Raw genomic sequence first — 134,753 nt, 5'->3', positions numbered from 1 at the left:
AAAATAAGATATCAGGATGACCTATGTATAAACAAAATGCAGCTGTTGCTCATTATTGTCTGTAACAAAGGTATAAATGCTTGCTGTAATTGTTTACCTGTTGAGAGACCTGTTCAGCTCTCTCCTGCCACGCAATTGCTAGAGATAATAAAGTATCTGATTTGCTGCACCCAACCAAAAGAGTGAGAACTCTGTTTTTCTCCGACAGGATCTTGCACCCATCTTATAGTAACCCCATCTGGGTTGCATTTCCCTAGTTTGTTTATGAAAAAGTCACACAAGACCGTATCAAAAGCTTTACTAAAGTCAAGATATACCACGTCTACCTAATTTGACTGTGAGTGGAAATTGAAATATTTTACATCTTAAGGAATTATTTATTAAGGAACTTATACTGCATGCTTTTAAAACTGTTAAGCTAGGCTTAAACACTAATGGCCAAATTCAGGTTCACTTTGCAAAATCCTAGTGAATTTGCCTTGCAAAAAGGATATTTCTGAGACTTGGGGGAGTACTAGTGCATTCCACTGTGGAGAAATGAAGCTTCTACTGTTCCAGAACCCAGTGTTGAAGCTGTTAGTCACAATTTCAGCTTCATTTGAAACATTTTTTTTGCGGGGGGAGAGGGGAATGTTTTGTTTTTAAGAGGGGGTAACCTCTTTCACAACTTGAGGTCATGATCCTAGCCACAGTTGATTGGCACCACTTCCCCCTTAATCCCTTTGAGTTTGAGGAGATGTTTTTCATTATTTAAAGGAACCCTGGACATGGGGCTTTCCTAGCTACATAAAGATGTAAGTGACATCAAAATTGTAGAAGTGCTTGGCATTTTTAAGTCTACAAATCACTGTTTGACTTGTGAACATTTAAAAAAAAAAACATTCCCATGGCGACCAGTCTATTCATGAAAAAAGAACAGGAGTACTTGTGGCACTTTAGAGACTAACAAATTTATTAGAGCATAAGCTTTCGTGGACTACAGCCCACTTCTTCGGATGCTCTAATAAATTTGTTAGTCTCTAGAGTGCCACAAGTACTCCTGTTCTTTTTGCGGATACAGACTAACACGGCTGCTGCTCTGAAACCAGTCTATTCATGGTCACTTGTATTAATCACTAGGGACAAAAGACACTACCAGCACATTACTATATCATAATATGAATTGATACAATTTCCCAAGGAAGTTGCAAATTACTAATGAAAGGCATCAATTCCAGATCTAGACTACCTTTCTGGACAAAAAACCTCTCTCAAAAACCTCTTGAACATCTGACACGCCTCTATTACATAGTGGGTAATTGACCATGGATGTATTTAGGGTGCTTGGGTAATTTGTTTTTGGGTAATTGTCCACCCAAATTCCAGCCCAAAATCCACACAATTGGATTATTTTGGCCAGAAGTGCCAGTTGGGGCCGTGCCCTTGCCCATCCCAACACCCCACCTGAAGGTATAAATGGAATGGGCCCCACCATTGCTCAGTTCCTTTACCAATGCAAAATCCAGGTATTACAAGATTGCAGGAGCGGGGAAGGAGGTTAGATTGTGAAATACACGTGGCCAACACGTCTCGAAGAATGTTGGGTAACTAACTAGTTCCTGTCCACATATATTCCACTTCTGGTGACTAGCAAACAGTGACCTCATAATCAGGAGGTTGGGCCTGTTCAGTGATTGCTCTGCCAAAGCAGCTGTTAGATATGGAGGCTTTGTAGAGGGAATAGTGTTGGGTGAAACTGGACTGATCTCTATATAGCTGTTCCGCAGATTTCTGCAATGGGTACGCCTCTTGCTACAGAGGCTGCCTGAGCCCTGGTGGAGTCGGCTCTAACCAGCTTGCGTGAATGCAATCTAGCATGATTTAATGCAACTAGAAACCCATTTAGATAGTCTTTGGGTAAATACTGCCTGGCCTTTTACTGTATCTGCAAATGCTACTAACAACATAGGGCAGTTTCCGAAGGACAATATGCTGTTCAGAGAACAGGAGTACTTGTGGCACCTTAGAGACTAACAAATTTATTAGAGCATAAGCTGTTAAAGTAACACAAAAGAGCTGTAACTACCTCAAGGATGTGCAGTTTCTCTCCTCTGCCCCCCTCCCCCGCCCCCAGGTTGGAATGGGGCTAGGGAAAGAAAACATGCAGGTGAATCATCTATTTAAATGAAAATTCAAAACAATCTTAGGTAAAAACTTAGGGTGAGACCTATGAGATCAACTTGTCCTTATAGAACACGATGTAAGGTGGATCAGCCAGTAGTGCCTGTATTTCTTGTATCTTTTAGGTTGAAGTTCTAGCTACTAAAAAGGCTGTCTTCATTGGCAGATGTAGCAATGAGCACATTGGAAGGGGCTCAAGAAGAGGGCCCATTAACCTGGCTAAAAACTATATTAATATTCCAAGGAAGAGGGGACTCGAACTGGGGGAAACACATGAATGAGGCTCTTGAGAAAACTAGAAACTGTAGGGACAGATCAGATGGTGTAATCCTGATGATGTACTGGTACTGCTGATAAAGTTACCCTTATGGAGCTGACTGATCACCCTGAATTCTTGAGGGATAGTAGATAGTCCAAAATAACAGGAATTTGGAGTCTCTAAGGGAGACAAGTGATGATGTTTTGTCCAAACAGAGGACTTCTTCCATTTAGTTATATAGGACAGCCTAGTGGAGTCCTACCTGTTGTGCACTAATATATAGTGGACTTCAGCTGAACAGCTCCTATCAATAGTAGATAACTAGCCACTATCCATGTTTGCAGTGTTGTGGTAGCCATGTTGCTATCCATGTTGTCAAATGCAACAATGCTGAGTCCAGATGAAGCATCTGATCTTCATTCTGGGAGAGCACATTGGCTAAGGCAGGCAATGTGATATTGGGGGCTAAGTTGACAGGTAAATCAGGTCTGAGTACAAGAACTGCAGGACAAGCTGGTGCTAGCATGATCGTTATTGATGAGTCCTGAGTCTCCTCAAGACATTCAGTATAAACAGGGTTGGTAGACAAGCATGAATTATCCCTGGAATCTACAAGATGAGGAAAACATCTGACAGAGAATTTTGGCTCAGACACCGCCCCTCTTCCCCCATTGAATGGAACATTTGGTGCTTCTTGTTCCCATCTATAGTGAATTGGTTTACTGTGGGAAACCCATGTGCAGAATTGTAGCCTTGATAGTCCGTTCATGGTTACTTGTGAATTGCCTGCTGAGCTGGTCCATGTGGATTTGTGTGATTTGGTGGATGACTGCACCAGTTCCAGAGACTAACAGCTTCTTGGCAAAAGGGGGGTGAACTGTCTGACATGACCTGGACTGTTAGTCTGTGTAATATGGAAAGAATTGCTGTGCAGGAGAGGGTTCTTCCACCAATTTAATGATGAGAGGACTTCTCTGGGATTTGCACCCTCATGTTTATGTGATGACTGTTAGGTACTTGTACAGATTTCAACCTCCCATGGCTGGTGCATAAGTGAAGTCTGTCAATCAGTGTGATGTAAGTGCATATGACGAGAGCATTTTAGTGCCCAGAGCAAGAAAGCAAATTTGTGCCCCTCAGAGGCAATGCATGGGGGGCATGTGGGGGCATGTACCCCACCAGATTTCTGCTTTCCATTTAGCACAGTTTTCAAACTGGGGGTGTGTGCCTCCATGGGGGGGGACTGACACCCCACAGTTTGAAAACCATCACCTCCTGCCAGGTGCCAGGGTGTAATATCAAAAACCACTACTGACAGAGTTTGCTACCAGGAGCAGCTACTGCCACCTATGGATGATCTTTCTGCCCTGTCACAATTTGCTACCTCTCACCTTTCCCAGTCTGTGGTCGAGCTAGCAAAATGTGACACAATTTGCTATCTCATAGACTCATAGACTCATAGACTTTAAGGTCAGAAGGGACCATTATGATCATCTGGTCTGACCCCCTGCATGCTGCAGGCCATAAAACCGTCCCTACCCCTTCCCTGGACTCTGCTGTTGAAGTCCCCAATCCTGTTTTTAGTGACTGCAATCGGCAGAGACCCTCCTGCTAGAGATCCTCCTGCTAGAGATCCCTGCCCCATGCTGCGGAGGAAGGCGAAAAACCTCCAGAGGCTCAGCCAATCTGCCCTGGAGGAAAATTCCTTCCCGACCCCAAATGTGGCGATCAGTAAGACCCCGAGCATATAGGCAAGAGTCTCCAGCCCGACCCCGTTAGCCATTATACTATTTACCCACCATTGCTTGGCTTTCCTTGACTACTATGTTTTACCATTAAACCATTCCCTCCAAGTCCTCCTGTTCTTCTTTTTGCGGATACAGACTAACACGGCTGCTACTCTGAAACTTATCTAACTTTATCTTAAAACCAGACAGGTCCGTCGCCCCCACCGTTTCCCTCGGTAGGCCGTTCCAATATTTCACCCCTCTGACGGTCAGAAACCTTCGTCTAATTTCAAGTCTGAACTTCCCCATGGCCAGTTTGTATCCATTCGTTCTCGTGTCCACATTAGTACTAAGCTGGAATAATTCTTCTCCCTCCCTTGTATTAATCCCTCTAATATATTTAAAGATAGCAATCATATCCCCTCTCAGCCTTCGCTTTGTCAGACTAAACAACCCAAGCTCCTCTAGTCTCCTTTCGTACGACAGCTTTTCCATTCCTCTGATCATCCTAGTGGCCCTTCTCTGCACCCGTTCCAGTTTGAGTTCATCTTTTTTAAACATGGGAGACCAGAACTGCACACAGTACTCCAAATGAGGTCTCACCAGCGCCTTGTACAACGGAAGCAGGACCTCCTTATCCCTACTAGATATACCTCGCCTAATGCATCCCAAGACCGCATTGGCTTTTTTCACCGCCACGTCACATTGTCGACTCATAGTCATCCTGCGGTCTACAAGAACCCCTAGGTCCTTCTCCTCTTCCGTTACTTCTAACCAATGCGTCCCCATCTTGTAACTAAAATTGTTATTAGTCATCCCCAAATGCATCACCTTACACTTTTCACTATTAAATTTCATCTTATTTCTGATACTCCAATTCACAAGCTCATTCAAGTCTCCCTGCAGGATATCCCTGTCCTCCTCCGAATTTACAACGCCTCCCACCTTCGTATCATCTGCAAATTTTATCAGCCCACTCCTGCAATCGGTTCCGAGGTCAGTTATAAATAGATTAAATAAAATGGGTCCCAAAACCGAACCTTGAGGCACTCCACTAGTAACCTCCCTCCAACCCGACAGTTCACCCTTTAATACAACCCGCTGCTTTCTCCCCAGTAACCAATTCCTTATCCACTTCTGGATTTTCATATCGATCCCCATGTTTTTCAGTTTAACCAATAATTCCTCATGGGGTACAGTATCAAACGCTTTACTGAAATCCAGGTATATTAGGTCCACCGCATTTCCCTTATCTAATAAATCCGTTACTTTCTCAAAGAAGGAGATCAGATTCGTTTGGCACGATCTGCCCTTCGTAAAACCATGTTGTAATTTATCGCAATTGCCACTACCCTCCAGGTCCTCAACTAGTTTCTCTTTCAGAATTTTCTCTAACACCTTGCACACTACAGATGTTAGACTAACAGGCCTGTAGTTACCCGGATCACTTTTTTTCCCTTTCTTGAAAATAGGAACCACATTAGCTATTCTCCAGTCTAACGGGACCACCCCCGAGTTTACAGATTCATTAAATATTATCGCTAACGGGCCTGCTATTTCCCGCGCCAATTCCTTCAATATTCTCGGATGTAGATCGTCCGGTCCTCCCGACTTAGCCCCATTAAGGCGTTCAAGTTTTGTTTCCACCTCGGATACGGTAATCCCCCATCCCGAATGCCCCTCTATAGTGGTGCTAGTATCCCTAATACCTTCATTGGCCTCATTAAACACCGATGCAAAATATTCATTAAGATATTGCGCCATGCCTAGATTGTCTTTAATCTCCTCTCCGGCAATAGACTTCAGAGGTCCCACTTCCTCTTTCTTTGCTCTCTTCCTATTTATGTGGCTGTAAAACCTCTTACTGTTGCTTTTAATTCCCCTCGCTAGTTCCAACTCTACACGGCCTTTGGCCTTTCTCACTCTATCTCTACATTCTCTGACTTCACTTAGGTACATTTCCTTACTGATCCCTCCCCTCTTCCACTCTTTATACGCTTTCTGTTTTTTCCTAATCGCCCCTTTGAGTCGGTCGCTCATCCAGCTCGGTCTAAATCTCTTGCTTAGTAATCTTTTTCCCTTTTTTGGAATACAGGCCTCCGACAGCTCATGCATCTTTAACTTAAAGTAATCCCAGGCTTCTTCTGCTTTTAAATCCATTAATACGTTTGCCCAGTCCACTTCCCTTACCAGTCCCCTTAGTTTGTTAAAATTGGCCTTTTTAAAATTATAAACCCTAGTCTTTGATTTAATTCTGTTACTCCTTCCATGTATTTTAAACCGAATTAGCTCATGATCACTGGAGCCCAAATTGTCCCCTACTACCACTTCCTCAACAAGGTCCTCACTACTTGCCAGAATCAAATCTAAAATGGCCTCCCCCCTCGTCGGTTCAGTTATCGCTTACAATTTATGCACTGTGACAGGTTCAGGCCAGATGGCTACTGGCAGGGCCGGCTTTAGGCTGATTTCCCCCGATTCTCCCTAATCGGGCCCTGCGCCTAAGAGGGCCCCACGCCCTAAAGAAGAGAGCCTAACTTTCTAATTTTTACTCACCCGGTGGCGGTCCGGGTCTTCAGCAGCACTTCGGCGGCGGGTCCTTCACTCGCTCCGGGTCTTCGGCAGCATGTCCTTCAGTACCACGGAAGATCCGGAGCGAGTGAAGGACCCGCCGGGTATTTCAATCGGGCCCCGAACTTCTTAAAGCCAGCCCTGGCTACAGGAGAGTGATAGAAAGTAGATATATTAGCTCCAGATTAAGCAGGTCCCTTTTCCCTGAGTAAGATATTGGGCTGAACAATCAGGAAGTTGCTGGAACCAATTAAGCAGGCTAATTAGGACACCTGGAGCCAATTAAGAAGCTACTAGAATCAATTAGGAGAGGCAGACTAATCAGGGCACCTGGTTTTAAAAAGGACCTCACTTCAGTTTGTGAGATGCGTGCAAGGAGCAAGAGGCGTGCAAGAAGGTGAGAAAGCATACTGTTGGAGGACTGAGGAGTACAAGCATTATTAGATATCAGAAGGAAGGTCTGGTGGTGAGGACAAAGAAGGTGTTGGGAGGAGGCCATGGGGAAGTAGCCCAGGGAGTTGTAGCTGTCATGCAGCTGTTACAGGAGACACTGTAGACAGCTGCAATCCACAGGGCCCTGGGCTGGAACCTGGAGTAGAGGGCGGGCCCAGGTTCCCCCAACCCCCTATTTGATATAAGAGGTGTTGACCTGGAGTCCCACCAGAAGGGAAGGTCTCTGGCCTGTCCCCTGACCCATTAGGTGGGCCAGCAGAGACTGCGGGGATTATTCTCCTTCTTTTCCCCATGCTGGCTGTGATGAAGTTAGCTGAGTGAATGGCAGGTTTGTGCCACTAACAAAAGGAGCCAAACTGAGGACTGCCATGAACCTCTGAGGTGAGCAAATCTGCCAGAAAGTGCAGAACTCACCGAGGCAGAGGAGGAACTTTGTCACAGCACTATATGGTTCTATAACCACAGCTAAACTCAAGGAAAATTTAAAAATTGTGGCTTTGTTTGAAAAAAGAGAACTAGTTCCCTGCTTGCAATTAGTAGGTGAAAAGCCAGCAGAAGAATTTCAGTGATACATGCCTCTTTGAAAAGGGATCTTACATGTGTACTTGGTAGGCTGAAAGAGAACCAAGAAGTCTCCAGAGCAAATGAATGAATAGTGGTTGTAGCTGAAAAATGATCATAATATCTCTAGGGAATGAATCATTCCAAAATACAATTTCAGAGTAGGATGACCAATAGGCTAAAGCAACCAGGACTACAGCTTTTTAAAACTTGGGCTGACTGACCTTTTAATTTAAACCACAAAAAAGGAGAAGAGGAAGAGTGCCCTTCAACTCCAGAAAACAACATAAACTAACTATAGTGAATACAATTCAGTAGGTTATTCTAAGTCCTTTGAAGTTAATACATTATTTTGCTTATAAATGATGTATCTAAATGCTAGTATTACAGCCAAAGCTAATCCATCCATGATATGTTCGTTTAATTATCAGATCTTCTGATGACTTGATTTACTGGTGAAAACCTTCAGCTTCCAGCCCCTTGGAGTCTCAATGCTGATTGGCTGAGCTTGGGGCTAAAGCTGGCCCCTTTCTACTCCATTTTATCAGCTTAGAGAGGTTAATGGACTGTAGCTCTCCTTCTCCTGCAGTAACAGAGAGCTCCTGTCCCCAAGAGCATCTCCTTGCAACTGAGTCCTGATGGCCTTTGATCAGAGTCAGGTGCTTAATAGACAATCAACTGTCTACATGGGCTCTTTCCTTTTAAATTAGCTTCCCACATGTAGCCTAGGCCCTGGCTCCTCTTAAAGGAACCAGCAACCCTCTGCACTTCCATTCATTAGTCTACATGGAACACGGGAGCTATTTATCTAGGTTTTCAGTTGGTCCCCATCACCATAGTATCTAAGTGTCATTTTTCCTGTGGGGCGCCAATCTCTCTTCTTAACAAGAGCCTGACTTTTTTTGTTTTAATTCAACATAAAGGTGCATGAGCGTTGCTGAGGCGGGACTTGTTTCCAATAGAAAGCTGTACTGCTTGAATTCTACTAGTATAGTTAAAGTAGAATCAATATCAGTGTAAAAGTGCTTTATACCAGTATAGCTATTTCAGTGCAGCTAGAATAAGCTATATCGGCGTAAGGAACTTTTATGAAGGCATTACTGTGTCCACACTAGAAGTTGTACTGGGACAACTATTTAGGTAAAAATAAATGAATGCATCCCTACCCAAAATAGTTATACAAGTACGAAAATCTGTGTGTAGACCAGGCCTCTAAACATTAGGAAACACCAGAATTAAGGCGGCTTGTACAACCTTAGTGCAGTTCCATTGTGCATATTATTATGATACAGACTCACAAGTGTGGCCATGGGGTCAATTCCCTTCCCCTCACTGTATCAATTTCCTCCAACCTATGAAAGGAAGTAATGGCTTCGCCATCTCCTGATGTCTTCCAATGAAGACTAGATGCCTTTCTGGAGTGTGCTTTGGTCAAAAACTAGCTCCTGTGCTATACAGGAGGCCTGAGATATGCAGAGAGTCAGATTAGATCAGTTTACGGTCTCCTTTGGCCTTAAAGTCTACAAATCTCTGAAAAACTGTGTGTCACATTGAGCAGCCTCTGATGTTTTCATGTGTAGCCTGCTTGATCCCCAGAAGTAACAATGAATGAGTGGAGTGATACAGGGGGAGCAGCTCAAACATACAAAGGGGCTGGACAGGGGCAGGACATTAGCCCTCCAGGGTGGGGTGGGTGTAGCAGTGACATCACAAGGGCCTTTTGTAGGATCTCAGCTTATTGGTCAAAGGAGGTTGAGAGGTGGTGACCTCACAGAGAGAGCCTGACAACGGCTAGGCAGGACAAGCTACAGTGTAGGGGCAATCTCAGAGACCCTCATGGCTTTGCTGCAGTACATCTCCTTCTCAAGGTCTCTCTTTGAGGACTGAGAGAATTCAGGTTCACGTACATGGGCGCAAGGAAGAGCATCTTTGGAGTTTTCTCCTTTCACAGTGCATATTTTGCTAGAAAACAGATGTCTCTGAGAAGGTAAGAGCCTCAGGGAAGTTTGGTATCTATTCAGCCTGATCCATCTGGTGCCCCCCAAATTCTAGACCTAGAAAACACTAAGTTAAAGTGGGAGAATTTTTTTCCCACCTAGACTTTTGCCCCTTAGAATCAGTTGGGACACTGGAGTTTGTCTTTTTTTTGGTTTCCCTTTTCTCTGCTTCCCCCCCTCCACTGGCGAGGAGGGGGTTGTTCTCCAGTCCTCATTGTGGGAGGCCCTCACAAAGAGCCGGGACTGGAAGAGTGCTCTGACTGTGATCCCCACTGGTGACTTTAGCCATCCTTTGGGCCAGCTGGTGAGAACCCTCTGCTTCCTGCCCCTCAGAGTCTCAATGCTGATTGGCTGAGCTGGGGGCTAAAGCTGTGCCCTTTCTATGCATCATTTTACCTGACAGCTTAGAGAGTTTAACAGGCTGTAGGTCTCCTTCTCCTGCAGCTACAGAGAACTCATGTCCCCAAGAGCACCTCCTTGCAACTGAGTCCTGATGGCCTCTGGTCAGGGCCTGGTGCTTGATAGACAATCAACTGCCTACATAGGCTCTTTTTCCTTTTAAATTAGCTTCCCACACGTAGCCTGGGCCTTGACTCCCCTTAAAGAGACCAGCAACCCCATGACATCTCTGCACTGACATTCATTATTCTACATGGAGCAATTTATCTAGAAAAAAGAACAGGAGTACTTGTGGCACCTTAGAGACTAACAAATTTATTAGAGCATAAGCTTTCGTGGACTACAGCCCACTTCTTCGGATGCATCCGAAGAAGTGGGCTGTAGTCCACGAAAGCTTATGCTCTAATAAATTTGTTAGTCTCTAAGGTGCCACAAGTACTCCTGTTCTTTTTGCGGATACAGACTAACACGGCTGCTACTCTGAAACCAACAATTTATCTAGGTTTTTCAGTTGGTCCCCATCACCATAGTGTCTGAAGGCGAAGTATCTGAGTGTCATTTTTTCCTGGGGGAGGCAATGTCTCCTCTCTCAAGAGCTTGACCTTTATTTGTTTTAATTCAACATAAAAGTGCATGAGTGTTGGTGAGCAGGGCTTGTTCCCATTAAAAGTTGTGCTGCTTGAGCTCTACTAGTATAGTTAAAGCGGTACAATCCCCCTAGTATGGACACAGTCATGTCAGCGTAAAGGTGCTTTATACCAGTATAGCTATTTTAGTACAGGGAGGGGAATAAGCTATATATTGGTGTATGGCATTTTTTATAAAGATATATCTGTGTCCACACTAGAGGTTGTGCTGGGACAACTATTTAGGTTAAAAATAAATTAATGCATCCCTACCCAAAATAGCTATATATGTACAAAGAACAATGTGTAGACCAGGCCTTTAAATATTAGGAAACACCAGTATTAAGATTGCTTGTACAACCTTAGTGCAGTTCTATTGTGCATATATGTATTAAGACTCACAAGTGTGGCCTTGAGGTCAATTCTCTTCCCCTCAATGCATCAGTTTCTTAAAAATGACCAAGGGAAATGGTGGTTTTACATCTCTTGATGTCTTCCAGAGAAGACTAAATGCCTTTCTAGAGTGTGCTTTGGTCAAAAACTAGCTCCTGTGCTATAACGGAGGCCTGTGATATGCAGGGGGTCAGATTAGATGATCTGACAGTCTCTTCTGGTCTTAAAGTGAACAAATATCTGAAAAACTGAGTGGTATATTGAGCAGCTTCTGATGTTTTCTTGTATAGCCTGCTTGATCCCCAGAACTAACAGCAAGTGAGTGGGTTGATGCAGGGGGAGCAGTCAAACATCCAAAGGGGCTGGCTAGGGGCAAGATGTGAGCCCTCCAGGGTGGGTGTGGGCAGTGACATCACAAGTGCTTTTTGTAGGAGCTCAGCTTATTGGTCAAAATAGTACAGGAGGTCGTTACCTCACAGAGAGACCCTGACAATGGTCAGGCAGGACAGGCTGCAGGGAAGGGGCAATCTCAGAGAGTCCTGTGGCTTTGCTGCAGCATGTCTCCTTCTCAAGGTCTCTCCTTGAGGACTGAGAGAGAATTCAGGTGCACGTACGTGAGCACGAGGAGAAGCCCCTTCGGAGTTTTCCCTTTTCCCACTACTAATTTTGCTAGAAAACAGACGTCCCTGTTGAGAAGGTAAGAGCCTCAGAGAAGTCTGGTAGCTATTCAGCCTGATCCATCTGGTGCTGGCTAGCATGGAAAACACGAGGTGAAGGTGGGAGAATTCCCTTCCCCCCTCCCCCACATATGCCATTGTCCTTTAGAAGCACTGGGAACACTGGGGTTTGTCTTTTTTGGTTTCCCTTTTCCTTTCTTCCTTCCCGCCACTGGCAAGAAGGGGGTTGCTCTCCCTCCCTCATTATGGGAGGCCCTCAAAAAGAGCCAGGGATGGAAGAGTGCTCTGACAGTGATCCCCACTGGTGGCCGTGGCCATCCTTTGGGCCAGCTGGTGAGAACCCTCAGCCTCCTGCCCCTCAGAATCTCAAAAGTGATTCGCTGAACTAGGGGTCTAGTGACAGGAGGAGATGCAGGACTTTGTTGTTGTTCTTTTAAGATCAAGCAAATAAGTCATAATCAATCAGATGCTTGATGAATTTTGCTGCTTCTCTCCATTAATTGTCTCTGAGCAGTTCATGATTCTCTTTAATATTCTAGTTCCTCTAAAATACTTGCTGAATAATAACTGTGAACAGTTGTTGATCTGAATCTCATTTGAGATCACTTTATTCTGGTCATTCAGTATATGAAATTCAAGATTGATGGTTAGTTTCAAAGTCAGGACTATTCCCAACTCTGCCATTGGCAGTGTGACATAAGATAAGTCCCTTCACTTTTCTCCGCCTTAGTTTCTCCCTCTGTCAATTAGGGATAACAATCCTCTTATACCTACCTCATGGTGAGTGGAGGTTGGGAAGCTGTGAAGATCCATTTGAGGGTCACTAGTAGCAGTAATATGATGATGATAATAATATGAGATGTCTTATCATATTGAGTCATGGCAGATTATGACGTAATGCAGTAGAACCCCGTTTATCCAACCCGCCATTATCTGGCTTTCCATATTAACTGAATAACCAGAGCACTCAGGTCCAGGCGATTTCTCCTGTGGCCACAAGATGGCGCTGAAGTCTCACACCTTCCTATTCTCCAGATTAGCTGAATTTTTGATTATCTGATCTGGCTCCAGTTCCAATTAGATTCAATAAACGGGGTTCTGCTGTATAATAGCTGAAATATTCTATTTTATTTGTATTATTATTTTTAAATCATTAAGAGGAGCAACTACTTAGCCCAGACTGAATCATCTCATCTAGTTTTTTTAGATCCAAGTGTCTGTTCTTTTTGTGCGATGAGACAATGTAACAGTATGTGACAAATAGGAGATGCTTTTGTTTTGCAAAAAAATATATTTGTAAAGAATTTTCATCCAAATCGATTTGATTTAAAAAAACATATTTATTTAATCTTAATGGGATTTTCCAACAGAAAACTGTTTCAATGAAAAATTTCCCACCATCTCAATTCCTCAGCTCTATCCCTGCCTTTGCAGGGTTTGTTGTCTGTTGGTTAGAGCAAGAGTGAGAACTGTTGGCTTTTCTCTCTGGCTCTGCCATCACCTTGCTGTGTGACGTGGGGTAGGTCATCTCCCTTCTCTGTACCTCGGGGTCCCGATCTGTCCGATGGGAAGAGGGACACTTCTCTAACTCCTGGCCGTAGTGAGTCTGGGTGAGATAATGGGCATAAAGCACTTTGTGGAGGAGAAAGGATTGTTTCACAGTGTTGAGCACCAAGGCATTCTAAAATTTGCTAAAATGTCTTGTCTAGAGAAACAAGAAATGGTTGGGGACAAATTTTAACCATTGGTTCCTGGCTTAGCATTTGTTGCTTTAACAAACCAGGTGCTATACAGCAGTTCTCTTCTGAGATCCTAGAAGAAGAATATCTTCACATCCATTAACAAGATTGTATCTATATTTATATTTAAAAAGGGGAACAAAGAGGACCCGGGGACATACAGACTAGTCAGCTTCACTTTGATACCTGGAAAGATACTGGAACAAATTATTAAACAATCAGTTTGTAAGCACCTAGGGTTATAAGGACTAGTAAGCATGGATTTGTCAAGATGAAATCATTCCAAACCAACCCCATTTCCTTCTTTGTCAGGGTAACTGGCCTAGTGGATTCGGGGAAGCAATAGACATGATATATCTTGGTGTTAATAAGGCTTTTGACACTGTCCTATGTGACAGTCTCATAAGCAAACTGGGGAAATGTGGCCTAGATGAAATGACTATAATATGGGTGCTTTTGAAAGACCATACTCCAAGAGTAGTTACTGATGTTTGGCCGTCAAAATGAAAGAGCGTATCTAGTGGGATTCTGCAGGGGTCAATCTGGGTCCAGCATTATTTGATATTTTCATAAATGAAGTGGAGAGTATGCTTATAAAATTTGTAGATGACCCCAAACACTTTGGAGCACAGATCTAGAAATATGCTAATTTCTGAAAGCTGATTCGCTGATCCTGAGAGAGCAACCAGTATATAAGGCCAACAGCCAGCAGGCTGAACTTGTAGGGTTTTGGGGTTTTGTAGAGAACAGAAGCCGCAAGATACCTGCAAGAAGAAGCAGCTACCTGGAAAAGCAGCAGCAGCAGCGGCAGAATTATAAGGTTGCCGTAGCAATGAGCAACTGTCTGCCAGCAAGCTACCTTAGCAGCAGCAATGAACAAGCAGCTAACCACCTCAGATCTGGCAGATAACGGCTGCAGAAGCCACAACCCCCTGAGACAACATTGACACAAGCTTTCCTGTGACAGAGCAGAAGTATCCCTTTCTATAGAGCAATCAGAGGGATTGTGAAGACAGTGTAAGTCTAATTTTCCATCTCTTATTACGAAATACTTGGGTGTGTCTGTCAATAAAGCTGGATGCCTGTGTCTTGAGTGAAATCTCTCCTACCCATCCTGCGACTGGCCGATCATTCACAGGATGCTAAATGTTAAATATTAGTGTTAAGTAAATGTTTTATTGGGTGAACACGCTGATGATTTCTTAAGTGTCTATGGAGGCCACATATTGTACATTGGCCCAAACCGGACAGTCTCTACGTAAAAGAATAAATGGACGCAAATGAGACATCAGGAATGATAACATATAAAAGCCATTAGGAGAACACTTCACTCTCCCTGGATATTCCATAACATTTAAAAGTAGCCATCTTTCAACAAAAAAAACTTCAAAAACAGACTTCAAAGAGAAATTGCAGAACTAAAATTCATTTGTAAATCTAACACCATTAATTTCGGCTTGAATAGGGACTGGATGTGGCTGGCTTGATATTCCATAACAGATTTAAAAGTTTTATATTTGTTGGAGTGAAATAAACTCTGATCTCATTTACACACCCGTCTCTGAGGAACTCTCCACAGGAACCAATCTGACACGGTCGTGCTCCTGTACCAGACAGGGGAGGGTCACAGAGCTTCTTTCTAAGCAAAATACTCACCAGGGCTGAGTTCAGCTGAAATAAGGTTTGTTGCACACACCACCACCTAGTGGTTCAACAGTATAATATAGTTTAGCATTCTATTACACAACCCACTCTACTCACAATGGGACACACACATACACACTAGCTGTCCATCTAGGGACTTCCCCACAGAGATCCCATGCACTTTACAGAGATCCATCAGACAGCCAGGTCATCTTTAAAGAAACCTCCAACCATCTTCTTCCTCACAGACACACCTCATATGTCTCTTTAGAGCAGGGGGGGTAAACTTTTTGGCCTGAGGGCTACATTGTGTTTCGTAAACTGTATGGAGGGCTGGTTAGGGGAGGGGGTCATGGGCCGGCCCCCACCTCCTATCTGCCCCTCTGGGACTCCTGCCCCATCCAACCCCCTGTTCCCCCCGACCATCCACCCCTCACCACCACCCCGAACTCCCCTGCCCTCTATCCAACTCCCCCTGCTCCATGCCCCCTTACTGCGCTGCCTGGAGCACCGGTGACTGGCAGCACTACAGCCGTGCTGCCTGGCTGGAGCCAGGCCACGCTGCTGCCTCCACCAGGCAGCACAGAGACCAGATCAGGACAGGCTCTGCAGCTGTGCTGCCCCAGGAGCTCACAGCCCCTCTGCCAAGAGCATTGCGCTGATGATGAAGAGAGTGAACTGAGGCTGCAAGGGATGGGGGACAGCGGGGGAGGGGCCGGGGTTGAGCCTCCTGGGCCAGGAGCTGGGCAGGACGGTCCCGTGGGCCGGATGTGGCCCACGGGCTGTAGTTTGCCCACCCCTGCTTTAGAGAGACCCACATCCATCCCCAGCTACCTCCCTACCCCACTCAAAGACACCGTGTTACACACCCAACACACTGCCCTCCTTCCCCCCACTGCGGGCCAGTTGCAAAACGGGAGGGTTTCTATACGTGTCGTTACACCTGACCTCTAAGACCTACACCTTTCACAGACACCCTGACACTGCCCTACTTCTCCCACAGACCCAATATCTAGACATCCTGACACTGCCCTCTGTTCCCACTCACAGAGACCCCTGATACTTACACCCCTCAGACACACTGACACTGCCCTTCTCCCTACTTAGTCCCCTAACACCTTGACCCCCCCACAGACACCCTGAAACTGTGTGTTCCTCCCCCACTAGACTGAGATCTAGACTCCCCAGACACCCTGACACTGCCCTCCTCCCCTCACTCAGAAATTTCCCCTTGAGATCTAGAAACCTCCCTTCCCCGGACACCCAGACACTGCTTTCCTCCCCCACTCACAGACCCCCCCCCCGGGGATCTCGACTCCCCAGACACCCTGACACTGCCCTCCTCCCCTCACTCAGAAATTCCCCCCTGAGATCTAGAAACCCCCCCACCCCCGGACACCCAGACACTGCTTTCCTCCCCCACTCACAGACCCCCCCCCCCCCGGGGATCTAGACTCCCCGGACACCCTGACACTGCCCTCCTCCCCTCACTCACAGACCCCCCCCCCCGAGATCTAGACACCCCCCCGGACACCCTGACACTGCCCTCCTCCCCCACTCACAAACCCCTTGTACCTACACCCCTCACAGACACCCTGACACTGCCCTACTCTCTCCCTCACAGACTCCAAATACCCCCCCAGAAGACAGTCTTCCTCCCCCACTGACAGACACCCAGCCCCCGTGGTCCCGAGGGGAGGAAGTGATCAGCACAGGAAGTGTACACTGTTTCTATAGCAACCCTTCTGCTGCAGCCACCAAGGCAGGCACAGAGAGGAGGAGAAGGAGGGGGTTGAGTGAGGAAAGGCTCCCTCCTGGCTGAGTAACCAACATGCCTACCAACGCTGCTGCTGCTTCTGCCACTCCAGCTGGTGAGCCTGGCTCAGCTCCTGCCCCTTCCCAGCACATAGGATGCAGCTTCATCAAGGGCTGGAGCCAAAGGGTTAATGACTTTGGGGGAGGCATAGGGGGTGGAGGGGGAGGTTATTTTGAATGATCCTTCCTCCCCACCCTGATCTGTGTAGACTGGAAGCCGTACTCCAGCATCGGGTAATGTCCTGTCATAGCACAGGGATGTCACTGCATCGGGTTTATTCTGCCAGGCAAACTGTTAAAAATATGGTTCTGGGCTGGCCCCGGGGTGTCAGGACACCTGGGTTCTAGTCCTGGCTGTGCCATTTTTGACTCACTGATAAATGGGGCTCACTGAGGTTCCTGATTAAAGTCTGCAAGGGGCTCAGACAAAGAGGTTATGATTGCTGTTATCATAAGCTCTTTCCTTCTGTGCACTCTGAAACACCCCCTTGGAGGGTCAGTGTGTGGCTGATTTTTTTGTTTAGCTAATTAACAAAACAATTGAAGTATCAGCATTGTTTCTCCTTCACAGGGTTCAGAATGAAACTATTGTTCAGTTTTTGATTTTTTTTTCTGATTTTTTTTTTACCTCAAGAATGGTATTGAAATTTTCATCAAATTAGTTATTGATTTTTTTTGTTTCCTGAAAACTTGATTATCTGTTAATGAATAATTTCTATAACCACTTTGATAATGGTTTCAATAAAAAATTCAATGAAATGTGACAAATTGGGAGGGTAGCTGGGAAGTAGTACAGAGTTATTGGTCATCTGGAATACCTTTACCCTTTCAGGTTGCAGATCTCAGTATATCTGCAGTTTTAGAGGGTCACTGTCCATTCCATAGAAAATGGGGAGTGCAAACCTCTCCCTCTTCACCAGTTAGGTATTTCCAAGAAACGCCACAAGTCAAAATTCACTATGTTTGCCAGCCCTTCTGTGTGTTTGTGTTATGGAAAAGATTATTTAACCCAAACTCATTGCATTGACATTGTCAAAGTGCCTACATGTTCTTCTCATTGAATACAGTAGGTCAGATTCTCAGCTGATGTAAATCAGTATAGTTCCATTGAGGTCTGTTGGGTTACTGTCCTAATGATACTGCTGACATTGTTTCTGAAAATAAACAAACAAAAATAAATACCCCCTCTCCAAAACAAAACAAAAAATCCCCTAAACCCACCAGCAAAAAATAACCCCCCAAGATCTTTGAGGCCTGGACCATCTTTTTGTTCTGTGCTCGTACAGCACCTAACACAGTGGAGCTCTGGGTCCACAATTGAGACTTTTCAGTGCCACTGCAATACAAATAACTAAATAGCAATAATATGGGGAGCTCGCGAGAGGAGAACACTTGTTAGGGACATTCATGCACTTTTTACATAAATTGCTTGGTGCTTTTCCTAATAATACTTAGCTTGTATACTCTTTAGCATCTCAAATTGCTTTTCAGTGTTGAGTAAGCATTATTATTCCTACTTTGCACAGGGAGAAATTGAGGTACAAATAGGTTAAGGCCCATCTTCTGAAACTTGAGTGATCTGTAGTATTGGACGCTGTATCTGTGAGGATCCTCATCACCTTGGCAAACCTAATGAAATAACACAATACTGCACTCCGATACCAGTGCTGTGGAAGATGGTTCTTTGTTGACAACTTATTAGCCATTTTGGGTTAATTTTAAACTTAGCTGTCTGAAGTTAACTATCTAAAACCATACATGGTCTCAGACCAGGCCATTATTTAGGTTTGCAAATTTTGCCCCTAAGTGACTTGCCCAAGATCACACAACTAGTTTGTGGAAAAGCCCAGAAGAGAACTGATGTCACCTGATTCCCACTCCAGTGCCAGATTCTCTGGATGATGCTGTCTGTAAATTTACAGCCTGATCCTACATCACCAAAGTCATTGAGACTGTTTGCCAGAAGCTGGGAATGGGTGACAGAGGATGGATCACTTGATGATTACCTGTTCGGTTAATTTCCTCTGAAGCACCTGGCATTGGCCACTGTCAGAAGACAGGATACTGAGCTAGTGGGACCTTTGATCTGATCCAGTATGGCCGTTCTTATGTTCTTAGAGTGTTGTCACAGACGTCAATGGGAGCAGGATGTCAGGTCATAATAACAAGCTGATGGCTACCTAAGAAATGCCATAGGTATTAGTAATAGCGAGCCACACAGGATGATTAATAGAGTAAGTGTAGCCTAATGGATTCTGCACTGGACTGGGTTCTATTCCTGGCTCCCCTGCTGGGTGACCTTGGGCTTGTCTCTGTGTCTCAGCTTCTCCATCTGTAAAATGGGGATAATGATGCTTACCTCCTTTGCAAAGTGCTTGGAGAGCTGCTAATGACAAACACTATGTAAGAGCTAAGCATTATTACTGGACAAAGAATCACTCTCTACAGTAGTTGTCATTCTGGTATCAAAATGTAGTAAAGAATAACTTGATGTTTCAGTAGGTTTGACGGTGTGATAAAGATTCTCACAGACATAGCGTCCAGTCCTACAGCCCTTATTCTGAAAAAGTTCATATTGGCTACTAGGGATGGGGAGTTTCGTCAGAGTAAAGATCAGGTTCATCATATTACTGTTAAGCATCTTCAAAACGAATATACCTTTCCATATCAGCATCTTCTGATTCATTCTGTGTTTCATGTCCCCACAATGTATCCGAGTGGTTAATGACCCTTTGTTATTCTTCAACAGCTGTCAAGAAGAAGCCAAATTATGCTAACGTACATGAGGCAGTGAAAGCCGGTGATGTAGAACAACTTGCATCAATGGTAAAAAGCGGAGCCAGTATTAATGAGGTGGATTTAGTCCATAAATTTACACCTTTGCACTGTGCAGCACACTCTGGAAGCCTGGAGGTAAAACTTTTTTTAGATCTCGGACACAACAAGGTTCCTATGAATCAATGCTTTCCTTCTCAGGGGACTGAACACAAGCTTGCAAACTCATGCTGATCTGACTGAATCAATAATCTCTTTGTCTATTTATTGCTTAGTAAATCCATTCAGCACTAGTAAAGCAGGAACTTATGATGAATATACAATTTAAATATGATGCAGAAATTAATATCTTATTTTTCAGTTTTCTAGACTTATTGTGCCTTTTCCATGCCTTAGGCATGTTACGTGTATTCAGCGTTGCAGGATTTCATAGTACATTACAGAACAACCCAGAGGAGACTTTCCCAGTCCTAACATAGGCTCCATTTATAGTCTTCCTTACAGACTCATGCCTTCCTCCATCCCTCAAGCAACCCTATTCAGTCTGCCTCCCTGTCACTTCAGGGAAAGCCCAGGGAAATATGTAACATTTACAGCAGGTCCTAAAGGTAATCAAATCTGAGCGCTGGCCAACTAGATGAAAAGTGAATTTAAGAGCCATTGATTCCATCTGCGAACTGTGCCACCAGCCCAGTTCCCTTTGATACCAATGGAATCTTAGTCTGAGTACATCAGGTGACTGAAGAAGGACTTGACAGGACTGTAACCATTTAGGGGTTTACAGGTCAAAATCAACACCTTAACTAGTATCAGAGGGGTAGCCGTGTTAGTCTGAATCTGTAAAAAGCAACAGAGGGTCCTGTGGCACCTTTGAGACTAACAGAAGTACTGGGAGCATAAGCTTTCGTGGGTAAGAACCTCACTTCTTCAGATGCAAGTAATGGAAATCTCCAGAGGCAGGTATATATCAGTGTGGAGATAACGAGGTTAGTTCAATCAGGGAGGGTGAGGTGCTCTGCTAGCAGTTGAGGTGTGAACACCAAGGGAGGAGAAACTGTTTCTGTAGTTGGATAGCCATTCACAGTCTTTGTTTAATCCTGATCTGATGGTGTCAAATTTGCAAATGAACTGGAGCTCAGCAGTTTCTCTTTGGAGTCTGGTCCTGAAGTTTTTTTGCTGTAAGATGGCTAGCTTTACATCTGCTATTGTGTGGCCAGGGAGGTTGAAGTGTTCTCCTACAGGTTTTTGTATATTGCCATTCCTGATATCTGACTTGTGTCCATTTATCCTCTTGCGTAGTGACTGTCCAGTTTGGCCAATGTACATAGCAGAGGGGCATTGCTGGCATATGATGGCATATATAACATTGGTGGACGTGCAGGTGAATGAGCCGGTGATGTTGTAGCTGATCTGGTTAGGTCCAGTGATGGTGTTGCTGGTGTAGATATGTGGGCAGAGTTGGCATCGAGGTTTAACTATTAACTATTTACCCATAAATTAGTTGACAACCCCTGCACCAGTGTTATGAGCTTCCAGAGATTAAAAACTGGGCTGCCACATTCTGAACAAGCTGCTGTATCATCTTGTAACCTCATATGGAATGCACTGTAGCAATCTAACCTTGAAGTGACAAACGCATGGGTAACTATGGTAAGAGCCATATGCCAAAGGAAACTTCTTGCTAAATGCAAGTAATAAGAAATATATCACTGCTTTCCACGTGTCCAGAAACTAGCAGGGAGCTAACAAGACCCCGAGGTTTTGGTCTTTAGAAACAAACTGTACTCATATCTCATCAGTCTGGGCTGTTCCTATAACTTCTGCCATTTTTCCAATGATCCCCCCACCCTGTAAGTCAGGTTGTGGTCTTGTTTGGGTTGAGTCTCATCTAGCCAACCTTCACCAATGCCCCAGTTATAGAGACAACAGAGGAACCAGTGATGGAGCCTGGCTTAAACTGCTGCTGGAGAAAATATTGTACATCTAACAAAGAAAGTTTTATCTGATGCTCTGGAGAGCATCTAGAGCTGCTGGAAGTGACCACTAGAGCACAAAATACCTCTGAAAGTGAGGATGGGAGGAGAGAAAGGGTACCACAAGTCCAGGGAGTCTAAACAGAAAAATGTAGGAAGACAAAGAGTTGATTTTTTTCTTTGTTTGCAATAAACATAATTAGAATTGTACAGAAGAATGTTTGTGCCCATTTCTCCAATTTTTAAATTTATCCTTCCACTTTCATAGTGGAAAGATACATTACACAAATAGCCCTATAGGTTACATCTTAAATCTTTTAAAATTGAAATGTAAAATTACATAAGCCATACTGTAAGATCAGTAAGGTATGCTTGGGTCCACTTTAGTAGGCTAATGGTACATTTCTTGGATGGATGAAGGAATGAAGCTGTAGCTTTCTAATGCAGCTACAACTTACTAATGCATTCCCTGTTGTGGCTTATTGTAATAATGAAGAATTCCGATAATGCTTTGAAACGTAATATCAACTGATATTTGCAGTGAATTCCCTATTAGAACTGTATACTGGATCCATGATAATTACCTATATTTAAAACAAATGTGAATGTCTGTCTTTGATTTGATTGGTAGTGTCTTCACTGGCTGCTTTGGCATGGGGCTGATATAACAGCTTTAGCTATAAGAGACTGGACAGCAGCTCACCTTGCTGCTATCAGAGGTCATGATGCCTGTATGCAGGTAAGTGTAAATATTTACATCAAAAGTAAATAGGGCAGATCCTCACCCATTGTGGAACTGTGACAGTTCACACCAGCTGAGGATTTACTCCAGTGTCCTGAAAAGAAGAGGTAACAAAGATTCATACTGTACACTATGGTGGGGTTTTCAAAGCTGTGTAGGATATTTAGATGCCAACTGGACATCTGTATCCCTTAGATCAGTGGTTCTCAACCAGGGGTCCGGGGCCTGGGGGACCGCGAGCAGGTTTCAGGGGTTCTGCCAAGCAGGGCCAGCATTAGACTCGCCGGGGCTCAGCTCAGACAGCCGAAGCCCCGCCGCATGGGGCTGAAGCCTGAGGCCTTGAGCCCCACCACCCAGGGCTGAAGCCAAAGCATGAGCAGCTTAGCTTCAGGGGGGCCACTGTGGCATGGGGGCCCCAGGCAATTGCCCGGCTTGCTGCCCCCTAATGCCGGCCCTGGCTTTTATATGCAGAAAACCAGTTGTGCCACAGTTGGGCCCTGGAGTTTTTATCACATGTTGGGGGGGCGGCTCAGAAAGAAAAAGGTTAAGAACTCCTGCCTTAGATGTCTTTGGAAACCTCAGCTAGATATTTTCAGAATTAGAAACATGTCTGATTGTAAATAACACACAAAATAGATCTGCTATACATTATTATTATGTTCTTTATTGTTTGTATAGTGACAGTGCCTAGAATCCCAGTCAGGGACCAAGACCCCATTATACTAGCTGCTGTACAAACCTAGAATGCAAAGATGGTCTCTACCTCAAAGAGTTTATGATCTAAATGTAAGGCAAGACACAACAGGCAGATAGAAGACAGAGAGATGGGGCACACAATATACTGCACTCATCACTATGAGAGAAAACAACATCCATGAACTCCTTCCTACTTCACTCAGAAGTTACCCTGGTGACAGTATAAAGTAATCCTCCCAGGCGACATTTGCTCTTTAATTTTGTAAACTGAATTTCTGCTTTGTATTTATTTAGGCCCTTGTAATGAATGGAGTAAACTTAACAGCTCAAGATGACCGAGGATGCAATCCGTCACATCTAGCTGCAGCCCATGGACAATCATACACTTTACAAACCATACTCCGGAGTGGAATGGTGAGGAAATTTTATCTTCTGAGGGGATTTTTCTTTTTTTGGGGGACACGGCACACTTGCATTATATCATTACAACTCCGACAGTAGGGCCAAATCATGGTATACTTTTGCAAACAAAAACTTCCATTGATTTGATGGGACTTAGGACTGTAGGATTTGACATGTAGTTTAGTTATTATCTGTGCGCTATTCGTGAGAGCATATTTAGTTTAAATTAATGTTATTTATTATGAGGCACATAAGGAAAATGATCCAAGAATTTAGAAAGAATGAATATTTTGGAAAAGTAGAACATTTCATTAGCTGATAGTGACAGTTAAATAGAGATCAGAAGCTTTTATTATCATGATCTTTTTCAATCTTGATATTTTTTAGCTTAAAAAAATACAAATTTATATTTAACATATTGTGAGCAGCAACATGGCCAGAGTATGTCAAAAATGTTTATATATATATATATGTGTGTGTGTGTTTTAATTTTTTAAATAAAACAAAAAAACATAGGGGAAGTATTATCTATATGCCTATAAATGGGAATCATTTGTTCATAGCATCTTTCTTTAAAGTAACTTAAAAGTTTATATAGGTTTTCATAACTGTTTTGGTCACCTACTATAAATACCTGATTTCTATTTACAAATGTGATCTCTGATGTACATGTTGTTTCGACTGAAACATAAAGGAACTAAATAAATGAACCTGCTTCTTTCATTCTAGGATGCAAATGTTTCAGATAGGAATGACTGGAAGCCAGTTCATTATGCTGCTTTTCATGGCCGCTTGGGTTGTTTGCAGCTTCTTATTAGATGGGGAGCTACTATAAATGACGTGGATAACAATGGAAATCTTCCAGGTACCTTGGGGTGGGTGGGTGGGGGGGGGGAGTCTACAGCTCTAACTTTTGGCTTTTAGTTGCTCTGTTATGTGAATATTTAGCATATGAGAAATCATCTACACTAGCAATATTTGCTAACAGATTTCACACAGTTGCCACAGTTATCTTCTAAGAATTGGGGGAATTTATGTTATCTGTAACACTGATGCCTGGTAATTGTTAGCTAATGCTGACTTCTTGTAATGGCAACCAGTGATGAGTTTCATCAAACATATTCTATGGCACTTTCCCATTCCTATAGCCAAAGTTGCAACTATTGGGCCATATTCTGAACTCGGTGACACTGGAATAAGTTTGGAGTACCCCAGTGACTTCAAAGGAGTTATTTCCGATTTACATTTGACTGAGATCAGATTCTGGCCCATCTACTTTTGTCCCAATTCTGTCTCTTCATCCAAGTCCCATTCTCATCAAGTACGAAGTTTCAGTCTCCATTTCTCAGGTGTCTCATCCTAGTCCCAGTTTCCTTGCCCAGCAGGTCCTAGGACTTGTCCAGATGAACATTTAATGCACAGTATGCTGGGGTGTAAATTTGCGTCGCACTAGCATGTTGCATACTCACTGCCCATATGGACTCTGCTGCTGCGCACTAAAAATTCCCTAGTGCACTATGATCTGCTCTGCTTTGAAACAGAAGTAGATCAAAGCGCATTAGGAACTTTTTAGAGCATGGTGGCAGGGCTTACACAGACAGTTAGGGCATGGCAGGCAAGTGCGAGGTAGATTTACGCTGCATCTTGTCACTCACTGTTTGTCTAAAAAAGCTCCAAGTCTCACCCCTTCATTGTAAAGAAATGATTTTTCTTCACAATAATGGACTTTACAGTGAAATATTCCATTTTTCTGTCAGTAGCGTACCTGTCCCAGTTTCCCCACAATGTCCAGTCCCCTTGTCCAGCTAGTCCCAGTCTTCCATCACCTGCTTTTCCTCTGATCTGTCTCTCTCCCCACCCAAACCTCCACTCACCCACCCCACACACATTCCCACTGGCTCCCTGCTCTTAGCCCCAGTCTCCCTCCTCAGGCGCCTCATCAAATATCAGTGTCATCCCCTGCCAGCTCCTTTTCCCAGTCTCTTGGCCCAGCCAATCTTCGTCTCCCCTCCCAGGCTCCTTGTCCCAGTCTACTCCTCCTGCCCTTCTCCAGATCTCGTTCTTGTCCCCTCTGCATTTGAATCAGGCAGCTTCCTCTTGTACATTGCCTTGGCCCAATGATGGGGAGTCACTGAGAGCACAGGCAAAACAGTCTCCCAGTTCTCAGTTCAGGTATCTGGAGCCAGAATCCGCATGGCCTGCAGCAGCCCAGAGCTGCAATTGCAGGGAAAGTTCTGCTCAGTCCTGGATGGGAGCATGCCCAGTATGAATCTTCAGGGAACTTAGCTGCTAAAATCTAAGAAGTCTCTACTGAGCATGTGCAAACTGCAATTTTTCAGAGGCTTATAACTTGGCCAAATTCGGGGGGAGGAGGGAAGCGGAGTGGTTAGAACAAGGCAGGGATGGCAAAAGGCATATCCTGACACAAAGGCCACCCACCTGCCTAATTTCAAATCCCTGCTCCAAAGTGTGGGAGTGCTAGGCCTTTTCAAAGAAATCCTTAACAGAATTTTTTCAATGGGCAAAACAACATAATTTGCCTGAAATTAAATGGTTAAAGTTCGGCAAAGTTATAAGCAACTGAAAACAGGATCTTATAATAAGAAGTGTCAGGCCACCTTGATGACAGGGAATAGGCAGTGCTACCAGCCCCACCTACAGTATCATAATCTGTACCTAACAGTAAGCAAATATATGTTAAACTCACCTCTCCCTGGGAAACTCTGCAACTGCTTGGGTGAAATCCTGACTCCGCTGAAGCCAATGGCAAAACTCTCATTGACTTCAATGGAGCCATGATGTCACCCCTTGAATTCTGGCCTTATGCAGCAGGCATTTTGCTGCAGAACCTCATAGAATTTGCATGGAGTGGAAGGCTGTGCTTAGTTTGTTAGATTGTTCCTGTAGTTTACACATGGCAAGAATTTACTTATGTGAAATACATTAGTGGTGCTTGAACTGGTATAATGTTTTAGCTATTATGGGGTAATAGGATTCTTAATTGAAGAGAAATGATTTTTCTTTACAATAATGGACTTTACAGTGAAATATTCCATCTTTCTGTCAGTAGCATATCAGCCATATTATACAGAATATTTTCATGCACTGACATTAGGTAACTAATAAGTGTTTATTTGACATTCAGTTCCTCCTTCCCCTTTCCCACTGATGGGAATGGAAAATACTACAGTTTATAATGCAATGAGCATAGGTTTTGCACTTCCATAGCTCATTTCATTATGCCTGTCAACACTCTTTACAAATATTATATAATTAAGCCTTACAGTACCTTGTAATATCAGTAAGGTGACATGCAACCCACCAATACAAAGGAGCCACCTTTGGAGTAGAACACAGCAGCTGCTGTACACAGTAATACTATACAACAATTCAGGACAGAAAAGGAATAGGAATTCTGTATAGAGATGAAATTATAGGGGAAATTTATAGAAACAAAGTGTAATTACTTGCTACTTTATAGGACCTTTCATCAACAGACCTCAAAGTACTTTACAAAGGAACATAAGTATTATTATTCCCAGCTTATATATGGGGAAACTGAGGAACGGGGCAGTGAAGTGACTTGCTCAAGGTGTCCCATCTGTTGGAAGCTTGCTGCCTCTACCTGAACTAGAATTTGGCTAGGACAGGGGTGGCCCATACAAGGAGCTGCATATTAACTTCTGAAGAGCCGCATGTGGCTTTGGAGCCACAGGTTGGCCACCCCTGAGCTAGGACAAGATTAAACTTCTACTCTTACAAAAAGTGCTAGGGGATCTTGAACAGCCATAGGTGATCGGGATTCAGGCTGGTGTTCATCCAAAAGATGACATCCCCGATAACACATTGACCCAGTGGCTGAAGTAACCTGTCTGATCGCTCACATGCCCCAGCCCTGTGGGGAGGGAAGGATGGCTGGATCATCTCAGCAGTGGATCTTCCATTTCTCTCTGTCCCTAGCCAGCCCCCTTCTGCCTCCTTTGCATTGCGGTGCTGAGCTCTGCACTGGGCAAGGTGTGCGCATCTCTAGTCCAGCCTCTTGGAGTCCTGCCCCCACTTTTCATGCAGTGGTACATGCCTGGAGAGCCTCCCCAGCTGTGTGTGTGGTGGGAAGGGGGCTGGATTTGGGTCTCGGTGATATTAGCAAATATATCTGAACCAGAATAATTATGAACTGTGTTCCTAGGATGCTGTGTATCTCATGCTAAGCTTTATTGTGGACATCTACTACTAGTAAAAACCTATGTTCCTTTACATGTGGGAACTGTCAGAAACAAGATGCATGTTCTGTTAAGGAATGTTACATGTAAATTGCTGCTAGGTACATTAGGACAAACTGTTTGTGGCACTATGGTCTGACACTATTTGTACTCTTTGATTGAATAATAGTGTTATTTTTTATGGTTGGTCTTCGATGTTTATAGAAAAATAGATATGAAATTAGATTAATCTTCTGCTTGTTGTAAATAACTACACTATGTATGTAAAATATAAATAAGGTGAATTAAGCTCACACTTTGGAGCAGGTTTGAAGCTGCTCTCTGGACTGGTGAGATATTAATCCTCACATTTATGTACTGTGCTGTTTTGTCTTTGACTAATAAAACCTGAATAATCCTCAGTTAGCTGACATCAAATCAAATCCGACTCTAACAGTAGGCTTTGAACAGTAACCACAGCTTAGCCAAGTAGCTCTTCGTTTGGCAGGTGGCTGTGCTTCGGTTTAATATTGCCATGTTCTTCCTTTGTGCAATAGCTCATCTGGCAGCAATGGAGGGCCACCTGCATTGTTTTAAGTTCTTGGTTAGTAAAATGACCAGTGTGTCTCACACCTTGAAAGCCAGGAATGACCATGGGGAGACCCCAAAGGACTTGGCACAGAGGTTCTATAAGGATAATATTGTGCAGTACGTCGACAGCGTGGAACATGAGAGAGATCATCCAGAAGAACAGGAAAGTGAGTAGAAGCCTGAAAAGCTTCCGAGATGCTAGCTTGTAAAACAGAAAATGCCACAACGCAACAATAACTCTGTAGAAATGATTGATACAAATGACCTGAGCAGCAAGTGATTCTAACGAACAGCAGGTGATTCTAACTTTCAAGTGGAACTGTATGTATAATCAGTGTGAGAAACAGCTGAAGCTTCCAATAGTTGTTACCTTTATTGATATTTAAAGGCCTAGATTTCCGATTGTGATGCTGCATATGTGTCATGTCTCCGATTTTCTCATAATGAAAACAAACAGCAAAACCATGCTATGCAGTCCTTTTGCTTTAGTTATACAAAGCTGTTCATGTTTCTCTTAGAATCTGACACATATTCCAATGTCCACAAATTTCCAGGCAGTTACATATTTAGGACCAGATTTTGATTCACTTATTCATGTTGAGTTATACCTTACTCTGGCAATAATCCCACTGAAATCAATAGGACTACTTGATAAGTAAGGTATTATTCAAGAGAGAGGATAGCAGAAACTGGTCCATTATGATTATTCTGAAGGGAAGACTTGCTTGATTTTTCAAGCCCTCATTCCATATCTATTAATCTTTTCTTAGTATTAATCATATCAACTAACAAGAAAAATCAAAGTGCCTCAATGGATAATTTTTCCACCAAGAAAAATTAAAACATTGTATATCCTACCTAGGACCGTTGACTTGAAAATAAGGAGACAGCTTCAGTTTCCAGCATTATTAGTCCATTAAATTTCAACCAAAGGTCTATTTATTACTACAGAAATGTGAAGTGAATCTCCTCTCTGTAGAACTATAAGATGCCTGTGGTCAGTAGCCAAGACATGCTTAGCGAAGCCTGTGATGATAATGCTATGTTCTGCAACCGTGTTTCAACCAATTAAGGGTGCATTAACCTCACTAACAAGTATGATATTTCCATGTTTAAATTATTATTTGGAGAGAGAAACTATGAAAAGTGAGGTGAAAAAATAGCTTGTTTGCCTGCTTATTGGAATTATCGGCATTTGCTTGGAATCATGTCTGTTCTATTTTTCAGATTTAGCATTTCCAGCCCATGTGGCTGCCTTCAAAGGGGACTTGGTGACGCTTAGAAGATTAGTGGAAAGTGGAATCATCAATATTAATGAACGGGATGAAAAGGGATCCACTCCCATGCACAAAGGTCAGTAATTAGGAACTGTGTTGCAGCTCATTACTGTTTGTTATTGACTTGTTCACTTACTTATTTAAGTGGCTGCTCATCAGGTAAGCTTCATGAACTACAGCATCTCATTTTCCCAAGGGCTCCAAAGGGCAGCCAGCAGAGATTATGCAGCCAAAAAATGAATATTTAGTGGTCAACTTTTGTATACATCACAAGTGAATGTCTAGGTTGTTACTGCTGCATCACCAAGGATAGCAAGATGGTGCAGTGCACCCTCCAATCTCCTAATCATGCATTTCCCCACCATATTTGATCGTCTTCAGCATTGCCCTGCAGTCAGTTGTGAAGATTGAAGTAAGCCAAATTTCTGCATTGTGGCAGCCACTCTGGCCATTCCATCAGCAGCCTATTACGTCTAGTCCAGGATCTGCATTCCAGGTTGCAAACAGCTGGATGTAAGTGTGATATATCTGGGTACAATCTAGATTATATGAGCAACTGTGCCACCCTTGCCCTGCAACCTGGGGTGCCTTAAAATGCCTTGATGAAGGAGTTCCCACATCGGCTGCTCACAAAGCCTTCCAGAATGCAAGCCACACCTGAGTGTTTGCGTGTAACTGCAGCCTGCCAGCCACATTTGGCTCTCACCAGCCTGGGTTATACTGCAGGGCGACCCCAACACACTCCCAGTCTTAGATTTTCACCCAGGAAATTTCAGCCCTCTCCTGGGCAATACAAGTTTATATAAAGTTTGTTATTTTTTTAATAGAAATAATATGTATACAACTTACCACCCAAAACAGAGTTTCCTAAACATACTGGATTAGATGAAACAACAGAACAAATTTATTAACTACAAAGAGAGAAATTTTAAGTGAGTACAAGTAATGAGGCATAAAAGTCAGAAATGGTTACAAGAAACAAAGATAAAATGCCGAGGTCTAACTTAACCAACTATGTTAAATTCAAAGCACAGTTTTCTCACCACATGCTTTCAGCAGTCCAAACTTCTTAGGTCAGGACCTCTTCTCCCTGTATCCAATGAATGTTTCCTTTGTCGCTTCAGGTGCCGTCAATGAGACATGCAGGGAGGGAGAGAGGGGGGTCCTTGAGATATTTGTTCCTCCTTTTTATAGTTTCTGTCCCCCTCTTGAAAAACCTTTCCAGCTGGGTACCAGAGACAAAAAGCCTATGGGAAAGGATGTTCCCAGCTGCTTTTTCCTCACCTGTTTGAGCTTCCTTTGTTTCCCTTCCTGCTTTGGGACTCTGTTTACTGCTTAAATGCAAATTAAACAGAGCACACATTCCTTTGTTTGAGACAGACCTATGTGCCAACCTCAGTATGGAACATGGGTTAACACCATATAGTGGAATCTTATAACTTCACATACAATGTGGCCATACACATTTTATCAGGACAATAATGACCAGCAAATTTTGAGTTTCAAATGATACCTCATAAGGCATACTTTGTACAAAGATTATTACAATAGTGTGTAGGGTGTGAATACAGGGGTACATTCTCCCACAGTAAGTTACATCCATTTTGGTGGTCCATGCAGGCACAGGTGGGAATTGCTTAAAAATGAGAATAATCAAATTGAAGTCCAAAAAAAATAAAAATAAAAATAAAAATAAAAAACCCAACAACTCTAATCCGTTTAGATGCAACCTGTAGAAATATTGTGTATATAGCTATGGAACTGTACAGTATTGTGAACTGTTGTTACTCTCTAAGCCAGCGGTAAGCAACCTATGGCACGTGCGCCGAAGGCGGCAGGCGAGCTGATTTTCAGTGGCACTCACACTGCCCAGGTCCTGGCCACCGGTCCGGGGGGCTCTGCATTTTAATTTAATTTTAAATTAAGCTTCTTAAACATTTAAAAAACCTTATTTACTTTACATACAACAATAGTTTAGTTATATATTATAGACTTCTAGAAAGAGACCTTCTAAAAATGTTAAAATGTATTACCGGCACGTGAAACCTTAAATTAGAGTGAATAAATGAAGACTCGGCACACCACTTCTGAAAGGTTGCCGACCCCTGCTCTAAGCACTTGGACACTATGGTGATGTGCATTATACAAAACCACATGATAGACATACGGTAGGACACTGTAGAGGACTATGATGCTGTATATTCAGGACTATCTAACACATTGCTTTGCAGCAGAGTGATGCAGGAGGTGTGAGCTATTTTTTGCAGTTTGCAGTTTCTAATTTTGAAATTTGAAGACAAGGAGGGATTTTTTTTGTAAGACTTCCATAATTTCCCTCCCTTTTTTGACCTTTATAAAGCTGGTAGAAAAGTAATTAAAGTTTTGAAAAAATTGGGGAAAAATATAAAACAAGTTGTCAACATTCCCCCTCCAGTTTTTGAATACTGGCAGACTCACCAAGCATTACATCTGATACTGAAGTTACGGGAAATATTTTGGCCCACCATGTTGCATTTGTCATAAGAACATAAGAATGGCCCTACTGGGTCAGACCAAAGGTCCATCTAGCCCAGTATCCTGTCTACCGACAGTGGCCAGTGCCAGGTGCCCCAGTGGGAATGAACAGAACAGGTAATCATCAAGTGATCCATCCCCTGTCGCTCATTCACAGCTTCTGGCAAACAGAGGCTAGTGACACCATTCCTGCCCATCCTGGCTAATAGCCATCGATGGACTTATCCTCCATGAATTTATCTAGTTCTTTTTTGAACCCTGTTATGGCCAGTGTACCCCATAAGGCTTTATGGGGAGGGGGTGCTTATAAATGTATGTATGACATAACTGGAATATGTTTTGTGCTGCCTGTGCCATGTAACATACCTCCGTAAAGGTTATGATCTACTATATCTATTCATCCTATTTGTACATATATCATTTTCTACTCGAGGTTAAGAATATGGGCTGTATGCTTGCCTGATTTCTAAGTAAGCTTTGTGAGGCATTTGGTCAGCTTCTTTAGGAAGGAATTCACCAGGTTAAGTACCTGATCAGGAGACACTTAGGGAACAATGCATCTTGGAATGCTCCAATCCACATGAGAAGTCTTCCTGGAGACATGCAAGATGCCATGTGGACAATGGCGTCAGCCTGCAAAGACTGAGTCATGCAGGGGCATGTGACTTGCCCAGGTGTCTCCAAAACTCCATCTTAGAGATGGACTTTGCAGAGGAGGGGGGTCTCCACTCACAAGAGAGAGTCTATTTAAACCCAGGGGAGACCCCTCCATTTTGTCTTCAGCTGGCTAAAGAAGGAGCCTCTCCACCCCCCCCAGGATACTTGAAGGAGACTGAAACAAAGGACAGTAACTGCAGGGGGTGTGAGTGATTGCTGGACCCTGGCTAAAAGGAGCTTAGCCTGTAAAAGGGAGCACTCTGGAACTGGTGAGGAAATTATCTGTATTCAGTTTGATTAGGCATAGATCTGCGCATTTTATTTTATTTTGCTTGGTGACTTACTTTGTTCTGTCTGTTACTACTTTGAACCACTTAAATCTTACTGTCTGTATTTAATAAAATCACTTTTTATTTAGTAATTTACTCAGAGTATGTATTAATACTTGAGGGAGCAAACAACTGTGCATATCTCTCTATCAGTGTTATAGAGGGCGAACAATTTATGAGTTTGCCCTGCATAAGCTTTATGCAGGGTAAAACGGATTTATCTGGGTTTAGACCCCACTGGGAGTTGGGCATCTGAGTGCTAAAGACAAGCACTCTACTGTGAGCTGTTTTCAGGTAAACTTGCAGCTTTGGGACAAGTGATTCAGACCCTGGATCTGTGTCTGGAGCCAAACAGGAGTGTCTGGCTCAGCAAGACAGGGTGCTGGAGTCCTGAGCTGGCAGGGAAAACAGAAGCAGGGGTAGTCTTTGCACATCGGGTGGCAGCTCCCAAGGGGGTTTCTGTGATCCAACCCGTCACAGACTTATCCTCCATGAATTTATCTAGTTCTTTTTTGAACCCTGTTATGGCCTTGGCCTTCACAACATCCTCTGGCAAGGAGTTCCACAGGTTGACTGTGTGTTGTGTGAAGAAATACTTCCTTTTATTTGTTTTAAACCTGCTGCCTATTAATTTCATTTGGTGATCCCTAGTTCTTGTGTTATAGCTAACACACTTAGGGATGCGACAAATCCACACCCGAGTGCTCCAACTGCACAGACATAATCTCCAATGTCGATGCAGCTAGGTTGACAGAAGTATTCTCTCGACCCTAGCTACCTTTGCGTAGGGAGGTGGAGTTCCTACAGCAATGGATAATCCCCTTCTGTCGCTGTAGTCTGCTTCTACACCCTGGGCGCTAGAGCAGCATAACTACAGCACTGCAGCTATGCTTCTGCAGCACCCACAGTGTAGACATGGCCTTTGTTTGCATCGGCGCAGACTGCATTCACCTCTTCCTCAACTGCCAAACTGAACGCAGAAAATAGGCACTCAAGATGGAGATGTGTCCTGCTCTCCCTTGCTACATTCCCACCCTTCCCCAATCAATTGTTCAGTTGAGGGGGAGGGAGGAGTGGTGCGTGTGTGGGGTGGGGGGAATTTATGGTCACACAGATATACGGGCTAGCTGACCAAAAGGACCAAAGGGGGTGACTGCAAATGAGGGTGAAGAGGGAGACAGGAATGACTCTGCCCGCAGCGGTGCTTATGAGCTGGCAGAGACGCAAGCGAAGGTGTTAAGCCCTCTGATGTCACTGAAGATGCATAAGGCACATCAGTTGTTGTCAGCAGGCAAGCAGATATACCATAGAACCAGGTGTAGCTAATGATACCAGGTTTATTCAGTGTTAGGGACACCCAGCTTAGGTAGGGTGACCATATTTCCCAAAGGGAAAATGGGACACCACATGGGGCTCGCCTGAGCACCCTCTCTCTCCCATGTGGGGTTGGCCCAAGCTGTTTGCCGGAGCCCTGCCCTCCACGCCCATGCGGGGCTGGCTTCGCTGCTCACCTGAGCCCTACCTGCCCCCCACTCGAGCCCTGCCTCCCCCACTGTGTGGGGCTGGCATCACCACTGTTCCCCCCCCCCCCCCCCCCCCGAGATGTTCCTCCACACACCACTTTTTTGACAAAAGTGGGCATTTATCCCATTTGCTGCAAGTTGGCAGGAGCAAACGGGACCAATTTCCACTTTTGCCAAAAAAGTCAGGGTGGCTGGGACAGGGCTTAAGAAAGGGACTGTCCCGGCCAAAACGGGACGTATGGTCATCCTAAGCTTAGGTCACAGCTGTCCAGGAGGAGCTGCCTATATACTCATGGAGCTAGAGGGAGGCACAGAGTGGGTTCAGGCTCTAAAACAGACAGACACCCCAGCCAGTATAGTGTACGCAAGCAAACTTCCATTACACATTTTCCCTTGCAGATCCTGATTCAACAAAGCACTTGGTCTGTTGACTTCCAATGAGACTATTCATGTGTTTAAGGATAAACAAGTGTTTAAGTGGTTTGCTGAATTAGGGCCCTACTCCGCTTGTGTTTTCCTTTCTGTGTCGTCTAGGATTGGAACAATAGTAGATTATATTATTATAAATTGTTCTGTATCAATCCTAAAATCTGTCACTTTCTTTTAAAAATACATTTAATGTTTTCCAGGAATTATTCTCCAGTCGTACAATGTTTAAGTTAGCATCAATCTGAGGAGTTACAATCACTAAAGCAAATGCTTTTCTTCTGTTATACACTAAAAAATTACCACGTGCTTGATTCAGATCCATCCTCTTTGCAGCACTGTTAATTATGAGTCAGATGCCCTACTTCTGACATCATATGCTATGTGGGAAGCCAAAAGAGATGGATTTTTCCCTTTGATAACTGTCAATGCTGTAATTCTCAAAGGGAACCAACAAACCTCTCCTCCCCCAATCCTGATGCCAACATGTTACTTCATAAACAGGAGCAAGAGAAAGTTGTAAATGGTGTTAACATTTCAGGTCAAGTGTTTGTACCAGCTCTAGATGGGTGAAGGAAAGCCAATATAAGGAGCAAACAGATGGTATCCCATGACATTGATGGCTAGAAAACCTGTGAAAAGAGAGAAATGTTGTAGGGATACAAAGCTATGGTTGGGGAGGACCAAAAAGAACAGAACTGCTTGGCACTTCACACTCTCTCTCCAAAAGCCTGCTACCCAGATAAAATAAACATGCACGGGGCAGCTGTTGTTTGGTGCTTTCTCAGGGGTTGTATTGGCATTTGTGAAAAGCATTTGCCCAGATCCCGAAAACAATTTAGGTGCCTAACTTATTGAAATTAATGGGAGTTAGGCACCTCCAATGCCTTTGAGGATCTGAGCCTAATCATAACCAGGAGGCAGAGCAGATAAATAAGGTACCCGTAAGTAACATAAAATACCACGCCATAGTTTTAGAACATATGGTAGATCTGCAGCTTCATGTTATGCTGCATTGCAAGAGCCATGAGCAATCAAAGCTCTTGTCCATTCAGCACTCATCCTTAGGATACTGTATGGCACCTTTAATGGATGCCCAGTGTTACAGAAGCCATAATACTTCACGCAGCTGAGAACATACCTGGGGACTCCAGATAATAAGGACCAAACAGACCAGCCTGTAGTGGATGAGCTTAGGTAGTGTACCTTCAGGAGGCACCACGAGATCAGACTCCAGGCTGATAGCTACAGGGCCAGAACTTTCTCCTGACTTCAGTACAGCTGCACCACTTACAGAACTGAGGCTCGGCCCATAACATTTATTTTACATAAAAGGGGAAATGAAAATAAAAACAGGCTTACACTCTGGGGTAGAATTTGGCCTATTATAAACTGGTATTTCCATCATAGGTTCCTAGTGACACATATAAACTATTCATACTTTAAGGAGTGTCATGTCATGTTAGGGAAAAGGCATTTTTAAATAAAAGTGTGTATAATTGACTTTAGTACATATTCTTTTTCCTTAGCTGCTGGACAAGGACACATAAGCTGCTTGCAATGGTTGATTGAAATGGGAGCTGATTGTGACATTACAAATGAAGCTGGAGAGACTCCAAAGGATGTAGCCAAGAGGTAGCAGTTCAGATCTCTGAGCTGTAATTTATTTGTATAGGGACTGATTCTGCACTCACTGCTTTTATACCACTGTAACTCTGTTGACTTCAGGTAGTGTTATTCCTGATTTACATTGGTGTAGATGAGAGCAAAAACCTTTTTAGAACGTGTGGCGGCTGCTGCTCTTTGACATATATTCAAGTGTGTGTGTTCTAATCAGCAGTGGAACTCGGGCTGCTTTTTCAGACCGGCGTGTGTATTTCACTGGGTCTGAACTTACTGACTGTGTTGTGCAGATTCGCCCGGCTGGCAGCTGTAGAGCTTTTGAGACGGGCAATGGGAGACGATTCTGACGAAGAATTAGATGACAACGATGTAAGGTTTTTCGACAGACACGGCGTGGAAGGGAGCACAGACACCACGGAAGATTTAATTCTGGATGAAGCAAAAAAAAGAGACGCCCGCAGTAAGTTCTGTCTCTCTTTACTGTTTCTTCTCTTGAACCGGTCGGAAGGAATGAGAATCCTAGGACAAAATATTTGTAGTTGCAGAGTTTCTCCCTACTGCTGCAGAATCTTTTGTCAGTACCAATGAGCTTTACAATATATTGTGGCAATGAAGACAAATATTTTAATCATGGAAGTTAGAACAGAGGATAATTTAGGCAAATCTAGTCCATCTCTGGAAAGCCAGCACAGGATGGTTCCTTACAGTATTTTTTTGACTGATGTGTCAGATGTAGTTTTAAACGTATTCAGTAATGGCGATTCTGCTACCTTCTGTGAGAGGCTGTTCCACAGGCTAATAGATCCCACTGCCAAAAAACATCTCCCAACATTCAGAAAACCCAGCATCTTCACGCACATCCTCATGTTAGTTACCCAGAGAACTGTCTGTCTTGCAGTAAGAGCCTACCAAAAGATTGAAGAACTTCGACAACTTCTAGAAATTGCCTACAGCAACTACAAACAGCTGGGAGGAATAACTGTAGAGGAGAGGAAGAAGAAGAAAGAAGAAAGGGAGGCTGAAAAGTAAGATTCAATTAACTCTGTAACGTTTGTAAAATCTGTAGAGATCCATGGATGGAAGGAGCTAGAAGAGTGCAACGTATTAGTGTTACTTATTATTGTATTTATTTATTATGTTTCAAATGCAGAACCTATGGTTAAGAACTTATCAGATGGCTACTAGGTCTAAAAAACCTCAGCAAAGGCATACGTGGGCTTATAGCCACTTCCATAATGTTTACCTAATTCCCAGTGTCTCATTACTGTACAGAAATGTTCTTTTAAATGTCCTGAGTTTAAAGGAAGTGCAATACTGCCTTGCTATGATTTTGGAATATTAAATGGTGGTGTCACTTTTTGTAGGTTACTTCAACTTCCTCCTGGACACCTGGTTACTTACCTAGAGTTTTAAAGGTAGTTACGCATTGCTCCACTCAGTGTCACTGTCAAAAGTGACTTAGGATCCTAAGAGCCTATGTCCCAGGTGCGATGCAGTGCCTAATTATCTTTAAAATCCGGGCCTGAGTCCCTGCGGAGCCACTGTCTCTCTCTCTCTTTCTGTTACAGTCTGTTGGCATCCCCGATGTCTCTTGTTAGTCACTGATAAAAGGTGCGTGTTTGGGAAAGAACTAACTTACAGCAGGATTGCAGATGGACAGCAGGGCTGGCAGAGACTCTGTTGCTTTGAGGGGAGCAAAAGATGTCACCAGTGGGATTAGAAGTATTAACTTAAAACTTTAAAGGATATGACTCGAGACTGCTAACAGGGTCCCTTTCAGCTCTAAATCAGTGTTCAAATCCATCCACCCAAGGTTGGTAGTGACCGAAAAGTCATGACTATCTTGTTTGGCTTGTGAAAAATGGATTTGTAGTTTCAGTCCAGTTGCATCCACATCACAAAAGCCCCCATTACAACTGGCACTGATTTGGCTCCTTTGCTGACAATATCTGCAGAGTAACCAAGGACTGAGTGGGCATACGGAGACTCTACTGTCTCCATACAAAGGATTCCTCCATGGATGTTTCAAGACACACTGGCCAAGCAGCGTGGGGAAAGCTTGCCCTTGCCTCCATGGCCAGTGACCTTTATTCTCCAGGGCTGTTGATCCCTGGCTTTTCATGAGCATTAAATTCACTCCAATGGCTTTTCAGTGCCCACTCGCACATTTTAAAATGTTTTGTTTTATAAATCGTTGGGGTGAAATAGGCAAGCAAAGGAGCCACTCAGGCCTTAGTTCATCCTAAAGCTCATAGTTTTCCCTTGTCAGCATATAGACTTGGCAACAATCTGGCTCTTTCTGTTCAACACTTGTCAACAAGGCATTTGGCATCAGGATACCAGCCCCAAATATCACAGTGGCAGAGCCTGATTTTCAGACGTGCTGAGTATCTGCACTTCACTTGATTTCAGTGAGAGCTCTGGATGCTCCTCATACCTAACAGGCAGGCAAACTCTCAGTACTTCCTTCTGTAAAATGGGGATAATACTTACTGTATTTCTTCCGTTTAAATTTGCAGAGCCTGTGTGTTTCTAACTTACCCCAGTGTGATGGTGTTGATTCATGGTGGCGTGAGGGAGAACAGACTCAGACTCGGTTTCAGTTTGACATTAGACAGCTGGTCACAATAAGAACGACCGGATATGAAATGTGAATGTCTAAACTGAAAAAGGGATTGCTTAGTAGCTCTTGCTGCAGCTTCACCAATAGTAAACCACATACACATTGTGGTTCATCTTCGAATCTCTTCCTTATTTGGGGTTTAGCTTTAGGCTTGGAAACAGTTTAAGGGAACCATCTACTGCTATGCAAGATCTGCCACCTGAGCGCCCATTGTTTAAGGAACCAGTTTGGAAGAACCTTCACCATTTTGTACTAACCCTTAGGTTCTGCAGTTATTTTTCTTGTCCTGTTAGTTGTGGGCGGGAGCTGAGCGTGCAGCCTGGCACGTACTTGTAAGGCTCCTAAACTTTTTACTAAGACAACCCATCAATGGCATTTTGTCTTTTTTGGGGATCCATCATTACCCCTGTTTCCTACTCCAGCCTAGCCTCCAAGGCCTCTGCTCGGCTTCCCCCAGCCCCACCTGTTCCTCTGGTCCCCCTCCCCCTGCAGCTGGGTCATGATTGCTACCAGGCTGCTGACTAGCCACTCGCTGGCTCCGGCTGCTTCCTGCTGTTGCTGCCCAGGGGAAGTGAGAGCATCGGGATGCGGGCAGCAGCTGCACAGAGGAAGGGGCCAGAGCCAGTGATAGGACAGTCAGCAGCCTATCTCTGCCCTGTGCATGCCTTGGAGGCACTTCCTCCGCACTCCTGCTGCCCAGTCCCACTCCCAACGCGAAGTAAGAGCACACAGGGAAAGCAACACCTAGACCAGGGTGGCCAAACTGTGGCTTGTGAGCCACAGGCGGCTCCTTTACTGTTAAAGTGTGGCTCGCAGAGTGCCCCCCCCCACTTCTCCACCTACCAGATGGGAGGGGACTCTGCCTTGCAGTGGGGTGGTGGGGTAGGGGCTTCTCCTGAGCCGAGATGGGGGGCTCAGGGCTTCTGCCCCATGAGGTGCATGTGCCGGGGCTTGGTACTTCAGCAGGTGTGGGGTTGAAGCCCCAAATCCCGGCAGGCTCTTGAACTTCTGAAGATTGTTGTATGCAGCTCAGAGGGTCAGTAAGTTTGGCCACTCCTGACCTAGACCCTTCCTGCAATCTACTGTTTGGGTAACACTGCTCTACAGGCTGTCGGGTCTGCTCCAGAGTATGGGATGATGTTGCCCTCTAGTGGTTGGTCTATGTTGAGTATAAACTTCAGTACTAGTCTGCTGTCAGCTAAGGGTTATTGTCCTTCAGCTCGGGCCTGTGATGACAGCCATAGGTTCTGAGTGACTTATCACCCATGAACGTGATTTAGTCTTTACCTATGTAACCCTTCTGCCAGGTGGCGTTGGTAGCAACAAGGGCCAGGTTCAATGTCTAGGCGTTTCTCCTAACCACAGAAAATAGAACCGGCTTGAGCCCCCACTCAGCAATCTGGAAAACCAACCACAACCCCCAACTGCCTTTAAGCGTCACTACTTCCCCTCTCATAGGCACTGAGGCTGTGTATAGCAAAGAAAACTTTTAATAAAAAGGGAAAAGGAACCCAGCAATAATTTGAGAAAACCCCACAATCACAATTCAAAACCCCATGACCATGGGCAAACACCCACCCCAGACTACATTGGGCTGTGTCCTTTGCCTCAGTCTCTCACCTTGTGGTGTGAAAGTCTGACATCCAAATGTTCCTCTAACATGCCACTCCTGTCTCCCTGCACCCCACCCACAGTTGCTGTCCTTGGTCAGCAAAGACCCAGAGTTCAGCAGTGTGTTCATGTGAGTTCACCTCCCATCCTGGGGTGGGGTGAGGGGAAGGTTGGAGCAATGCCTGACACCGCCACGGTTCACTCTGCTGTCACTGCCTGCTGCTGTTAGCAAGTCTCTGTCGCGACTGTCAGTCTCTGCCTCTGCTGGCCGACCTCCTGCTGCCACCACTCTCCGCTGCCTTGTCATGTTCTGAGGTTCCACCACTTAACACAGTTCTCCATGATGTCAGCAGGTAGTGGGGAATCTCACTGCTAGAGCAGGCTGTCCAGTCTTTCACCCCACCCATTGTCCCACAGCCGGTCTAAGGCTATGTTTATACTATCACTTATGTTGGCAAAACTTATGTCGCTCAAGGGTGTGGGGAAAAACATCCCTGAGCAACATAAGTTTCGCCGGCATAAGTGGTACTATGCACAGCGCTGTGTTGGTAGGAGAGCTTCTCCTGCCAACGTAGCTACAGCCACTCGTTGGGGGTGGTTTTATTATATCGACAGGAGAGCTCTTTCCCGTCGACATAGAGCGGCTACACGAGAGATCTGACAGTAGTGCACCTGCATCGGTACAGCTGTGACACTGTAAGGTCTCTAGTTTAGACATAGCCTAAGTGATTTCAGCTCCAGTGATCACAGAACAAAACAAAGATTCTCAACTGAGTCTAATCAGTTCTGTCTTTAAACAGTGCAGGGATCAGAGGAGGGTCAACTGGTGTCTAAAACTCCTGAGGGAGAGCCAACGTTACCAGGTAGAAACCCCTGTCCCAACTCTCTCTCCGCTTCACTGGGTTTATCATCCCTACCCCCTGCTTAGCGAGTGAGGTTCAATTTAGGGTAACCCCCTCAATCAAGGGCAGCTTAAGTACATTTCTGCTGCCCTTTACTCATACAATAAGAATAACAACATTTCATTACTGCTGCTTTCAATACTTCAGTGCTTTCACTATAAATATATGCTTTCTATATAAATCCATGGTCCGCTCACATCTTGAATACTGTGTGCAGATCTGGTCACCCCATCTCAAAAAAGATAAATTGGAATTGGAACAGGTTCAGGAAAGGGCAACAAAATTGATTAGGTGAACAGCCTTCCGAAGGAAACGGTGGGGGCGAAGGACCTGTCTGGTTTTAAGATTAAACTGGATAAGTTTATGGAGGGAACGGTTTAATGGGATAACATGATTTTAGTCAAATGAACAGCGTGCCATCGCTGGTAAATAGTATCAATGGCCAATGAGGGTCTGGCTGGAGAGTCTTGCCTACATGCTCAGGGTTCTACTGATCGCCATATTTGGGGTCGGGAAGGAATTTTCCTCCAGGGTAGATTGGCAGAGGCCCTGGAGGTTTTTCGCCTTCCTCCACAGCATGGGGCAGGGGTCACTAGCTGGAGGATTCTCTGCTACTTGAAGTCTCTAAACCACAGGATTTGGGGACTTCAACAGCAGAGTCAAGGGAAAGGGTTGGGACGGCTTTGTGGCCTGCATCATGCGGGAGGTCAGACTAGATGATCATAATGGTCCCTTCTGACCTTAAAGTCTATGAGTCTATGAACGGCTGCTATATGAGGAGAGATTAATAAGACTGACACTTCTTAGCTCGCAAAAGAGACGACTAAGGGGGGATATGATAGAGGTCTATAAAATCATGACTGGTGTGGAGAAAGTAAATAAGGAAGTGTATTTACCTCTTCACATAACACAAGACCCAGGGGTCATCAAATGAAATGAAGAGGCAGCAGGTTTAAAACAAACAAAAGGAAGTATTTTTTCACACAATGCACATTCAATCTGTGGAACTCTTTGTCAGAGGATGTTGTGAAGGCCAAGACTATAACACGGTTTAAAAAACAACAACAACCCCAACCTAGATAAGTTCCTGGAGGATACGTCCATCAATGGCTATTAGCCAGGATGGACAGAGATGCAAAACCATGATCTGAAGTGTCCCTAGCCTCTGTTTGCCAGAAGCTGGGAATGGGCAACGGGGATGGATCATTTGATGATTACCTGTTCTGTTCATTCCCTCTGGGGCAGCTGGCATTGGCCATTGTCAGAAGACAGGATGCTGGGCTAGATGGACCTTTGGTCTGACCCAGTATGGCTGTCCTTATGTAAAGTGATTTGTAACTCCCCACTAGTTAAAACTGATCACTTTGCAAAGCAGCTCCATCGGCTGCATACCTAGCTGGAGTAGGTGTGTCTATGCAAATACGGTCTGTTCCTGAAGTCTTCGCCCCCCCCGGCTCATCACTAGATGTCAGGGGAGAGTTCATTCAGACCCAGCTTACATCTATGTAGACCTGGCTTCTTACAGCAGCAAAGAGCTTCTCTCTCTTCTCCCCACCTAGTGCGGTAGCTGAGTAGGATTCCAATTTAGAGTTCCCCATGGTGCGAGGTCAGGCACTGGCTAATGTATGTAGTGTTTCTCCAGAGTCCCAAAGAGATTTCACACTCATCAGAGCAGGGAGCATATCTCCCTTGAACTCTTTTACAACACAGAGCACGCTACTGGTGCTTAAATAATCATCTTAGCTGATAAAAGGCCACCAAGGTTTGGAATGTGGCCTTCCTGTATTTATGCTGGTGCTGGCAGCAGGTGCTGGGGACCCAGTACTCTTTCCTGGAGCAGCAGGAAGGGCAGTTCCAGGTGTATCACCCCCAGGCCCCCATAAGCTATCTTGCCCTGTAGCAGCAGGATAGTGCCTGCACCCTCCTTTTGGGCCACCACAGAGTAACAGAGGCAGGAGCTGACATAGTTAACAGCATTTCATGAGACTTGGCTTGCCTGATTTTTGCGTTTGGCAGGATAATTAGAGAGCTGGAGGCCCAGCTGGAATACGAGCGAGTCCGTCGAGAGACGCTGGAGCGTCAGCTGGATGAATACCGAGCAGAGACAAGCCACCTCAAAGAGTGTCTGGAGAAACTGCAGCTCACACCCACCATCTCTGGGGTGAGTGTCTGCCCTCAGGTGACTGCTTTGGGGAATGTGTGAAAAACAATATGAAAAGAAACAAGGTTCATTAGCAACATCTAGCTCAGTTGCCGCAAAGACACCAGCAGCATCTGTTGTGTCCACCTGGGTCAGCAAAGAGGATGCTCAGACAGAAAGGATTGCTCTTCTTTACAGCCACCATTTGTAGCCGGACAGGTGCACAGCTATCTTCCTTGATGTTAGTATTGGCCATAGGCCTGGACCCAACCCCCTAGATATGAACAACATGGAACTCTGCTACATGATAATTGCCCCAAAGCCTGCTTCAGAAAGTGTGGGAAAAAAGCCAACTCCCCTCCTCCCCAACAACAACAGACAATTATGTGGGAGCCCTGGCATATACCACAGAATCCACCCCTTGCTACAGAACTCTGGTCCACAATCCCTGCTTTCTTCCCCATAGTTTCTAGCCCTGCAGGTAAAGAAAACCTTTCCCACAAAAACAGAGTATAAGTCAGGGGTGGGCAAACTTTTTGGCCTGAGGGCCACATCGGGGTTTTGAACTGTATGGAGGGCTGGGTAGGGAAGGCTGTGCCTCCCTAAACAGCATGGCCCCCACCCCCCATCCACCCCCCTCTCACTTCCCACCCCCTGACTGCCCCCCTCAGAACCCCCGACCTATCCAACCCCCATGTTCCTTGTCCCCTGACCGCCCCGTCCTGGGACCCCCTGCCCTTAATCGCTCAATGGTTTGAGCATTGGCCTGCTAAACCCAGGGTTGTGAGTTCAATCCTTGAGGGGGCCATTTAGGGATCGGGGGGGAGGGGGGAAGAAAAAAAACAAACCTGTCAGGGACAGTACTTGGTCCTGCTAGTGAAGGCAGGGGACTGGACTTGATGACCTTTCAAGGTCCCTTCCAGCACTGAGATAGATAGGCCCCCCCAGCACCCCACCCCCTATCCAACCCCCCCTGTCCACTGACCCCTATCCACACCCCTACCCCGACAGGCCCCCCGGGACTCCCACACCTATCCAACTTCCCCATTCCCCATCCCCTGACTGCCCCCTGGAACCTCCTGCCCCTTATCCAACCGCCCCGCTCCCCGCTCCCCACCAGAGTGCTGGCAGCACAGTGAGCTGAGGCTGCAGGGGAGGGGCTGGGAGCTCAGGGGCCGGGCAGGGTGGTCCTGCGGGCTGTAGTTTGCCCACCTCTGGTATAAATCAATGCAGTGTTGTATTCTGGAGCATGTAGACAGCCTGCTACACTAGCTAAGTTGGGTGTGAACTGCTCCCATGTCTTAACTCTGAAGCCAATGATGGCAATTCAAATTTCACATTAACTATTTCACTAGTGGTTAGTGTAGCAGAAAAACCAAGATAATGTGTTTACTGCACAATCCCAAATGTGCCTTCTCAGGTAGCCAAAGCCCCACCACTCCCCATTCAGGCAGCTTAAATCTCCAGCTGCCTCCCACCAACTATAGAGGAGTTATGCATTTTCAATGCAACACTCGGCAAAGCAATGAGAACGGAAGGGTCAGGAATGGGGTAAACTAAATAGACCACAGGCACATTCCCAGCTCCCACCTCTCCTGTTTGGCTAAGGCGGAATAAAGGACTCTCATCCCCAGGGACTGAAGGGCTAAGTACTACCCATTTCTAGCTTCACTATTGTTTTGTGTGCACATAGCCTTGCCTGAAACTTGCCAGCAGAGTTCCACATATCACAATGAACCCCTGGTTTAATTCTTCCACTGCCATCTTCTGGCCAGAGACTAATATTACATCACAATTGCAGTTAGAAATGTTCAGTTATCGTCTGTGTCACATTTAATTCATTATGGCTTCTATAATATTATTTGTATATTGTAGCACCTAGGCTTGTGAGGCATGGATCAGGACCCAGTGGTGCTAGGCACTGCACAGACACAGAACAAAGCCAGTCCCTGCCCGAAAGAGCTTATAATCGATCTATAAGAGAGAGACAACAAGTGGATCCAGACAGATGGGGAATCACAAGGAAACAATGAGAAGTTTTTGTCCCCATGGTAGCTAGTGGTCTCAACTCACCAGCACCCTAATCTTATGCATCAATATGCAATTTCATGCTGGTGCCTGATTAACAGCATCAGAGACCAAGTTCTTCATTTACCCGCACGGCAGATATTGCACAGACTGCAGCAGCAGAAGCTTTCCCACACTGCTCTGTCCCGGGCCTCAGCCCTAACTTGGAGCTGCCCACTGTTTCTCATGGCGAGACGTTAGCTGAGTCTCCGTGGGCCTCTGTTGAGACTGGCAGCAAGACTAGGCAATTAAGGAGGAGTGGGGTTTATGTGGATACCCTCTCACCTGGAAATCCCACTCATGTCATAGCCACCGCTGGCTATAAAATTGCTCCATGTCTGTGCCCAACCCTAATCTGTGTCCCCTTCCATCTCACTATGCCACAGGCCCCATTGATAACTGCATTCACCCCATTGCATAACCTGCATTCGTAACTGTCCCATTTTTCACTAATCCCCCTGCTTTCTAGCTCATAGCGAATCCCATGTCTCTTCAACTAGCTTCTCTCAACCCTACTCCTTTCCTCTTATGCCTCCTCCCCCTGCCTTCTCCTTCATGGCTGCTTCCCCACTTCTCTCCCTCACCCACGGCTGCCCCCACACACTGCACCAACCTTTGCATCCTATCTAAACTCTTCTTGCCTGCTTCCCCCCCCCCCCAGTGCTGCTGAAAAGCCACCACTTTCTGCTTCCATGACATAACCCCAGAGCATGGGCTAGGACACCAGCTCACCAGGGAGCTACCCTAGCAGCTCTATTCGTCCATTTAACTCAACGCAGCTACACGAGGGGTGCATTTTACTCCCTTATATCAGTTCTCTGAAAGGGCACAATTGAGCTCCAGTTTAACAGGGGTAGCCACTTCAATAGCTTCTCAGACAGGGGAGCGGGAACTTCTTCCACTGAGGCAGATTCATTTTCAAATCCACCTCTGTACCAGACCGAGGGGTCCTTTCTGGTTTCACACTGCTATGCTCCACTAGAGGACTCTGCCGCCTCTAACCCACGTCAGAGGTGAGCGATTGAACTTTCATCTTTGGAATTTCCCATCTTCTCCTGCTTGGCTCCAGAATTAAACCAATGTAGATAGCAACCAAGACAATCCCAAGTACAGCAGTAAACCAGGGCAGCATTGCTAGCATCTTGTCTGACCCTGTAAATGTTGGCATGCTGTACCTTGACTAAAGTACCACATTTGTATTCTTTGTCTTATCCATAGCCTCATGAATCAAAATGTCAAAACGCTACCCGTGAAATTGATATTCTTGCTCCTATTTCATTTTGATATAGACCTGACTCAACTTTCAGGGGTATTTCAGGCTCCACTAACATTGAGGGGCTGGCTGAATGCGCTGGTTTAATGAAGACTGCTTAAGGCCCCAGTTCTATTTCAGTCTCTGGGATACGGGGAGATAATGCAATCTCTGAGTGCCACACAAACATCCCTGTTTCCCCCACTCAGCAATGGACCTTCTCGCTTAAAGATGAAAAAACAAAAACAAAAAAACAGGTAATTTTTGAGAAAGTTCCCAAATGCCTATAGTATTTTAAGTGCCTCTAATGAAAAGAACAGGCTTGGGTTTGAAACTGAGACTTGGGGTATGTCTACACTACGAAATTAGTTCGAATTTATAGAAGCCGGTTTTATAGAAATCGGTTGTATATAGCCGATTGTGTGTGTCCCCACATAAAATGCTCTAAGTGCTCTAGTCGGCAGACCGCATCCACAGTACCGAGGCTAGCGTCGACTTCCGGAGCATTGCACTATGGGTAGCTATCCCACAGCTATCCCACAGTTCCCGCAGTCTCCGCCGCCCATTGGAATTCTGGGTTGAGATCCCAATGCCCGGATGATGCAAAACAGTGTCGCGGGAGGTTCTGGGTACATGTCGTCAGGCCCCTCCCCCTCCGTCACAGCAACGGCAGACAATAGATTCGCGCCTTTTTACCTGGGTTACCTGTGCAGACAACATACCACGGCAAGCATGGAGCCCGCTCAGCTCACCGTCACCATATGTCATCTGGGTGCCAGCAGACATGGGACTGCATTGCTACACAGCAGCAGCAGCTAACTGCCTTTTGGCGGTAGACGGTGCAGTAGACTGGTAGCTTTCATCGGCAATCTGGGTGCTGGCAGCCGTGGGGCTGCATTGCACCAGCCCCTTGCCTTTTGGCAGTAGATGGTGTATTACGACTGGTAACCGTCCTATTACAAGTTGGGTCATTGCACATTAGCAGAATCTTCCCTGAGCAGCAGATTGTGCAATAGGCCTGAAGGCCATCGTAATACACTAACTGCCAAGCGCCCAGTATTTGCTGCTAAGCACCCAGAAAGATGCCGAGGGCTATCAGTCACGCTGCACTGTCGTCTTAAGATGTAAAAAATAGATTTGCTTTGTATTCATTTGCTTCCCCCTCCCTCCGTCAAATCAACGGCCTGCTAAACCCAGGGTTTTCAGTTTAATCTTTCGGGGGACCATTCTGTGTGTCAGTTGTTTGTGTTTCTCCCTGATGCACAGCCACCGTTCTTGATTTTAATTCCCTGTACCTGTAAGCCATGTCGTCACTCGGCCCGCCCTCCCTCCTTCCCCTGATACTAGTTTCGCGCCTTTTTTCAGACCAGGCGCCATAGCTAGCACTGGGATCATGGAGCCCGCTCAGATCACCGCGGCAATTATGAGCACTATGAACACCACGCACATTGTCCTGGAGTATATGCAGAGCCAGGACATGCCAAGGCAAAACTCAGACCAGCCGAGGAGGCGATTGCAGCGCGGCGAAGAGAGTGATGAGGAAATTGACATGGACATAGACAAGGCACAGGCCCCAGCAATGTGGAAATCATGGTGTCACTGGGGCAGGTTCATGGCGTGGAATGCCGATTCTGGGCCCGGGAAACAAGCACAGACTGGTGGGACCGCATCGTGCTGCAGATGTGGGACGATTCCCAGTGGCTGCGAAACTTTCGTATGCGTAAGGCCACTTTCATGGAACTTTGTTACTTGCTTTCCCCTGCCCTGAAACGCCAGGATACCAGGATGTGAGCAGCCCTCACAGTTGAGAAGCGAGTGGCGATAGCCCTGTGGAAGCTTGCAACGCCAGACAGCTACCGGTCAGTCGGGAATCAATTTTGAGTGGGCAAATCTACGGTGGGGGCTGCTGTGATCCAAGTTGCCAGGGCAATGAAAGACCTGGTGATATCAAGGGTAGTGACTCTGGGCAACGTGCAGGCAATAGTGGATGGTTTTGCTGAAATGGGATTCCCAAACTGTGGCGGGGCCATAGACGGAACCCATATCCCTATCTTGGCACCGGAGCACCAAGCCACCGACTACATAAACCGCAAGGGGTACTTTTCAATGCTGCTGCAAGCCCTGGTGGATCACAAGGGACGTTTCACCAACATCAACGTGGGATGGCCGGGAAAGGTACATGATGCTCGCGTCTTCAGGCACTCTGGTCTGTTTCGAAAGCTGGAGGAAGGGACTTTCTTCCCGGACCAGAAAGTAACCGTTGGGGATGTTGAAATGCCTATCGTGATCCTTGGGGACCCAGCCTACCCCTTAATGCCATGGCTCATGAAGCCGTACACAGGCAGCCTGGACAGTAGTCAGGACCTGTTCAACTACAGGCTGAGCAAGTGCCGAATGGTGGTGGAATGTGCATTTGGACGTTTAAAAGCGCGCTGGCGCAGCTTACTGACTCGCTTAGATCTCAGCGAAAAGAATATCCCCATTGTTATTGCTGCTTGCTGTGCGCTCCACAATATCTGTGAGAGTAAGGGGGAGACATTTATGGCGGGGTGGGAGGTTGAGGCAACTCGCCTGGCCGCTGATTACGCGCAGCCAGACACCAGGGCGGTTAGAGGAGCACAGCAGGGCGCGGTGCGTATCAGAGAAGCTTTGAAAACGAGTTTTGTGACTGGCCAGGCTACTGTGTGAAACTTCTGTTTGTTTCTCCTTGATGAACCCTCCAAACCCCCCCCCCCCCGGTTCACTCTACTTCCCTGTAAACCAACCACCCCACCCTACTCCCCAATTCGAGCACCGCTTCCAGAGGCAATAAAGTCATTGTTTTTTCACATTCATGCATTCTTTATTAATTCCTCACAGAAGTAGGGGGATAATTGCCAAGGTAGCCTGGGATGGGTGGGGGAGGACACACTGCATTTTAAAACTTTAACTCTTATTGAAGGCCAGCCTTCTGATGCTTGGGCGATCATCTGGGGTGGAGTGACTGGGTGGCCGGAGGCCCCCCCACCGTGTTCTTGGGCATCTGGGTGAGGAGGCCTGTTGGTTAAACAGGGGCTGTAGCTCCTGCTGCCTTTCCTGCAGCTCAACCATACGCTCAAGCATATCAGTTTGATGCTCCAGCAGACGGAGCATTGACTCTTGCCGTCTGTCTGCAAGCTGACGCCACCTATCATCTTCAGCCCGCCACTTGCTCTTTTCATCCCGCCATTCAGCCCGCCACCTCTCCTCTCGTTCATATTGTGCTTTTCTCATGTCCGACATTGACTGCCTCCACGCATTCTGCTGTGCTCTATCAGCGTGGGAGGACATCTGCAGCTCCGTGAACATATCGTCCCGCGTCCTCCGTTTTCTCTTTCTAATGTTCACTAGCCTCTGCGAAGGAGAAACATTTGCAGCTGGTGGAGGAGAAGGGAGAGGTGGTTAAAAAAAGACACATTTTAGAGAACAATGGGTACCCTCTTTCATTACAAGGTCGCATTTTTCCTCTGCCTGCCGGTTTGGTATGAGAGATCACTCACGCAGTGCCCCAGGCAACATATTTCGGCTTGCAGGCAGCCATGGTAGGCCACAGTCTTTTGGCTTTTTTAACCTTCTTAACATGCGGAAAAGGTTTCAAACAGCAGCGCATTTCCCATATCAAGGATGAATTGGGTTGGCCATTGAAAATGGGTTTTCAATGTAAAAGGAGGGGCTGTGGTTTCCCGGTTAACATGCGGCACAAACTCAAGTAAACCACCCCCCTCCACACACACACGATTCTCTGGGATGATCACTTCACCCCTCCCCCACCGCGTGGTTAACAGCGGGGAACATTTCTGTTCAGAAGAGCAGGAACGGGCACCTCTGAATGTCCCCTTAATAAAATCACCCCATTTCAACCAGGTGACCGTGAATGATATCACTCTCCTGAGGATAACAAAGAGAGATAAGGAATGGATATTGTCTGCATGCCAGCAAACACCGGGACCATGCGCTGCCATGCTTTGTTATGCAATGATTCCAGACTACGTGCTACTGGCCTGGAGTACATGAAGGAGAGCTTTCTGGAGATGTCCCTGGAGGATTTCCGCTCCATCCCCATACACGTTAACAGACTTTTCCAGTAGATGTACTGGCCGCGATTGCCAGGGCAAATTAATCATTAAACACGCTTGCTTTTAAACCATGTGTAATATTTACAAATATTTACAAAGGTACACTCACCAGAGGTCTCCTGTGTGCCCTGAGGGTCTTGGGTGAGTTCGGGGGTTACTGGTTCTAGGTCCAGGGTCACAAACATATCCTGGCTGTTGGGGAAACCGGTTTCTCCGCTTCCTTGCTGCTGTGAGCTACCTACAGTACCTCCATCCTCATCTTCCTCGTTCCCCGAACCGTCTTCCCTGTGTGTTTCTCCATTGACGGAGTCATAGCACACGGTTGGGGTAGTGGTGGCTGCACCCCCTAGAATTGCATGCAGCTCCGCGTAGAAGCGGCAAGTTTGCGGCTCTGCCCCGGACCTTCCGTTTGCTTCTCTGGCTTTGTGGTAGGCTTGCCGTAGCTCCTTAATTTTCACGCGGCACTGCTGTGTGTCCCTGTTATGGCCTCGGTCCTTCATGGCCTTGGAGACCTTTTCTAATACTTTGCCATTTCTTTTACTGCTACGGAGTTCAGCTGGCACTGATTCATCTCCCCATATGGCGAGCAGATCCCGTACCTCCCGTTCGGTCCATGCTGGAGCTCTTTTGCGATCCTGGGACTCCATCACGGTTACCTGTGCTGATGAGCTCTGCGTGGTCACCTGTGCTCTCCACGCTGAGCAAACAGGAAATGAAATTCAAACGTTCGCGGGTCTTTTCCTGTCTACCTGGTCAGTGCATCTGAGTTGAGAGTGCTGTCCAGAGCGGTCACAATGAAGCACTGTGGGATAGCTCCCGGAGGCCAATAACGTCGAATTCCGTCCACACTACCCCAATTCCGACCTGCAAAGGCCGATTTTATCGCTAATCCCCTCGTCGAAGGTGGTGTAAAGAAACCGGTTTAAAGGACCCTTTAAGTCGAAAGAAAGGGCTTCGTCGTGTGGACGTGTCCAGGCTTAATTCGATTTAAAGCTGCTAAAGTCGACCTAAACCCGTAGTGTAGACCAGGCCTTGGTTGTTAAGGACAAACACCAAAGTATTAATGACTGCTCAGAATGAAGTGTTATATCTGTGGCACTTACAGTATACTCTGCAGCCTTCTTGGTGCCCTGCGGACGGTGCTGAACCATACCATAACTGAAATAAAAGTTCTGTTCAGTTTGCATCACTACACTTTTTCAAGTCTTCAGCCCTCTCTTAAAACACATGACAGGAGCAGGAAGCTGAACATCTCTGAGCTGTAGATGTATCTATCCCAGAAAGGGAGTGTTGTCTAATAGGGAGATGGCACCTCTATCTGCTTTATTCCTCACCTTAGGCAAATAGCAGGGGGCAGGCAGGGCAGATCAGATCAGCTAGTTAGCGGTGAAGACATTGCTGGCAGGGTGGCTGGCAGGAAAGGAGGAAAGAAAAGTGAGATATAAGAAACGGGTCATTCCAGTGGCTTGTTTTCCACACGACAGGCTCAATAACTGGGTGTTAGAATAAGCCATGATCCTGGCTATTACTATATCTCTTATCCTGTAAGACAGCATTTTGTGACTGTTCAAAGGAGTTTGTGGTTTAAAATCCCGCCTTGCTAGGGAAGCAGGTGTAGGTGGGTGACTGCAATTTAATGGCTTTTATATTTATTTTTTTTAGGAAGGGGAAGCTGCCTCTGATTTAGGCAAAGAGAAAAAGAAAATGAAGAAAAAGCCACCAGGCAGCCCCGGCGGAGTGTTTGTGAGACGATACTGAGGCGCGAATGGAGTGTTGCTGTTTCGCATCCATCTTGTCAGACTGACAGAGTTAGAGAAGGGCGTTCACACAGGAAATGCAATGCTCTCTAATAGTGACAGGACAGGACCATATCAGACAATACTGCCATGAGCTAAACTCATGCCAAACAAGGGTTACCTTTTATTCCTGTCTGAAAGTTCTCTATATAAGTCACATTCTGATATTTCACTAGAGGGAGTGGAAATGTTATGTAACGGCACTGGTAGAAGGCAAGCCTCAAGATACTACAGAAGTGTGCATATACATTTGCAGCTTAATGCTGTACACCACGTATGGTTTCTGATCCTTGTAGTTTTAACTAGCTATGTACCTGTTTCTTCGCTTAAAGATAAATCTTAGTGTGGAGACACACTCCGTTTTCTGAAATGGTGAAATGTTTTTTTCTTTCTGTACTGGCACATGGTAGTGACTGGTTAGCAAATCATATAGGGTAAAGTTTTCAAAAGCATTTAAGTTCAGTTTTCAGAAGTGAGCTAGGCTCCTAAGTTCCCTTGACTTTCAATGAAAATTAGGAGCCTAAGTGCCTAAATCGCTTTTGAAAATTTTACCCATAATGAATAAATGGTTTTCATCATATACTCAGAAGATAGAAACTTAAGTACTTTTACAGAGAGTTGCTCTAACTCAGGGGTCTCAAACTCAAATGACCATGAGGGCCACATGAGGACTAGTGCATTGGCCCAAGGGCCGCATCACTGACAGCCCCCCTCGCTCCCCCCACTCCACCCCTTCCATGAGGCCCTGCCCTCTCTCTTCTCCACTTCCACGCCTGAGCGTGCAGCTCCCTGCTCCTCCCCCCTCCCAGAAAGTGCTAAGCGCCACCAACAGTAATGCACCTCACTCAAAGGACAAAACACGCATTTAGTTAGATTTATTTCTGGTAAAGACCCCCCACTGCACTGGACTGCACCACCACTCCACCCCTGCTCTGCTTCTTCCGAGGGTGGCAGGTTTGTAGAAATTTTGGTGGTGCCCAGAATCTGCCCCCGCCCCAAACTCCACCCCCACCTGCCTAAGACTCTGGGAGGGAGTTTGGGTGGGGAAGGGGGTCAGGGTGCAGGCTCTGGGCTGGGGGTGGGGGGTGAAGGCTCTGGGATGGAGTTTAGGGATAGGAGGGGGTGCAGGGGTGAGGGCTGTGGATGAGGGGTTTGGGGCATTGGAGAGGCTCAGGACTAGGACAGAAGGGCAGGGGAAGGGCAGCCTGCCCTGGCCATAGTGGAAGAGGGCACTAGGACCCCGCAGCAGCAGCTGATGCGCGGAGTGGAGTCAGCATGAGCTGCAGGCTCTGGGTAGTGAGGGGGCAGCAAGTGAGCCTGGGGGACACTCAGCAGAGACGTGTGGGGGCGGCAGGCGGGGCCGGGGGAGAGACCCGGCCCCAAACATTGGGGAGCAGCGAGCAGGGAGCTTAGCTGCCACATAAAATAACCCTGGGCAGGGGGGCGGACATACACGTGGAGAGCTTGGCGGGCCACAGGGAACAGCTCCGCGGGCCACGTGTTTGAGACCCCTGCTCTAACTGAACCTCCAGACCAAGTATTCTTGTTTATCCAAACTCTTCCATGTCTTTCACTAAGACATAGATATTGACATCTTTCATATGTCACTTATATGAAAAAGTAATTCAAATGACAAAAGGAAAAGAGATGGGGCAACTTAAGGACAATATATACATCCTACAAATACCTGCTTGTGTAAATAATCAGGCTGTGCCAACTCCTCACATGGTCATCACTTAACAGCAAACTCCCTTACACCGATTTCACTGAATGAGGAATAAGGTTTCAGTTTAAGGGGGAACAAAGGAGTTGAGTTTTACTATCCAGACCACTCAGACACTCAGGACCAAATTACAGCTGTGTAAAAAACATTGATAGCAAGAAGACTAGAGCAGTCAGAGGAAGGAGAATTTGGCCCTTAGTTGTGATTGTGCTGCATTTGCAATACTTTATAATCCAAAGTGTCACATAAAGTAGCTATACTTCTGAATTAAAACATTCATAGAACAATCCTGACTTTTGGCTGGTCTGTACAGAGGTATTAAATGTAAGCTCAGATTTCACTCTACAAATGAATTAAATGTAGCAGGGATATGCTCAAAGAGGCTCCTTCTCACAATCTCTTGTGAAAATCCTGCTATCAAACTGAATGGAAGATTAGGGTGATTTCCCTGCATTTGAGGGAGTTCACTTTACTGACTAATCACCCGAGGCTGACACTACTTTTCCTAGGGGTCATCAAAATACTGTCAAAAGAAAATCTTTTGCCTTTTGAACACATCATATTACATCAAAGGGCAGGTATTTTCCAAAATATTTTCTGCAGCCCTCTGACAACTCTACAACCTATAGCTCCCTCACCCAAACTTAGTACAAGAAGCCAAAATCTGGACACTATTACCAATATACGTAGAATAGTTTTCAGGACTATATAAAACACACAAGTCCAGCAAATGCATTTAATACAGCGGTGCTGCCTCCTCCCATAGTTATAGTTAGGAGAAATCAGCTTTGTTTGAATGGGAAAACAAACGTATAGGGCTCCAGTCCCTAATGTCTGAGGATATACTTGCCCTGGATGCAAGGTTAATCACAGGCTAAGGGGAAGTTTTGTGGAGAGGCCCTTGTAGCACGTAGCAGCAGCAGCAAGTCAGGAAAATACACCATAAAACGTAGGCCCCAAGCATACAACTTGCTGCCCAATGACTCACGTTGACTTCAACACTTTGCTGGAATGGCCATTTATTTTGCAAAAGTAGGATGAGCAGTGGAGAAAGACCTTTTAAATTTAACTCAAGCACTCCATATACAAAGATTCTGCAGAATCAAGAAACAAACAAGCCAAGAAAACACAACTCTGAAAGCTGAGGGAAGCTGGTGAATAAAATAGAAGTTCTATGACAGAAAACTTACAATAATCAGACAGAAAATTCCAAACAGCTAATGCTCCCTAGATCCCAATTTACCTCTGCAGCCATTAAGCCCAAGCCTGCCATCAGGCTGTTCTCAAAACTTACATTGGTTTTAATGATAGTGCTGCACATGGAAATAACATATTCCATTCAACAAACCTATATTTCCAGAGTAGGAATTTACTTAATTCCATGCCATTAGGGAAGACTAACAAATGATTATGAAGGGGGAACAAAGAATTAAAGAAAAATGTTGCCTTTCATGAGAAGAACAGTCATGTACGGGGGAAGGAATGTTTAAGGAACAGGAGGTGATGATTGCTCTATTTTGAGGATTCTTTGGGTAATAAAGATTATGGGTCAATTTCAGAGGAGAGTCTAACTTGGAGTTACTTGCCCTTTCTTCCAGATGCCCTAAATTCAGATTCCCTTATGCCCAATTCAGACATGTAACTATCTTTCCTTACAGTATGCCAGTTTGGCAGATACCAAACCTTAAAGCTGATTAGCCATTACTGAGGAGCAGGTAAGGGCAGGGGGAAATGCAACTCCTGGGTTCTACCTATTGAGAGCAAATGAATCATGATCTGTGGAAGAGAACTGCAGATGTGATTACCAGATATGCCCACAGCCATTTTTGGTGTCAAATATTTGTGTAGTATTAATCACTGCAAAGAACCCTAAGTGGATCAGTTAGAGGTGGATGCTGCAAATGGAAATGGTTGAGGTACACTGGAAGATGAATACTATAAATAGGGGTCTACCAAATTCACAGTCATGAAAATCAAGTCATGTACCATGAAAACTGGTCTCTGGCTGCCCAATCTTAAGGGAGAGTGGAGAGCAGTGGCTGCTGGCCGGGCACCCAGCTCTGAAGGCAGTGCTGTCACCAGCAGCACAGAAGTAAGGCTGGCAATGCCATGTCACCCTTATTTCTCTGCTGCTACTGGTGAGGGAACGGCCTTCAGAGCTGGGCACCCAGCCAGCAGCTGCCACTTTCCCGCCGCCCAGCTTCAGGTGGGGCAGCTGCTGGAGTAAGGGTGGCAGTACCATAAGCCCCCTACAACAGGCTTGCAACCCCTTTTTGGGCTGCGGCCCCCAGCTTGAGAAACACTGCGGAGAAATCTGCTGTAGGTTGGTCATGGCATAAACATCTGCGAAATTTGCTATTTATGCCATGACCAACCTGCGAAAAATGTGTGATTGTTCTGTGATTTAAGTAGACCTCTAACTATAAATATGGTGTTTAGAATAGGCTCAAGTGATTCTCTAAAACCTTGTAACACATCTAAACCCATCATACAAAGGGATGAAAAAGTAATTAATTCTCTAGGTACAGAGCACATACAAGGAAAATACATAAATAAAGTAGCCTCAGCTCTTAGGAGAATAACTATTCTTAATGTCAGATGTTATCTCAGTTTTACAAATTGGTAAATTGTACTCAAAGTTCTTGGACAGCAATGTAACAATTTTATTATGCTACAAGGGACTGTTTAAATACAGAATTTCATACAGAGAACATAAAATTCACAGGACACTAGCAAATTCAATTTGTAAACAGTAAGATAGAGTCACCTGAAAATGCCTCTATACAGTACTATATACAAAACCTCTCTCCCCTGTACAGAGACTACTCAGAGTTAAAATTTGCTCAACACAGTTACCTGTAATGAACGGAACTAAGCATCAGCCCGGTTACTTAATTACACTTGTGACGAAAAATAATCTCTTGTGACAAGGACTTAAATAAAATACGATTGGTTGCTTAAACGCTGCAAAAATATCATCCCATCCTGTCATGTCTTTATGTTGAAATTTATCAGCCATTGGCAGAAGGTAAAGAGATCATGATCTAAGTTTGGTTTAGGACAGTCAATGGGACCAATTTATTTCCCAAGGATTGTGGTGCTCGCCTGCTTTCCAGAGGGATCTGGGCGCAGGAGCATCAGCAGTTTCATGGAAGAAATGTAACATTTCCACATTTCAAGGCAGATTCTGCTTTCAGGTAAAGAATATGGACCATATAGGGGAGTTCTGTATCTCCAGCAACGGAAAGGAGTCAAAAAAACACCACCACCTTTGTCTTGCTCAGGGAGTTAGTTTTACACACACGTTGCCAATGTGACATTTCCCCTTAGACAAGGGAATTAAAAAATTGTTTGGTTGTATGGGTGGAGAAAACTGTCAAAGAAGGGGTGGGCATTTTAGTCTTTCAGCTACTGGTCATTTTTAATCCATACGATTCAGCTTTATGCTGGGAAAGGGATCCTTTTGAAAAGGCTTTATTTTAACAATTTTATAAAGATGGACATACCTCACCCAGCAGAGAGAGGAGAATCGGGATGGAACACAAACATGCAGCTCCCGTAGTTTAAGATGCACAGAAGTTTCAGAGCAGGATAGCTCCTTGCATTTGGTCACATCAGATGGTAAACACTTTTCTTTGGCAGGGATGTGGGAACAGAACCTTTCCAAAATTAATCATGGGACATGTTCTTTGGTTCCTATGCCAAAAAACTTTCTGATTTTATATAAACACAGATTCAGTGTTTCTTCTGTATGAGGTTTTTGAAAAAAGGCCACTGAAGAATCCATTAGGAGTTAAGGAAAGGTTCCCATTATTGCCCCTAACTATTTTGACCTTTATTATTAAAAAGAATATTTTTTAGTACGCATTAAGAATCAATATAAGAACAAAGGCACTAAGAATATCCACAGTAGTGAACACAGTATGACCTAACAGATGTTCCATGATGTGGGCAGCCTTTTCTTCCTCTATTTGTAGTGCAGAAGTTCCTCTGGGTCTATTTCCAAAACCTATAAAATCCCAGTGCTATTGCTAGGCAAGTGAAAACAGAAGCTGTAAAAAGAAAGGAAATAATTAATGTAACACTCAATATCGCCTTGTGTTACATACAAGGAATTCATTTTTGCCACAGATAGAAGGATGTATAGAACTCTACATGATACGAGACATTTTAAAAGTGCTTCTCTCTACGTTTCAACCCTTTCTGTAAAAAAACTATTTTAGGGGTTGGGGCAGTTATGACAAATTTTCATTACACAATAAAAATTTTTTTCAAACTAAGAGAGAGAACTCAGTTAAAAATACACACAACTGGTACAATCTCAGGGTAGCTAAGAGCAGAATGTGTGAAATCTCAACAACTCTTTCTATATTAGTTGAACCAGCAGTTTAGCAAAGGTTCAGAGAAGGGCAACTAAAATGATTAGGGGTTTGGAACGGGTCCCATATGAGGCGAGATTAAAGAGGCTAGGACTTTTCAGCTTAGAAAAGAGGAGACTAAGGGGGGATATGATAGAGGTATATAAAATCATGAGTGATTTGGAGAAAGTGAATAAGGAAAAGTTATTTACATGTTCCCATAATATAAGAACTGGGGGCCACCAAATGAAATTAATGGGCAGCAGGTTTAAAACAAATAAAGGGAAGTTCTTCACACAGTACACAGTCAACCTGTGGAAGTCCTTGCCTGAGGAGGTTGTGAAGGCTAGGACTATAACAGGGTTTAAAAGAGAACTAGATAAATTCATGGAGGTTAAGTCCATTAATGGCTATTAGCCAGGATGGGTAAGGAATGGTGTCCCTAGCCTCTGTTTGTCAAAGGGTGGAGATGGATGGAAGGAGAGAGATCTCTTGATCATTACCTGTTAGGTTCACTCCCTCTGGGGCACCTGGCATTGGCCACTGTCAGTAGACAGGATACTGGGCTGGATGGACCTTTAGTCTGATCCAGTATGGCCATTCTTATGTTAAGAGGGGGTTAACTATGTTCAGTTCTTATTGTTGGACTTGCTTTCTCACTACCACAATTGTTTGGTTATTTCCCTTTCACCCACCTCCAATTCTGTGTAATTTTCCCTGTCTACAGGCAGATTCATTTCACAATCTCATCTGAGTTCAATTTGTTTTCTTTAAAGCTTACATAAATTACCAAATTGAAAGTATGTTTCTTTGAAAACTTGACTGGGAAGTTTACTGCTGCTGTGGTTAAGGTACATTGATCGAGGTCGAGATCTCCCTACGTATCAGTATGTCCCTGCAGTAGAAGTCATAAGCTTTTAAGACTTTTTAGAGCAAGCCAACTCAAACTACTACCACATCAGACCATATGGATATGTGAATGTGCCACTTCATTCCCTATAGATGAGCTTTAAGCCCCAGAACAATTCTTTGGTAGCTGAGGGGGGCTCAGGATGGTTTTCACTGGGGCACTTCTGCAGCAGGGGCTCGCTAACTGCGGCAAGGATGAATGTCCTGGGAAGCAGTTTTTATATCCTGTACTCATGTCACTTCTATCCCAATTTTGGGCCCAATCGTGATCTCACTGAAGTTGGTGACAAACCCCCTCAAGTTTTCTGCTGACTCATGATCTTATGTCAAATAATCCTTTTGTAAATTTTGATTAAAGCTAAACAAGAGATGTTCACTAGCAGAACAAATGATCTCTTGACCTCCTTTTGCTTCAATCTTTCCCATTATTTACTTGATCCCTTACCACACCCGACTTGAGACTAAACTCTTCGGCCTAGAGACCATATCTTTAATTTGTCCTCTTGTGAGGTACATCTATGGTTTTATCTTCATAATTATGTATATACACATACTCATTTTGTTTGCTGCGCATATTTTAATGTGAACGAACTTAGGAATTATGACCAGGCTACCAAAGGAGCTTTCCAAGAACTGACCTTCCTAAAACCTGCACTTTGAATCAAATTTTACATTTCTGAAAAACACTACAGTATTTATGCCCCTCCCCGCCAACATACCTGCCAAATAACGTATCGTCTCCAGTTTATTCGATTCCATGAGAGTTTTTAAGGAGGCTATTTGTGAATCAATTTTATTACTGATTTCTGCAATAGCACTGTTGGTACTCGAATCCTGAAATACATTACAAGACATGGCATATGTATGGGTCTCATCTCCTGCTCCCTCAACTTAAAAACAAAACAAAAAACAGACGGCAATGCTGTCAGCTATACTACATAAAGAGAAAAATCCATTTAAATGAGAAATCTCAAAACCCTTGTTGAATTAAGATGTGTAGCCTATAATGACAGGTTTCAGAGTAGCAGCCGTGTTAGTCTGTATCCGCAAAAAGAACAGGAGTACTTGTGGCACCTTAGAGACTAACAAATTTATTAGAGCATAAGCTTTCGTGGACTACAGCCCACGAAAGCTTATGCTCTAATAAATTTGTTAGTCTCTAAGGTGCCACAAGTACTCCTGTTCTTTTTGTAGCCTATAAGTGAGCTAACAAGATGAGCAGAGCAGAGCAGTATGTAATGCAATTGAAGAGTGCTTCTGAAAGGGGAATAGCAAAGAAAAAGCTAAAATTGAGTTCAACGTGATGTGCGTGTCAAATGCCCCAACTAATCTGTCTATGGGGCATATTCAACATGGATGTATATTTTGATTAACTTTCAAAAAAATATTCCCCTCCCCTTCCATGAACTGCCTTATGAATTCAGACCCATGCTCCATTTTGTCTGCATCCTTCCCTGACAATGGCCAGTAAGATTCTTCAGAGAAAGGTATAAGAACCCTACAGCTGACAGTTAAGAAATAATCTGTCCAAAAGGGGTAATTTCTTCCTAACCCCAGTCAGTTTGCAATTGGCTATGTCCAGAAGCTTAAGGGTTTATATCTTATGTTATACTGTCTACCTACCAGTGACCTTGATTTAGCACATTACACTTCTTCTAACCTTCATTAAGCAGAGAGACCTGTTTCATCGCTCAAACAGCATATTTAGATCTTCTACAGAGCACTTACTGGCTACAAAACATACACAACACATGGCAGGAAGGGAAATAAGAGCCATTTATTTTGTCCAGAGAGTTTAATTAATTAATTCCCGTATATTTTACTGTGGAAACATGGTACAGTAAGTCCTGTATCAGTTTAACTGCAATGCTGACCACATTTAAGCACCTAAATAAAAAGTGGCCTGATTTTCTCTGAAGTGCCAAGTACCCACAAATTCCACTAGAAATATTATGGAAGAAGTGGGAAGTTAGATAGTGCTAATGTGCAAGGCAAAAGAGTGAGGAGTCAAAGACCTGAGTGACGTGGAGCATGCTAGTGTTGTTAGCAGTTCCAGAGAACTTAGAGAATGGGGAGGGTTTGAGAGGAAAGGTCAGGAGCAGTTTTGGCTGTGTGGAGTTTGATGATCAGACACCTGGGAAGAAACTAAAAAAACAGGCTAAAGATGAAGGATTGAATGAAGGGAGACAAGTCAGGAGTGGAGAGGCAGACCTGTGAACCAACGGTGTACCGATGGGAGGTGCAACCACGTGAGTGACTGAAGCATGAAGCGTGAGAAGGAGGACAGAACACTATAGAGAGCAGGTTTGAAAATTCTGACCAAGCGTAAAGGACCTAGGTTCCTGATGTTCTTTGAGAGTACAGGTCTTCATTAAAATTAATATAAACTGTATAAAGTTATTTGTGCTAGAAATGTTAATACAGAATACAGCTAAAATACAAGAGCACAATAACCAGCATTAAAAAGTCATGAATAATGTTTTAAAATTTTATGCCAAGAGTTTATTTCAAAGGAAGCAGATTGGATGCATTAGAACATGATACAGTTTATGATATTCATACTTGTACATGTATATATGAGTATTTTAATATGTGCTTAAGAAACACAGGTTTAAGTCACGTAGTATCTTCCATTTCTTGTACACACAAAATCCTGCTAACTCCAGTCAGAATTTTGGGTACATGAGGAAGGCAGGACTGGGTCCATAATATAAAACTGTCAATTATTATTACAGAACAGCTCTTACTCACTTTTTTATGAAACTCTGTAGTTGCTTCCATGAGATTCTTTTCCTGATCTGTGAACTACAGATTAAGAAGAGGGGAGAAATTACAATCTCAGTAATGGAATACGGCAAACAATTGTCAGAGACATCTTTTAAAAACAGCTTACCATATCTGTCACTCTGCTCCTTTCCAGATTTATGTCCAGCTTATTATCAGCTCTGATTTTACTGGTTTCATTCTTCAAAACAAGCAAAGATAAAATACACTAATTACACACTTCCCTGAATATTAGACTCTATAATAGAATATAGTACTTGCTGTTTACTTACCATTAGCTGCTGTTTAACTTGATCCAACTCAATTTTCATTTTCTAGGTACAAAGAAAAAAAAAGACCGTTTTACAGAATTAGTAAATGACTAACCATTTTAGTTGGATAGTCAGATCATTGCGATCACATATTTGTTCAACTGACTGAACTGGATCACTGAAAATGATGGTATTTCAGGAATAAATCTTTTTATGGATGGACCTGTCTGTCTCAGATTAGACATGCCAATATTAGTCAAACTTCTCATATCAATGATGTCTGATATCTAGATCTATTTGAAATTTGATAAAACCAAGTGGATCAATGTCTATGGATAGTGCATCTAAGCACCTTGTCATTCTGAATGTTGGCTCATATGTCCTAAGAATAGTGGACACACATCCATGAATATACAAAATGCTCTCAGGAAAGGGAAAATGAAGTAAAAATATCGAAGTCACAAAGTTTTGTTGAATTCTGTGTCTCAAAGAGCTACACACTTTCCCAGCATTAAATAATGGTAATAGGCCTTAAATGAAAGTACATCAGACCATTCAGGGATTTAAATATGGGTTTGTTTTCTTCTGCGGGAATTATGTGAATCTGTATCCCAAACTTACGTTTATATGAACACAAAACATGCCACTTACAAGGCAGAGTCACAGACAGCTTGTTAATTTTTAAAGGACAAGAAAACTAAGCTTTCGGCACTGGTGAAAGTATCAGTGCATGCTTATATCTAAATAGTTCGTTCCAAAAGAATACTACTCAACATATTTTGCAATTTATCTGTTCAGTTACAAAGATTCAGTAGTACCTCATTTTCTGCTCTCAGGTTTGCAAATTCACTTTTCTCTAGGATTACCATATCTTTCCGAATAGAGTCCAAATGCGCCATTATCTGCTGCAGAGTTATTTCCTAGGAAATAATACAGTAATCACTCAGGACTGCTAAGAAATGCTAAGACCTTTACAAGCATTGCATTTCAACAGGAAGAAAGAGAGATGCTTAGGTCACAGAAAGCAAAGTCTTGTTGTGCATGAAATCATTAACTGGTGACTGTCAAGCATAAAATAAAACAAAAACAAAAAAAATAAAAGTCATACAGTAACCGACAATGAAAAACTGGAGTTTGTTCGAGGGATTCAGAACCATTACTCTTGCTGTTTTATAGAACAATTCTAAAACTAAGGTAGAAAAGCCACAGGTATTTGGTCCACACAGTTGGTCAATAAAATAGACCAGAATTCCCTGGTTGAACCTTCAGTCACCACTTACTTTTGATGCCCATATGAAATGTGCTGATGGTCTCAGTCCAGTTCCTAGTGGACATCATCATATTTAGCACTAATGAGTCCTCCTTGCTATAAGGGTTGGCTGAGAGGCCAAGGACTGAATGATTATGGATACCAAATTACCCTCTCACCCCAATGTGATGAGGCACATTGGCAAGGCATTGTGGGAAATCTCACTGACTTACCTATTGTGTGGACAGAGTTCAGCTTCCAACACTGTTAAGCTGCCACTTTCACAAGCACTACATTCACTTCAACTTAGAATTTTAAAAAATAATAGGAATCCTTAGATTTGAAGTGAACAAAAAACCTAATTGACCTCAGGATCTTATAATACTTAAAGGTCTTAGACAGTTTTATCGTACTGTTCCTTTAAATGTTAGTGACATGGAATTATGTGGGAGCCTGCTTTTGAGGCTACTGGGTTTAGTGAGAAGGAAAATGCCCAGCCCCAATTCAGGATTCAAGGGAGTTAGTACTCCTCAGTTCCAATTCAAAATTACAGTAGAATCTCAGAGTTACGAACTGACCAGTCAACCATACATCTCATTTGGAACTGGAAGTACACAATCAGGCAGCAGCAGAGAGACACACACACACACACACACACTTAAAAACAAGAGCAAATACAGTACTGTGTTAAATGTAAACTACTAAAAAAAAATAAAGGGAAAGCAGCATTTTTCTTCTGCATAGTAAATTTCAAAGCTGTATTAAGTCAATGTTCAGTTGTAAACTTGTGAAAGAACAACCATAATGTTTTGTTCAGAGTCTCAAACATTTCAGAGGTATGAACAACCTCCATTCCCGAGCTGTTCGTAACTCTGAGGTTCTATTGTACCTACAATTTAGCGTGAGCCCACTCCCATTGAAGCCAATGGAAAATCAGGTCTGATCCCTACTGTGTTGAATACACACCCACTGTTAGTTTCCTACAATTCCTTACAGTGCTTTGGCTGTGCTTATGTTTGGATCTATTATCTTTACACCCCAAGTTAAACATTTTTAAAATTCTGAGGCTGAATATAACATTCACTAAGCTACACCACATTATTACAAGGAAGCTACATTTGTGATCTAGGCGTTAGGCAATGGACATTTATACTTCTTTAGACACAGAAGGGTCTCAAAGCCAGTAGGGTTCCGTATTAAATGAAAAGATTAAAAAAAGAACAGGAAAAACACAAGTTCTTGGGTTCTCCTCTACTGCCATAATTTAGTTATCATGGTAAAAGTTCTCAAAAATTAAAAAAATAACTAAGGGGAAAAAACTGTTGGACTAAGACACCATGGCTTAATAATGGAGAAGTAATTTGTGCTTAATTACATATTCTCACTGAACATAAGTGGTACATAATTCTCAGCCTAGTGTCTTCTTGATTAAACTATTATTTTGTATCACAGTCTAGTTACACTGGCCCAATTGTCTACTGCGCAAAGAAAGTAAAATTCTTAGATCCTTTCAATTTCACACGTTTGTTATGATGAAATTAATTATCCTCCCCCGTACACCGAGACGCACCAAATTATTTTACTGGCTAGCTACAATCACATAATTTTACAAGAACTAGCTTGAACCTACCAGTGGAAGAAGACAATCAATATGATTCTTTGCATGAAGCATCAGTGCATATTTGAACTGTATAACAGACCAGTTCCATGAACCAAATATGCAGAAAGAGTCAAGATCATCATGAACCAGGTTTGGTGGTTTTTAATTTAGCAACAAGAAACCAACCAAGACCAATACTGTAAATCTATGCTGTTAAATAAAAGACACATGCTACTTTCCCCTACCTAAAGCATCCATATCATGATTAACAATCAGGAGAATCTTCCTTGTAATTCACTTCCTGTCCTAAACTGTGGTGCATGTCTCACCCCACAGGCTGCCTTTCAGTAGCAGATGAAGCAATTCCTGCATAGCATTTGTAGATCATTCTTACTTTTGGAAAGAACTTTTGGTTCCTATGGGATGACAGGTGCTATAGTAAATGCAAGATATCACTTATCCCTCTCTAATTTAAGCTCAGCTAGGATTTTAGGACAATCTGCCTCAGAAAAGTATCCACTATACTAGTAGTATCACTAAAACGTATAAACTACTATATTTTATAAAGCACCATTTGTGTTTATGATGCTTCACGGACAGATAAAATGACAAGGATACAACAAATCATTGATTTGTTACCTGCTGAGCTTGGGTCACCATATCCTTATAGACTGTGTCTAGGCTGACATTTGACAAAGTTGTTAACGCTGATACAATGGTCTCTGCTTGTTCTTTACCAAAACCTGGAAGACAGTTGAAGGATGACAGGTTAAGATGAAATGAAAAATTGTGTGGAGAGGCAAGCAAAAGCTACACAATAAGCATAAAGCTCAGTAGGCAAGTGCAAAGGTAAGTTACAGGTCACACTGCCAGTGACATGGAGTCAACCACCAAGCTACCAAAACTTTTAAGATCTTTTAACTTTTTAAGATCTTTTTAACTTTTCAAAATTCTGAACTTTTGCAGCTTTGAATCTGAAGTGCATCCATTATATTTTGAACATACAAAAACCAATGACCTTTCTGCAGGTGCCGCGTGCAATAGGAGCATAATGTGCAACCTGTTCAACTGCCATGGGCTATTTAGTTTTTTCTAATGTATAGTATTTTCTCACAAATACTATTTAATAAACCAAGTTTATCCTTTGCTACAGAGTGTGCATCCTAGGGGGAAAAAAGAATGAAATTAACAAGGGAATGCTACATAAATTGAAATTGCTCCACATCCTTTGGGGCAAATTCAGACTGGGCATATGCATTAGAAACACTGTTGACTTCAAGAACATTGCACCTGTTTACACCAGATCAAAATCGGGCCGTTAGGACTTCTACTTACCAGTACTAATACTTTGTGTGTAGTCTGGTATGGTTCTAAAGCTTTAGCTTCCCCAGAGTCTCAATTATTTTTTAAAAAACTAGCTAATTTTTCTAATTACCAGCCCAATCCACACCCAAGCTGCATGGAAGTTCTGAGAATGTCATGAAATCTATTTGTACTGTAAAACTTTACACTGGAAGGAGGTTGGACTCAATAAATCTCTTCCCTCCTCTAATGCCTATGACCTCTATGTTTACAGCTTGATCACTGTAATACCTGTTTTTTTATGTAAGACAAGACCATATCAAAGATGAGACAAATGAACATGAGAAAGAAAATGTAAAGTTAAGTGTTCAGGTAAATCTTAGAAGACTGCACCCAAGCAATGCAGCACAGGTGATATGCAAGATGAATCACTTTTGAGCCCACAGGAGGGCTATGTGAGATATGATACCAACGTATAACAGGGCAGGTGTTACCTTTGTCATTTTAAACCAAACCTTTTAATTGTTTTTACATAACCTAAATCTGGGGCCTTAAATGACACAAGCAAAATTTAACAAAACCTAAAATCAAAGTGTTTCTATGACATTTTCTTTTTAAAAAATTCCAATACAACTGTTTTATCACTTGGATTTAAACTTTCCTCTGAAGTGTTTGAATCCCCAACACTGCACTATCATACTAGCGTATGAGAACTGGATAGGGCTTTTTTTTTTTTTTTTTTTTTTAAATACAGTGTTTCTACATTGTTCAAGCTGAGTGAAATGAATAAATATAAACCAAAAGCAAGTGGGGGGAAAGTCAATTCTATTTTTAAAAAATTTCAATTTCAATAAATTAATGGTTTATTAGAAACTGGTAGAAGGAATCTATATTTTAACATGGCCATCACAGTTATTCTTTTTATTTTAGTGATACTTTACAGTTACAGAGTGCATTAAGTTTCTCTGATGGAAGGCACTATATATAAGCTTCCACAAACCTACAAGGTAAGTAAATGTTACCTTACTGAGTTTATTTTTATGGCCGTATAGACAATCTACATGGGACGCTTCCATTTACACTGTAGCAGCTACAAACAGAGATGCATGACAAATAGGAACCCTTTAATACTTTTGGGAAAGTAGCAGTATGATTTCACTTGAGTTACTTAATAGGTATTGCTCACCATGAACTTCCAGCTCTCGTACCAATGCATGGGTATCAAAGGTTAGCTTTCTCTGTTCCAGTGGGGTTATTTCAACTCTTCTCATGTCATACGACTTCACAGGGGCTGTGGCAGCAAAACCTGAAAATGGCAAGAAGCCATTAGGAAGCTGTTTACTCGTTCGTTTCCTTGTTAATTTTATCCTGGAATGCAATAACGTTAAAGAGTTTTTGCTGCATAATCTTTCCACAATGAAAGGAGGACCCCAGTGCACTAATATGTGTATAACAAAGAGTGTTGGTCCTCCTTCAATAGCTTGATTATAAAGCAGAGGGAAGTAGTCAGTCTAACCAGCATTTTCTCCTGCCCCTAAATGTTCTAAATCTCATCAGTGTTCTCATTGTCTTTACAAATATTTGCTCCACTACTAGGACCCCAAACAACAATCCCAAATTCAGGTATCCAAGGTGCTACAGCCAAGACTCTGGGTATACCGAAAGTCAAAATACTGTCATTGAATAACTTGATGATTATCAGTAATGTATTAACTATTAAAGAAAGGTATTTAAATTATGTTTCTACTTTTAAAAGTGTAACTGTTCTAATGTAGCCAACAAGAAATGGGTTGTACAACCAGCATCGTTCTGAGGGCCCTCTATCAGAAAACTACACAACCACCAGCTACATTCTTCACACCAACTTCTTCCCCAGTACCCTATCAGCAAAGGGATTGCATCTTCTAGTGACACACAAAACGGGGGTGCCATGTCAATAAATCACCAATAATTATGTAGTGCCAGTGCTTGGGAAGAATTTACTGGTTTACCAACTAACCAATTAGGCAACAGACTTTGACACATGATTTTAACACCTAATATATCACAGCTTTGTTGAGTTAGAGACTATTGATTTTACTGTGTGAAAGATGACATCCCAGAGGATATAAAGAACTGGGATTTGAAGTTTTAACAGTTTTTGTGATTTACCCATGCTTGCATCTCTAATTTCCTACAAGTTCTTTCACTCCTCTGTGCATCTCGTTCTCCAACCTGTTTCAAATAGTCTCCTAATTGCTATCCAGCAAAACCTGTCTTTCACATCTAAATCCCTGCAGAAAACCCATTTCTTGTACAAATCCTTCCTTCCTACCACTAACTCTCTCCCTTCACCAAACTGTTGTCCCAGTCTTGTCATGGCTTTGATTAGGAAAAGAAATAGAGGTCAGATCAGCATTTGACATAGGGTCAACCTCCTCCAGCTAAATCAAAGTCAATGTTAATCTGCATCTACATTAGGGAACTAGTTGTGGTTAATTAAGCCTGACCTCACTTCCTAATCTATACAAAACCTATATTAAATTTAAGATGATTGAGATAGAGAAAAGGTATTATTCTATTTAAGAAATGCATGTAAATTGCATATGTGGCTGTATACAATATTTAAGTTTCATAATTCCCAATTTTCCAATGCTATAAAGCATTCATTTCTAACTAGGGCTGTCAAGTGATTAAAAAAATTTATCTCGATTAATCACGCTGTTAAACAATAATAGAATACCATTTATCTAAATATTTTTCGATGTTTTCTATATTTTCAAATATATTGATTTCAATTACAACAGAATACAAAGTGTACAGTGTTCACTTTATTTTTATTACAAACATTTGCACTGTAAAAAACATTTCAATTCACCTCATTGAAGTACTGTAGTGCAATCTCTTTATCATGAAAGTTGAACTTACAAATGTAGAAGTATGTAAAAAAGAATAACTGCACTTAACAATAAAACAATGTAAAACTTTAGAGCCTACAAGTCCACTCAGTCCGCCTCCTTGTTCAGCCAGTCATTCAGACAAACAAGCATTCAGTGTTGGGGGAGGATGGGGGAGGTGGGAAGTAAGATATGACTTGTGCAGGAGGAGAGCCTGGGAGGACAGGGGGTGACAATCGGGAGGAGCAAGCAATAACTTGTGCAGGAGGAAGGGGTCTTGCTGCTGCTTCTGGAAGGGTGGCTTCTGGTACTGGGCTCGCCAGGCTCCCGGTACTGGGCTCGCCAGGCTCCCCTCCTTTTACTGAGCTAGGTGGGCTCCCTTCAGCTAAGTGAGCCCTTGTTTGCAAGAGAGGGTGGATTTTACCTCAGGCACTCATCATACTGCAGGGGAGGAGAGGCTCGTGCAGGGAGGCTGAGGTCGCCAGGCCCATGTTCTCTATGGGGTAGCCCCACAGTGAGCAGCCAGCTAGGGGCAATGGGGCACGACGCAGAGGGGTTGGTACTGGGAGTGAGGGGCTGACTAGGAACAATAGGGCCTGGGCTGGCTAGGGTGTCCATTTTGGCCAGGACAGTCCCCTTTTTCAGCTCTGTCTCGGCTGGCCCTACTTCTTTGCCAAAACTGGGCATTTGTACCAGCTGCAAGGCAGAGCAGAGAGTGGAGGCTGCTGCCTGGGGGTCAGCTGAAGGCAGCACTGCCCGCCAGCAGGAAACTGGAGAAATTTGCTGCTAGTGGGCACTGCTGGCTTCAGAGCTGACTCCTGGGTGGCACAGAGCTGGGGTGAGGTGGGGAGATCAGCCTCGGGGAGCTCGGGGAAAGGGGGAGGGGAAGATCAGCATCAGCTGTGGGCAGCAGCCCCAGCAGTGGGTGGCACGGGGATCAGGGGTCAGCCCCAGCCTCAGGCAGCACAGGGGTCGGGGGGGTCAGCCTATTAATTATACAGGCCTATCTCACTCAGTCCCCTCTGATCTTACTGCTTTTTTTCCTTGACCAGGACTGAACATATTATATGCAAAAAAAATATCCCAAACTATTAAGAGAATGCTAAGGTTGCAAGGTCAAGTACTCAAAAGTTAGGAAGTGTCAGAATTAAGGTTGCCTGTGTGCATTATGATAAATAAAGATTATGCGATTGCATATGATTTTTGCCACAGGACCCCTGCACAAGCCCCCACTCTCTCTGTCCTCGCATCCCAGCTCCAGCTAAATCTTGCTAATTCTTTCTGCACAACAGCTCCAAGCTATAGCCTTTCCTATCCACCCACATAGCTAAAAACCTCATCCAGGCTCTCAATTCACATCACACTGCAACATCCTCTTTGCTGGCCTTAACAGGCTTGCCCTGCTTATAGCCATTCAAAATGTTCCTATAAAGATCATTTCCCTAGCTCATCACGCTGAGTACTTCACCCCTCTCTTTGCCTCCCTCCACTAGCTCCCCCTTTTCTATCATTTCAAATGTAAGCTATTTACTTTCACTTTAAAGGCCTTTCATGGGAATTCAATAACCTCCCTTAGAAGCCTATTCCAGAGCTTAATTATCCTTATAGTTGAAAAGTTTTTTTCCTAACATCGAACCTGAATCTCTCTTGCTGCAGATCAAGCTCATTACTTCTTGTGAACATACAGAATAACGATCATCATCTTCTTTATAACAGTCTCTAACATATTTGAAATCTGTTATCGTTTGTCTTCCTTTGTCAAGACTAGACATGCTCATTTTAATCGTTCCTCAAAGGTCTGGTTTCTAACTCTTATCATTTTTGTAGCTCTCTTCTGGACTCTCTATTTTGTCCACATTTTTCTTAAAGTGTGGCATACAAAACTGGACAGAGTACTCCAGCTGAGACCTTACATACAACATTCCTGTTAATATGGCCCAGAATACTGACCTTTTTTGCAGCTGCATCACATTGTTGGTGCACATTCAATTTGTGATTTTTCATTACAACTTGCAGATGCTTTTTAGCGGTACTACCAATTAGCCACTTATAATCCCTTCTGTAGCTGATTTGTCCTTCTTAAATGTAGTATTTTGCACTTATCTTTATGGAATTTCATCTTGTTGAATTCCCCAGTTTGTCAAAGTAATTTTGAATTCTAACCCTGTCCTTCAATGTGCTTGCACATCACCCCACATGCTACTTATCAATTCTCATACACCAGTGACCCCTCAACTCCCACCTCTGCTCTGCCAGTAAGCCCAGTCTTCTCGGTCAACCACTTACATTTTCAAATGAGCACTTTCCTGCTTTCTCACTCACTACCTCTCATGCTTACAAGGAAATTCCCATAACAATCTGCAAATCCACCTGACTGTCCTCTTTCAAATCCCTTCTTTGCTGTGATGCCACCAAAAAACCAAAACACCTAGACTGCAGTTTCACACAGCGAGGGTGAGCAGTGACTGTCCATCATGCTGACCAGTATTATCTCAGAGCACATCTTCACTACCAACATTAAAACTCTTCAACGTGGCTGTGTAGTCACAGCACCAGAGAGCTCTCCCAGCGTTGTAAAACACCCACCCGCTCGAGGGGAGTAGCTACCCGGTGCACTGGCTACACGGCCACTTTACAACGCTGACACTGGCATTGCTCAGGGCGGTGTTTTTTCACACCCCGGAGCGAGAACGTTTCAGCGCTGTAAAGTGGCCGTGTAGACAAGGCCTCACTGTGCACCCTCCCCCCCATAATCTCCTATTGTCTCCTACCTTAGACTTGGACCCCAAGCTCTCTGGGGGAGGGGCTGTTTTTTTCTTCTTTAGTACAGCGCCTAGCACCCTGGTTTGTGACGGGGGAGCCCCTTGGCACGGGATAAACAGTGACGCCCGGCCCCCCTCACCTGCCGACTGGGTCGCCCACTCTCAGGTCAGCAGCAAGGGGGGGCTGAGGGGGGGCTATGAGCTCACCCAGCTGGGTGCTGACCCCGCCCAGAGTGGGGCCAGGAGGGGGGAAGCTCCACCACCCTGAGAAGAAAAAGGCCCCTCAGTGGGGGCAGATCATGGGGGGACTCACCCCCCTGCGGGGGTGTCCCTCACCGCGGGGGGGGGGCAGAGGCGCCTCTCACCTCTCCTTGGGGCCGGCAGCGCAGCGCCCCAGAGCGCGCCCGGCCGCGAGCCGCCCCCCGAGGCCAGGAGCCTCCGGCCCAGCCCGCTGCCCCTCATCCGCCTCCTCCGCCGCGCGGGCAGCAGAGCCAGGGACAGTCTCGCGCCGGCGGCGGCCCAGCTCTTCCGGCGGGCGCCCCGGTGCGCTCTGGGAATTGTAGTCTCGCGGTGCCGCCCTGCTCGCTGGGAGCTGCACCCGCGGCCCTGGCGCGGCGCCCTCGTGTGGCCACACACGCACACACTTGCATTCGTAATCACTCCCCCCCCCCTTGCGTGCACACACTCACACGAGCACACACTCTCCCACTCATTCACTCGCATGCACACCTCCCCACACACCTCCACTGGTATGCAACCCCCCCTTGCGTGCATACACCCATACGTTTTCACACTCATTCACTCGCATGCACACACAACACACACCCCTGCATGCACACCTCCCCACACACCTCCACTGGTATGCATTGCACACCCCCTTGTGTGCACACACCAGCACACACTTTCCCACTCATTCACTCGTATGCACACACCCACACACTTGGGCAAAGGGGCAATACCCCACAGTGATGCGCTCATGCCCTGGTAGGTGCACAGCCACCTGCACGCATGTAATTGTTTAGTTATGGTGCTACCTCCCTTGTGAATCTTTACATGGTTTCCCAGACACTGACTTCTGGAGCAGGTAAGAATTTTAAATGGAGTCAAACAGAGCTCAGTACTTGGCACCTACCTAGATACTTACGGGGATGGCTTTGCAGAGAGGGAATCAAATTTCCTTTGTTTCAGAGTAGCAGCCGTGTTAGTCTGTATCCGCAAAAAGAAGAACAGGAGTACTTGTGGCACCTTAGAGACTAACAAATTTATTAGAGCATAAGCTTTCGTGGACTACAGCCCACTTCTTCGGATCTCCTAGAGGTCTTCCTACAGATCACTTGAGAAGCTCATCTCTTATTTACGAACTGCTGTGGTGTATGGAATCACAGATCATCTTAAACAAGATAATTTTACACTACAGACACTTAAGGAACAGGCATCCACACTGCTCCAGTTCCAGCGTGATCTGGCTTTGTTTACCATCAGGGGCCACACTGTGCCTGGAACGTTGTACAGCAGATAGAGACATCTAGTGGGTGAATTATTTAACTTCAAGCAAATATCATTTCATTAACTCCTTCAGTTTCTCAGTATTGCCAGTTTAATCTCCAATAATCCCTGCTATAGCATCACTCCTGTTCCTGCCAGAAAACCAGACACACATTGCTACTCTCCTACTTTGCATGAATTCTGTAGCTGTTTCTCAGCTTTCAGTCATGCAAATTGTGGTGTGAAGAGATGAAATCTTTGCCCCTTTAATGAATGCACATAACTCTCTCTGTCTCCACCAGTCAGTGCAAGCTGCCCCATTTTTGCACATTAAGTTACAGCAACAATGAATATTAGAAGGATTTAAGAACATGCTTACACTTTGTCTGCTCATATGCTCTCCATTCCTGGAGTTAGTCTCTTCCCTGATCACTTAGAAGCTATGACGATTGTCTACATGCTGTCTGCTTTTGACCCAATAAAGAGTCTCTTTTAGCTTGGCTAAGGTTTTCATATACCTAAGCGGCTGGATTTTGCTCTCAGTTACAATAGAATAAATCTGAAGTAACTGCCTTTAAGTCAGTGGAGTTACTCCTGTTTTATGCCGGTGCTACATGACTTTACAGTCTGTGTAAAATATCATCAGGGAACAATGGTTAAGAAATCAGTATAAACAATATCAATTAAAATCCCGAACAGAATAAAAGGAATAGAGGCTAAAAGTGAAGAAAGCCTCATATGGTCCTGGCTTGGTATTAAACACATGGAAAAGAATACATTGCTATGAAAGAGCCTTGAACTGGAAAACATTCTGGGTATCAGTTTGCTGCTGCATTGTGGTATCCAGTCCTGCCATGCAGCTTTTGAACTGGATTTGGATCTCTCCCGAGCATGTGTGCAACCATGGCGTACCCTGTGGAAGCTCATCAGAATGGTGGTGGAACAATCTGACTAGGAGCACCGATGTGCCTGTTCGGACTCAAATAGAAAAGAGTTAACAGGTCAAATTCAGCTCTGCAGCAAATGGACGATAAAACTCCTTTCATGTCAGTGGAATTATACATCAGGGCTGAATATTAATCAATGTTTCAGCCTCACACATACCTACCAGACAGACCTTGGGAAAAAGGCAGAGTTCTAATTTTACAAGCGATGGACTCAAATCCAAATCCTGTATCGAAACATCCCCAAACTTTGGGGATGTTTGATAAACAAACCCAGATCCGGCTCCAATCTTTATAATGGATGAAACCAAAACCCTGGGTCCTAGCATGCCTGAATTTTGGAGCTTTCAGAACTTGGATCTGGATTTGAATTTTGTGGCTTATGATCTTGTGTTGAAGGCATTGGACTGCAGCTCAGGAGATGTGCGTTCAATTCCCCAATTTGCCACAGACCCCTTATGTGACTTTGGCAAAATCATCTCTGTGCCTCAGCTTCCCATCTATTAAGTGATCTATGCTTCTTTTCTCCCACTCTTTGTCTGTCTCACTGTTTAGACTGTAAGCTCTTTGGGGAGGAACTGTTCTCTTAATCTGTCTCTGTACTGTATCTAGCACAATGGGGCCTCTAGGTGTTCCCATGTTACTAAACTCTACATTTTACAGATTTGGCCCTGCTTTGTATGCAGAGGCTGCTCAACACAATCTGCCACCCTAGGCAACACTTCAGTGTGCTGTCCCTCACACCACTCAAATTTGGTCCAGCCACCCTTTCATCATGATGGAGGGGAATGGTGTAGCAGGGGCAAATCTGAACAAGTGACATTGCAACCATGACGGAGGGACAGCGGGGCCAAATCTGCTGCCCCAGGCAGCTGCCTGGAAATCTGCCACTCTAGGTGCCTGGCTTGCCTATAGATAGAGCAGCCTGTTTGTATGTGATGTCTTGTCATCTGACAAGAGTGAGATGCAGTCACCAGTGTCAGTTTGAATACCGTGGAGACTCATTCCTGTAGGCGCCTGACAATTTAGACAGCCTCATAGAGAGATAATAAAAGGGAAAGCCAACTTTTGACTCTACAGATCCTGCCCAGAACGCCACTGTCATCTCTGAGCAGGCTGCCTGACTGACTTGTACAATAAACCATCAGGTGCTAACCAAACCTCCTTCTGCACCCACTGAGTCAACAAATACAGGTTAGAACAGTTCCCTCTCACTTTGAACAGCATATCATTCCCCAGCGCAGACCCCTGGTTACATCACCCTCATTAAAAGTCTTTATAGCCATTGAAAGCTTTGCACTCTAAGGAGGGCTAAAAATCAATCCTTTTCCGTGGCCACAGTGGTGCCATGTTGTATCCCATGTACAGATAAAGAGATCAGCTGTTAGTGTTAGCAGGTCTAGTTACTTTGCCCAAAGCCAATCATTTCCCTAAAATTGCTCCATAATCCAGGCTAGGAGCCTTGATGAGCAGATGGTTTATTGTTACGGCCCAGGCTGTGCAGTGAGCTTCTCAGACAGATAAATGACACAGGGCAACGCTTTCTAACTTCGGTGCTTAAAGGCAAGCACCGAAAGCTACACTTACGCGCCTAAATAAAAGTGAACTGTGTGGCAAACATGGCAAATTCCTGCAATATCCCAGGGAGACCTTACGGAATTTAAGTTGAAGTATCTTTGAGGTCCATTGTATGAAATGAATCGTTTATGTATTATTGTGGGCTGCAATTGTATGTAACTTCTGGAGGGGGTTGTGAGATGTGAGACCTGGGAGTTCAAATGACTATAGTGAACAATGTGCCAGACAAGAGTGGATTTTTGGAACAAAATATACTAAGTAGTTTTCCTGGGGAATATCTGTGGGCTGGTGAATGCAAATTCCCCGCCTCTGGTTATGCAAACCCTACCCCTTTAGAAGCTACGCCCTGGGGAGTTGGCCATTGTCAAGATGTCAGTTTAAAGGCCCAAGCTGTATAAAGAAAAGACTGAGCTATTGATGGTTGTTCTGGTTCTGAATCCAAGACAGTTGTGAACTTGTAACCACAGGGAAAAGCCAGTTGTGGGGCTTGAAGGACTGACACCTACCAGAGCCTGGGGCTGGAGTTGGGGGGATCTCTGTTTTTCAGAATGTGTGTAGGTTCTTTTATTGTTTTTAATATGCAGTTTCTGTAATGCGTTTACCTTAAGAATAAATGTGCTTGCGTAGAACGAGCTGTGTGGTAATTTGTAACTGCTGGCAGTTATGCTGTTCAGAGCCTCTGGAGAGAAAGGAAAGTGAAGCTGTTGGCCTGTCTAGGCAGTCTGGCTTGCTGGGGATATCACAGTATAGACAGGGAATTGTGCAGCCTGCAGAAACCCCCGATCAGGAGGGAGAGAGATGTGGATCTCTGCCCAAGAGAGGTGATAGCTGAGGAGCCAGAAACCTAGGGTGGGTGCCCTCAAGTGACCACAGAGGGGAAATATAGGTGCAGTTGCCCTGAACTGTTCCAACCTGTTTTTCAGAGGCCACAAGTGCTTCCAGCTTCCACTGGCTTCAGTTTGAAATTGCAGGTGTCAGCATCTTTGAAAATCATGCCACTTTTTTTCAGAGCGTTTCTGTTGATGTAGGTGACTGACTTTAGCCATCCAAGTTGGAAAATTTGGTTCCTGTCCCAATGCACTTACAGACTACAGGCGTGGTCTTGCAACCCTTTGTCATAGAGTAGCCCCACCTGGAGCACCCTCCTGCGGCAGGCTGTAGCATGACAGGCATCCCTGCCTCAGTTTCCCCTCTCAGGTGACCCAATAACTTCACTTCAGGCTTTCTTGTCTTAATAGTACCCCTCTTTGAGGCTGGTTTATTATAAGCAGAATAGTTCAAATAGCCCACAACAAAAGTCCCAAACATGAAGTTAATTTCTCACCCAGTGCAGTCATTAAAACTCAAGACATGTTCCCTGTTGATGCTCCATATACCATACACTAGCACCTGTGACCATGCCCAGACTCCCTGTCAATCCTCTCCTGTCCTTGTCTGAGGACAGCCACCTTCCTTCTGGGCATTTTTCCCAGCAGGAACCCCCACAGTCTCTCTGCTGGGAGCATCCTTGCCAGGGGAGCATCCTTCACTCCCCCTGGCCTTCTCATGGTTCCTCTGGATCCAGCTCTGGAGATCTCAGATGATAAGGTCCTCCTCTGTTCCCTAGCCTTCATCCCTTGTGCCCAACTCTTCAGCTTAGAACTAGCAGGCAGTGCCCTCTGCTGCTCCCTGGCCTTCAGCCCTCAAGCCCTCTCTGGCTTGGGGATACTAGCCAACATATTCCTTTTATTGCTCTCTTGTCTTCAGTCTTCCCCCAGGAACCACCTTCTGCCTCCCTCCAAGATTCCTCCATTCCCCCGGGTCTCTGGCAGCTCTCACCCACCCTTCCTGACTGACTCACCAAGCCTCCCTTCACTGGGTCATTCCTTCACTGACCTTTTGTAGCCCCCAGGTGCTGTCCCTGCCTCTGAATTGGCCAAATGAGAGCACCTGTTCTGGCACAGAGGCGCTGGATGACTTCATTTACTGGGGCCAGCCACCCTGTGACACCCTTATTCACATAAATAATTCTTAACCATGCGAGAAGTCAATAAGATGATTCAGTTGAGCAAAGTTTACTCGCCTGAGCAAGGGTTTCAGGATCAGGTCCTAGGATAGGCACCCGAATGACTGGAGCACTTGGTTGCCATATTACCACCTCCCACACAGGACACACAGGAATGGTGCTGCATGTATACAGCGTGGGACGTGAAGGGCTGGGAGCTCTTTCCGAATGAAAAGAGCTACGTCAGCGTAAGCTATTGACTAACAACGAATGTTATGATTTTCAAAAGTGACTCGCAATTTTGGATTGTTTGAATTTTTAGGTGCCCAACTTGAGACGTTTTAAAGGGGCCTGATTTTCCAAAAGTGGGAGCTCAGCTCTGGCCTGAACGTCAGGCCCAGTAAAGATGTCTCAAGTTGGGCATCTAAAAATTCAAGCAATCCAAAACCACTAGTCAAGTTTGAGAATCTTGGCCGTTGCTGTCTTTGCAGGGAAAGGGGATGGAAGGCCTTTTAAAACTGAAAAATCTTTATTCCCCGTCACTCCAAAGGGCACTTTTAATGCCAACCTCAATCTGGCCTTGCTGAAACACTGGTCTCCATTCAGCGAAGGAGGGAATTATGATCATGGAAGGACTACGAGGCTAACTTTCAGTACCATGGTCCTGCTTTGCATCCTCTTACCAAGAGCTACTTATGGGTGGAGTTGCAGCTTGCCTCTCCCGGGCATGAAGATAGTTCTGGGGAGATAGGAGTAGAGGAATACTGCCAGAGACTTCAGAATGGCAGGCAGTAAAGGAGCACACTGGAAGAATGCTGATAATAGAAGCAAGCACATGGTACTTGCCCTGAGGGTTAGCTTCCCAGTCCTACCATGGCAACGGATGCAGGATTCAGCAGAGCTGCTGAAATGAATGTAGCCTTATTTTAAACCGTGAGCTTCCAAGTCAACAATCCTATGTTGCCAAGATACAGGCTCTTGAAAAAACACTCTGTCATTAGGGAGAGGAGCACTGGAGCCAACTGTATAGCCCGGAGAAGTTACCATTCAGCAATAACAATGGCACACGCAACCTGAGAATGACAGTCGCTCTTTCAGCTGTGCACCGTCCCTTTGCATGAAAGAAATGCTCCCTCGCAGAACTGAGATGATTCATGCCCCAGGGTGCTGATTTTCTAAGGAACCATGGTTTTTATCTTCACATAGTGAACTAGCACATTGAGTTTTGGAGGCTATCATTTTAACAGCAGGTATCGCAGTCAAACCTTGGCTCATCATCTCAGAAACGCAGTGTGCTCCTTCCAGAGATGCTGGCTGAGAATGAAGAGGATGCCATTGTGACTTGCCATAGGAGGGCAGCAGCCTACAGGCAGACACTGCCAAGCACATGCGGTATATGAGCAGCTCTCCATCCCTCTCTTTTTTATGTATTTAGATTTATGCAAACATTGAGGAGGGCACCTATCCATATGCTCTAGGCACCCATGACATAACTTGAAAATACACATAAGTAATATGTATATATTGCATCAGCTGCAGAGAGAAATTGTTACTTGGGCTAATTCAGGCCATAAGAATCTCCCAGATGTAAGGCTCTGGTGGAAGTTATTGACTTATTGACTTTTTAAAATCTTCTAGAAATGTAAATCTATATATTTTTAATCTTTTCCCAAGGTCCAAGGAGTTTCTTTGTGGACTACCCTGGCTGCAGGACACAATTCAAGGCTTAATAGTCGTTTGTTTTCTAGACCCTAAGTAATACCAGTGTGGATGCTTTGTACTTCTATGCTCTATATGTGAATTAGAGACACTTATCAAACAACCCTCTCAACACCCCTGTGAGATTGGGAAGCATTGTTCTCCCCATTTTACAGATGGAAAAACTGAGGTGCAGAGAGATGAGGAAGTTGGCTAAGGCCACACAGTAAATCTGTGGACAAGGTAGGCCCTGAACCCAGATCTCCTGGTTTGTCATCGGGTGCTTTAACCAGGCAGGGGCCTGTGCAGGAATGTGACCGCTTTTGGAGGGGCAGGATCTGTGTCCCCTGCTGCGGCTCCGGAACTGGAGGAGCTCTATGCCCCCCGCTGCAGCCCCGGCGCTAGAGGAGCTCTGTGCCCCCCACCGCAGCCCTGGAGCCGGAGGAGCTCTGTGTCCCCCGCCGCAGCCCCAGAGCCAGAGGAGCTCTGTGCCCCCCCCGATTATTGGGGGCCAGTGCCCCTGGTTACCCCCCCTTGTGCACGCCCTTGTAACCAGGAGCTAACGCTCCAGCTGAGCTACACTTTAGCTGAGAGACCATCTCCACCGTGTTTACAACTAGGTTGTTTATCTGGAGCCATTGTGTTGCCTGCCTCCTAGTTTCCTCACAGCCTTGCTATTAAACTAACCCACAGGTGCATACCGTAAACATTCCAGTAACCCAATAGGGCTGTGCAGTAACTATCCCAGTAGCCCTGTCACATGCAGTATTCGTAAATTATCACAGGTCAGCCCCACAGAGCAGCTGCCTCTCCCAGTGCAGTTACTTGCTTCAGTGTGTAAATGTGGATTTAGTGTGTAAATGTGCCTAACTTGAGGGACTTAGCTTTGCAAACATTAGCCTTGGTCGATTGGTCCTTTAACTGATGTTAAAGGGGAAAATGTTTAAAAATGCATAAGGATTTAGGAACACAAGGGCCATTGACTTTGAAGCATTTATGCTCCCAAATCCCTTTGGTGCTTTTAAACTCTCCCTCTAAAGTTTTGGACCTTGACTTTGTTGTCTGGCCCTTTGATGTTTTGTGAAAGTTGCCCAATACATGGGTGTGACAGGGTGCTGGCTGGGAAACCCCGAGCCAGACCTCTGGCACGCCAGCTCCAATCAGGAAAGGGGAATTGGAGCTGGCTGAGTAAGCTCAGGCCTAAGTGACAAATGGGGAACAGCTGCCGGCTTCGTTCGCCAGGGGCTACATAAAGGCTGGTAGGAAGGAAGCCAGGGAGAGATGAAAGGGAGGAGCCAGGGAGTTAGAGGCTGTGCTCTCCCCTGCTGGCTGCAGAAGTTAGCGGTCCCTGAGGCTGTGAGCCTGACGCTATCTGTAGCTACAAGGTGGTGGGAACTTGTACTGTAAATAAAGAGCACAGGTGATTGCACCAAAGCAGAGGTCTCTGGCTGGTTTGTGGGCGCAGAAGTGGCTGAAGATAGAGTGGCCCACCTGCGCTGTGTTACAATGGGTTAAACAAAATCTCTGCTCTTTCCTCTTTACTATCAGGAGTTCTTCTAAGAGGATGCTCTTAAAAAAGAGGATGCCCATGTGCCAAAAATGTGCACCCTCATTTGCACACGTAATGCAATGCCTCTGGCTATGTTGTCAGTGGGACCCATGACTCTGTTCACAGTGTGATGCTCTGTCTCCCACTAGTGGCTGAGCCACACATAGAAGTTGATGATTCCAGTACTAACTTTGAAATAATACAGCTTAGGTTTTTTTAGTTTAGGCAGTAGATGTTTATGCCTTTAGATCCAGAAGTCCTGTGTTTGATCTCCATTTCCAGTGGCCTATCCAAAGATGATGTATTACACACACACAACTACTGCATTTGTGACCATAAATGGCCAAGTTTAAGGCACCAGTGTGTAGGATCATGCACCCAATGACCCATTTGTTTGTGTAAAATAACAGTTTCTGTGTGCCAATGCTGTAACTGCGCACTCAGTGAAGGTGCATGTGTACTTAGACATCTTTTGCATGTGCAAAATATGGTGCCCAGCTGCAGTGGCTTCCCAAGTGCTACTCTGGCAGCCAGAAATTACTTTAGGGCAATGGAACTTAACCAAGGGAAACCCTGTGTCATCCCAAACTGGAGCATCTCAAAGCAGCCTTGGGAGGTATCAGAGTCTTTTCTCCGCTACCCATAGAACTCCACCTCAACAGGTTACTGAGTGACAAAACACAGCTAGCAAAACATTAGACAGCAGAATTACATTATCGGAACAGGATCATTCACTGAACATACCATGAAGGCAGGTCATTGTTACCTAGCAAACTCCTTTATTGGGCATCACATAAGGATGGGCAGTTAGATGTTTCATCCAGTTGGACCATTGTGGGTTGGAAGTTCAACTCTAAGGCTCTGATAAGAGGACAATGTGAAACAAAGAGCAGAGGTTGGAGTGGGAGCGGGGGCACAGGGAAAGAAAGAAAAGTTCTGGTGGAAAGATAAATACCGTCCATGTTCTGCAAAGAAAAACACCCATTTAAAGCAGCCTAACTTTTTGGAGAGTTTTCTTCTTTCTTTAACATATATCACAGGCCACACCTTGGCTAGACAAGAATATTTTAAACAAATAAAATCAAACATGCAGCAATGGACCACACAGAGAGTATTCTGGGTTGTAACTTAGGGGTAGGAAAGACTGGTCCTCAAACATCCCCAACCTAACAGCACAAACTAGGTGTGCCGTTCCTTGGTTCAGATTAGTCCTCTTCCTTTCAGGCTTAATCTGAGTGGTGAGCTATGGTTGGGCAATGGCCGGTCAGACTAAGAAGGGGCACTGTTTGCTATTAATGAAAATCTTATTAGTTTGAAAAGCCCTAACTCTGCCTTTCCTTGTATCAATAATCACATTAGCTGGGGCCCCAGCTGGTAGTAAATGTGTCTATTTTTGCATCATTCCACTCCACACAGTGACACCATGAGCCACTCATGGTCACCAGAAACAAATAATATGCCTGATCACAGGCAGGGTTAGAAAGAAGGTAAAACACAATGGGGTTATATAGTCTAAGACTCTAAAGAGTCAGACCTTCAGGCGGTGTAAATGATCATAGGTCCATTGAAGACAATGGAGTCACTGTAGTCAATGAAGCTAAGCTGATTTGCACCAGCTGAAGAGATACTCCAGAGCTGATGTGATAGGCGGCTCAAAGTGCAGGGCGGCCTACTGCTTAGTGCACCCAACTTCCAGCCCCTTGCTTTCTGTCAGGGAGGTAGATATATATGTTCCTGACCTTAAGCTGAGAATCTTTGGCTTTCCACCAGCATCTGACTGTCAGTCTTTAAGGGGGACCCGGGCCCTCCGTCTCCACTAGGCCCTAGTCCAGAGCCGTGTGGGAAGCAATACTGGCAGGGTTCTTCCTGTAGTCAATCCAAGTTTGCTTTACCAATGGGGTCCTTCAGTTTGGGGCGTGGCCCCTATAGTCAGTGCTTAATTTGTAATGAAAGAGGTGCCAGGGCTCAAGCAATTTTTTTACTTTTATAACTGATGCAGCAACTCCAGAGGTGCCGGAGCTATGACCTGCCAAGCCTAGAGGTGCCAGGGCTCAGCTCTGGCAAGCCCTGGGTACAAATTAAGCAATGCCTATAGTCCAGTCAGTCTTTCAACACAAAAAAAGAGTCCAAATGAGCAGGGCCTTGCAAGACCTATTGGTTCTCAAAGTGGATGGTGGTTGGAGAAGGCTGCCTGTGGCCTTACCCACCCTGTGGTCCCCTCTCAGGCTCAACCTTCTGTCTGGCTTCTCAGGACAGGTCTTCCCTACATACTCTCTCCCATCAGCTTAGTTACTCCACCTCCGCGAGAGACAATAGCTATGTCAGTGGGAGAAGCTGTCCGGTCGACATTGTGCTGTCTACATGGGTGGGGTGGAGTGTTAGGTTAGGGTGATCAGATGTCCTGATTTTATAGGGACAGTCCTGATATTTGGGGCTTTGTGTATATAAAGGTGCCTATTAACCCTCATCCACCGTACTGTTTTTTCACACTTGCTAGCTGGTCACCTTAGGTTAGGTCGGTATAACTACATCACTCAGGGGTGTGGATTTTTCACACCCCTGAGCAACACAGTTATACCAAAGGAAGTATAGACCTGGCTTCAGAGAAGGATTCTTCTTTCCTGCAGCCTGTCCACCACCCTTTGCCTGGGCTTCTGAGCTCCTTTTAACCTGCTCCTCCAGTCAGAACATGCTTGGCAAGCCCAGAAGGATGGACCTACCTGGGCCAGTACTGCCTTTTAACTCTTTCGGGCCTAGCATGGGGTTTGTATACCCCATCACAGTCTGGTTGGAGGTGACAACATTATGAGGAGGAAAACTAGTTGTGAAAAGAACACTCCCTGTTTGGGCTGCACAATGCGATGGCATGTGCTCTGGCAAAATTACACATCTGTACTCCTGCCTGTCTCTCTGAATCAATCCCCGTCTGTTCCCCAGTGACCAGCCATCTACCTCACTCTGCATCCTGACATTAGCACTTTTGGCAGGCTTTCCCAGCACATTCAAGCCCCTGCCTAGCAAGGCTCTCGAAGGAGCAAGGACGAGAGGAGAATCTGGCATCACTTCATAAATGAGCATATAAAAGTCGGTTATATAGCGCACTCTGATCTTGTTTACAAGGCATCATGGAAATAGTTGCCAGCTCCCAATTTTTCCAGGGGAAGTAGTTTTCAAGGGCTCCCGAAGTTACTAGTTAATGCTAATAAAATCCAAAATACTTTGCCTTCAGTTCAATACACTCTGCACTCATACTGCTTCTAAACTCTCCTAGAATACATAAACGCTGATGCATTTTAATGCAGGCGCAAACAGCATCCACCTACACTACAGTGCTTTGTATCATGGGAACAGCTTGCATACCATTATTTTCACAGATCTTTGCTTGAATAGATTATAACAGGATTAAGAGCTCTTCTCATACTGGTCAAGTATTTATGAGCTTGGAAATGCAGAGAACATATTTCTTTACGAGTTCATGCCAATAAACTGAGGTCTTTTAAAATTTAAAAGGCAAACTTCAAAAAGGTAACTCCTTTGTTTCAAGACCAATTTGGAACAGCCATCAACATGCTGGGGTACAGTCACCATGGAGTGGTTAGATGTCAGGGAGGCATATCTTTATAGCAGCTGCTCAGGTCTAGATGCTCATCACAGTTGTATGTCCTGCCACCCACTGTGCTATTAACTACGCTCTGGAGCATTTGCTTGTAAAGAGATTTGTCTTCTCATCAGTGCCTTGATGGCTAGATCTGCTAATGCCTGTTGCAAGATGCCACAGTCTTTCAGCAATGACAGTAGCAAGTCATATGTGTCGTTGCATAACAGAGCTAAAAGAGGTCATTGTTCTCCTCTGTGTCATCTTACACAAAAGTCAATTAAATATGCAAGGGCGTAAAATTCCAAAATAAGGAACCTGAAACTGACCTTCAGTCCACAGCTTACTAAAGTGGTAACTATACAGCTATAACCAGGAGTTGATTTCATCACAAACATACACAGAGAAAGAGGGAAAATTCTGTTCTCATTTACACTGGTAAATGGGGAGCAATTCCACTGACTTCAGTGGATTTTCACTAGTGTAACAAAGCAGTATTTGAGTTATTTGTTGAAAAATCTGAGGATCTCAAAATGCTTTACAGTTTAGGGTCAAATTCTCAGTTGATGTAAATGAAAGAAAACTCCACTGAAATCACTCCAGTTGTGACCATTTACACCAGCAGAAAATTTGACCCTCGTTTTGTTAAGTCTCACAATATATCTCCCAGGTGGACAGACAGACTTTCACTTGTCACTGGCCGTGGGAGGCGCTGGAGATCGGAGCGTCAGCTGCGGGGCCCCGTGGTCCCCTTGAAAGGGCTTGTGAACCCCCGGGGCCCTTGGACCCCCGGTTGAGAACCACTGTTTTAAAGCACTTACTTTAGCACTCACTTGTATCCATAGCACATATATATATATATATATACCAGGGGTCGGCAACGTTCGGCACGTGGCTCGCCAGGGAAGCACCCTGGCGGGCCGGGCCAGTTTATTTACCTGCTGACGCGGCAGTTTCGGCCGATCGTTGCCCCCACTCGCCGCAGTTCGCCGTCCCAGGGCAATAGGGATGGCGAGAAGCGGCGCGGGCCGAGGGATGTGCTGGCCGCGGTTTGCCGCTGCCCACATTGGCCCGGGACGGCGAACCGCAGCCAGTGGGGGCCGCGATCGGCCGAACCTGCCATGTCAGCAGGTAAATAAATTGGTCCAGCCCGCTAGGGTGCTTACCCTGGCGAGCCGCGTGCTGAACGTTGCCGACCCCTGGTATATACATATACACACACATATGTATATATGGGGCTAGTAACATTGTCTGTTAATGTTATCTGACACTTGCCATTATAAAACCCTGTTTTCAGTTGCCTATAATTTTGCCAAATTTTAACCATTTGGGATGAATTTTTTCATGCCAGGTCTCTTCCACTGTCTGAAACTTACTGGAAAATTTCATCCAAAACTATTCAGCCATTTCTGAGAATGTTAAAAAAATACTGGGGATGTTTTCTTTGAAGAGCTAAAGTGCCTCTGTTTTTGGAGGATGGACTTGAAATTTGGCAGGGCAGGGTGGGCCTTTGTGCCAGGTATGTGTCTTTTGCCATCTTCATGAAAATCCACCCCAAAATGTTGATATATAAGCCTTTGTAAAATTGCAGTTTGCACACGATCAATAGAGACTTCTTAGATTTCATCAGCGAAAGTTTCTGCTCGCAATGGGCATGCTCTACCCCCTGGCTGAGGAAGATTTTCCCTGCAATAGCTCTCAGTTCAGGACCCCAGATCCAGCAAGGTCTGCAGTAGCCCAGAACTACAATGGCTTCCCTGCTGGGCACAGGAAGCTGTCTGATTCAATGAAGACAGGACAAGAAGTGAATCTGGTGGGGGAGCGAAGGAAGGCATGGGAAGGGATTGGAACAAGGAGGTTGGAGTGTGTATATGTGGAAAATGGGATGGGAGGTTGGCAGGGGTAGAGGGGAACTGGGCGTGGGAGTTAGGATGCGTAGAGGAGACTGGGAGCCAGTGCAGAGACTGGGAGCCAGGGGACAGGGAAGGGTACTGATATCCAGTAGATGGAGGAGACTGAGATCAGATGAACAGCCATGGGGAGACTAGGACTGATTGGCCAAGGAGATCAGGACTAAGAACCAATGGGATGGGAGACTGAAAGTGAAGGAAGAGGGGAGAGAGATCTGATGAAGAGCTGAGGTGCAGGGAGAAATCTGAGACTGGCTGGGCAAAAAGACAGGGATAAGGAGCTGGGGGTATGTGGAGATGATGATACTGAGATTGGACAAGGACCCTGCGGATGGACATTGGGACTAGGGGCCAGTCGGGCTGGCACAGGCAACTTTAATTCTGGCATTTCCTAACTTTTGAGTGCTTGACTTTGCACCCTTAATAATTGTCTTTTAACATAGGTGTTGTGTGTGTATGTGTGTGCACACAAGGCAACCTGTGCTTCTGTAGCAGTCCAGAGACAAATCACATACAGAGTATTGAATGAAGGCTTCAGAAAGAATTGTTCTGATCCTGAAATTCTATTTATATTGTGATCCCACCCCCTTGTTTTTGACAAAAATTGTATCTTACAACTCAAGAAGCCCATTGGGAATTGCTGATGTACCAAGGCAATTTCCAAAGAAGCAATTTTGTTTGACTTTACCACGACGGCAAATGCTCTGTGCTAGAGTCTACTCTCCCTTCAGTGCTTAAAGAATCTACATAGCTACGCCTCATTAGTCCCATTAGCTGACATAGGTAAACCAGCATTTATGGGAAATCTGACCCCGACAGTAGGCATCATCTAGCCATCATGCATAGGCGACGACTTCTGCTCCCGCTGGTGGGTGCTCGACCCCACTCTGCTCTTGGCCCAGCCCCGCCCCCACCCCTGCCCCACCCCCATTCCAACCACTTTCCCAAAGTCTCCGCCCCCTCCCTGCCCCTATTCCGACTCCTTGCCCAAATCCCTGCCCCAGCCCCGCCTCTTCCCTGCCTCCTCCCCTGAGCGTGCCATGTTCCTGCTCCTCCCCCCCCCCGCCCGAGCGGCCAAACAGCTGTTTGGCGGCGGCCGGGTGGGAAGTGCTGGGAGGTAGGCGGAGGAGCAGGGACATAGCGCGCTCAGGAGAGAAGGTGGCGGAGGGGGAGGTGAGGCGGGGGGGGGGGGGGAGGAGAGCTTGGCTGCTGGTGGGTGCAGAGCACCCACTAATTTTTCCCTGTGGGTGCTCCAGCCCCGGAGCACCCACGGAGTCGGCACCTATGCCATCATGTAGCTTTGTAGGAATGGTAAAATTCCTGCAAAGTTGGGAATTTGAGTTTACCCATTTTGAAGAAGCTCTTGGTCCTAGTACATAGGCAAAGAGAAATAGAGAGGGCGTAAGTCATGGCAATGGGAGGTAGTAGTAATGAGATAAAATTAAGATAAGGTCTTAATAATACAGAAGTTTCTTGAAAGACTCAAAGATCCTGACAAGAAAAGTCATGGAAGCTCCCTCAGGACAGAGAATTAAAAAATACACTGTAGGGAAAAGCTGGGCACTGACAAGGGGGTGGATTAAATTATTGTATCAATCTTTTCCATCTCTAACTTTTAATTACTCCCGACAGCCAGCCTTGCTTGGGTGAAGAAAACTAACTAAAAGGACCAAACAGCATTATAAGATTGCACTCCTAAAGCATCCTTCTGGGAAGCAGGCTGGGTTGATCATATTGAAAAGTCTAAACCGAATGATTATGACTCAGAATAGAAGACAGAGTGAAGTTTGCAGAAGTCACTAAAGCAGATCACAACTGACTGCTTTACCAGTCTGAGAGAAATTGGGCTTAAATCCCTGTAGGATTACAGGCAAACATTCTGTAAACCTATTTCTTCCCCCAGAAGAGACTGAGATAGTCTTTAAAAATAGACAGTCTCATTGTCCTTTGTTTATCAGTTTTTAGTCTGCATAGGAGCCAGTGAGGCGGGGAAAGAAGGCAATACTTTCTTCAAATGACACTGAAAAGTTGTTTGTTGCTGTTGATCCTGTCCTTTGGAAATAAATACAACTGCACTATCAATGTATTAATACAGAGCTAGCACATTACTGTTATTTATCTGTATTACCATAGCATCTAGAAACCTCAGCCTTAATCAGAATCCCCACTGTGACAGACACTATACATTTAGAGACAGACTTGGCCCTGAAGAGTTTATATTATAAATAGACAAGACAAAGAGTGAGTGGGGAAACAGAGGCACAGAAAAATGTAGTGACTTGCTAAAGGTCACACCACAGGTCAATGGCAGAGCCAGGAATGGAACTCAGGTCTCCTGACTCCTCCTCATGGTAAAAGGTTGGTGAGTAGATTTTGAACCTGGGCAGGTAAAATTTCATTTCTGTTTTGCAAGCCTGGGGTGATCTCCATCTTCCAATAAATAACTGGTTGGAGCCACGTGAATATATTCCAATAGTCTCATATTTTTTCCCTAGAACTCTTTACTCAGAGGTAGGATCACCTGGTATGTAAATGAGGACCTGCATCCCTTCCAGAAAATGACCTATATTTTAACTATATTTACAGTAAAACTTGTGTGTGTCCAACACAAGAGCTTTATAGCCAGGTTCTGCCTTCTGGAAGACACGGAAGCTTTGTTTACAGCAATTCATATGGCTTCCTCAAAAAAACTCTCTAAGGAGATTTAGTTTTGCAGTATTTTCAGGAACTTTTTTCAAAAAGTCAAATAGACACACCTGGCCAAATTCAGATGTTATTACTTAAATTACACCAAGATTCAGGCCCTAATGTGCTAGGCGCTGTACAAACACAAAGTAAGAAACAGTCTGTGCCCTGGTGATTCTAACAGATACCCTGTTTCCCCGAAAATAAGACAGTGTCTTATATTAATTTTTGCTCCCAAAGATGCGCTAGGTCTTATTTTCAGGGGATGTCTTATTTTTCAATGAAGAAGAATACGGTACACATCGGTGGATGCCTTATTATCGGGGAGGTCTTATTATCGGGGGGATGCCTTATATTACAACGAGAGGCAAAACTGTAAGTAGGCCTTATTTTCGGAGGATGTCTTATTTTCGGGGAAACAGGGTAACACTTCCCCCCCCCACACACACTCCCCATGTCTGTCTGATCATCTTCATTTTACAGATGAGGTACGGAGGCACAGAAAGATTAAGTGATTTACCCCAGGTCATATGGAAAGATTGACAAAGATGGTAACTGAACCCAGATCTCCTAAATCCCAGAGCAGTGCCTTAAACACAAGACCAGTCTTCCTCCATTTATTTCAGTGGAGTTGCATGTGTTTACATCAGGGGTGAGGTTGTCCAATAATATTTGTATCAACAGAACCTATAACGCTTTTGACTCTTTGGAGACAGTAAACCTATCCTTTCCTGGCATGGAGATGTGCTTGGGATCTGAGAGCTTTTATCCCTCTGACTCTGATCATGATATTTTACTCAATTTTAGCCTCCTCCTTCCCTTATTTTCTGTCTTCCTAGTCCTGTTATTTTTGTGGTAGTCTTCCATTTCCCCAGCCAGAATCACTGTCGTGTCCAACTATCTCCTGGAAGCTTTTAAACAAATACTCAGAGTCACATCAGGACTCTATCACTGATGTAGACATTACTGTTTCCAAAAAGCCAGACATCTGAAATGAACATGGGACCTGACGGAATAACCAGAGCCTGGTCTGCAGACAGATCAACCATAAATCTAATCACAGCAGCAAGAGGGCAGCTGTATGAGAGAGAAGAGAAATACAGTTAAATAGATGTGTTGAGCTTCCTAATGCTGCTCTACAGCCAAACTTCACAGTCCCTTTTAGTATGGGCAAATCGTTGTTTTTAAATAACTGACCCTTCATGGCCAAATTGGCTCATAAATTATGTTTCCCCAGAGTTTGCTCAGGAAATGCATTCCAAACTGCGTTTCCAACTTAAAATAAACTAAAATCAGCTACCCTCTGAGTATGGCACAGCAGTAAATCCACCGTAGGAGACGGTGCATGACAAATGGACCCAGAGCAGTTTCAATTTATAGCAACTGGAGGCCAGATATGTTAGTTCCAGCTTTGCAGGTAAAGAGTAGGTTAAACAGCTCAGCTCCGGAGCCTGCCTGTGCGGTAATTCTAAGTTGCTATGCCATAAAATCATTTCCTAAGCTGCCTGGGGCAGAAACGTTGTGCTGATGTTTGAACAGAGCATTTACATTGCAGAGCCAAGCTTGATTGTAACAAGAGTGTTTGCGGTTTTAGAAGGGTTACATGAAAAAATAGCGGAGCAAAGAAAAGTCAATACTCATGCCCCTCTTGTAGGAGATCAATTAACCGGAGTACAAAACTCCATGGGCAATTCCTTCCAGAGCCAGGAGGGGAAAATTACTCCCACTGCCCTCTCTCAGGGGTTTCACCAGATATCTACTCCAGCCGTAAACTGGGTAGTTCCCAGTCCTAATTAATCTTCTACTAGTCTTTCATCTCCGTAGTTATACTGGGGCTTTTATTATGTTACTGGGTTATATCTTTCAGTTAGAAGCTTAAATTTTGGGGAGGGGGTTGAACTGACTCGTTATGACCTGTGGGTGTAAAAGCCTGACCCCCTCCTGCTGCAGCTAAGAGACCCAACTTTGATCGGTCACAGCAAATAGTCATAATCTCTAGGTGGTCCCAGCCACCAGAGGGGGATAGAGAGCTAAACTCTTATGCATCCCTTCACCTATGCAACCCTGAGCTACTATCTAGTCTCCGACTACTTGCTGGGTGATCAGCTAATGCATGTAGGTACCTGGTGCAAGCCACTCATGGCCCTCAGAGCCCAAATGCAGCATCCTGAGGCCAGAGTTGCTGAACTGGTGGAGCAGAAACAGCATATAGCGGACACTGTGGAGCAGGCCCAGCTGGGAACTGGTAGGTTCAATCCTCATATTTAAGGAAGATGATAGGAGGCAACCCAGCTCGAGTGGGGGCGGGGGCAGGGCAGAGGACAATCTTCCTTAGATAAAAGCCACCTTCTAACAGAGGTAGAGGAGGCTGGTCATTCTTGAGACACCAAGAAGGTCACTCCAGGAGATGGGGTCGTGGTTCTGAGACATAAGCTAATAGGGCACTGGATCCTAAGAAACAGATAGTTGGATATATAGTGACTGTGAGAACTAGTCAGTGACTTGGCTACCTGGTGCACTGGCCGATCTCACAAAACTAGAGTACTGGGGAATATATCTTAGTAGATATTAAATTTGGAAGAAAGTTCTTCCGTTCTTCTCCATAGCTGTCCTCTGTAGGGTTTCTTGAACTTTCCTCTGAAGCATTTTGTAGGGCCACTGTTGGAGACAGCATACCAGAGTAGAGATCCCACTGGTCTGATCCAGTAGGGCAATTCCTCTGCTTCTGTCTATGCCTCAGGTTTTTTCTACAGCTTTGATCATTATGGGATCTGGGCACTGCAATAAAGAAGTTCAAAGTGAGTAAGCTGCTGCAAGCCCCTGACCCTGACGGGTGGGGGCAGCTAGCACATTCTTCTAAAGATAACAGTGTTTTCATTCTCCAATTTGCAGATCACGTACAATTGCCATTTTTTAATGGCCCTGGGAAATAAAGAGCCCTTGCAGACTAATGTGATTCACGGAGGTTTCTACTGATCCTGTTTTAGGAGACATTTACCATTTATCTGTGTCATGAATATCAAAAGCGAGCTGGGATCAGTTAATTTATAATGAGATCTAAAACTGGGAATAAAAGCTTCATAACAAACACCAGGTAAAGGAATGGAGTTAGTTTGACACAGTGTTAAATACAGAACCATAAACTCTTATTTAGTGAATTAAACGCTGTTTAGTTTCATTCTAGTTTTGCATGCAGTGGCGTCTATGCACAAGTGGCACGCCCACCAATAGGGAAGGGAGTGACACGTGCCACTTTTCATCCAGAACAGTTCATTATTTATGTTTCAGAAGTGCATAGAGACCCCATCCAAAACTCCCACTGACTTCACTGGTGCAACTGAGGGCCCTAAACGAGACAAAGTTCAAACACAAAACGCCAATTCCTTCCTGACACAACTCCACTGGTTTAAATGGCATTACCCCCAGGGATGAGCTCACCACTGAATTATCACCAGAGGACATTCAAGTCTCCAGGCCTATGTATTTGTGATGTTCTCATCACTGTATCTAAGCGCCGGAGATGCAGATTATCACAGTGGAGGGAAACTCATCTGTATTACCCCTCCGTGGTCCAGCAAGGGCCCCACTCTTCTGGCTCTCCAGCCATCACCTTTCTTGGGTGGAGACTTGTGTCTCTCTTCCCCCTGACTGGGGTATTTACAGGCTGCACAGTTCCCTGCCTACACTGTGAATTCCCAACGGGCCAGACCACCTGAGCAGGCCTGATTCTGCTCTTTGCTTTCTCCTCAGAGGCTGTGAACAGTTGTAACTGCACACACAGCTCATTCCAAGTAAGCACATTTATTCTTAATGTAAAAAGACTACAGAGAAAACATATTAAAAACAATAAAATAACCAATATGGATGCTAATAAGCTTACCAGCAGACCCCCCGCACCGTCCATCTCCACAAGAATTCTGGCTCTGGTCCCTAAGGATTAGGGTGCTCTCCTTTGACAGAAGGGCCTGTCCGTTTGGGTGGATCTGAGAGGCCACTGGTAAGCAGCTTCTCAGCATCCGTTTGGGTAGATCTGAGAGAAGGCCTTTTGTCAGTTTTAACTCAGGCTATTTAACCAAAAGCCCTTTCTTTGTCTGTTGGTCCCTGGAGAATCCAGTTTGAATCAGTTATGTGAGCCTCTCTCCAGGTGTGGTATCTCGTTGGAGGTGTTACAATCTGAGTGAATTTGCCTGACTGCTACCACTGTTCTTAGTGCTTTGAATCCTGTAGTCCCCGCCCCCATGGGATTACATAAAATCCGTGGGTCACAATGATACATAAACTTAATTCAATAAGTGCTTGTCCAGAATATTGTAGGAAATTGCCGTATCTGTCACCCAGCTTATCATAATTATTAATTAATGTCACACTTTATGGTAGTGCCCCAACTGGTGCTGTGCAAACACAGAGGAAGACAGACCCTGCCCCAAACAGGCTACAGACTGGAGGAAAGGAATGCAACATACAAGCAGAATGGTTGGGGTGGGCTGTTGACTGGCACAACTTCCTTCTATATTGTGTAATTTATTAATCTGTGTACTTTGTTGGGGGCATTTGGAGTTGAAGTGGGGGAGAGGACTGACAGGAAGGGTTGGGATTGTGGGAATAAAAGGAGGATTGGGAAAAGGAGGGGGTGCAAATGGAGATGGAGGGAGGTAGAAAGGGGAATGAAAGAAGAGGAGGAGCGCAATCGACAGAGAGAGGGAGGCTGGTGAGCTGGCTGGCTTAGGGAAGGAGATGTGAGGGGCTAGGGCTTTCTAAAGTCTATGCGGTACAAGCTCCCCTCAGCTGCTGCTCCCCATGTGAGGAGGCTCCCTTTGGAGCTTGAGGGTGAGAGGCGGTAGAAGGCCCTGACGTATCCCCTGTGCTCTTAGCTGCATAGTGCTGGTGCTGGTGCTGGTGCTGGCTACTTGGGCAAAGAGCTTTCCAAAGTCCACCCCCTCCCAGGTCTTCCTAGCAGTTGTTGCTGTTCCCAGCATGAAGACAGGGTATGAGAGAGGCCACTGGGCCCAGTGTCCTGGGCACTGGTGAGGTCAGCACTGAAAAGCTTTGCAGCAGATGGATATATTCTAAGTTGGGACTTGAATGACGAGAGGAAAGATATTTGGCGAATAACAGGGTGAGGCAGTGAGTCTGAACTGTTCTGCTGTGGAAAATAAAGTACCTTCTCACTCCTCCACGTCTGTTAAGTCTGGGGCTCCATGGTGAGGGAAGCTAGCATGGCTGCTTCCCCCGTTCACGGGATAAACAGAGGATTTGGGGCTCTAGAACTGTCAGGCCAGTATCTTCCACCAGCACTAAAATTCACAGGAAAATGAAGTCATAACCTAACTAACAAAAGTGGGTCAGCTCTCACTATCGACTGGGCTCCTCTTTGCATCCAGTTTGGTTCTTCACCACTCACTTCTACCAGGAATAATCAGCAAAATTGTCCATCTGGCTTTTCTAGTCAGTTGTGACAAGCCTGTGAAATTATATTTTCATCACAACTGATCTGTAAATTTGTCATCTTTGTGATTAACATGAGACCTGTATTAATTGCTGAATTTAGTTTCAGTTACAGAGAGATTAGAAGAGATGACTTGAGTGAGGTATTGAAACATATGAGCCATTCACTGGCTTCTGTTGGACAAAAAGCAGTTGCTTCAACAAATCACATTTGGAATTGGAGAAAAAAGGTGGAGGGAGAGGGAAGTGTTGGAGATGCCACTCTCCCCCTATTGTTCATTCAGAGAAGAGATTTCTGCAGCAGGGGATAACTAGAGGGGGTGGAAAATGATCACGAGGCTTCACTCGAATATAAAGCTAAGCTACAGGAGTCCAAATGCTGGGTTTTCAACACTGTAAAGGGAATGCAGAATTCAGAAAAATAAAGTTTTCAATGAAATTAAAAGAAGAAAAGAAAAAATTTTCTATTGGGTTCTGTAAAACACTAAAAAAATCTAAAAAAAAGAGAAGCAGCTACATTTGGGAAACAAACTGAGTTTCCCTTTGAATATTAACAGAGCTCAATGACATACAAGCAATGCAATGAACTACACTTTCTTGAGATACTATTACACTACATTTACTGTCGTTAAAGCAGAGATTGTAATGTCAGAAGTTTTAGGCCAGCTAACTGCAGCAGTCGGAAACCAGCTTGTTTAGTTGCACTTCCATTAAGATGTGCTCATGCATGCTAGTCATCACATTTCCACGGACTTCGCAATTCAACCTGCAGGTTTTCCATTATAAATCCAAAGGGGGTGCCATGCATAATGAATGAGCTCAGTGGTGGTTAGTATCACAACTGACAAGATAATTTATGGCATAACAATGTTCAGCTCCTGAAATGTAAAAAATGAAGATCATGGAGTGCGGCAAGGCCATGTGCTACATCTTTCTTCCAGCACTATAATCTGGGAACAAATGCATTTTGCATGCCCACTAGTCAATAAGTGAGGAAACCAGTTCAAAAATAGTTGAACTAACTTCTCCATGTGGAGCCAGTGAAACATATAGACAGTCATAGAAAATGCCCCGCACCAGTGCTAAGCGGATGTAAAATTCTACCAAATCAGAATTCTCAACTCACTCCCACTGATGATAGTTTTTCCACTTTCACTTTGCACGGGTGCAAATAGCTGCACAAAAGGTGCAAAGCAAGGGAGAACCAGGCCCAGGGACTTTGTTTCTGGATATGGTCACAGCTTCTGAGCAGTCAGGAAGATTTGGACTCATAGAGCCGATGCTTCAGCAGGATGTAGCTGTTTTGCACCACAATGCTGGCAGGTCCTGTCTATAGGACCAGCACATCGGGCCCTGAGAGGCTCATCCCAGTGTAGGTGATGCAGTCAGTTTAACAGTTGTTATGCCACATCCCTCCCTGCTGCATAGGGGCTTGGCTGAAGTCTAGGGACCGTGTCGGGGCTACCTTACATCCCAGCAATATTCTGAGTGCCACTTCAGTTTCTTGGAGTCATTGGATGGTGTAATTCAAAGGAGCCTGAAAGCTGCTGTAAATTGTGCCAGGGGGCCTGGATTGTAGAAGTGCAAAGGTAAGCTTTATACTATGTTTGCACCTTAGCCCTGCAGTTGGGCTGTGTGGGCCAAAGATCTCATCCAAGGTGTGGGTTTGTTTCCTTTTCTGAGAGAGAAATGAGTGTAGAGAGACACTGAGACAACATACACTATCTAGGCTGCTTCATTTAAAATGTGTTCCCGTGCAACACAGCTATAAGGAGGGCTAGATATTAAAGAGCAAAAACACAGCACAAGCTCCAGGAGTGCCAGAATCTTGATAGAAGTGGGGGGGCCACAAGGCTTTGCCCCTCCCTGCCCCTATTCCTCTTCCCCTGAGGCTCTGCCCCCTCTGTGGTCCTGCCCACTGCTCCTCCTCTTCCCTGAGGCCCTGCCCCCTCGCCAAGCTGGAAGCCAGAGCCAGGCCATGGTCAGAGCTGCCCAGGGAGCCTGGGCCATTGTGGGTGGCCCCAGGCCCTTCTCTTGCCCTGGGCAGCATGCCCCAGAGAGTGGGAACACAGGCTGGGGGCTGCTTTTGGGCACCCTGGACCCCCACTCAGGGCAGATGGATGGTCTGGGGCTCCACACAGCAGCCCTGGCTCCGTGTTTACCTGGCCTAGCTTCAGCTTCTGGTCTGGGCAGGGGTGGGGACTAGGGGGAAGAAGGGGAGTGGGGGCGGGGCCATGGAGGGGGCAGGGCCTCATGGCAAGGGGGGGGCTAAGGCCCACCTCAGCCCCCCCCGGCAGAAAGAGGCTGGTGCCACGGGCAGGGGCTGCACTTCGTAGCAGGGAGCTGACCACCGTGTCAGCTCCACCGCCGCGAAGCGCAGCCCCACCGGTGCCACTCTGCACCTGTCCAAGGCTTGCAGTTTGGGGGGCAAAGCTGCCCCCTAATCCCCCCCCCCAACATGCCCATGTTAAAAAGTGGGCCATCATAGCCCTCCCGCTTTTAAAAATGAGGGGGCCATGGCCCTCCTGACCCCCCTGGTTCCAGCGCCCCAGTAAGCCCCCTTACTTGCAAACTGCAGCAACGTCTTCCAAGGTATAACTCTAAGACCAGGTGACTCTCTCACTAGTTCACCCGACTTGGTTTTTGGCAGCAATACTCAGTGGTGTTTTTAATCCTTGATTGGGAGACTCCCCCCCAAGCTTGTAAATAATTTATTTTATTAAATGCAAAAGTTCTATTTGCTTGCCACAATATAAAGCAGGATGTCTTATGGCAAGAATAACAGTGTAAATTAAGGATGGATGCAGTACTACTCAATGAAAAAATCGTTATTTTTCAGAGAGGAAAGATGGATAATAAACCATATTCAATGATACTCTCCTGTGACAGAATACACCCACATTCACACCCTCCACACTAGTGTAATAATCTTTGTACAAAGTATGCCTGGTGAAGTATCATATGAAAACTCATAATTTGCTGGTCAGTATTGTCCTGGTAAAATATGTGTGGCAACACTGTATATGAAGTTATAAAATCCCCCCATATGGAGTTATTAACACAGCTTCCAAATCCCACAGCCCTGCCCAAACAGAAGTTAGCAAATTGGTCTGTCCTAAACAAAGGAATGTGGGCTGTACTTAATTTGCATTTAAGCAGTAAACAGAGTCATCAAGCAGGGAGGGAAACAAAGAAAGTTCAAACGAGTGGAAAAACACAGCAGGGAACGTGCTTCCACATAGACTCTATGTCTCCTAGTGCCTATCTGGGAATGTTTCAAGAAGGGGATTGAAACTATAAAAGGAAGGGACAAACACCCCAAAGTGCCCCTCTTACTCTCCCTGCCCATTGCATTGACTGCACCTGAAGGCACAAAGGAAGCAGTTATTGAACTCTGAGGGAGGGGTCCTGACCTGAAAGTTTGGCCAGTAATCTACTGGAGCATGTGGTGAGAAACTTTGCTTGAATCTAATGTAGTTTGTGAAATTAGGCTTACTTAAAATCTCTCTCTTTGTAGTTAATATACCTGTTTTACTGTTTCATGTAATCCAAGTGTCTGAATAACTATTTGAGATAATAAAGTGGCATATTAGTCCCTTTAAGAAATAATGGACTTAAAATATTTTGTGCTGTCCAGGAGTGGGCTGGGCAGTACAGGACATACATTTCTGGGGGCAAATCTGAGACTGGGGGTGGGTTGGGGTCACCCTTGCGGTATAACCCAGGCTGGTGAGAACTAGAGTGTAACCCAAGCATGGCTGCAGTTACATACAAAGACTCAGGGTGTGGCTTGCATGCTGGAAGGCTGTTTGTGAGCGGCCCAAGTGGGAGCTACTTCAACAAAGCATTGTAAGGCTGCAGGGCAGGGGTGACACAGCCCCCCATGGTCTGAATTGTACCCTGGTATGTCACACCTCCCCCCGAGTTCACTGTTAAGGTTGCGAATTCTAATGCAAGTTTAGTTATGATTCACCCAGCAACTGTAACTTGTCCCCCTGTGCATGTATTAAGACATAAATTTAACAGTATATGTACACTGGTAAGTACAGTACTATTAAAACAATGTCAATACACATGCACAAAGGGGACAAATTACAGTTGCTCAGTGAACATAACTGGAATTCTTACATTAAAATTGGCAATCATAACATCACATTCTGGCTTATGCAGCAACCATTACTTGTTCCCTTGTGCATATGCATGAAGGGATGAATTTAACAGCAAATACTGTACTTATTAGTATACCTACACACACTTGTAAATACTATTAAATTTATGCCTTAATATAGATGCACATGGAAGAAAGCTACAGATGCTGCACAAATGAACTTTCTCGGCGGGAATTTAAAGGGCTATTGCCAACTCATTAAGGTTCCAAATTTCCATTTTGAAACAACCTATAGTGTTAGCGAGGGAAGCAAACTGTGTGTGTGTGTGTGTGTGTGTGTGTGTGTGTGTACAAGACATTATTTATCATTGTTGGGCATGATTCTCTATCACTCTATTCCTGGGTGTGGGGTAGGGATGGAGGTGGAGGGCAAAGGCAGCTTTAAGATATCTTTTGCTTCTTGTATTCTGGGGTCATGCAGGGACCTGTATGATGCTGGTGTAAGTCAGAGTGCGCTCGAAACTGCTCTAACTTATGTTGTGCTTCCCATTGACTCCTGTGGGCCCAGGGAAGCACAGAATTACCATAGGGCAGTGCATTCCAGCCATGCTCCCGATCCACCTGCTAACACCAGGAACTGGGAGCAGGGCTAGCAAAGAGCCTTTAAACCATTTCCACACTTGCCAGGGAGGGCCTGGTGTAGGGCACATTCTCGAGGGTTTGCTTCTGCCCCCTCTATTCTGCCAGAGTAGCATAAAAGGGTCTTACTTAGGACCTTATATTGAACATAGTATATAGCATCATAGATATGTGGTCAGGGCCAGCTCCTCCGCTGGGATGCCTTCATTGACTGCAGTGGTGCCACACGGATTTAGCCAAGGGTCTGGGCTGTTGGCTCTGCCACAAAGAGCTTACAATCGAGGGCCTGAACTCTGCAACTGGATCTGGGCAGACCCTCGCTCCCATATAGACTCCCATTGCCATCAGTGGGACTTAGCCCGGGTGCAGTGGCTTGCCCGCACAATTCCAATTGCGTGACCAAGGCTTCAGTTGTCTAAGACATGGCACCATAGCATCAGGCCTGGGAGATGGGAGGGAGGAATACAAGGATCCACCTATCTGTGCGCGTATAGAGATCAACGTAGCATCTGTGCACTTCATTATCAGGTGGCTTGTTTCGCAAGGGGTGCATCAAGTTAGTTCCTCTATTTGACTCATTAAAGGAGTGGTTGGAAGGTTGGCAAAGTAACTGTGAGACCTTCTACACACAGAAATATTTCCATGATTCTTAAAGAAAGTTTCTGCTAGTTGATTCTATCAATATATAGAAATCAGAGCTGATCAATTGGGAACAAGATTTTACCATAGTGTAGAAATGTTCAGGTTTGAGAAAAGAGAGGACTGAGGCTAATTCTCATATAGTTCTGACTTTAGTTTTGCAGTAAGGATACTCACTGAAAGTTATGGCCCATTATTTTACATTCATAGAAATTGAATTTGAATTGAGCATCTTGCCACAGAAAGAAAGCTAACAATGTCTTTTGATTTTCACGAACACAGTAAATAATGGTATCAGGGAACAACAGCAAGCTCATTGTCCAATAGCATGGGGACTGAGCTTGCATGGCTGTATACTGAAAGTTTCCAGTGAAGTCAATGGGAGTTTTGGGTGTGCAAGAACTTGAGGGAAACTGGTCCTGACCCTGCAATCATTCTGTGCATTAAATTCTTATTGAAACAATGGGTCAGATTTTGGCCTCTGCTCTGGGCCACTCCAGTGACACAAAGCAGTCAAATCCAGTCCCCTGAACATTCTCCCTGTGTAGGGAAATCCTCAGACTGCATAGGGCAATCATCGCATCTTCCATACCATCTTCTCCCCAGCAATAGGGCATGTACAGAAGAAAAGGTGCTTGGCCTCCGTAATCCCATTTGTCAGAATGGCTGCTTTAATTGGGGCTGTGGCAGCCCCTGTAAATTAGAGCAGCCATGTGGCTGCTATAGTTATGCCAGAGAATGGTCCATTGGCCAGCTGGACATAGGATGGGGGTGCATGTAAAGGTAGTTGACAGCTAACTTTGTGCATACATCCCAGAGCTGGTTGAGCACAGCTCAGCAGTCCATGGTCCAGCCCAATAGTGGTTTTGGAGTAAACTGTGTAACTTGTGCACAGACCAATGGGCAGAACAGATCTGCTGGGAATGAGTGATAAAAGGTTTTATAGCTACTCCAAGCCCGCTTCATCAGCTAAATTCCCACTTGCCATTGTCTGTGGCTGAAAAGTCATCACAACTTTCCACTCAAATATCAGCAGTGATTCAATGGAAGAGCAAGAAAATCTTCAGAGATGCCTGGAACCCAGGAAGGCTCAGGAGACTTCCAGGGCAGACTGTCCTCCACAACCACCTCAGTGAGGATAGACCTTCGTTCAGACTGGGGGTAAGGATGATCTGACCTTGACAAACGTCTCATTTCACACATGTGGATTACACTCTCATTCCATGGGTAAAATCAGACGTGTGCCCTCTGATGTGAGCTGAGCCAGAAGCCACCCAGGAGGATCTCATGGAGGACACGAGTGATTTTTACAAGGACAGTTGGCCAGCATGGGCACTGGAGACATCCAGAACAAGTCTTGATGACGCCAAGGCCTGAAAAGAACTCACTCAGCTTCAGAAAGAGTCTACAGGAGTTACAAGAAGTTATGCATCCGAAGAAGTGGGCTGTAGTCCACGAAAGCTTATGCTCTAATAAATTTGTTAGTCTCTAAGGTGCCACAAGTACTCCTGTTCTTCTTTTTGTGGATACAGACTAACACGGCTGCTACTCTGAAACCAGGAGTTACAAGGTGATTCTTCCATTAACTCAACCCCAAGACTCCCACCTCTAGCGGAAGCAGTCTAAGTCCATTATTGGGTAAAGACACCTTCTAAAAATCAATGCAAATACAACAAAAACAAGGTCACATCTCCTCTTTGACCCTATCTTAGGTTCATGCTGAATCAAGCATTCCTTTTCACAAATGGGAGTTAAACCAGGACCAATAGCACCAACTAGCCAGGTGGCTGTACTACAGGCAAGGTAAGGTGTTTTACAGGATTGAGGGAGAGGTTCCAAAGACACCAATGACAGTTAGATACTATTTCCCATTGAGAATCAATGGGAGTTAGGCACCTAGCTGCCAGTTATGCCTTTGAAAATCTTTCTAAGCTCTAACTAAATAGAAGGAAATTAGGTTATGTATTCCTCAGGCATACGTAATGTGTCTGATTTTTTTCTTAGAATGAAGAGTTATTTAGATAGCATCTTATTCAATAATTACCATTGTTTATTGTTCTTTAAAGTAAAGTTGTGATCAAAAAAGTGATTATGTAAAAAACCATACACTTCCTTACTCAACCCCCTCTGTGTGCCGTTTTATTTTAAGTAAGTAAAGGAAGCACAATCATTTTAATCCCTGTTAGCACTGCAGCATTCATCCAGCTACAAGAAAGTGAACTGCATTCTATTCTGGCTTGTGTATCATCAACAGATGAGTTAACTAAGTTCCATTTGCAGAATCTTTATTACTGGTGATAATGGATGAATCAAAAAACAAACAAAATCCACATAGTTTGACTTCCCGGTCCAAGTCTGACTTTGCAATGCTGGCTGTTTACAAGTAAAACATATTTTTTCTAAGTGGGCAAATTTAATATAGAATCATTCAGCAACAAACATGGAAGCCCTGGGCCGTTTGTTTAGAGCAGAACTGTACTTTAAGGTAGGTTCTCTTTTAAAGTTTGCATTATTCATTGCATTGTAATTATATATTTAGAAGGTTACATTATCTGGGTATTTGCTCTATTGTATGTTTTGAAGAAACAAAATTAAACTGATTTAAAATAAGATCTAGTGTCCCAGCATGTGTTACGTCTCGAACAGTACATATATACCTCCACCCATCTGCCTGGGGTTTATGTGCAGAAAGGGCTATGTCATTGCTGCAAGCACATTCTCTGGTCATCTGGATTCTAGGCTGTCGCTGGCAGAGTTCCTTTACTTTGTTTTGTGAGCTGTTAGCATAAGAAGCTGATCTCACTGAAAAACAATGTCGCTCATCTGTATCTCAGGGTATGTCTACACTATGAAATTAGGTCGAATTTATAGAAACCGGTTTTATAGAAATCAGTTGTATACAGCCGATCGTGTGTGTCCCCACATAAAATGCTCTAAGTGCATGAAGTCGGCGGACCGCGTCCACAGTACCGAGGCTAGCGTCGACTTCCGGAGCGTTGCACTATGGGTAGCTATCCCACAGTTCCCGCAGTCTCCGCCGCCCATTGGAATTCTGGGTTGAGATCCCAATGCCTGAATGATGCAAAACAGTGTCGCGGGGGGTTCTGGGTACATGTCGTCAGGCCTCTCCCCCTCCGTCAGAGCAACGGCAGACAATCGATTCACGCCTTTTTATCTGGGTTACCTGTGCAGACAACATACCACGCCAAGCATGGAGCCCACTCAGCTCAGCTCAGCTCACCGTCACCATATGTCCTCTGGGTGCCGGCAGATGTGGTACTGCATTGCTACACAGCAGCAGCTAATTGCCTTTTGGCAGTAGACAGTGCAGTATGACTGGTAGCCTTCATCGGCGATCTGGGTGCTGGCAGACATGGGGTTGGCAGACAGGCTGCATTGCACACAACAGCAGCCCCTTGCCTTTTGGTAGAAGATGGTATATTACGACTGGTATCCGTCGTCGTACTGCCTTCCCAATGACGATGATGGCTATCAGTCGTAGTATGCTATTTTCTGTCAAGCGCCCAGTATTTTCTGCCAAGCACCCAGAAGATGCCGAGGGCTATCAGTCATGCTGCACCGTCGTCTGCCAGCTTAAGATGTAAAAAATAGATTTGTTCTGTATTCATTTGCTTCCCCCACTCCCCGTGAAATCATCGGCCTGTTAAACCCAGGGTTTTGAGTTCAATCTTTGGGGGGGCCATTCTGTGTGACAGTTGTTTGTGTTTCTCCCTGATGCACAGCCACCTTTGTTGATTTTAATTCCCTGTACCTATACGCCATTTCGTCACTCACCCCTCCCTCCCTCCGTCCATCAGATACTAGTTTCGCACCTTTTTTCAGACCAGACGCCATAGCACTGGGATCATGGAGCCTGCTCAGATTACCGCGACAATTATGAGCACTATGAACACCATGCGCATTGTCCTGGAGTATATGCAGAGCCAGGACATGCCAAAGCAAAACCAGGACCAGCCGAGGAGGCAATTGCAGCGCGGCGACGAGAGTGATGAGGAAATTGACATGGACATAGACCTCTCAAAAGGCACAGGCCCCAGCAATGTGCAAATCATGGTGTTACTGGGGCAGGTTCATGCCGTGGAACGCCGATTCTGGCCCGGGAAACAAGCACAGACTGGTGGGACCGCAACGTGTTGCAGGTGTGGGATGATTCCCAGTGGCTGCGAAACTTTCGCATGCCTAAGGGCACTTTCATGGAACTTTGTGACTTGCTTTCCCCTGCCCTGAAGCGCCAGAATACCAGGATGAGAGCAGCCCTCAGAGTTGAGAAGCGAGTGGCGATAGCCCTGTGGAAGCTTGCAACGCCAGACAGCTACCGGTCAGTCGGGAATCAATTTGGAGTGGGCAAATCTACTGTGGGGGCTGCTGTGATCCAAGTTGCCAGAGCAATCAAAGACTTGGTGATATCAAGGGTAGTGACTCTGGGAAACGTGCAGGCCATAGTAGATGGCTTTGCTGCAATGGGATTCCCAAACTGTGGTGGGGCGATAGACGGAACCCATATCCCTATCTTGTCACCGGAGCACCAAGCCACCGAGTACATAAACTGCAAGGGGTACTTTTCCATGTTGCTGCAAGCCCTGGTGGATCACAAGGGACGTTTCACCAACATCAAAGTGGGATGGCCGGGAAAGGTACATGATGCTCGCGTCTTCAGGCACTCTGGTCTGTTTCGAAAGCTGGAGGAAGGGACTTTCTTCCCGGACCAGAAAATAACCGTTGGGGATGTTGAAATGATCCTATTGTGATCCTTGGGGACCCAGCCTACCCCTTAATGCCATGGCTCATGAAGCCGTACATAGGCAGCCTGGACAGTAGTCAGGACCTGTTCAACTACAGGCTGAGCAAGTGCCGAATGGTGGTGGAATGTGCATTTGGACGTTTAAAAGCGCGCTGGCGCAGCTTACTGACTCGCTCAGACCTCAGCGAAAAGAATATCCCCATTGTTATTGCTGCTTGCTGTGCGCTCCACAATATCTGTGAGAGTAAGGGGGAGACATTTATGGCGGGGTGGGAGGCTGAGGCAAATCGCCTGGCCGCTGATTACGCGCAGCCAGACACCAGGGCGGTTAGAAGAGCACAGCAGGGCGTGGTGCGCATCAGAGAAGCTTTGAAAACAAGTTTTGTGACTGGCCAGGCTACGGTGTGAAACTTCTGTTTGTTTCTCCTTGATGAACCCTCCGCCCCCCCACCCGGTTCACTCTACTTCCCTGTAAACCAACCCCCCTCCCCCCCCCCCTCGAGCACCACTTGCAGAGGCAATAAAGTCATTGTTACTTCACATTCATGCATTCTTTATTAATTCATCACACAACTAGGGGGATAATTGCCAAGGTAGCCCGGGATGGGTGGGGGAGGAGGGAAGGAAAAGGACACACTGCAGTTTAAAACTTTAACTCTTATTTAAGGCCAGCCTTCTGATGCTCGGGCAATCAGCTGGGGTGGAGTGACTGGGTGGCCGGAGGCCCCCCCACCGTGTTCTTGGGCGTCTGTGTGAGGAGGCTATGGAACTTGGGGAGGAGGGCTGTTGGTTACACAGGGGCTGTAGCGGCGGTCTCTGCTCCTGCTGCCTTTCCTGCAGCTCAACCATACGCTGGAGCATATCAGTTTGATGCTCCAGCAGCCGGAGCATTGACTCTTGCCTTCTGTCTGCAAGTTGATGCCACCTATCATCTTCAGCCCACCACTTGCTCTGTTCATCCCGTGGTTCAGCCCGCCACCTCTCCTCTCGTTCATATTCTGCTTTTCTGTAGTCTGACATTGACTGCCTCCACGCATTCTGCTGTGCTCTGTCAGTGTGGGAGGACTGCTCCGAGAACATATCATCCCGAGTCCGCCGCTTTCTCCTTCTAATCTTCACTAGCCTCTGTGAAGGAGAAATATTTGCAGCTGGTGGAGGAGAAGGGAGAGGTGGTTAAAAAATACACATTTTAGAGAACAACGGGTACACTCTTTCACGTTAAATTTTGCTGTTCACATTACACAGCACATGTGCTTTTGTTACAAGGTCGCATTTTTCCTCTTATATTGAGGGCCTGCCGGTTTGGTGAGAGAGATCATTCACACAGTGCCAGGCAACGGATTTCGGCTTGCAGGCAGCCATATTAAGCCACAGTCTTTTGGCTTTTTTAACCTTCTTAACATGTGGGAATGGTTTCAAACAGTAGCGCCCTCATTTCCCATACCAAGTACCCGTTGGGTTGGCCATTTAAAATGGGTTTGCAATGTAAAAGGAGGGGCTGCGGTTTCCGGGTTAACATGCAGCACAAACCCAACTAACCCCCCTCACACCCAATTCTCGGGGATGTTCACTTCACCCCTCCCCCCACCGCGTGGCTAACAGCGGGGAACATATCTGTTCAGCAAAGCAGGAACGGGCACCTCTGAATGTCCCCTTAATAAAATTGCCCCATTTCAACCAGGTGACCGTGAATGATATCACTCTCCTGAGGATAACAAAGAGCGATAAGGAATGGATGTTGTCTGCATGCCAGCAAACACCGGGACCATACGCTGCCATGCTTTGTTATGCAATGATTCCAGACTATGTGCTACTGGCCTGGTGTGGTAAAGTGTCCTACCATGGTGGACAGGATAAGGCAGCCCTCCCCAGAAACCTTTTGCAAAGGCTTTGGGAGTACATGAAGGAGAGCTTTCTGGAGATGTCCCTGGAGGATTTCCGCTCCATCCCCATACACGTTAACAGACTTTTCCAGTAGCTGTACTGGCCGCGATTGCCTGGGCAAATTAATCATTAATAATTAAACACGCTTGCTTTTAAACCATGTGTAATATTTACAAAGGTACACTCACCAGAGGTCTCCTGTGTGCCCTCAGGGTCTGGGAGCATGCCTTGGGTGAGTTCGGGGGTTACTGGTTCCAGGTCCAGGGTGATAAACATATCCTGGCTGTTGTGGAAACCGGTTTCTCCGCTTCCTTGCTGCTGTGAGCTATCTACATTATCTTCATCCTCATCTTCCTCGTACCCCGAACCTTCTTCCCTGTGTGTTTCTCCATTGACGGAGTCAAAGCACACGGTTGGGGTAGTGGTGGCTGCACCCCCTAGCATGGCATGCAGGTCCGCGTAGAAGCGGCATGTTTGCGGCTCTGCCCCGGACCTTTCGTTTGCCTCTCTGGCTTTGTGGTAGGCTTGCCTTAGTACCTTAATTTTCACGCAGCACTGCTGTGCGTCCCTGTTATGGCCTCTGTCCTTCATGGCCTTTGAGACCTTTTCTAATATTTTGCCATTTCGTTTACTGCTACGGAGTTCAGCTAGCACTGATTCATCTCCCCATATGGCGAGCAGATCCCGTACCTCCCGTTCGGTCCATGCTGGAGCTCTTTTGCGATCCTGGGACTGCATCATGGTTACCTGTGCTGATGAGCTCTGCGTGGTCACCTGTGCTCTCCACGCTGGGCAAACAGGAAATGAAATTCAAACGTTCACGGGGCTTTTCCTGTCTACCTGGTCAGTGCATCTGAGTTGAGAGTGCTGTCCAGAGCGGTCACAATGAAGCACTGTGGGATAGCTCCCGAAGGCCAATAACGTCGAATTCCGTTCACACTACCCCAATTCCGACCCGCTAAGGCCGATTTTATCGCTAATCCCCTCGTCGGAGGTGGAGTAAAGAAACCGATTTAAAGGGCCCTTTAAGTCGAAAAAAGGGACTTAGCCATGTGAACGTGTCCAGGCTTAATGCGATTTAACGCTGATAAATTCGACCTAAACTCGTAGTGTAGACCAGGCCTCAGACCTCAGGGGGCTCTTACCAGTATCGCGCTCATTGCTGCCAGCACAAGAAGAGTTGCTTAAATGAGGTTTAATATCACATCAGAGTGTAATAAAAAACAAAGCTGTGTCAAAGCATCCCTGATCTGTCCTTTGTACGAAACTTGTGCTTTCAAGACATTTGTAAAGAATTTAAGATACAAATATCTTACAATTCCCCCCCAAAGTCCTTCACAAATTATTTATTTGTGCTATCACAGAGCTTTATTCATGGAGCAGGAGCCCATATTTATACACTAGAACTGCTTTATCCATCACTGGGGTAGCCACAGGTGCTGGGCAAGCAATTCATAATGAGTAATTTACACAATGGATTTTACGACTTTTATTTGTCAATTGGTTGCAATTTTCTCAAAATTTATACCTTAGTTAAAATCATTTGCTGCATAATTTCAGAGAATAGATTTTGCTCTGTAAATTGTTTGCAAACAGTTCACCGAGACTATTGGATATTACAAATGCAAACTGGTTTGACTGGACATGTAGGTCATGTGGTATGCTTGTTCTCTGATTAGATGCATGTAACTCTCAGAATTATGTTTCCAGTGTGAAAACTTGTACTTATAAATTGAACTAACTTTTGTATGACTATTCAGCAGTATTCACTGGAAATTAGCTATTTTGGCAAACATTCCTTATAGCTTGCTTGTTCGCAAGATATGCAGAAGTAGTTCTATGCCTCACTTGGGCATGATTACATTTTGACTGGCCAACAACCAAGGACATCCTGGTCACATCAAATACTGAACTCATGGTAAATAGAACTAATTTTTTGTGTGATGGACAATCAACAGGTTCTGTTCTCACACCAGTTTTATACTAGTGTAACTCTTTGGGGGGAATTACTCCTGGTTTGGAAAAGTGTGGCTTACTTCACACTTACATTTTTGCCAGTCTAGCTATATTGGCTATAGGTATGCCAGCATAGCTATTCTGCCAAACCCCTCCTAGTGTAGATCCAGCTTATACTGGGATAAAAGTGCTTTTGCTGGCATATGTTATGGTGAGTCAGGGAGTGAAATAAGCTATACTGACAGAAGAACTCTTATGCTAGTATAACTGCATCTACTTAGGACTTTTGCTGGTATAAAAATGTTACAAAAACACACCACTTCCCACACAGACACTGCAAAACTGACAAAAGTTGCTAGTGTAGACCTGGCCTGTAAGTAAGATGGATCCTTGTGTCTCTCTCTGTTTATTTATTTATTTGTAAAACATATTTTCTCTATTTAACAAGAGTATCCAGCGTTATTAGAAATTATGATAAGACCTTTGTGGGAGGGCAAATTCAGTGTGGCCAACTTCAGGCATTCAAAACACATGAGTCAGGGCCTTAAAAAGAGTAATGGAAGACCTGGTGAGGATTTTGCTGGACTGTTAACATTGATTTTTAATAAGTCTTGAAAAACTGGGGAAGTTTCAAAAGACTCTAAGAAAATTAATGTTGTGCCAATGTTTATAAGGTGTAAATGGTATGACTTGTAATTATAGGCCTTGTCAGCCTGACATTGATCTTGGGCAGAATAATGGAATGGCTGATACAGGACTTGATTAACAAAGAACTAAAGGAGGGCAATATAATTAATGCCAATCAACATAGGTTACTGGAAAACAGATCTTATTAAACTAACATGATAAAATTTTTTGATGCGATTACATGGTTGACAAAGTTAATTGTAAAAGGAATGAGTGTGTTTCTAGGGAGGTTCCACAGGTATTGGTTCTTGACCCTACACTATTTAATATTTTTATCAATGACCTGGAAGAAAACATAAAATCATTACTAATAAAGTTTGCAGATGACACAAAGATTGGGAGAGTGTTTAAATAATAAATAAAGAGGACAGGTCACTGATACAAAGTAAACTGAGTTCAAACAATATGTGTTTCCATATGGACAAATGTAAGCTCAGACATCTACTAACAAAGACTGTAAACTCTACTTCCAGGATGGGGGACTTGATCCTGGGAAGCAGTGACTGAAGCAAACTCATGAGTTATGGTGAATAATCTGCTGAATGTGAGCTCCCGGTGCAAACCTGTGGCTAGAACAGCTAATGCGATCCTCAGATACATGAATAGGGGACTATCAAGTAGGAATAGAGAGAGTACCTCTGTATTGGTCACTGGTGTGACCACTGCTGGAATACTGTGTCCAGTTCTGGTGTTCACAGTTCAAGAAGGATGTTGATAAATTGAAGAGGATTCAGAGAAGAGCCACAAGAATGATTAAAGCATTGGAAAGCCTGGCTTGTAGTGATAGATTGAGCTCCTGGAATCTATTTAGCTTATCAAAGAGAAGATTAAGTGGTGAGAAGGTTAAGCACCTACATGGGGCCATCCTACAGAAGATGAACATTTTAACTCTGAAAGAGCTGCCTTCAGTTTTATTTGTTTCTCATTGACAGAACTAGATGGACTTGACAGATGCTCTTGCTGGCTGTCTCAGCGGAGATGTCCTGTAAGGTTCTAGCTCTATGCCTGGGAGGAGGGATTGTTAGTCTATCCCACTGTGCATCTTCCAGATCTCACTTCTTCTAGTTCTCTGCAGCACATGTTGTTCTACTGAACGGTTTGCTTTCTAATATTGCAGCAATTCTAGTGAAGCAGCAGGAAGCACGCTTAGAGACAGAGAAAGGGTAGATACTTACCCTACAGTAACTGTGGTTCTTCAAGATGTGGTAGTCAGTGTGGGTCCCACTATAGGTGTGCATGCACCCCATGCATTCAAAATTGGAATCTTTTGAATAGCTGTGTCTGTCAGCGCTGCATATGTGCCCTGCGCTTCCTCGTACATCAACATGGGGGCATAAAGGGTGGGGGCAACCCTTCTTCAGTTCCCTCATAATTCACAGCCCATGTTAACTGAGGACTCTGAAAGTGGGAACAGAGGATGGATCCACTCTGACAACAACATCTCAAAGAACCAATTATTGTAGGGTAAGTAACCATTCCTCCTTCTTCAAGTATGCCAGCATGGATCCTATTGCGGATGACTTGCAAGCAGCATCCCCTCAAGAATGTGAGGAGTATCAGCTGCATCAGTCAGACAGGGATTGTAGAACTGCTCTGGCAGCTAAGTCCAATGCCTAATGCTTACTCCACATTTCCCCCTTACAGATCTTGGAAATGGGCATGTTCCTGAACCAGGCAGAGGATGCTGCTTGAGCTCTGATGGATTGAGCCTTAATGTTTGGCAGGAGAGGTACCCCAACCAGTTGGTAACACAACAAGATACATGGTGTTATCCACTTAGATACTCCTTGAGATGAGATGGCCTAGTCTTTGGAACAGCCGGTAATAAACAGGGAGACAGCCTGAAAAATTTGGTTCTGTCAATGCAGCAAAGTAAGGCTCTGGAAATGTGTGTAACTTTTTCTCTTCCAATGAAGAGTGGGGTTTCAGGAAGATGCAAGGCAAGTTAATTAATGGGTTCAGAGGAAACCACCTTGGGGTGGAAGTTGGGGTCAGGGTTCAGCACCATCTTATCCCTAAGAAATGTCATGTAGGGAGTGTCACCCATAAGTGCTTGGAATTTGCTCGCTTTCCTGGGCAAAGTGATTGCAACTAGGAAGACTGTCTTTAGAGTCTCGAGAGGATGATGTGGTCCCAACTAGGAGCAGGTTTTTCTAACAGACCCTTGAGGAACTTCAGTACCCTTGGGTAAGAGAAGACGAAACACAGCTGCACTGGTGGATGGCACACCAAGATCCCTGCAAGATGGATTTTAATGGAGCTGAACAAAAGGCCAGAGTGCTTCAGAATCAGCAGATAGGTGAGGATCTTTGGTACTGAAACCTGCATAGGGTCTAGGCTATGTTGGACCACCCATATTGAGAACGACTTCCATTTTGATGAAAAAGGTCCTTCTGGTGGATGCCTTCCTGCTCTGTATCAGAATCTCCTGGACTTGTCTAGAACAGTCCCTGTCCCTGGTACTTAACCAATATTGGTTCTATGTTGGATCTCCACAGGGATTACTTGTGAGTGTTCACAAATTGTCTGTTCAGAAGCCCCATGACTTCTGGGGACCAGGTCCCTTACCTCTGTAGATGGTCCAAGGGGGGTTCCCCAATCTGCCCCTGACATGTCCATCATTTTCAGGAAGGGGACTGAAGTTCTGCACAAGTTCTTAGGTTCCTTCTGTGACAGATGGCAATTTCCTGCAATATCCTGGACAAATCTTTTGGAATTAAGTTAAATCTTATTGTGTTAAGCATAAGTATTTTGGAAGACCATTGTATTAAAAATCCAAATTTTTAAGTACTATTGTGGGATTGTCTGGAATTTCTTTAGGAGGAAGCCATGATTAATTCAGTCTTTGAGAGATATTAGGAACTTCAAAGGACTTTTTGGGGCAATACACATCAAGTGAATTTCCTAGGAAATACTGGGGTGAGGGAAATGTAAATGACGCACCTTGAATCCCTCTTTACAAAGCTGCATGTTGTGCAGAGACCCATTTTCTGGTTGATTATCTGTTTATGGTCTCTTTCAAAGAACATAAGAATGGCCATATTGTGTCAGACCAATGGCCCATCTAGCCCAGTATCCTGGCTTCTGATAGTGGATGGTGCCAGATGCTTCAGAGGAACTGAACAGAACAAGGTAATTTATCAAGTGATCCATCCCCTAACATCCAACCCAAGCTTCTGGCAGTCAGAGGTTTAGGGACAGCCAGAGCGTTGAGTCCATAACCATCTTGGCTAATAGCCATCGATGGACCTATTCTCCATGAACTTACCGAATTCTTTTTTGAACCCAGTTATAGTTTTGGCCTTGACAACATCCCCTGGAAAGGAGTTCCACAGGTTGACTGTGCATTGTGTGAAATACTTTCTTATGTTTGTTTTTAAGCCTGTTGCCTTTTAATTTCATTGGTTAACCATAGGTTCTTGTGTTATGTGAAGGGGTAAATAACACTTCCTTATTCCCTTTCTCCACACCATTCATGATTTTATAGACCACTATCATATTCCCCCTTAGTCATCTCCTTTTTAAGATGAACAGTCAGTCTTTTTAATCTCTCCTCATACAGAAGCTGTTCCATACCCCTAACCATTTTTGTTGTCTCTTTCTGTATATTTCTCAATTCTAATATCTTTTTCTGAGATGGGGGTGACCAGAACTGCACACAGTATTCAAGGTGTGGGTGAACCATGGACTTATGTAGTAGAGTTATGATATTTTCTGTCTTATTATCTATCCTTTTTCTAATGGTTTCTAACATTCTGTTCGCTATTTTGACTGATGCTGCACATTGAGAAGATGTTTTCAGTGAACTATCCACAATGACTCCAAGATCCCTTTCTTGAGCCATAACAGCTAATTTAGAACCCATTTGCCTGGTACTGAAGTTAGGCTTACTGGTCTGTAATTGTCAGGATCACATCTGGAATATTTTTTAAAAAACAATTACATTATCTATGCTCCAGTCATCTGGTACAGTGGTTGTTTTAAGTGATAGTTTACATACCACAGTTAGTAGTTCTGTAATTTCATATTTGTGTTTTTTCAGAACTCTTGGGTGAATACCATCTGGTCCTGGAGAATTATTGTTTAATTTATCAATTTGTTCCAAAACCTCCTCTATTGACACCTCCATCTGGGACAGTGTTAGTATATAGGCTTGTTTGTCAGACTGAGATAGAATTTTGGGGTTGATTTTTTTGATACTCTTATATCTTATACTAATATGTGTGAAGAACAATGAACAAAGACACTGTGTGTTGCATTTCCCACAACCAGATGGGTTTGTTAGTATAATGGGAAGAGATAAGGGACAAAGCAATTAAAGTGTTACAGGTTATGGTGGGAGCGTAATATAGGAGCATACACTGAAAGGCTGCCTGGCTACTTTCTCAAGCCAAGGTCAAGAAACCAGTTAGGAGGGGCAAAGGGAGTTGAGGGGAGGCATAAGAAACACTAAAAGCCAAAGAAAAGCCTGGCCTTGGCCAGAACACAACCTCCCTTCTTACCTCTTCCATGGGATACAAAAGAAGTGGGACAAAGACCCCAACTCCTGACCCTCCAAAATGGAACATGACCATAAGTTGTAAGGGGTGTGAGTTGGGGCATGCACTGCAGGTATATTTGGGCCTGCTAAGAAGGAGGAGGGGGGAATCATAGAATAGAATATCAGGGTTGGAAGGGACCTCAGGAGGTCATCTAGTCCAACCCCCTGCTCAAAGCAGGACCAATCCCCAGACAGATTTTTGCCCCAGATCCCTAAATGGCCCCCTTAAGGATTGAACTCACAACCCTGGGTTTAGCAGGCCAATGCTCAAACCACTGAGCTATCCTTCCCCCCCTATTCCTGTGGACTAGGGAAATGGGAATGGGGAACAGGGACGCAGGCAAGGCTCTGTGGTGTCAGAGCTGGGAAGGGGGACATGGGGTAAATGCGCTGCGGTGTCACAGCTGTGAAGGGGGACACAGGGCAAGGCTCTGCGGTGTCAGAGCTGGGAATGGAACACTGGGAAACAGACTCTGCTGGTGTGTAGAGCAGAGCTATGGATATCTTTGCTTGGAACTAACCCTAATAAACATCGCATTGTCTGCACTTCAGATTTCTGGTCATCTGCTTTTTGTCTGTGTGACAAGAACCAGGGGAGGGGGTGAAGGGAAAGCCTTCTAACAGACAGTCCTTCAGACCTGTCACTAAAAAGAATGGCTCAGGTGTGGGAATCTCCTTCACTTTCTCTGCAGTGAAGACTGGTGCAAAGAATGCATTGAGCTTCTCCGCAATGGCCGGGTCTTCCTTTAGCATTGAGTGAGTGACTCACAGAGTCATGAGCTGTTCTTGTTCAGAGCAAAGGGGTATGATGAACTTGAAAACCCCTTGGTGGAGGCTAAAGGAATACTCCTGCCAGAGTCCTTGGTGGAGCGATGGAGGTGATCGTTGGTAAGGTTATTAGCAGGCATGTAGGTTCCTTTATTGTTTTTAATCATTTTTCTCTGTAGTGCTTCCACCTTAAGAATAAAATATGCTTGTTTAGGAAGAACTGTGTTGTAACTTATAACTGTAGGCAAATGCACTGTTATTAGTTTCTGAAGAGAAGGCAAAAGAAGTATGCTTAGGCAGACTGTCTTTTTCTGGGAATAACACAGTGAAAGCAGGGACCTGTTCAACCTGGAGATACCGGGAAACCTGAAAGAGAGGAATACAGGTGCAGCTGTACACCTTCCACAGTCTCAGTTCTGTGATGATGTGAGTTGGATCATAGCCTTCTTGTTCATTTGGTATTTCACTGGGAAATAGAAGGACTTGAGCCAGAGTTGGAGTGGTCACAGGTGAAGTCCGGCAAGTGATGTTATGTATATGACTGTCAACATATAGCCTTACAATCGGGTTTATTTCTGTTCTGAATAATAGAGACTACATCAACTGGTACCTGTTTTAGAAGGGTACACTCTTGCCAGTCTGGAGCTGATCAATGCTCCTATGAACTCTGTCATCTGCAATGGGATAAAGAGTTCATAGTTCATCAGGAAGCCTCGCTGAGAGAACATGGAGGGGGCATATTCCATATTTGCTGCCATCTCCTGCTGATCAGCCAATTGTCCAGGCAAGGGTAGATGTGAATATCCTTCCTTTTGAAATGCCTCGCAACTATTGCTCACATTTCCTGAAGACTCTCAGTGCCATGGAAAGTCTGGATAGCAGTTCCTTGTACTGGTAATAATTGGGTTCCACTGTGAATCTGTGGTACTTCCTGTTGGGCTGGATGGATATCTAAGTCGAAGGCCATGAACCAGTCTTGAGTCTGAAGAGACGGGATGATGGAGGCAAGCATCATCCATCCTGAATCTGAAGCGGCATATTTATTTATTCAAGCTCCTCAGGATCAGGGTAGGACAAAGACCCCCTTTCTTCTTCAGAATGAGAAAATATCAGAAGTAGAAGCTTCTTCCCTATCTCATGAGAAGGGTCCCTGAACCGGGACAGGGAAGGAGGCGGTGGGTAGGGAGTAGTGTATGGAAATCCTGAAGGTGGGTGCAGATTCACTTCATTGCAACTCTTGATGCTCCCATCAAATCTGCTGCCTTTGAGAGGGAGCCAGATTAGTTGGGGAGGCGGAAGATGGGTGTTGCCTGGGTTACCTGGGCTTCTTTCTTTGTGGATACTCTGGCTGTCAGCCTCAGCAGTAGGATGATGTCCTCTACCTCTGCTGGGGCTGGGGATCTCCTTGTTTCCATGTAAGTTTTGGAACAGGGAATATCTTTTTGCTCTGTGTTTGTACAGCACCTAGTGGAGTGGGGTCCTGGTCCATGACTCAGGCTCCTAGGTGCTATGATAATACAATTAATAATGGCAGACTTCAAACCCTCTGGTTTCAAATCCTGCCCATCTTGTGACAGGCTCATCCCTATCAAGGACAGACATAACCGATCCCTCTTCTCCTAGTGGAGAGGAGACCCTCATCCCAGACAGATGCTCTGTGTGCAAGCTCTTTTCCTCCTTGCCCTGCAAATCCAGAGGGACTCAGTTCAAGCTATATCTGCTAGAACAGTCCATGCTGGTCACTTTGGACCCTGAGGTGACAGTCTCTCTACCAGAGTGAGGCTGGATAAGCCAGCTCTGGCCAGCATTGCCTCAGGCACACATCATACCCTGGGATTGGGAAATGGAAAGAAGGCTAATAGAGCACCAGCAGAACCAGCGCAGGTGATTTCAACACTGACCATGTCAGCATTGGCAAAGTCTTCAGCACGGAAAGCCTCAGCACCAACAGTCTCGGCATCGACAGACTCGATATTTGCACAAGCTATCCCAGCGCAGATACTCCAGGCAGTAAAGCCAGCACCTGTGTCCGTATATAAGGATGATGTTCAATCACAGATCCAGACGAATCCCGAGTATGGCTTCAAACCAGGAAGAAAAGTCACAGAAGGCAGACATGATACCTCACTCCTTAAAGGACAGAGCTCGGAGTCCTCAATCACACCAGGAACAGCACAGAGAACAAGAGCCCTGGCGCTGACTTGGTACCGGTATCCATGATGGAGCCCAGCAGGGGCCTGAGATACACTCTGAAGGGATCTGGATCACACAAGACACTTCCTGTGCCAAAGAGGCAACTGGCAATGGAACCAGCCTCAGTGCCATATTCCCCTATGGCACGGCTATTTGAAGAGGAAATATGTACTACTTCTTGATAGGATCAAGCAGCGAGAGATCCCTCTCCTGTTGTCAGAATGTGCCCCCCCTTTCCTCCAAGGAGCATACTGGGGAGCCCTTAGTCAGAGCTTTGTCCCAGATGGGGCACGAGTGGCACTGGGATGTTCAGCGCCAACCAGGCCAGTACCCATGTGGCATGTTATTTTGGCCATATTGGCCTTACTGGGTACTGTCATCTCACATGTCCAGGATCAGATCCTCCTGCTTCCAGAAAGAGGAGAACCTGTTCCCCTGTGGCATCATTAGCCAGGTTGTCCACGCCAGAAGCAGACCTGGGAGGCATGAGCAAGAAACAACAGAGAGACTACAGTAACCTTACTCCCATCTCCACCCAGATTTGTCCTTATTGCCAGATGAGGCAATGACACCGGCCCCCACACCAGTGTTCAACAACTTTAAAGATTTTTAGGACTACCTGTCCCATATTGCAGAGACCCAGGATACTGAGACTACATTTAGACAAGAGAAGTCTCAAACTTTTTGGCATTTTAAGTGCCACAATGCCAGCCAGAATCACCCTCTCTATTAACGAAGGGAGCCTGGAACTGGCCAAAAGACTATGGCAAAACCTGGTCACTCTTTCTCCCACTTCTAAATGAGTGGAGAAGAGATATCAGGTGCTCCCAAAGTGCTCTGGTCACTTCTATGCCCATCCAATCCCAGGGTCCCTGGTGGTTTTAGCAGTGCAGGAAAAATCAAAGTCTACAAAAGGCACTCCTAAGGACAAAGTATTGGAGTTTTTTGTCCTTCCCCCACTGTCCAAAAATATTGGACTTTTTTGGACAATTCGGAGAGGGGGACAGCACACAGGCGGCCATGTCATGTTAGTTCCACTGTTTATATTTTGGGAGGGAGAGCTCACTTGGGAGGGTATCAGCTAAATGGAAAGAAAAGGAAGGGGACAAGGAAGACAGGGGAGGAGAGTGTAGGAGGGGCAGCTGAGAAGTGAAGCTTCCATGAAGAGACTGCAAAGGAGGCGTGATGATTGGAACATACAGTGTGAAGGGAGTGTGAAGATGACAGACACAAAGTTGTGAAAAAACAGTTTTAAAGTAGCAGGTTGGACATTTGCTGGGTTCTGTCTCACAGCCATGAGCAGTAAGAGGAAACTGAGGGAGGGTGATGGCTGCTCCATGGTTTCTGCCCTGACTTGGGTGCATGAGGAGGCAGAGGGCTCGGGCACAACTTCAGTGGGCACTGCCATTCAAAAGAATCCATTTTCATGTACAAGGCACATGTGTATTTAGGGTGCGATCCCCACTGACACTTACTCAGAAGAATTACTCAGACACTTACTACAGAAGAATTATTGGTAGAAATTTCATTTCAGAGATTTAATAAAAAAGAATTTTAAACTGGATTTTGATCCCGTATTTCTAGACCCCCCCAGTTAACTCACTTGGCTACTGAACCATGAGTGAGTCCATAGCACAAAGCAAGAATTCCTCCTTTGAGAAAACACAGATGGCAGCAATTATTTCTGAAACATTCAATTATGATCCAGACTTGAGTCCTCCTGCTTCTCTCTCTGGGCTGTTATTTTACATCCTGTAGCATTTCTGCAGTGAAAACACAGAAGCCACTAGGCTGGAAGAAATTAAAATGGCGGCTTTATACATGAACAGGAAAAAGATGGAAACATTACAAATCTTCTCTTAAGGTGACAGGAGGGGGGCCCAATCCTGCTGTCCTTACTCAGCTGACAGTGTCACTGGAGCCAGACTGCTCCTACCCGTTAAGGTGTATTGTGCCCTTACTTTTTCTTGGAAAAGTCTCTTGAGTGGAAAAGCTGGATGTCAGGCACCATCTGCCCTCTTTGTGTGTGAATTTAGTGCTGGTCAATGGTGCCAGAGTGACAGGCCTGACCATTCATCCCGGGACAGCACAACACACTTAATACCCTACTTTGAGGACACAGGAGATGCATAGGCTTTGTGCTATCTCCCTACAGGAGAAGTACAGCACAGACAATGACACAAGCTTAACCCCCTGGACCTAAAGAGGCTGTTTTTACAGAGTGAGATGGTATTCTCCACACCCATTCAGTCTTTGGCTTTCCTGCTGAGAGTGCTAGCAAAGGCCTCAAACTCTTCTCAGTTACACATGTGAATCTGAAGTCACCCCAGTGGACAGTTTGGTTCATTTGTATTGGGACAGTGCGTACACCAGGAATTTTAATGTTCTTTTTAAAAATGAAGGAAGGAAGGCTGTGGGGGAACCCCAGTGAAAGGCACATCCCACTATGGAATCCCATGTCAGAAAGTATTGCTCAGTTGTAGCTGCAGAGCCATGAAATGCAGTCCTTCCGCTCCTGGTGTAAGACACCTAGCTAGAAAGCTTCCTGCTGTAAGAGAGAGTCTAGCTGCTCTTGCCAAGTTTTATTTACAAAAGTTATAATTTTGCTTACTCATTCTTCCATATTAAGTGTTGCGTTATTTGCAGTTTGTGTTCTGATTGTACGACAAATAATAGTTTGTTATCTATGAAGGGTCGTATGAATTGTGTTATGATATAGCCTGCAGAAAGTTGGTTACCCTGAGCTGATAGGCAGTGGGTTGTGGCTAGGCAAGGAATGCAAGTTCAACAACAGGGCCTGAGGGACTCTGTCCAGAGGTCCTCTTCTGCTTGGGGTTTCCTGCTGAACTGTCTGCAAAACAAAATAAAACCATAAGAACAAATTCCACGTAGCATCTGCCATCTTAAAATGTTACATGAAAAACAAGAAAGAGTAGAACGTATGGGGGGTAAATATGGGCCAGATTTTTAAGGTATTTATGTGCCCAAAATGAAAACTGGCCCATAGGTGAAAATCCTGCTTACTTCCATCTTAGATGCTTCTGGAAATCCCAGTAGACACACATCTACATCTTTGTGTGTCCAAATACCTTTTAAAAATCTGGCCTTGTGTGACTCCAATGAAGTTGGACCCACTTAGGCCAGGGTTGAATTTGACTCAGGGCCTTTAGGTAAGGCTTCCTCCAGCTAGCCTGTGTGATTGTAAACATTCAGCCCAACATGGCACAAGTTTGGGTTGCCTAATAACCTACAATAAGATTTATGAAGATGTTTTCAGTATCATGATTCTTCAGCTATCAAGAAGGAGTTAGAGAAGATTTGTGCATCCAAAATGCGCTGTCATCTAGCACCAGGCAAGGAGCTTTACATGAAACAGCACATCACTCTTTTTCCGTTTCAGCAGTGATGTGTGCAGTCGTGTGGCAGCAGCTGTGACGGGAACCAGGAAGGCTCCTGACCTGTAACCCCCAGTCAGTTCTGGCAAATGTAGCAGAGCAGCCTGTGTGCAAAATGGACAGACTCTTTAGGCAGCAAGTTATGCACAAAAAAGCCCTGTCCAAATGGCTTAATTTGGCCTACACGGATATAGGGCTTCCTCGTTCTTTGCTGCACGGCCATCTATTCATACTGTCACTTGGGATTTGTTATGCACCGCCTACCCCCCCCTTCTAATTTGCCTTCCTCATCTTTGCTTCTCTCCCCTGGCCCTCGTCAGTGCTCCCTGGTGCATCTCTGTGTCTCACAGGGGTCTGTGAGCTAAACCCCAGCAAGGCTCCTTCACCTGCTGATCTCCTAATTAAACTGTGCAAGTGCAATGAAGTATGAGGTATTGTGATGGGGTGGCCTAGAGCTGGCCAGCCCCATCCAATTAGCCTGGCCTGCCACACCTGGGATGGGGTCGGAGGTTAATTAGTAGAAACTGCTGGGTGTGGTGGAGCTGAGGCTGCTATAAAGAGCAGCAGGAAACTTCAGAGCAGAAGGAATGCTCAGGAAGTCAGGGAGGCTGAAAAAGTTTCCTGCAGGGAGGAGCTTGAGACTTCCTGCCCCAGTGAGGAGGGCCTGGGCCTGCTCAGGCAGGAAGGGCTCTTGCCAGGCCAGGGAAGTTTCAGCTGTACCCAGCTGAAGGCTGGAGGGAAGACTTGTGTGTTTTAGTTTTTAACTTTAAGTTAATAAGCCAGACCCTAAGGAGGGCTGTTGTCACTGGACTCATGAAAGCCTGTGTGGAGTTTAAGATGCTCTTGAATGGGGGTGGACTGAGGCAGGCCAGCTGCAGAGCCCCCTCGAGCCATGAAGTGGCACTTGTGGGGTGGTGGGCATGGTGACAGGCATTCTATTCTGTCATTTGGGACACCCCATAATGCCTGCATTACAGATGCAATTGAGTTTGGAGGCAGACTGCATGCACGTGACACGAATCCAGGAACCTGAGATTAATTTGAGGTAGAAGACAGTACAGGAGGCAGGAATCACAGCAGTAAAGAGACCTGTTTTGTGGGGAGTGATGTGTGGCTCTGGAGTGGGAGGGAAGCACGCAGTAGCATGGATGCAGGAATGGAGGTACTGAATGCAGCAGGCAAGCCAAAGCTGCGGGGGGAAGAGTGGTGTGAGAGAGGGAAAAAAGGTCAAGTGTAATGTTGAAGGTGATGGCTCTGGAGTTGAGAGTGGAGTGAAGTCAAGGAGGAAAGGAGAAAGCAGAGCGCTTTGTGGATTGAAGCTACCGAATCAGTGATGAATGGGAGGGAGAGGTGTTGGAAGACTGCCACTGGAGATCAGAGGGTGGGAAATCAGAGACAGACACCCCATCCGGCTAAGGCTGCAGGTTGAGTTTAGATAGGCCCTGTATAACTACCCATATTGGAAGGGGGCTAATCTGTACCCTATCCTGGCTGAGAATGCCATGGGAACTTCAATAATCATTGATCAAGACTGCAATTTTACACACGGCATCTCCATAACGTACAGCATCCTAGGGTGACCAGAGGGCAAGTGTTAAAAATTGGGACAGGGTGTGGGGGGGTAATAGGCGCCTATATAAAAATCGGGACAGGGTGTGTGTGGGGGTAATAGGCGCCCCCAAAATAGGGACTGTCCCTATAAAATTGGGACATCTGGTCACCCTAAGTACCCCCCAACTCTGTATTGGGGCGTTACTAACTCTGAGGAAACAGAGCCACCCCTTAATCAGCACTGCTTCCTAGAAATCCTGGCTTTCCTTTGATCTTCCACCCAGATGCTGACTAGGCACTATGGTCTGACCTTGCTAGCTTATGAGCTGTGATAAGATCACAGCCCAAGAGGGTATGTACAGCTGCACCTTCAAGAAGGTAATTTGACTTGCTTCTTGATCAACAGCCCTGCAAGGAGAAGGCCCCTTAGAGAGGGCCAAAGAGACTAAAAAGCATTTCTTTTAGACTTCTTTCCTGTTCTTGGGAATCAAAATCATCAGCTGTTTTCCCTCTACACTCATGAAGGTCTATCCTTATTTAACTGCATTGCCACTCAGACCGTCTTCCAGATTTATTCTGTTTTTGAGACAATAAAAAAGAGACACATCACATTTCAATGCTAGGCATGTTATGACACTTAATTATTTTTCCTTCTAGGCTCTTTGTGGTAGCTGTTCAGGCAAGTGTCAATCAATATACATTTTCCAGTTTTGATGGCAATGCTTGGTCTATGGCATCTCAGAGTTCGTCAGTCAAGATACATTTAAAAAAAGGTATTGAATTTGGATACAGGAACTGCCCTGCTATGTGCGCTTGTTTAAATGAACAACGCAAGTAAATAGTGTAGTGGTTTGAGCTTCCACAAATATCAGAACCATAAATTGCAGATAGCCCTAGGCAAGTTTATTTTACCAACAGCCTTCCATGCAACATTTTCATTTGATTTGATGATCTAATGCATATGCCCTGATACCCTATTTCAGAGCCTTTGTGTGGGTGAAATTTCCAGGAGACTGGAATTCTCCTCCTCATGCAATTTCAGTTAATGTCCGCTGAAAAAAAGCACACTTTGGGGGCCCATTGCTGATCTGAAACTAATTTTACTCTTGTATAACTCCACTGATGGCAGTGGAATTACTCCTTAGTGTAAATGAGAGGTGAATCACCTGCATTATTCCTACTAAAGAGAGAATGCATGAAAGTGTGGCGTGGTAAAAACATTTTATAGGCTCTTCTTAGGAATGGTTGCATTATTTGTGTGGTGAAGCTAGGATGGAAAGATGCAGCCCCAACACATGCCAGTAAAGCCTTTTTCCTATACTAGCCTGTATTCTGTATATGCCATGTATTTAACAGAAGAGCTGTTACAGAAAGCTTCTAAAAGTTGTATGGGTCTGATTTCTCATGTCGCTCTGCCTGTAAAGCTAGGTGCCTTAACTGCCATGAGTCTGACCGTAAGAAATTATAACTATCACATTTTAGAAACCTGTAAAAAATAAACCTAAGTTAGATCTTTGATCCAGAATAATGTCACCATTTTAGGGTCGGAAATGCTGCAGTCCCCATTGGGAATCTCCCATTCCAGTGCCAGGAATATCATTTTTCCAGGCTAGTGGGGACATGTAATATCAAACCTTAAATCTGTCACTGGCCCAGGACCAACTACTGCCTCTCCTCTTTGGGCCAGTGTAGCAGCAGATCAATGGCAGCTGTTTGGAGCTGCTCAGAAGTTTGTCATGTTAGACGTAGTCCCAGGAGATATGATTAATGAGCAGATGTGGGGTCAAAGGTGCATGACAAGTGTCACATAACATATGGTTCTGACTCACCCATTGGTGCATTTCTAGACAGTCTTAGGATTTTTAATGCTCTGGGCCAGATTGTCCCAGGTACTTGCATGGGGTTGAGGTGGGCACAAGAAATGTCACTTCACCCTCTAGCCAGGGTTGGGAACACGTCCTTTCCTCAAATTCACCTGCACTGCATGCCCTTGAGGTGGTCTGTGGGAAGAGGTGTAGGCATGTCTGGGTAGGACGGGCTGTGCACCCCAAACTCCCTAGATCTGTGCTGGGAAGCTCCAAGGTTGATTGTGCACAGTCCTTACCAATGCGCCTCCTGGGGCAGAACCACCCAGACGGCTCCCAATACAGATCAGTGCCTGCCACAATCTGGCTCATTTACTCCAAATGCACCACCACATTTCCCTTTTGCAATGCTTCCCAAATTAATGATAACTTAGAGCAGTGGTTTTCAAACTTTTTTTCTGGGGACCCAGTTGAAGAAAATTGTTGATGCCCATGACCCAACAAAGCTGGGGATGAGGGATTTGGGGTGTTGGAGGGGCTCAGGGCTGGGGAAGAGGGTTGGGGTGCAGGGGTGAGGCTGCAGGGTGGGGCTGGGAATGAGGGGTTCAGGATGTGGGAGCGGGCTTTGGGCTGGGACAGGGGGTTGGGGTGCAGGAGGGAGTCAGGGCTCTGGGCTGGGATGCAGGCTCTGGGCTGGGGCCAGGGCTGAGGGGCATGGGGTGCAGGAGGAGCTCTGGGTTTGGGGGGCGGGTCTCAGGGCTGGGGCAGGAGGTTGGGATGCGGGAGGGGGTCAGGGCTCTGGGCAGGGGTGCAGGCTCTGGGGTGGGGCCAGGGCTGAGGGGTTTGGTGTGCAGGAAGGGATTCCGGGTTTTGGGGGGGGGCTCAGGGCTGGGGCAGGGGATTGTGGTGCAGGATTGGGATGCAGACTTACCTCCAGTGGCTCCTGGTCAGCGGCGCAGCAGGGGGCTAAGGCAAGCTTCCCGCCTGTCCTGGCACCGCGGCTGCGCTGCACCCCGGAAGCTGCCAGCAGCAGGTCTGGCTCCTAGGCGGAGGCGCGCAAGCACGGCTTTCACCCGCGAGCACCACCCACCCCCAGCTCCCATTGGCCAGGAACTGGCCAATGGGAGTGTGGAACCAGTGCTTAGGGCGGGGGCAGCACGCAGATCCCCATGGCCCCTCTGCCTAAAAGCTGGACTCACTGCTGACTGCTTCTGGGGTGCAGCGCGGAGTCGGAACAGGTAGGCACTAGCCTGACTTAGCTGGGCATCACTGGCGATGCGACTTTTAACGTCCCGGTCAGCGGTGCTGACCAGAGCTGCTAGGGTCTCTGGGTGCTGAGTAAGGCAACCCAGTGCCTTACATGCCGCGACCCAGTACTGGGTCCCGACCCGAACTTTGAAAAATACTGACCTAGAGCCTATCCTCGCAGCATCATCTGAGTTAGGGGTTGCCAACTTTCTAATTCCAGAAAACCGAACACTCTTGCCCCGCCCCTTCCCGAGGCCCTGCCCCACCTCTCTCCATCCCCACTCCCTCCATAGCTTGCTCTCCTCCATCCTCGCTCACTTACTCATTTTCATTGCAGGGCCCAAACAGGCACCAGAAGAAGGCCAGGAGCTGCAACAGTTTGAATGTGGGAGATGGAATGTGTGATTCAGATACTCTTCACCTCACCAGGGAGAGATTTTAAACACTACTGTAAAATTAAACTTTTTAAACTTCTTCTGAAGTGTAATGAAGATACAAACAATATAAAACAAAAACAGTTTTAATGAGAGTGGCAATTGAAACTTCCCACTTCCCATGGTAATTTGTTCCAATTGTTAATCACTCTCACGGATAAAAATGTGTGCCTTATTTCTAATTTGAATTTTTTTCTGGCTTCAGCTTCCAGACATTTGTTATGCCTTTCTCTGCTAAATTAAGGAGCCCTATAGTATCTGATATTATTTCCCCATGAAGATACTTCTACACCATAATCAAGTCACCTCTCAGTCCTCTTTTTGATAAACTAAACATATTGAGCTCTTTCAACCTCTCACGGTAAAGCATTTTCTCTAGTCCTTAAATTATCTTTGTCGCTCTCTTCTACACCCTCTCCAATTTTTCAACATCCTATTTAAAATGTAGAGACCAGAAGCAGATACAGTATTCCAGTATTTGTTTCACCAATGCCATATACATATACTCCTACTTGCTGGTGTTGTTCTCCAAAATGGATGAATGATAAGAGGGTGAATAGATCAAAGTGAATTTTAGTTTCAAATGCAGGGGAGTAAGACAGCTAGTAAGAATAGCTCTATTTTCTTAATAACTTGTCAGATGTTGCTCTTGACAAGTACAAAACCTGATTTGTTCATGTCACATCATCTGTATAAATGTTTTGCATAATGCAACACTGGTGCAACAATTCCGTTCCATCTATGAGAAAGTGGACTACAGTTCACATTTGTCAATGGTGGTAAGTTGTGGAAATGATAGACCAATACATATCTTTTTATTTCATAAATGCCTATATTGTAATTTTATGTGTGGAATTAGGACCACACATTATCACAGCTGCAATGGGTCCATTAAAGGCCAACTCCTGAAGCCCAAATACAAATCCCTAGAGCACAACCACAGAAATGCACACCTGTCCATATACCGGTATAAATAAACCTATAGAAACTGACTCCCACAACTACATGCAGATACACACATGTATTCATGTATACACATCTAGCATGCGCTAACACGTATACTTCCACATTATTTATGATTACAATTGTTGTTTAGTGCCTACAGGCCCAACTAACATCAGGGCTCCAGGGTGGTAGGTGCTGGACATACACATAAAAAGAGAGAGTCTGCAACAATGAGTTTATAATGTAGCTAGACAAAGATGGGGAGAAAATACATTGGCTCTTCTGCAATGACTAGTCAACAACATACACTTTTTAAGACATAATACATTTCTTTTAGAGATCCCTTCTCTTTTAAAAACTCGTCATGAAATGAATACACACAGATTTTATTTCATCCATTTTCTTGTACGCAAGCCAGCAAAAGGAATAAAAGTCAGAGAGTTAGGCTGCACATTTTATTCATACAGGTATCCACACCTGCGGCAATACACGCACCTCCCTACACAAAGACACGCAGTCTCTGACGCACATGCACACAAATATATACAACGCTTCCATGCACCCCCTTGCCTACACAGAGACACTTTTTCATACACTTTCTCGGGACCCTTCGGGGGAGGCAATGCAGGAGTCCCAACAGGCCACAGGGCTCCAAGAGGGGTAATCTTGTTCTACTCCCCTCCCCTCCAGCAGCCCCATTCCCAGCACTCGGAGATGGGGATACACACCTCAAACTCCTGGATGGCGGCAATGGGGCGACAGACAGTTTGAGCCCTGCCACAGGAGGAATGTGAGGAGGAGAAGAGGGCCGGCAGCAGCGGGAGAGGTGCGCTGCACGACCCCTCCACAGCGCGTGCTGAGCGCTCATGAGTCGTGCTAGTTTGTCCCCTGCCCTACCCTGGCCAATGGGAGCTGTGCCTGCGTGCAGGGTGTGGGGGCAGCACGCGGAGCCCCCTGGCCGCCCCTAAGCCTAGGAGCTGGACATGCTGACTGCTTCCTAGGAGCCGCGTGGTGCAGAGGCTAGCAGGGAGCCTGCCAGCCCTGCTGCGTGGCACCGCCAACCAGACATTCAACGGCCCGGTCTGCGGTGCTGACCAGAGCTGCCAGGATGCCGGTCAAAAACCGGACACCTGGTAACCCTAATCTGAGCCCGTCAGCCTTCTGAAGTACTTACACTGAGTTCTGTGCAGTTTACTTTTGGACAAGACCTTACAAATGGAGACCTATCCGCTCTGTAAGGTCCTTAGAGATTGCACAGTTTGCATAAGAGTAGAGAGTTTGCCAAAGTGTCTTTGGCCAAAATATACCCCTTTTTTTAGCTTTTTTGTTCAGCCTATTGTCTGGTAATTGCCCCCTACCATGGAGATGACTGCATTGCAGGGGTGTGTATGACATATTTCCCCAAAGCTAATAGTTAAGGGATTTTTTGGCATGAAAGTTGCTATAATGTAAACACATTATTATTTTATTAGCAGCATAGGATAGGTGAAAGTCAGTAAAAGTCTGATTTTGGTAATGGTTATAATTTTTCGAAGAGAGAAATTTTAACCTCCACAATTTTTAGTTTCAGTAACATCTACTGTACTAATTGCAGTGAATGCAAGAGAGGCAGCGCCTGCCAATAAGCACCTGTAGCCTCATTCCATTTACCCGTTTATCTGTGCATTAGCAATCTACTCAAAATAATGTTTTGGGTTCATGAGGTGACATTCTCCTTATAATGTACATGACCCTGGGCTAGATTCTGATCTCACTTTTACCAGAGTAAATAAGGAGTAACTGCAATGAAGTCAATGGAGGGACACCAATGTAAAACTGACCTGAGTAAGAGCAGAATCAGGCCTTTTATATTTTTTCCACACTGATAGTGTCCCGGATAGGTAAGCTCTCTTGGAGAAGGATTAGTGGGAGCTGTATTGAGGAGTTGCTAATTTACCCAGCAATATTCTTTCCATCATTTGTTACTTCTCAGGCACATGAAAGACATTACAGCTAATTAGGACACCTTGCTGCATTTTCCATAATAACCGTAACTCCTTTATTTTAAAAAAATGCTTCTTACTCTGAAAAGATCAGTGGATAATAATGTTCAACAGCTAAGCTGCATACAAAGAGAGTTACTATAATAGAAACTGCATTATACAAATTGGGAACCAAGTATTATACATGGGACAGTCTTTGTAGGTTTTATTTATATTACAGTAGCACCTACAGATCCTAATCAACAGTGGCAGCCTGTTGCATTCAGCACTATACATCCACCTGGTGAGAGACAGTCTCTGCCCCAAAGAGCTTACAAGCCAAATAGACAAAGGCTGGGAGGAGAAATTGCTGTATAGAGAGGTGAACTGACTTGCCTAAGATCACACAGCAGCTCCATAGTGGAGCTTGGAATAGAACACAGGTTGGACTCCCAGTCCAGTCCTCAATTCATTATTTGGTGCAAAAGGACTTTGCGAGAGTCACCTGCAGGCATCCAAAACGAAAAACAGAGAAGTCATTCAAACATCAGAGGAAACGAAATACAACAGCAAATATTCATACATTAATTGTTATGATGCTCTTGGGTTAATTGGAAAAAGCAACCCTGTCACTATTTATCCTACTAAGCTAAACATCTAGTTTGCAGGCAAGTTCTATTAGTAGCTGCTTTAAAAATTAATTGAGCATATCACTGTGTTAAAACTAAATCTGTGCTGTCAAACAGTCACGTGAAATCGGCAATTGTATTTCACCGTAAGAACTACAAGAATAAGTCCCTAAAGCACTCTTAAGCCTTATCCCAAATCTAATGCATTCAAAGCACAGGGAATCTAGATGCAAAGCAATATATTGTGGTAACATGTTGGTCATACAAATCTTACAATACAGAACAGTTATTTGTATTACAGTAGCACCCAAGGAACCCCATCAGGACTGGAGCCCCATTGTGCTAGGTGCTGTAGAAACACAGGACAACAGTCCCTGTCTCAAACAGTTTAAGTCTAAGATCCTGATCTTGCACATGCTTAAGCATATGTGTAACTTAACTGACATGAGTAAGGAATAGGGACAGTTCACACCTCACAGCTATTGTTTCCAACTGTCAGGAAGGTAGCACCGCTTTGGTTTACATCTGAAGATTTTCTTTAAGTCATAAGACTCGGAGACTGATTCAGTGCAGCAGAGAAGGGGGCTATTAGACTGCTACAGTTCCCCAATTCTGAGGGCAATTCTGTGCCAACAGGCCCCTGTCATCAGCTGGTTGGTAATGGATCTATCCACCAGCTGGGAACAGTCAGAGCTCAGTGTGCTCTGGCCACATCCACTCTCTGCCTCCTTCTAGATGGCTGCAGAAGAGGTTGCATATGAGCTGGCTAGTGCCAGAGAACAACACAGAGAGGTGAATGGAAGTGTGAACCTACCACCTACTGATAACACCCCACCTGAGATTTTTTTAAACCAAATATTATCCCCTTTGGGAGAAAAGGAAAGTCTGAATTCTGCTGAAATTCAGAGATGCAAAACAGCAGCAGGATATGCCAGTGTCAAACAGGGAAGCACAAAGGGTCATCAACGAGCAATTAAATTAAGCATCCATCAGGTTTACTCTAGAGTTTTCTTCTAGTTCATTCAAGTTATTCATATATCTGACAAACAGGAGAAGATGCCTAACCAATCCCTGCACCAAAAAAGGAGTTCTTCCAGAGACGGAAGTTATAACAACTTGCTGGGGAAGATTTTCAAAAGGCACTTTCCAATTGCCATTTAAAGTCAATGGGAATTGGGTGCCTACCTGCCCTTTATGGCATTAAAAATCTTCCCCACTGTTTTCTGTTCCATGTAGACTTTAAATTAGGCCCATACTGCCTAACGCATGATGCTTTACATTTCAACAAAGTCTATTGTTTCCTGTTTTGATTTGCTGATGAGGAACAAGGACTCTGAAATCCATGGAGCCCTGCTAATATTTCCCTAACTTACATTGTAAGAGAATCTGTTGAATAACTGAATACCATAGTAAGCAGAGACACATGCTCTCAGACCTCTCTCGCCAGGTAAAACAGGTCAAGTTCACCACCGGCGGAAGTAGATTCACTTCCATTAATCTCAATGCTCCAGTAATAAAATAAAAATCCAAATATTTCCCCCTTCTCTTGCGAAATATCCTGTTCAATCTCAATCTTTATCTACTGCAAAGGAGGGGATCACATTTTTAAGGGTCCTGGTTCCACTGGAGACAATGGCAAAACTGCTACTGACACCAGTAGCCTTGATTTTTCTGTCTCCCTGGCCCTGCCACTCAGTCTATTACAGGAGTCGCAAACCACTGGAGCTTAGCAACTGGAAACATCCAAACACATGCTTATGTTTGATTCTGCTGTCCTTTATACAATTTACAGACATAACAATGCCAGTTAAATACCTTTGTTGTTTAAATGACAACATTAGTTTGCTCATTTATAAAGGTTTCATCTGAGGAATTCAAAACACTCTACAAACATTAATGAACTAACTTTACAATACATGTGTATAGAAGGTAAATATTAGTCCTATTTTACAGCGGGAGCCTTGACTATCTTTTCCCTTTCTTTATCCACTATGTAACACTCTCTTCAGAAGAGATGACAGAAGTCTGCTAGACACATAATTCTGAGAAGGAGTATGTCTAATTACAACAGCAGGGGAAGCAAGACTCCTGTGGTCTATTCTTGGCTCTGCTGCCCACTCATTGCATGTCCTTATACAGTCATTTTAACCTGCCTGTGCCTTAACTTCCCCATCTTTGAAATGGAGATAAGACTTACATATCTTTCAGGAACGCTACGAGGCTTAATTCATTAATGTTTGTAAAGCATTTGAGATTTTCCCATGCAGTGGGCTCTATAAGTGCAAATGATTATTCTGTGTTGAATGTAGCATTCCTTACCAGTAAGTGGGTGGCAATGTACTTTTTATTATCCTATCATAATATTTGCAGGTAAATGAGTTTTCTTCTGTAAAAATATATATCAAATAGCCCTCTACACACAAAGAAAAACAGCCAAGAGTTAAAAAGACCCACATGGTTATAAATAAAGCCACCAAGAATAGAAACTGGTCAAGGGTAGAGATTTAAAAACAGGTAAGGGTTAAAGAGTAAAAACTATGAAGCACCTACCACACTTTTGAGTGCTAATTGAATAAATATAATTAACCTAAGATTAAACTCTACATACTCCTGTTTGTCCTAAATTCTTCCATCCTCAGTTGTGTAAACTCATGGGATGATTTTTAAATCCTCCCCCTAATGATGGATCTGCAGCTCTCAGAATGTGCCCATGGCTGAAGTCTGCCTCCTTCACATATCTTGATATTGGAGAATATGTACTTAACAGATGGAATAATAGCTTGAAGGTCTGTCTTTCTTACTTTCTGCAGCAGAGAGAATTCCTCCAGTAATGCAGTTTTTTCCCCTTGTCTGATCAACTCCCTGCCCATTATCCATGGCCCCCACCCATTAACTTCCTAGCTAGTAAATCAGTTTGATTTTTGACATTCTCTATCATTTGAGCAGAGCCTCTGGATAGAATAGTCAGAGTCTCTGTCTCTGATTTTGGAGATCTAGTTAAAGATGGATTTCTTTACCTTCTTAGCATTTTATTAAAAGCCAGTCTCTCTGCTGACCACACAGCCCTTCCTGTGGCCAGGGATTGTTTGCACTTACTGTGGCATACCTGCATGTAGCCTATCCTGTTTTGCAGTCAGCCCCTCCTGCGGGACTCTTGGTACAGGGAATTCTTAACACAGACGTCAGATCACTCTGTAACTTTGGGTAAACTGTTGTGTTTTTTGTTTTTTTTTAACATTTCTGCTCTCATTCACTGCAGGCAGCATCGAGTGATCTCTCTCTAGTGTACATGCACTAATATTAACACTTCACACAAATATACACAGCACCTTCCAGCCAAGTTTCCCAAACTGCTTACCAACTAGATGTTACTCCATTAAGCCCCACCTGCTGAGTAAGGAAGGTTCTATTCTGGGCGTGCTTTTCTGGTGCATTCATTATGGAAGCATCTGGGCACAAGATTATTCCTATTTTGAAAATGGAGTCACAGAGAGTCCAGAAAGTCCATGGCAAAACTGGGAAGAGAACCCACTTTCCCCAGTGCTTACTACTGTGTTGTACCCACAAGACCATTCTTCCAGTCCATGATTGCATGTGCACACATCACGTATCAGTCAGTGACTCGCTCCAACATAGTCGAATGACTGAGCACAGGATCAGGAACTTTCAAGCGCTAATCTTGGCCCTTGATTCTGACTTACTTTGTGGCCTCAGGCAGAACATTTACCCTCTCTAGGGTACCATTTACCATTTACCTGTGTCTAAAACACACTCCATTTACAGCATAATGAGAAGTAATACTTACCAACCTCACAGTGCAAGATGAGGATTAGTTAGTTCATGTTTGCCCGTGTTAGCACACAGGAAAGGAGACAGAACCTAGCATTTTGTGCTCCAAAACACAACACAATATCTACCACTTGACTTAAAGGAAAACTGCCCCTTAGTTGTCAACATGTGATACTGGGACCTCTTGATGCCAATTGGCAGAGGGCACAGGGTTTTACCAGGATCCCCTGGGTCAGATATATGAAGAATCGTTCATTAAAGGATGACATGTGAGCTCTCTACTGAGAACCAACAACCCACTGGTTGCCATAACCATTGTGAAATATATGAACAAATAATATTTAAGGCATTATGTAACTGTACAAAAATGTATGTTCTTAAGGTCTGGGAATTAAGGCTGGTCAGCAGGAGGTGACATATTTCAGACTTGTTCCTTTCAGGTAGGAGGAAAAAGATGCTTATCCCTTTGTCTGGCCATGTGTGTATGGCATGTCTTACAGTGAATGCCTATTTGCATGCTAAGCCAGATACCAGTCAAAAGATTGCAAAACCTACAGGAAAAAAGCAGGGGGATGTTCTGATTATGATAAAGATCAAAGGATTAGTCTGTTATATGAGGGAATGCAAAGAAACACACAGGATCCTTCACCGAGGAGTTAAGCTGACAGTGTGGTTGTCTTATGAAAAGAAGGTCACAGCCAGCCTGGCTGTAAAGCACGAGTGAGCAATACTTTATCAGGCATGCGAGTGTCTTGTTAATTAAGTCTAGAGTCTAGAATGCATGTTCTGATTTTAGTTTAAAAGTAACCATTTGTTTCTAATACTTCTACCTGCTATCACTTGAATCTCTGTGCTTTGTTAAACAAACTTGTACTTGATTTCACTATCAACATATCTAAG

The 134,753-nt window shown here is 44.9% G+C and overlaps 3 protein-coding genes across 5 annotated transcripts; 1 reads left to right on the top strand and 2 right to left on the bottom strand.

The window, feature by feature from the left end:
- The first annotated feature begins 16,923 nt into the window (after nucleotides 1–16,923).
- Nucleotides 16,924–53,603, top strand: ANKRD42 (ankyrin repeat domain 42). Of its 2 annotated transcripts, none has more exons than XM_005287570.4 (12): nucleotides 16,924–17,077; nucleotides 19,771–19,934; nucleotides 22,401–22,508; nucleotides 23,502–23,621; nucleotides 24,339–24,474; nucleotides 28,366–28,566; nucleotides 29,627–29,752; nucleotides 36,655–36,760; nucleotides 37,039–37,208; nucleotides 37,647–37,773; nucleotides 43,901–44,045; nucleotides 53,100–53,603. In XM_005287570.4, exons 1-12 carry the CDS (start codon nucleotides 17,038–17,040, stop codon nucleotides 53,193–53,195), a joined length of 1,539 nt encoding a protein of 512 aa, XP_005287627.2. In that variant the 5' UTR covers nucleotides 16,924–17,037; the 3' UTR covers nucleotides 53,196–53,603. The 2 variants fall into 2 exon arrangements, with proteins under 2 accessions (XP_005287627.2, XP_042711909.2); XM_042855975.2 differs by having other exon boundaries at nucleotides 43,901–44,063; nucleotides 53,100–53,329.
- Nucleotides 50,164–52,847, bottom strand: LOC135983468 (uncharacterized). Its single transcript, XM_065595774.1, has 2 exons — nucleotides 51,547–52,847; nucleotides 50,164–50,738 (listed from the first exon to the last, which is right to left on the bottom strand). Exons 1-2 carry the CDS (start codon nucleotides 52,082–52,084, stop codon nucleotides 50,269–50,271), a joined length of 1,008 nt encoding a protein of 335 aa, XP_065451846.1. The 5' UTR covers nucleotides 52,085–52,847; the 3' UTR covers nucleotides 50,164–50,268.
- Nucleotides 53,604–55,958: 2,355 nt separating the features above from the next.
- Nucleotides 55,959–73,585, bottom strand: CCDC90B (coiled-coil domain containing 90B). Of its 2 annotated transcripts, none has more exons than XM_005287568.5 (9): nucleotides 73,413–73,585; nucleotides 68,596–68,715; nucleotides 66,747–66,850; nucleotides 64,077–64,178; nucleotides 63,280–63,321; nucleotides 63,117–63,188; nucleotides 62,975–63,028; nucleotides 60,943–61,057; nucleotides 55,959–59,008 (listed from the first exon to the last, which is right to left on the bottom strand). In XM_005287568.5, exons 1-9 carry the CDS (start codon nucleotides 73,507–73,509, stop codon nucleotides 58,953–58,955), a joined length of 762 nt encoding a protein of 253 aa, XP_005287625.2. In that variant the 5' UTR covers nucleotides 73,510–73,585; the 3' UTR covers nucleotides 55,959–58,952. The 2 variants fall into 2 exon arrangements, with proteins under 2 accessions (XP_005287625.2, XP_065451838.1); XM_065595766.1 differs by lacking the exon at nucleotides 73,413–73,585 and adding an exon at nucleotides 73,057–73,230.
- Between the last annotated feature and the right edge of the window lie 61,168 nt (nucleotides 73,586–134,753).

The sequence above is a fragment of the Chrysemys picta genome, chromosome 1, assembly GCF_011386835.1.
Source record: "Chrysemys picta bellii isolate R12L10 chromosome 1, ASM1138683v2, whole genome shotgun sequence".
NCBI classification, from domain to species: domain Eukaryota; kingdom Metazoa; phylum Chordata; order Testudines; family Emydidae; genus Chrysemys; species Chrysemys picta.
The sequence above is the reverse complement of the archived record's forward strand: the minus strand, read 5'-3'. Positions and strand labels throughout refer to the sequence as shown.

What these genes read in the sequence shown, in the direction of transcription:
- ANKRD42 (XM_042855975.2), top strand. Translation starts at nt 17,038, where the DNA reads ATGCCTACCAACGCTGCTGCTGCTTCTGCCACTCCAGCTG. An exon ending in CACACTCTGGAAGCCTGGAG is followed by an intron (nt 19,935 to 22,400) that starts GTAAAACTTTTT and finishes TTTGATTGGTAG; the next exon opens with TGTCTTCACTGGCTGCTTTG. An exon ending in GAAGAAAGGGAGGCTGAAAA is followed by an intron (nt 37,774 to 43,900) that starts GTAAGATTCAAT and finishes TGCGTTTGGCAG; the next exon opens with GATAATTAGAGAGCTGGAGG.
- LOC135983468 (XM_065595774.1), bottom strand. Translation starts at nt 52,084, where the DNA reads ATGGAGTCCCAGGATCGCAAAAGAGCTCCAGCATGGACCGAACGGGAG. An exon ending in GGGCACACAGGAGACCTCTG is followed by an intron (nt 50,739 to 51,546) that starts GTGAGTGTACCT and finishes CTCCTCCACCAG; the next exon opens with CTGCAAATGTTTCTCCTTCG.
- CCDC90B (XM_005287568.5), bottom strand. Translation starts at nt 73,509, where the DNA reads ATGAGGGGCAGCGGGCTGGGCCGGAGGCTCCTGGCCTCGGGGGGCGGC. An exon ending in TGGTGACCCAAGCTCAGCAG is followed by an intron (nt 64,179 to 66,746) that starts GTAACAAATCAA and finishes ATTATTTCCTAG; the next exon opens with GAAATAACTCTGCAGCAGAT. An exon ending in AAGTTAAACAGCAGCTAATG is followed by an intron (nt 63,189 to 63,279) that starts GTAAGTAAACAG and finishes CTTGTTTTGAAG; the next exon opens with AATGAAACCAGTAAAATCAG.